Genomic DNA, 121,896 nt, shown 5'->3' with positions numbered 1-121,896 from the left:
GAAAGAACCAAGATGCCCTTCAACGGATGAATGGATAAGGAAGATGTGGTCCATATACACTATGGAGTATCAGAAAGGATGAATACCCAACGTTTGTAGCAACATGGACGGGACTGGAAGAGATTATGCTGAGTGAAATAAGTCAAGCAGAGAGAGTCAATTATCATATGGTTTCACTTATTTGTGGAGCATAACAAATAGCATAGAGGACAAGGGGTGTTAGAGAGGAGAAGGGAGTTGGGGTAAATTGGATAGGGAGGTGAACCATGAGAGACTATGGACTCTGAAAAACAATCTGAGGGGTTTGAAGTGGCGGGGGGGGTGGGAGGTTGGGGGTACCAGGTGGTGGGTATTATAGAGGGCACGGCTTGCATGGAGCACTGGGTGTGGTGAAAAAATAATGAATACTGTTTTTCTAAAAATAAGTAAATTGGAAATAAGCTTTTATGTATCATCTTCCCAACTTCTAGATTATGTATAGTGTGTATAACCATATGTATATGATTTTGTATATGGGTAAACTGAGTTGCAGGAAAGGCTAACGAGTTGTCCAATTTCACATGCCTGGAATGAATCCATATCCTATATCATACCTTTTAAGTATAATAGCTTACAATTCTATAGTGCTCACTTGCCAGGTGCTCTATATGTATATATTCATTTAACTCTCTCATCAGTCCTATTAGATTGATTAGCTATTCCTCCCCTATAGATATCTAATAATTTGGTAACTGAGAGATCAAGTAATTTATTTAAGTTTAAGTAGGTATTAATGGATAAAGCTAAGCTTTAGACACAATCAAAAGTGTTCCCAACATATGTGTTGTTAATTATTAATTGACTCTAATTTTGTTCAATTTACACTTACCTGTCTCTATTGTATTGAACTTAACGCATGGAATAGCATAGTTAAACATAATTTAGAAATAAATGCATAGTAGATACAGAGGGCTAAATGCAGCATGAGAGCCATGTGCAATCAACAAAACCAATTCTGAACAGAAGGTATAGCATTGGATGTAAAGGTTTGGTCTCTGAGAACCATGTGTATGCAGTCACATATCACCCCTATCATTTATGACTGGGAGACATTTGTCCTAACTTCTTTAAGTCTCTATATACCAGCAAAGTGAGTGTTGTTGGGACCTACTTCAAGGGATTATTGTAAGAATTTAAATAAATAATGTATAAAAGGAATTAGTAAATACTAATGATGTACTATGTTGGCTAATTGAATTTAAATTAATGAGGGTGCCAAGCACAGTCCTTAAGACTAATAACTATAATATTATCAGCTTAGAACAATTGTCTCTATGTTTGTTTAGGAAAGTCAGGTGGCAGATATAGGGGACTGGATTTTAAGTCTGTTGGTCTTAACCTTTGATTTGCCTTTTTGTATAGGCTGTCCATGCAGATGTTTTGTTTTTACCTTATTTTTCACTCTGTGCTCATGGCTGTGTCAATCATTTTGTATGAGAATCCAGAAATCTTCAAAATTTCCTTTTCTTACCTTCTTTCTTGAGATCCATCTTTTACCCTACCCCTCTATCTGAGACTCATTCTTATTGTCATTCTTATTAACACTGAGCTGGATCACAGATATTGATGGGTGAAAATTCATGACATGGTGGTTGATACTAATCTGCAGATCTATTCATGAGAAAAATCACAAATCTTTTTATTTTTAATTGAAGCTTTGTGAAAGACATGCATTCTTTGGTAACCGCTATTCTTTACCATCTCCCTCCTGGGTCCTAAATACATTCTTTTTCATATCTTCACCTTAAAGTTTTTATGTTTTTCAACACCTCATTTACATTATATTTTATTATGATATCACATATATATCATTTGCTGTGTTCTGTGATGACTATTAGCTCTCCTGAGGTTAGCAACAGCTTAAAATTCCTGCTTATGTGTAGCTGGTCTCATAGACCCAGAGACAAATAATATGGATAATAGATGATACTGATAGATGATACTGATGATGATGATAATGATCATGTTCATGATGATAAATAGAGCAGAATAGGAAGAGACATAAATTGGGTATGTACACACACGTGCGTGCACACACACACACACAAATAGCCTTATTTACTGCTAAGAAAATGAGGAGTTGAGAAGTTATGTGTCTTCTTAAAATTCTACACCTGGTATGAGATAGTTAAGATATAGATAGATAGATCTATATCTTAGATATAACTGTCTAACTGATCCTAATGCCTGTAGCTTTAATCACTGTATTGTCAGATTTTCTAGATGAACAGGTAATAATGGAGTAGCAAGCTTTACTACAAAGCTGTGATCACCAAGACAGCATGGTTGTAGGGAAATAATAGTGAAAAATATGGAAGGGTCTTAGTAGCTTCCTGATCATCTTTCTGGAAAGGAAGAAAGTGTCATTTCACTGTGTTTGGTTAGCTATCCCCTCATGACAAAACACACAGTAAATAGGACTTATTTAACACCTACCCAATCAGAGTACCATCTAGCACACGGTTTTCTTAACCTTAATTTCTTTCTTAATTCTTAATGTGGAATTGCAGAAATACTCCTCTGCACTTTCTTGATTACAGTGTTTTTCCCTGACTCCTGTACTTATGCCAACATTCAGAAATAGTGTTCCAACAACCAAATAGGAGCTCAAAAACTCACAGAAGATGTAGACACCCCGCTGCTTCTGCATCAATTACAGCTTTCACTGCAAGTGTAGACTGAATCTAGAAACTCACCTTGCTCTTGAAAAGAAAGGAAAAGAGTGCTGAATTGTGAGTCTGCAATCAGAAATTCAGCCCTGGAAGAATGTAATGTCAGAGAAATTCTGTCTCATGTTCTGGTCAAGGCATTCTGAGTTCCCTGAAGCATGAAGATACGGAGAAAGGATAATTAATATAGGGCTTCCTAAGAAGCCTGTATTTAAGTAGTGCATCTACCATGGATTTTTTTGAAGTAATCAGAATATGATTTACCTCCTACTGATCTCAGTTTCCTTATTTATGATAAGGATATAATAAAATTATCTGTACCACAGACTTTCTAGAATTGTTTTTGCAACAAGCAAATAAGGGCATATGTAAGCCCTTAGTAAGGGCTTAACTTTTCAACATGAGTGACTTTAATTTTTATTTCAGGATGTCTTCCCTGCTTGTCATTGAAGACTCACTGCAAATACCCAGTTTGGACAGAAGCTGGTGTCTACAAGGTTAGCTCTTAGTTCAATAAATGATGAACAAAATGGGCTCTGCTCAATGTCTGTTTCTTTTAAATAATGTCATATAGAATCATGATGGGATTTCAGCACCTAATGAACAAGAACAAGGAGAAAATTGTACAGGAATGGAATTCTCTGGGGAAACTGAACCCCCATGAGGGCAATTACTTCCTTTCATTGTACTTACATATGGAAGAAACAATTAAGCTGTGTGTAGAAACATAATTTGTTATGTTGTGTAGCACATATATATATCTGCACTCTAGTTCTCATTTCTCTCCCCTCTCCCACTTAAAAAATTAACGTGACTTTTCCATACATTGAGTGATTTTGATTAATCATTTAAAATTGTTTTTATTTTTGATATTTGAAATGTATTTCTTTTTTTTAAATTTCTTTTTTATTTATTTTCAGTATAACAGTATTCATTATTTTTGCACCATACCCAGTGCTCCATGCAATCCATGCCCTCTATAATAACCACCACCTGGTTTCCCCAACCTTCCACCCCCCCCCCCCCCCGCCACTTCAAATGTATTTCTTTTTATTGAAGTATAGTTAACACACCATGTTAGTTTCAGGTGTACAACATAATGATTTGACAACTCTCTCCATTACGCTATGTTCACCACATGTGTAGCCATCATGTATCACCATACAAATCTTGTAACACCATCAACTATATTCCCTCTGATAAACATTTTATCCCCATTTCTGGAAATTAGTTTTGGTTTTTATCTACCACATTTTTATTATGTTTTTTCTCCTTTCTATTTTCTCTGGTGCTATAGCTAAATGTTACAAATTTTAAGAAATTGATAAATAATATCCATGTTATCTGTTCTTGAGTTTACAAGGAGTCCACAAATATGACATACCTGTGAGAGATAGAGATTAAATTCTGCCTTAATTCTGAGAAGTCAATTGGAAAGTTTGGTTTAGATCTGTAGGTTGATGGGCTGCTCTCCTCCAGTTTCCCCTTTTGAAACCAGTGCTAATGGTGCTCTTCCCACATGCCCTGGTGTTCATTACCCCCTGTATTATTGTTATTATTAAGTAAAAAATGAATCTGTACCTTTTAGACTAAGGACTTATTGTACTGCAATAATATGCTTAGGCTTTGTGTGGGGCATTGAAGTTAGCTGGTGACAGCCATAATCATGAGTCAGAAAAAGTAAAACAAAAAACCCTAGATTCCTCATGTTGCAGGGATAACAACCCTGAGTCATGTTTTAGACATTTTCTACTTACTGTTGAGACCATGTATTGGCTTCCTTCCCTTCTTTATCTCACCTTCCTACTGTCTTATGAGTGCTGTGGTCAAACTTACAAATGAAGTACTTGAACTCAAATCATTGACTCTGGAGGACTGTTTCTGGTGAACCTCATCTGATATGTACCTCAAGATTCTAAGTGTCTCCTTTCCATAGGCAGGGCAGGTCCTGTTCCATTATCTTTACTGCACAAAGAAAGGTGAACAGAATGACAGAAGACACCCTTGCTGCAGACAAGCAAAATCAAAAGAGAATGAGAAAAGTAGAACAAAAAATGCTCCCTTCCTTCTTCTAAGTTCCCCAATCTGATACAGTGCATTTTGTGGAAACACTTTCACTCTGGTTCTGGAACTGTGAGTGGAAATTAACTTTCAATTTTTGTATAACTGATAAAATCTTGATTTGTAATCTCACTCAAGTGGTAGTTTACCTGGATATAGAAATATGGAATGATAATTATTTTCCCTCAGCTTTTTGAAGACATGTATCTATTGCCTGCTGACTTCTATTCTTTTCCTCTGTTGAGAAGTCAGATGCAGGCCTGTTGACTATGTGTATTTATGATCTGGCAGTGTAAAAGTTTGTTCTATCCTTGTTTTTCTGCTTGTAAAACAATAACTTGTATAACAATATGGTCCCATACAAAAAAAAAATTCAACGTGTTTCTCAGAAATTAGGGTGATTCCTTAATAGGAGGTTGGAATTTCTTTGGGTGAAAATTTGGAACTATTTTCTGTTTTATAATTTGTTCCTTTCTGTTCTATTTCTTTATGGATTTCATACAACAGCATGTTGGAGTTTCTTAATACATTTCTTTTCTTTCCTATTTCTTTACTCTATATGCTATATTTTGTATACTTTTTCAAGTTTTAAAAATTCCAGTTAGTTAAGTACAGTGTTATATAAGTTTTCTGGCATACAGTTTAGTAATTCAACACGTACATTATGCAGAGCTATCACAATGAGTACCCTCATTAATCTCCATCACCTATTTCACCAATCCCCCCACCTCCCTTCCTTTTGGTAACCATCAGTCTGTTCTCTACAGTTAAGGGTCTGTTTCAAGAAACAGTTTGCCTTTCTCTCTCTCTCTCTTTTTTCCCTTTGATCGTTTGTTTTCTTTCTTAAATTCTACATATGAGTGAAATCAGATGGTATTTGTCTTTCTCTGACTGACTTATTTTACTTAGCATAATATTCTCTCATTGACTGATGAATGGATAATGGAGAAGTGGTATATATACACAATGGACTATTACTCAGCCATAAGAAAGAATGAAGTCTTGCCATTTGTAATGACATAGATGGAGCTAGAGAGTATTATAGTTTGAATATTTTTCGTTCTACTTTGATATGGTAACTCTGAATTCAATTTTGTCTCATCTAACATTTTTCCAGTCCATTAACTCCAATCCATTAACTGATAAGATTCCTTAGATCACATATATTATTTTTATTCTATTTTATTCTAAAATATATTTTATTTATATTCTTCTATTTTATAATTTTTCTATTTTTATATTTTATATACTCTTTTAAGTGCAGTTTTAAGTTCACAGCAAAATTGAGAGGATGATACAGTGAATTCCTATATAACTCCAGACCCACACATGTATAGTTGATGATGTTATCAATCTCCCCCCTCCCCAGAGTGGTGCATTTACAATTGATACACCTATACCAATATATCATAATAAGCCAAAGTCCATAGCTTACCTTAGGTTCTCTCAGTGTTGTACATTCTGTGAATTTGTAAAAATGTATAATGAATTGTAGCCATCATTTTAGTATCATATGGAGTGTTTTCACTGCCCTAAAAATCCTCTGTCCTCCAACTATTATATCTCTCCTCCCCTAACCCCAACTGTCTTCTGGATATCTTCTTTGGTTAGGTGTCTGTTAGAGTCTTTGCTATCTCTCTCTTTTTTAATTGACTTATTTGTTTACTCATTGTTGAATTTTTAGAGTTCTTTGTATATGTAACTTTTTAAAAATCAGATTTGTTTTTTGCAAATACCTTATTTTTTGCAAATATCCCAGTCTGTTGGTTGTCTTCTCATTCTCTTGAAGATATCTTTCATAAAGTAGATGTTTTTAATTTTAACGAAGTCTAGTTAATCAACTGTTTTATTCATGCACTGTTCCTTTGGTGTCATATCTAAAAAAGTCATTGCCAAACCCAAGGTCACCTAAGCTTTATTCTATGTTACCTTTTAGGAGTTTTGTAATTTTGTATTTTGACATTCTGGTCTCTGATCCATTTTGAGTTAATTTTTGTGTAAGACTTGTGTGTAGATTCATGTTTTTTACATGATGATATCCAGTTATTCCAACATCATTTGTTGAAAAGATTATTATCTTCGCTCCATTGAATTGCCCTTGTTCCTTTATAAAAAATCAGTTGAGTATATTATGTAAGTCTATTTCTGGGCTATTTTGTTTCATTGGTCTATTCTTTTCTCAATACCTCACTTTCTTTTTTCCCCCTTAATAATAAGTGTATTCTTTAATTCCCATCAGCTATTTCACCACCTTCCCCACCTCACCTCTGGTAATCATCAGTTTATTTTCTATAGTTAAGAATCTGTTTCTTGGTTTCTCTCTCTCTCTTACCTTTTTTTCCTTTGCTCATTTGTTTTGTTTCTTAAATTCCACATAGGAGTGAGATCATATGGTATTTGTCTTTCTCTGACTGAGTTATATCACTTAGCATTATACTCTCTAGGTCATTCCATATTGTTGTGAATGGTGAGATTTCATTCTGTTCTATGGCTGAGTTATATATATATAATTTCATTTGAGACTGTAAAGAGTCTATAGATAATGTTGGGAGAAATGATATCTTGGCAATATTGAGTCTTCCTATCCATGAGAATGGAATATCTTTCCATTTATTTAGTTCTTTGGTTTCATTCATCAAAATCAGGATTTCATAGTTTTCTTCATTAGATCATGCATATATTTTCTCATATTTATAACTAAGTATATCATTTTTGGAAACTAAAATAAAAGGTTTTGTGCTTTTAATTTCAACTTTGACTTCTTCATTACCAATATATAGGAAGGTGATGGAATTTTATATATTAACCTTTCAGGGTACAGTCTTGCTATAATCAATTAGGCCCAAAAGAATTTTTTTTGGTCTATTCTTTCAGATTTTCTACATAGGCAATCATGTCACCTGTGAACAAAGACAGTTTTTATTTCTTCATTCCCAAAGTCTCCATATTGTGTGATTCCATTCATATAACATACAATCAGGGGGAATTAAAAAGCTCGGTGATTTCCAAGGGTTGGAGAAGTAGGAGTAGTTGTTTACAAAAGGAATGGAAATGGAAATGTTATGATGATAACATATTCTCTGTGGTACTGTGCTGATGAATACACGACTCTGCATTTGTTAAAACCCATAGAGCTATACAGAGGAAAGAGTAAAATTTAATATATATAAATTGAAAAAATCAGCCAGGAGCACAGGAGAATCCCAGGAGTGAACAAAGGCTGTGAAAAAAAATCTGAATGTACTACAATGACTTAACCTCCCTGAAGGGAGACAGGGGTAAAAAGGGTAAAAATGAGCTAACCTAAGTAATGCTGGAAAACAGTGTGTTAATTAGAAAGTGCTTGGCTAAAATAAAAGAAACTATTTTAAAATGTTGTACATCAGTTGCTAAAGCACATGTGTACTTAGTATAGTACACGTTTCTCATGGGGGTAAGGATTAACAATTATGGAACTGCTCTACTTGTAAACTGGTCACACAAGTAAATTAATGAATGGAATTATTGAGACCCAAGTTTCTCACTGTCACAAATGGAAATTACAGATAAGAAAGGGGGAACTTGGAATGAAGTAGATTAGAGTCAGAGACATCAGTATGCACTAACGTTTAGTTTAATATAGATACAATGGTTAGGCAGAGAAACTAATATAATTATGAATGTATACAAACCACATAGATATATACTTCTTGCTTCTGTCAACGAGAAGACCTAGAAGAAATGAAACTCCAGTATCAGCAAGCACACTCAGCATCTAATTCTTGACTTATTTATTTATTTAAGAGAGTGTGAGCAATGGGAGGGTTAGAGGGAGAGAGAGAATCTCAAGCAGAGTCCAGGCCCAGTGTGGAGACTGATACAGGGCTCAATCCCACGACCCTGAGATCATGACCTGAGCTGAAATCAAGAGTCACTGCTTACTAAACTGAGCTATGTAGGTGCCATTCTAAGTCTTAGCTTAATACCATTCTCTAGTAAATAATTAAGAGGTATTAGGAGAAATAGTTGATTCTGTGATGGGAGTAGAGAAAATAGAAGATGAGACCCAAGCGTCATATAGTACATAAAGAAAGGAAGAACTGAAAATAAATAAAAAATAAATTTAAAAAAACCCTGAGGGTTGCGCGGGGGAGGGGGGTTGGGAGAAGGGGGGGTGGGGTTATGGACATTGGGGAGGGTATGTGCTATGGTGAGTGCTGTGAAGTGTGTAAACCTGGTGATTCACAGACCTGTACCCCTGGGGATAAAAATATATGTTTATAAAAAATAAAAATTTTAAAAAAATTAAAAAAGCAAAAAAAAGAAAAAATACATGGAAGGATGAACCAATGCCAAAGGGACACAAGAGTCAACTGAAAGAGCTTCAGATGGTAAAAGTGAAATAATTTGAGCAAAAATAAATAACCCAGTATTGGTTGTCACCAAAATACAAAACAAATAAATGAGAACACATTAATATAAATAATGATTGAGTGAATAAATAATTGAGGGGGAAGAGACAAATATTTTTAACAGAGGAACTCCAAATAAGTTATTTAAATATTGTCTTTTCCAGTATGTGGAGCATAGTTCCCTAACATCTGGAGTGTGGACTTGATTTTTATACCTCTTTCTTTCTGTCTTTCTTTTTCTTTTTCTCTTTCTTCCTTCCTTCCTGGCTTGCTTGCTTGCTTTTTAAAATTTTTTATTGAAGAGACTGTCTTTTTTCCACTGTATATTTTTTCCTGTTTTGTCAAAAATTAATTGACCATAGAGTTGAGGGTCCATATCTGGGCTCTCTACTCTGTTCCACTGGTCTATGTGTCTGTTTTTATGCCAGTACCATGCTGTCTTGGTGATCACAGCTTTGTAATAAAGCTTGAAATCAGGTAAGGTGATGCCGCCAGCTTTATTTTTGTTTTTCAACATTTCCTTAGCGATTCGAGGTCTCTTCTGATTCCATACAAATTTTAGTATTCTTTGCTCCAGCTCTTTGAAGAATGTGGTAGAATTTTGATCAGAATGGCATTAAAAGTATAGATTGCTCTAGGCAGTATAGACATTTTAACAATTTTTATTCTTCCGATCCAAGAGCATGGAATGGTCTTCCATCTATTTGTGTCTTCTTCAATTTCTTTCATGAGTGTTCTGTAGTTCCTTGAGTACAGATCCTTTACCTCTTTGGTTAGGTTTATTCCCAGGTATCTTATGGTTCTTGGTGCTATAGTAAATGGAATCGATTCTCTAATTTCCCTTTCTGTATTTTCATTGTTAGTGTATAAGAAAGCCACTGATTTCTGCACATTGACTTTGTATCCTGCCACGTTGCTGAATTGCTGTATGAGTTCTAGTAGTTTGGGGGTGGAGTCTTTTGGGTTTTCCATATAAAGAATCATGTCATCTGCAAAGAGAGAGAGTTGGACTTCTTCATTACCAATTTGGACACCTTTTATTTCTCTCTGTTGTCTGATTGCTGTTGCTAGGACTTCTAATACTATGTTGAACAAGAGTGGTGAAAGTGGGCATCCTTGTCTTGTTCCTGATCTCAATGGGAAGGCTGCAAGCTTTTTCCCATTGAGGATGATATTTGCTGTGGGTCTTTCATAGATAGATTTGATGAGGTTCAGGAATGTTCCCTCTATCACTATACTTTGAAGCGTTTATTCATTTATTTGACAGAGACAGAGATCACAAGTAGGTAGAGCTGTAGGCAGAGAGAGAGGGGGAAGCAGGCTCTCTGCTCAGCAGAGACCCCAATGTGGGGCTCAATCCCAGCACCCTGAGACCATGAACTGAGCCAAAGGCAGAGTCTCAACCCACTGAGCCACCCAGGCATCCACTTCTTCTTCTGCTTTTTCTTTTACTTTTTTTTAACCTAAATTCAATTAGCCAACATATATTACATCGTTAGTTTTTGATGTAGTGTTCAATGATTCATCAGTTGCAAATACACTCAGTGCTCATCAGATCATGTGCCCTCCTTATTGCTCATCATGCCGTTACCCCATCCCCCTCCTTTCTGCAACCTTCAGTTTGTTTCCCGGCATTAAGAGCCTCTTGTAGTTTGTCTTCCTCTCCAATTTCTCTCCATTCAGGATTTTGTGACTTCTTTCTTAAAAATAGACTTTAGAAAAGGGGGAGAAAAATAACTCTACCAGGGAGACACCTTGCAAACTCCACATAGGACATGTGATCAAGGTTAATGTTATCAGGTACAATTCATGCTGGTATTGTTATTATGTGACCAGAACTATTCACCTTAGTGGTAGTACCCTCTGAAAACTATAATTCCAATTTCATTATGAGAAAAGATCATACCGAAGAACATTCTATGAGATATGTGAACAGAACTCCTCAAAGCTGTCAAGGTCAATATAAACAGGCATAGACATCTCTGTATTTGTCACAGACCAAGAGATTAAAGAAGTATGACAACTAAATACAAGAAGAGGAAAAGGATATTATTAGTGAATTCTGAATAAAGAAGTTTAGAAAATAATGTGCCAATCTTGGCTTCCTAATTTTACAGATGTCCCAGCTAATATAAGATTACATTGTAGGGGAAACCAAGCAAGAGTTGTACTAGTTGTCCAGGGTTGCTGTTACAAATGAACAGAAACTTGGAAGCTTAAGCAAGACGTATTCAATCTTTCACATATTCATTCATTCACTCCTTCCTTCATTCATTCAGAAACCAGAAGTCCAAAAACAGTTTTCCTGGACAGAAGTCAGTGTGTCAGAAGAACCATCCTCCCTCCATAGGATCTAAGGAGAAATACATTTCTTGCATCACAATCTTCTGGTGGCTGCTATCATCCATGATTTGTAGTCACATCACTTCAATCTGTTTTCAAAGTCACACTGTCTACTCCTTTTTTTACCTGTGGTCATATCTCTTGGACCTCCTCTTAAAAATATACATAGGATTTCTTTGATGGTCCTTGAAGAAAATCTGGGATAAAATCCTAAAGTGAATCACATCTGCATAGTTGTTTTAGGCCATATAAGGTAATCTTAGAAAGTCCCAGAAAATAGGATGCAGATCGCTTTGCAGGCCATTATTCAGACTGCCTCAGGGACATTAAATATTCTGCACCATTTTGAAAATTTTCAATAACTCTCAAATAGTTCTAAAATGCAGTAATTATTTAAAATAATAATTTAAAATGTTTGCAATAGGAAAAACATCACTGTAAAAATAGAAATGAATATTTGTGTTATTCTACACTGCCCCCAAATAGTAGCATAAAAATTTTAGGGGAGGTGAACCACGAGAGACTATGGACTCTGAAAAACAATCTGAGGGGTTGGAAGTGGTGGGGGGTGGGAGGTTGGGGTACCAGGTGGTGGGTATTATAGAGGGCACGGATTGCATGGAGCACTGGGTGTGGTGAAAAAATAATGAATACTGTTTTTCTGAAAATAAATAAATTGAAAAAAAACATTAAAATTTTTTTAGCATAGTCAAACATAATCTTACAAATACTGAAATATTAAAGACTCCTATTATCTAGAGATGATAAAAAAATGAGGGTACATATTTATGTAGGTAGGTTTTGTATATAGTGCTCTCTGAGATCAAAATTAAAAGCATAAAGATTATGTATTATACTACCATATTGAAGTGCATTATCTTTGTTATTGACAGATATTGCCATGATTACATTCTACAGACATATTCAGAATCATTTCAGTTCATAATATTTCATGTGTATGAAGTAACTTTCAAATAAAATCAGATACTAACCCTTAAATAATCTCATATTTGATGTCTTTTTTATGATTTACTAACTAGTATTTATTTAATGTGTTATTTGCCATCTAATGAGGCATCAGTGCTAAGTAAAAATTATGAGATTGTTTTAAATGATTCATTTGATTATGGGATCCAAGAAATCCTTGTGTCTGAATATTGGACTGAAAGCACTGAATGAGAATGTAGATAAAAATGTTTCAACAAAACAGAAAAATCAGCAAATCAGCTATGCTTCTTGAAATGCAGTATATATCTATCTAAAAGGTTTATATTAAAAAATAAATAAATATGATGAAGAGCAGTGGGTATTACATGCAACTAATGAATCACTGAACACTACATCCAAACTAATGATGCACTATATGTTGGCTAATTGAATTTAAATTTAAAAAAATTTAAACAATAAAAAAATAAGAAAATAAATAAAAGGTTTATGTTGTGTATAATATGCAATAATTATCAATAGTTTAAAGATTCAACATGCTGATTCCGTTGTACTCAAAGCTTAATTACTTTATTTATTCGTTTGTTGAGAATCTACAATGAAACAGACAATTTAGGTACTAAGGATTATGCTGTAAACAAAATATGTAAGTCACTGCCTTCACAGAGTTTAAATTCTAGTTGGGGGACATGGGTCATAAACAAGAAAACAAATAAATATACAAAATATGAGTTTTTTAAGGACATGAAGAATAACAGAGTGAAAGAACCGTGTACACAGTGTACCTGGTGAGTAAAAGGGGATTATTTTATAAAGGTGGTCAGGAAAGCACTCTGTAATAGAGTAACATTTAAGCAATGACCTTAATGGAGTAAAGGAACATTCTACACAGAGAAAAGCAAGTACAAATGTCCTAATTAGGAACATGACTAAAGTTGTCAGATTGTGAAGAAATAGGAAGACAATCATGTGAATGAAGTAGGGTAAAAGAACAAAGAGGTAACAAAAAATAATTTAAATCAACAAAAGAAACAGGAAATACCAGCATTAATCATTTCAAAAAATTTTCAGAACCAAAATGTACATTACTGGTTTTCAGTGAGTTTTAAGTAGTGTGAGAATTGGGGTACCTCGGTGGCTCAGTGGGTTAAGCCTTTGCCTTTGGCTCAGGTCATGATCTCAGGGTCCTGGGATCAAGTCCTGCATTGGGCCCTATGCACAGTGAGGAGCCTGCTTCCCCCTCTCTCTCTGCCTGCCTATTTGTGATCTCTCTCTGTGTCAAATAAATAAATAAAATCTTTAAAACAAAAGTAGTATGAGAATTGGTAATAATATCTGAAGAAATTAAAAAATACTTTTAGTCTTCTTCCATCTTCTCATACTCTGACTGTTTTTTATTTACCTTTTAAAAAGTGTAATATGAGCATGTTAATTCTATGTAATGACTCAGTTAAAACAGAAATATTAATTCACTGAAGATGCTATATGTATGCATCTCCTAATAAAATGAACTCCCCAAAAATCAGATCCTTTCATTGAGTAGTATATTATTTTCATTCTGAAGTGAAAAAAGTTAGGACTTTTAGAATTCAACTAAAGAGGTGAAAAATATTGAACATAGATTTCTATTTTAATAAATGAATTAAATATTTAAATTATTATTATTATTAAAAACTAACAACATTCCATTTAATTCTGGGAAATTTCCTACTCCAGTGTGTACATATCCTCATGGGCACATGCATGCACTTCTGTTCATGGTCTCATCTGTGTCCCTATTTTATGTGTCTTTGCATTGATGTGGCAGAAAAAAATGCATGTATAAAAGGGATAAAACCCATATCCTGAATAAACTTTTTGATAATTAAGCCTCAAGACATCTTAGCCATTCTTGTTCAGGGTTATATTTCTAAACATAATTGCTTTTTTTTTTTCAGGAAAAGAGACTTTTGAATAAGTTAGGATCACATCGGAAGCTTAATTTCACTATGTTTTTATTGTAACTAGATTAGTGTACATTGTATAATGTTAAAATCACAATCCTAGAGATAATTTTGACTCTAAAACAGTCCTCATGAATGCATTCTTGACCTCCTTGTTCCTCATGCTGTAGACCACAGGGTTCAGCATGGGAATGACCATCGTGTAGAACACAGATGCCATTTTGTCTGTGTCCATGGAATGGCTGGAGCTGGGCTGTACATACATAAAGATGACTGTCCCATAGAAGATGGCCACAGCAGTGAGGTGGGAGGCACAGGTAGATATAGCCTTCTGATATCCTGAAGATGAGTGCATCTTCAGGATGGTGATAAATATGAATATATAGGATACAAAGATAACCAGGAGAGCAAAAATGATGTTGAAAGTGGTTGCATAAACAAGAGCCAGCTCACTGACATGTCTATCAGAACAAGAAAGAACCATGACTGTGGGGATATCACAGAAAAAGTGATGGATTACATTGTTCATACAGAAAGAGAGACTAAATGTGTCTCCAATTTGAATAGAGGCATTCAGGAAACCACAGACATAGCAGCCTACGGCCAAACGAGCACACACACCTGCCGTCATGGTGGTAGTGTAATGGAGGGGTTTGCACACTGCTGCATAGCGGTCATAGGCCATTGAGGCCAAGAGATAATTTTCCACAGTGGCGAAGGCTGCAAAAAAGAACATCTGGGCAGCACAGGCATTGTAGGAGATGACCTGGTCTCCTATAAGTAATCCAACCATGACAGTGGGAATGATGGCTGTAGAGTAACAAAGGTCCACCAGAGACAGATTACTGAGGAAAAAATACATGGGCATGTGGAGATGGGAGTCCAACAGAATCAACATGGTAATCGCCAAATTCCCAACCAGAGTGATGAGGTAGATGAAGGTGAACATTAAGAAGAGGGGAAGCTGCAGTTTTGGGTCATTGGTTAGTCCCAGCAGGATGAACTGTGTCACTTCTGTCTTGTTATCCATCAACGTTGAGAAACAGTAATGCTACAAGAAGAAATAAATGGCTGATAAACAAAAAAACTTACAGTGGAAAGTGTACATATAGTATTTTGAGATCCTCCAGATAAAACATTAGCTTGACAACAAAAGTTAATGTACTAATTACATGTAGATTTACAAACTGTAAATAGAGACCTTCTTCTCAATTCTAAAATTTTATAGATTTGTAAACTGAAATGTAGAAAGTTAACTAACTTGATCAAGATGACTTGTCCAGAAGGAATACAGTTCACTTTTCCCAAGCCTGGTAAAAGCATATACTTGCATGTTACTGACTTGCCAGGAATTGCCATAGACACTGTAGTTGTACAGACAGTCCCCAACTTACGATGATTTGAATGAATGATTCTTCAACTCGAAAATGGTTCAAAAGTGATGCACATACATTAGAAGCCATACCTCAAATTTTGAATTTAGATCTTTTTCTATGCTAGCAATAACCAATATAATTTTCTCTTTTGATGCTGAGCAGGGGTCACAGCTCCTGAGTCACAGCAGAGTCACAGCTCCAGGTCAGCCAGGGTCATGAGGGTCAACAACTGATACCTTTACAACCATCCTGTACCAGCTCAGCCATACTGTGTCACTTTCAGTACTGTATTCAACAAATTCCTGAGATATTCAATGCATCATTATCAAATAGGCTTGTGTGAGATGATTTTTTCCCCAACTATACACTAATGTTAAGAGCTGGAAACATGGTTATGGTAAGAGAGGCTAAAATATGATGTTCAGTAGGTCAGATGTAGTAAATGAATTTTCATCTTATGATATTTCAGTGTTCAATGGGTTTCTAGGATCATAACCCCATTGTAAGTACAAGAAGATCCGTACATTCATCACATCCTTTCAAGAACATTATGAGTTTGATTTGTTATTATGTTCATTTAAATTATGATGCACAGAGGGGTGCCTGACTGGCTCAGTCAGTAGAGCCTGCAACCCTTGCTCTTGGGATTGTGAGTTCTAGCCCCACACTGGGTGTAGAGATTACTTAAAACCTTTTTTTTTTTTTAAAGATTCTATTTATTTATTTGACAGACAGAGATCACAAGTAGGCAGAGCAGCAGGCAGAGAGAGAGAGGGAAGCAGTCTCTCCATTGAGTAGAAAGCCCAATGTGGGGCTCAATCCCAGGACCCAGAGATCATGACCTGAGCCGAAGGCAGAGCTTTAACCCACTGAGCCACCTGGGCACCCCTTAAAACCTTTAACAAAAAAAGCTGGAAGGGAAATTATTCAACAGAGGTTGAATAATTTTTTATATTTCAAGTGAGTATTAATTGAGAAGCTATGCTCAAGGTCAAGCCAACCTTTGAGCCCACACTGAGTTGTTCCTATAGTGATAGTTTAAACTGTATTTGACAGCCTCTTTAATAAATGGTGTTGGGAAAATTGGACAGCCACGTGCAGAAAAATGAAATTGGACCATTTCCTTACACCACACACAAAAATAGACTCAAAATGGATTAAGGAACTCAATGTGAGAAAGGAATCCATCAAAATCCTTGAGGAGAACACAGGCAGCAACCTCTTCGACCTCAGCCGCAGCAACATCTTCCTAGGAACATCGCCAAAAGCAAGGGAAGCAAGGGCAAAAATGAACTATTGGGATTTCATCAAGATCAAAAGCTTTTGCACAGCAAAGGAAACAGTTAACAAAATCAAAAGACAACTGACAGAATGGGAGAAGATATTTGCAAACGACATATCAGATAAAGGACTAGTGTCCAAAATCTATAAAGAACTCAACAAACTCAACACCCAAAGAACAAACAATCCAATCAAGAAATGGGCAGAGGACATGAACAGACGTTTCTGCAAAGAAGACATCCAGATGGCCAACAGACACATGAAAAAGTGCTCCATATCACTCGGCATCAGGGAAATACAAATCAAAACCACAATGAGATATCACCTCACACCAGTCAGAATGGCTAAAATCAACAAGTCAGGAAATGACAGATGCTGGCGAGGATGCGGAGAAAGTGGAACCCTCCTGCACTGTTGGTGGGAATGCAAGCTGGTGCAACCACTCTGGAAAACAGCATGGAGGTTCCTCAAAGTGTTGAAAATAGAACTGTATTTGAATCAAATTGAATTAAACTGTGCACAATCATTCATTGTCTCCATTGGTGCAAATTTATTGTTTGAGGTTTTCCAGTGACGTATCCAAGAGATACATGCATAGTAGATATGGTGGGACAGTGGAGCAATAGGGGCAGGACAGCCAACAGAGCAATCTGTGGGGAAGACACAGAATAGGGTGTAGAGCTTATGTTCCAGGATGAGGTGCATAGAAGCCCTACTACCATTAAATAATGAGGAGCCATGAGTCTTAAGCTATGTATCTGAACCTCCTATTTCCATCTGCAGAAAAAAAATAAGTCAGTAACAAGACCTATGATACAGCAGTATATAGCAATATAGTTAAGAGAATTAAATAAGGTAATGCTTTAAAACAATAAAATCTGGGTGATTAGCACAGTCTAATGAACTGTAATATTATTGTTAGGATGGAATGATTATCTTTACATTGCTCTGGGAAAAATGGGTGGCACCCTCTAGGGCTTCAGGTGTGTGCGTGTGATGTATGAAAGCTTAAAGAGTCTCTTCAATTTGCCTTTCTCACACATAAGGGCCTCAGAAGTTTTCTGTGATCTCCAGGATTTCTCCGTCTGTTTTCACTTCACCCATGCAGTCAGCTGTCCCAACCGGTCCATGCAAGCCCCCTTTTGCTTAAAACTTTCCTTGAAATCTATACATTAGTTTGGACAATAGTCCTCCCATGGCTAACTCATTCTTTCTCTCATGACTGCCATTTAACAGCAGAATCAGAGATCAAGGGCTCTTTTCCTGTCTTTGGCTGTTCTGTTCCTGTCTGTGGGCTCTCTTCAGCCTGCAGATCTGTTTTGGTGGCAAGTACCACGTAATAAAATATTTCATTTGAATCTCTCTTCCATAGAATAGTACTATAAATCTGTTCCCTTGCATTTGAAGCATTTGAAGGGTATCCCTCTTCTGCTAACTACTAACATCTTCCTCCTAAACTTTGGAAAATTCCCGGCACAAGCCCGTTCCCTGATAACATTGTTTGCCAACCTTAACACATGTGTCCACTTGGAGCCTAGTCTATGTTCTACAAGGAATAAGGAAAGCTTTATATGTCAATGTGTGTGTGTGTGTGTGTGTATGGTAGGTTGTATTGTTATTCCTCCTTCACCATTGTAGAGCATGAGGATTTGAGAAGTTCTGTGATGCTCTAAAATTACACAGCTAGCCTGGGAAGGAGTCAAGATTCAAGAGTTAAATCCATGTTCTGTGTAATCCGAAGGCTCTGTTTTTAGCCAGTTACTGTCACCATGTGTGGATGTGCTGGTGACAATAAGCTTGAGACTGTCGGGGAAAGTTTAAAATGCCATTTGGATCTTGTTAAGCTATGTTAGAAATTTTGTAGTTGAAGGTTATTTCACCTTTTCAGTTTTTTGTTTGTTTGCTTATTTGCTTATGTCCATCGAGAGTCCAGCTTTTTGTGAACACAAGGAAATCACCTCGTGATTGTTTAGAGAATCATCTGTGGCTATTTTGTTCATATCTTTAGGAAAGTAGAACGATATTCCATGAGTATTAATAAACTCGCTTCTGATAGAAACTTTGACATTTATATCCCAGGCTAACCTCAGTATTTTGGAAAAACATTGAAAATATCTATTTCTGTCCTCAACGTCCTGAAGTCGACCGAGCTGTCTCACTGCTATTGCATTGATTACGCTTCTCATTAAAAATGTTTACACAATATGGATGCTCATCAGTCTGCTGAGAGAGCAGAAAGAGCCATTTCTAAGCAATGGGTCTGAATCAGAATCTCAGCTGCAGAATAACACCTAAATACTACTCTTAGATGTATTCATAAGGTCTCTAAGATAGGGGAAAATAGAAGAAATAACATTAACATGGTTCAATTTCTGTACCTACCATGCATTCCTTCTGTGTCCTTAGAGGGATCACTTACCTCCTCCTTATTTGTAAAATAAAGATGACAAGTTTACTTCTTCCATAATTCACAGACTTGTGTCTATAAATAAGAAGCAAGGGAGGGTCTGTAAAACATCTCCATAAGAAGTTATCACTTTTAAGTCAATGAATGTAATTTTTATCTTGGGCAGTTTCCCCCTGAATACCCTTGGTAGTTCATAGCAAATCCTGGGATAAGGCTTCTGTGCCCTAGAAAATGAATAAATGATCACCAAACAGGTTCAGCATGTAGACTGGTGTCTCTACAATGGTGACATGTGGGATCATATTGGGATTTCAATGGCTAGTGCATGGGGATGTGGAGAGAATTATAGAGACACAGAGCTCACTGGGAATTTTCCTTGGGAGAACACTTCTAGCGCCTCATCCCACTTTCCCAGGATGGAGGCAATTAAACTGCCTGTGGGGGCCATGCTGGTTATTTCATTGAACACACATGTTAATGTATTACTTGTCATTTCTTCTAATTTTTGTCAGTTTATAATTAAGTATAATTTCTGTACGTTAGTATCCACAACCCCAGTGGATAATTGTAAGATTTTGTCAAATTTATATCCAGTAAGCCCTGTCACTTAAGAAACTATGTGAACCTCTTCTGACAAACCCATTCTCCCACCCACTGACTGCCCCTGACAACCAATACACTGTTTTGCCCAAATAAATTTGCCTTTCCAACAGTGTCCTTAAGTGTGATCCTATAATATGTACTTTGAGTCTATAATCTTTGATTTATCATTTAAGGCCTGTCCGTATTGTTTCCTGTGTCAGAGTGGAATATTTTTCCTACAGAATAATATTTCAGTGTATGGTCATTACCAATTGTTTATCCTATTCTCAATTGAAGAACATTTGTGTTGGTTCCAGCATTTGTTGATTACAAATAAAGCTGATCTAAACATTTGTTTAAAGTTATTTGTTTGTCTGTTTTCAATTAAAAAATCTAATTTTTTCAATAAAAAATCTTATTTTTTAAATTTAAATTAATTTAAATAAATTTTTAAAAAATGTTTCACGATAAAAAAATTATTTATTGAAGTACGGTTAGTGCACAATGTTACATTAGCTTCCGACACAGAACATAGTGATTCGACAACTCTATACCTTATGCTCTACTGACCACTAATGTAGCTACCATGTGTCACCATGGAATGCCACTACAATACCATTGACTATATTCCTTGTGCAGTAGTTTTCATCCTTGTAACTTACTCATTCCATAACTGGAAGCCTATACCTCCTATTCCCCTTCACTCATTTTACCCATTGCCACGCAGGTGTCCCCTCTGGCAACCACCAGTTTGTTTTCTGTACTTATGAGTCTGTTTCACTTTTTCATTTGTATGTAACCTCTCCAGTGAACCGTGTTTACTTTTGGGCTCTTATTCCCAAGGTCATAGCTGGGTTCTCACAGAACATAAAGTTATCTCCTGAGGTGGATATGTTCCTTGCATGTTCGTCTTTGTGGCATTTGCCAGTGTAGAGTGTTTCCTGTTAGTGTCATGGCTTATGATCACCATGCAGTTGTGTAAGCCTTACATTACACCACCATTCTGACCACCAATGTGTGTTCTCAAATGGTGGTAGGCTGCTATGTCTGGGGCTTTCTTGAATTTGCCATTCATACTGAATTCACCTTCTGCCATTCCAGTGTGGTTCATCACTATTTCTGTGATATCCCCCCAAATCTGTCTCTTTCCTGCTCTTATGTCTACATAAAGGAGATGGTGCTCTTTATCTTTGTAGATTTCAGTATCTGTTTTGCTCTTATAGCTGTCTTGACCTCCTATCTACCTTCATTGCCATCCTAAGTATGTGTTCAACACAGGGACAGTTACTCTGCTGATTTCACATGGCTCACTCATGAGGTTGCATATCTTCTTTTTTTTTTTTTCAATTTATTTATTTTCAGAAAAACATTATTCATTATTTTTTCACCACACCCAGTGCTCCATGCAAGCCGTGCCCTCTATAATACCCACCACCTGGTACCCCAACCTCCCACCCCCCCGCCACTTCAAACCCCTCAGATTGTTTTTCATAGTCCATAGTCTCTCATGGTTCACCGCCCCTTCCAATTTACCCAAATTCCCTACTCCTCTCTAACGCCCCTTGTCCTCCATGCTATTTGTTATGCTCCACAAATAAGTGAAACCATATGATAATTGACTCTCTCTGCTTGACTGATTTCACTCAGCATAATCTCTTCCCAGTCCCGTCCATGTTGCTACAAAAGTTGGGTATTCATCCTTTCTGATGGAGGCATAATACTCCGTAGTGTATATGGACCACATCTTCCTTATCCATTCATCCGTTGAAGGGCATCTTGGTTCTTTCCATAGTTTGGCGACTGTGGCCATTGCTGCTATAAACATTGGGGTACAGATGGCCCTTCTTTTCACGACATCTGTATCTTTGGGGTAAATACCCAGGAGTGCAATTGTAGGGTCATAGGGAAGCTCTATTTTTAATTTCTTGAGGAATCTCCACACTGTTCTCCAAAGAGGCTGCACCAACTTGCATTCCCACCAACAGTGGAAGAGGGTTCCCCTTTCTCCACATCCTCTCCAACACATGTTGTTTCCTGTTTTGTTAATTTTGGCCATTCTAACTGGTGTAAGGTGATATCTCAATGTGGTTTTAATTTGAATCTCCCTGAGGGCTAATGATGATGAGCATTTTTTTATGTGTTGCATATCTTCTGCATGGTCCACTGGGCTGAAAGGTTCAAGATAGACTTATATGTCTAACTGTTGACTCAGGTTACTCTCTACCTTTCTAAGGTCTTTCATCCTCCAGAGGATGAACCAGGTTTCTCACATAATATTTTCAGTACATAATATTTCTTACAAATTATTTTCTTACATAATATTTTCAGAAAGTACAATTGAACAGTTTCATGAAGTCTAGACTCTTAACTCTCACAATATTTTTTTCTGCCACATTATACCAATCCATGATGTCAAAGGGCTGGTGCAGATTCAAGTATGAATCAAGCATGAAGAATGACTCCACGGGGCACCTGGGTGGCTCAGTGGGTTAAGCCTCTGCCTTCAGCTCAGGTCATGATCTCAGGGTCCTGGGATCGAGTCCCACATCGGGCTCTCTGCTCGGCAGGGAGCCTGCTTCCCCCTCTCTCTCTGCCTGCCTCTCTGCTTACTTGTGATTTCTGTCAAATAAATAAATAAAATATTAAAAAAAAAAGAATGACTCCACCTCTTGAGGAAGAAAGCTGCAAGAATTTGTACCCATAGTTAATCTAGCACAGTTAGAAATCAGTTTAAACTGCTGTAACTAAGAAATCCAAAATATAGTGGCTAAAATAAGACAGCAATTTACTCATATGGTGGAAGTTAATGCACTTCTGTAAGAACTATCTGTATAGCTGGTATGTCTTGGTCATTCTGGGGACAGGTTCAGTTCACAAAGTCTCTCCCTACCATCTCCTGCAGGGTTAAAAGTCTGTCCTCATCATAACTATTCTATCTGGAGGAGAGGAGAGAGAGATAAGTGAAGGATAAATAATTTCTTTTCAAGAAAGTGACACAACAGCTGCATGCATTACTTCTGAGAACATTCCATTGGCAAGAATTCATTAATAATGCCACAAAAAACAATCAGATGAACCAACTTCAAAATTTTATCTCTAGCTGAAAGGCAATGTGCTTAACTGAAATCTCAATACTCTGAAAAAAGAAGTAATATTTTCTGAGGAAAGTCAGGATACTCCCACACAGTTAGTAACTGAATCTGAGCTTCTAAGACCTGGAACTTTCTCAATATGAGGTCAGAGAGATGAGTAGCCAGTAAAAGTAAGTAGCGTCCTAGAAACCAAATGATGAGAAATGCACCAAGAGGGAATGGATGTATCAGAGCTGCTGGTAGGTTAAGAAATATCAAGCCTGGTGGTGGGTATTAAGGAGGGCATGTATTGTATGGAGCACTGGGAGTTGTACATAAACCATGAATCTTAGAACACTGTATCAAAAACTAATGATGTATTTTATGGTGACTAACACAACACAATAAAAAAAAGAAAAGAAAATAAGTTAATTAGTGTGCATGCTGGAAAAAAAAAGAAATTACAAGACTAAAAACTGGCAATAGGCCACAATGATAGGAAGTTGGTGGGTGAATTTGAGGGGCTCTATTTGGATGGTAGGGATAAAAATCTCATTAAATGTATACCCTACAATCTAGTCCATGATTATTCTTTGCTTTATATAGTTCCTAAGTATTTTCCCAACATGCATTACTGATGGAGTAAATGTATCTTGTCTTTTCCCAGAGCAGCTGGGACTTTCCCAGAGCCTCAGTTGAGACTTTCAACTTTGAAAAGAGAAATAGAGCCTAACAACACAATGAGAAGCCAAGGTTTTAGGAGATGACTGATAAGAGATGTTTTGACAACAGATGATGAACCTGAGCATCAGTTATAGCAAATGTCTACTTTGCAGCAATTCATTTTTCTTGGCTTCACTTCCCCTCCATTTTGTCTGAGTACAAGATTATTATAACTAGTCCTTTGAAAGAATGAAGGAGGGGGAGTGGTCTATATCACCTTGGGGAAAAGCAGTATAGAGACAGGAAAAGAAGAGTCACAGGAGGTGGTGGGGTTCTTGAAGTGATGAACAAGTAAGACAAAGACAGGGATTTGGAATAGGAACTGTGAGACAAAAAGGAAAAAAACACGATACCTACTCAATGACACCTCAAAACCATTTAGGAAGGTACTCAGCCTCCTGTAGCTAGTTGTTATTTAATCTACCAGTTAAAGGAAAGAAGGCTAGAGGATTTGGGTTCTTTTGAATTACAACTGGGAGTGAGATGGGCTCTTTGGAGAAAGCTGATTACTGGGTTGGGACAGGAACAGCATAGGAAGAGCCTGGAGCTTCTCGTAGTTCCAGAAAGTAAGGAGGAGCTCAGAAAACAAGAGGGTTGGGTGTATCAAAAGAAAACAAGAGCAAGAGTAAAACTGAAAAAGTGTTCCCAGTGGCCAAAGATGGAACAATTTGAACAAGAAAGTGAATAACAGAGGCCTACATTGTATCCCAAAGTACAAAGCAGATATATATAAATCCATGCTGATAAGTAAGAAATTAATTAAGTAAATAAGTAAATCTTTCTTACAGAAAAATTCTAAATTATATGGAAGGAAAGGAACTGAGGATTGCTGGAGGGGAAGGGCGAGGCGGGAAGTGGTAATTGGGTGATAGGCATCAAGGAGGGCATGTGACACGAAGAGCCCTGGGTGGTTTATGCAACTAAAGAATTATTGAGTATGATTAAGATTTTCTCTCTCTCAAAGACACAGATGTCGTGAAAAGAAGGGCCATCTGTACCCCAATGTTTATAGCAGCAATGGCCACAGTCGCCAAACTATGGAAAGAACAAGATGCCCTTCAACGGACGAATGGATAAGGAAGATGTGGTCCATATACACTATGGAGTATTATGCCTCCATCAGAAAGGATGAATACCCAACTTTTGTAGCAACATGGACGGGACTGGAAGAGATTATGCTGAGTGAAATCAGTCAAGCAGAGAGAGTCAATTATCATATGGTTTCACTTATTTGTGGAGCATAACAAATAGCATGGAGGACAAGGGGCGTTAGAGAGGAGTAGGGAATTTGGGTAAATTGGAAGGATGGTGAACCATGAGAGACTATGGACTATGAAAAACAATCTGAGGGGTTTGAAGTGGCGGGGAGGTGGGAGGTTGGGGTACCAGGTGGTGGGTATTATAGAGGGCACGGCTTGCATGGAGCACTGGGTGTGGTGAAAAAATAATGAATAATGTTTTTCTGAAAATAAATAAATTGGAAAAAAAAAAGATTTTCTCTCTCTCTCTTTCTCTCCTTCTGCCCCTCCCCCCAACACTCTCGCTCTCAAGAAAAATTCTGTCATTTTTATTTCACTTAAACTTTTTTCATCATCTTAAATTTTTCTTATTCAAGTATAATTAACACTTAGTGTTGTATTAGTTTCAAGTGTACAATTTTATACATTTCTCAGTGCTCATGAAGGTAATGTACTCTTTTTAAAAAATATTAAATAGTGAGTTTTTATTATTTATGACAGATATTTGTACTTTTTCTTCTGATTCCTGAAGATTTTATTCATTTTTTGTTGTTGTTATTCTTTTTTTAAATTTATTTTCAGCATAACAGTATTCATTATTTTTGCACCACACCCAGTGCTCCATGCAATCCGTGCTCTCTATAGTACCCACCACCTGGTATCCCAAACTCCCACTACCCCCTGCCACTTCAAACCCCTCAGAGGTAATGTACTCTTAATCCCCATTTTGGACCCTTGTAAATTTTTCAACTACAGAAATAAATAAAGTCAGACATAAATTTATATCCTACTATTTAAGTTGGTTATTTAAACATTTTTACTACATTCAACTCCTTGAACAAATTTCCCCCTCCTGTGTGTATCTGAATGTATGGTATTCTTGCATACACTTCTATTCATGGGTTTGTGTGTGCCATGGTTTGAATGGAGGCTTGCATTGTCATATGGTATAAAAAATAATTAATATATAATTAATAAAGCTTACTGCAAGCAGGGCCCCCAAATTCTTAAGATTCCCCTTGGTCATCCTCCTTCAGCTATCACATATTTGGACATATATTTTCTCTTCTAGGTTATAGATTTTTGAACAAGAAATCGTATCATCTCAGTAATTTAGGTCCAAAATAAACATTAAAATGATCATTGCATGTTAGAGACCTGACAACAGTGACAAAAGTTGTTGTGGAGCCTATGACTTTAAGAAGCAAAGCCTAGAGACAATTTTGCCTTCTCAACCACCTTCTTGAAAGCAGTTTTAACCTCCTTGTTCCTTAGGCTATAGACGAGGGGATTCAGCATGGGAATGACCATAGTGTAGAACACAGATGCGATTTTGTCTGAGTCCATGGAATGGCTGGAGGTGGGCTGGGAGTACATGAAAATTACTGTCCCATAGAAGATGGATACTGTAGTGAGGTGGGAGGCACAGGTAGATAAAGCCTTCTGATATCCCTTAGCTGAGCGCATCTTCAGGATGGTGATAAAAATGAACAGATAGGAAATCAAGATAATGAAGAGAGCAAAAAAGATGTTGAAACTTGCTACAACAACAAGAACCAGCTCACTGATATGCCTATCAGAGCAAGAGAGAGCCATGACTGCTGGAACATCACAGAAAAAGTGATGGACCAGATTGGACATGCAGAAAGAGAGACTGAACGTGTCCCTAATATGAATGGAGGCATTCAGGAAACCATAGATGTAGGAGCCCATGGCCAGAGAAGCACACACGCCTGTCGTCATGGTGGTGGTGTAATGGAGGGGTTTGCACACTGCTGCAAAACGATCATACGCCATTGAAGCCAAGAGGAAATTTTCAACAGTGGCCAAGGCTACAAAGAAGAGCATCTGAGCAGCACATGCATTGTAGGAGATGACCTTGTCTCCCACAAGGAAACCAGCCATCACTTTGGGAGTGACAGTTGTAGAATAACAAAAGTCCACCAGAGACAGATTACTGAGGAAAAAGTACATGGGAGTGTGAAGATGGGTGTCCAAAAGAATCAAAACAATCATCCCCATGTTACCAACTAGAGTGATGAGGTAAATGAGGGTGAACATGATAAAAAGAGGGATCTGCAGCTCTGGGGCGTTGGTTAGTCCTAGCAGTATGAATTCAGTCACTTCTGTGTTGTTTTCCATAAGTGTTGGAGGAATCACAGGAAGTACTGTAGGGATGAGAGATAAAGAAACAATAAAAAGCAAAATATTTGAGGTGAAATGGAAAGAGATACATAGAAAGATGGTAGACAGGCAGATAGATAGATGTGCATGGTTTCACTATACCAAAAATTCTTACTTCATATTATTCATATCTCAAGTGTGAGCTTGACACAAGATTTAATGCATGAATTACCTATATAGTTATACATTGCTAAAATTGAAGGATCTTCATGGATCATGTCCCACTTTCCACATTTTGTAAATTTGTAAACTGAAATATGGAAAAAAGAATGTCTTGATCAAGATGGCATGTCTATACCTTGGTTAATTGAATTTAAATTAAAAAAAAGTAAAAAAAGATGGCATGTCTGGAATCAACTATATCTGTCATTTCAGTTCCATGGGTCATTAAATGTTTACATTTGTGTGTTGCTCTAGACAGAAACTATTTTAGACATCATGCATACATTCATTCTTTTTTTTTTCAAAAACCCTATGAGTTTGGTTATTACCCCCAGTTAATTTATGAAGCACAGAGATTAATTCATGTATTTATGTTTACAACATTATACTGCCAAGCCAAGTTTTGTACCCAAGAGTGTTTCTTCAGTCCATCAGTCTTAAGTATAATTGAATTTAGCTTAATTTACAGTTACTCATTGTCACTATTATCCCAAAATCAGTGTTTGGAACCTTATACTTAGGTAACTGAGGCATATAAGCAGAGTAGATGTAGTGGGCTAACAGGAGCAGTAAGGACATAAACAACCTGCAGCGGCAATTCAGAGAGCAAGGCACAACATTCAGTGTAGAGCTTGGGCTCTGGGAAGAGGTGCACATCAGCCCTATCACTGACTACTGAAGGGTCATTAATTCCTCGGTACCTGGACCTGATTTTCTCCACATACAAAATGAAGATTGTCATGATATTTACCTTAAGGTATTGTTGAAAGAAATAAAGAGATAATGCATTATAAACAATAACAATTGGCAGAGGATTAGCATGGCTGGATACATGTTAGCTGTAGTAGTATTCTTAGGATGGAATGATAGCTCTTACGTTTGTTTGAGAAAGGTGGGTGGGACACACAGGGATTCTGGAGGGAATCAGTTCTGAAGCCTTACAGCCTCTGTTTGATTTCCTTGTTTTCGTGCACTTGGTCCACTGATGATTTTGTACTGTCCAGTGTTCCTCAGTCTGTCTGCCCCCTACCAGCTTAAATGGCTGTTCTAGCCATTCCAAATAAGCCAATCTTTTGCATAATTTCTTTCTTAAAATCCATATTTTAGCATTAGGACATTTGGAATGTCCTTTCTGAAACTCATCCTTCCTCTCATTACTATCATCTCATAGTTGAATCACCAGGATCAAGGGCTGAAAGGTCCTGGTCTGTTGGCAGCCTTTAGCCTGCAGATCTGTTTTGGTGATGAGCTCCACATTAAAAATTCTTTTATGTGATACGTTCTTGTGTGGGAACAGTGTCTTAAATCTTTTTAATTTGAATCTGAAGCCTTTAGAAAGACATCTCTCTTCTGCCAATCCTTCTCTACCACTGTCCTCTTGATCCTGCCTCTTCCCTCTACAAGCCCAGGCTTTAAAGTCATTAGGGTTGTCAAGCTCTGACAGCTGTAACCACTCTTACTGTTCTACAAACAGTAAGAGCTATATGCATATATATTTTTCTGTATGCATGTCTGTACATATATACATATATATGTGTATGTTTACATACATGTATAGAAGCACACCTCATCTCATTTAAATTCATGGTAATATTGTGAGGTAAGTAGAATTGTTATTCCCACATTAATATTTAAGAGAACTGAGGATTTGAGGAGATATGTAAATCTCTACAATTATACAGCTCAGATAAAGAAGAGTCAAGATTCAAATTCAGCTGTGACCAGATCAAAAGCCTGTGCTTTAGTAACCTTATCATTGGCCTTTGTAGATGTGCTAGCAATAATAATAAGGGTGACGTGATGCAGGAAATATTACAGTGGAGTATAGATCTGGTTAATTATAACACTTTTGTAGTTTATAGAATGGTTATTTCACTGTCTTCTATCTCTCTTAACCCCCAGTAAGAGGACAGAGATAGCAAATAAGATTAATTTAAAAGTTACCGAATAAGAGCATCGCCTCTCTTTTTTGTTTGGCTGATCTTTTTAAAGACAGCAGCATGATGATGTTCCATAAGTATCACTAAACTCCCCATTGACAGAAATTTTGGTATTTAAATCCCAGCCTCAGCTCACTGCTTTAGAAATATACACTATGGAGTATGATGCCTCCATCAGAAAGGATGAATACCCAACTTTTGTAGCAACATGGATGGGACTAGAAATAACGTTCAAATCATCTATTTCTGTGCTCAAACAATTCATAGTAGGCAGAGCTGCCCCATGGATTTTGCATGAATTATATTTCCCATTGAAAATATATTTGCAACAACATGGATGGAACTAGAGGGTATTATGCTAAGTGGAATAAGTTAGTTCAGAGAAAGAAATTCCATATGATTTTACTCATTGAGGAATTTCAGAAACAACAGATGAACATAGAGGAAGGGAAAGAAAAATAAAATAAGATAAAATTGGAGAGGGAGGCAAACCATAAGAGACTCTTAACTCTAGGGAACAAACTGAGAGTTCCTGGAGGGGAGATGGGTGGTTGGATGGGGTAATGGGTGATGGGCTTAAGAAGGGCATTTGATGAACCAGTGGAATGAACCACTAAATTCTACCCTTGAAACTAATAATATACTATATGTTAACTGAATTGAATTTAAATAAAATTGATTTGAATTTAAATAAAGAAAGAAAGAAATAATTTTAAATTTAAATAAAGAAATTATATATATACACACACATATATATGTGTGTGTATATATATACATATATACACATATATATATACATATATACGTGTGTGTGTGTGTGTGTGTGTGTAACATAACTGACATATATATGTGTGTGAATCATAGAAGCTTACCTTCTTGCTGGAAAAGAAGGGACAGGCAATCCTGAATAGTCAGTCTGATATCACACTTTTTGCCATGGAATAATGCAGATATACTCTTAGAGATGTTCTCTATCAGGTATCAATCAAAATATTCCAGACCTCTAAGGCAGGTAAAGATGGAGGAAAGATTCCAATAGGGAGTCACAAATCTGATCCATGTCTTGAATCTACCATTAATTCTTATATGTTTTTGGAGGAGTCACTTGTTCTTTCCTTATTTGCAAGATAAAGAATAAAATGACTTCTACTACATCACTCAGCCTCATTCACAGAACGGCGTCTGTGATAAGCAAAGGAGGGAAGCTCAATAAAACACCTTGCTGAGTGGTTATCCCTTTAAAGTCCATCAATGTAATTTTCATGTTGAGATGTTTTCCCTGCCCATGATTGCAGGCTTGAAGCACATCCTCAGGTCCAAGGTCAGGCAGGAAGGTGTGCATGTACTAGCAACTACTAACGGTCAGATGAATAAATGATGGCCAAAGGGGCTGAGCACCTGGTCTGGCTCCTCTAAAAATGATGTCACACGGAGTCATGTTGGGATTTCAGGTGATAACTCATGGAGTCAGGAGGGAATTATATAGGTATGGAGTTCTCTGTGCATGTCCCCCAGGAGGGCATCTGTAGCTCTCATCCACCTTCTTAGCGAGAAGCAATTTAGCAGCTTGTGTGTCCCTAGCTGGATTTGATTAAGGTGTACACATGCTTTCATATCACTTGCTATTTCATATATTTCCCCATCTTCTAATTAAAGTAGAATTTATAAACAATAACATCCCTAGTTTCTATTGTATAAATCTCAGAGTTTGGTCACATTTACAAGGTCATGTAACCACTAGCACAATCGTGACATAGAAGAGTTCCATCATCTAAACCAAACCCTCCAGCTTCTTTGTGACCAACCCCTTCTCCCACCTGCCACCCCTGGAAACCACTAAATTGCTTTTGTCTGTGTAATTTTGCCTCTGCAAGAATGTTCCATAGATTGAACCCCAATGTGTGTAGGCTTTGTATCTGGATTCCTTCACTTAGCACGTTGTGTCTGAGATTCATCCATCTTGTTAACTGTATTTTTCCTAAGACTGCCATTAAAAAGCACCACAAAATGGATGGTTTAAACAACAGAAATTTATTGTCTCACATTTATGGTCCTAGGAGTCTGTAGTTAATGAATTGTTGGGGTTGTTTCTGCTGGTGGCTTGTGATTTCTGAAAGGGGGAATTTTTCTCACATTTGTCTCTGAGCACCTGGGTGATGTGTTGGTGTTCTTTGGCATTCCTTGGTCTGCTATATCTTCTTGACTTCTATCTTCAGCATCGCCTTATGCCTGTGTCTATCTAAATTTCCCTTTTTATATTTATTTATTTAAATTTATTTTCAGCATAACAGTATTCATTGTTTTTGTACCACAGCCAGTGAAATTTCCCTTTTTAAAGGGACATGAGTCCTATTAGATTTGGGACCCATCCTACCCCAGTATGACCTCATTTTTTTTTCCAATTTATTTATTTTCAGAAAAACAGTATTCATTATTTTTTCACCACACCCAGTGCTCCATGCAAGCTGTGCCCTCTATAATACCCACCACCTGGTACCCCAACCTCCCACCCCCCCGCCACTTCAAACCCCTCAGACTGTTTTTCAGAGTCCATAGTCTCTCATGGTTCATCTCCCCTTCCAATTTACCCAAAAGCACATACCCTCCCCAATGTCCATAACCTTCCCCCCTTCTCCCAACCCCCCTCCCCCCAGCAACCCACAGTTTGTTTCGTGAGATTAAGAGTCACTTATGGTTTGTCTCCCTCCCTATCCCATCTTGTTTCATGGATTCTTCTCCTACCCACTTAACCTCATTTTAAGTAATTTAATTTGTAATAATCCTGATTCCAAATAAGATCACATTCTGTGGTACTAAGGTTAGGACTTCAACAAAGGAGACGTTAAACTGGACTTTGGACTTATAAGATCATTTTGTTACATATATTGTTAAATTTGTCTTTCTGTATGGGAATGTGGATTTGAACTTTCTATTCCTCCATCCTGCTTATCTCACTCTCTGGTCCTTTATTATATGCTTAATGGCTTGGCAGGACTAATTCTCCTGAACATCGGGGGTACAGATGGCCCTTCTTTTCACTATATTTTATCTTTGGGGGTAAATACCCAGTAGTGCAATTGTAGGGTCATAGGGATGTTCTATTTTTAATTTTTTAAGGAATCTCCACACTGTTTTCCAAAGTGGCTGCACCAACTTGATTTCCCACCAACAGTGTAAGAGGGTTCCCCTTTCTTTACTTCCTCTCCAACACACATTGTTTACTGTCTTGTTAATTATGGCCATTCTAACTGGTATAAGGTGGTATCTAAATTTGGTTTTGATTTGAATCTCTCTGATGGCTAATGATGATGAACATTTTTTCATGTGTCTGCTAGCCATTTGTATGTCTTCATTGGAGAAGTGTCTGTTCAAGTCTTCTGCCCGTTTTTTGATATGATTATCTGTTTTGTGTGTGTACTTTGGTTTTTATTTTATTAATGATGTTTCTTGATATAGAAAAGAAATTGAATTTCAATGCAGTCAAAATTATAACTCCAAAATTGTTACTTGTTTTTTTTTAAATAACTGTAATCTATTTATTGATATTCTTTATTAGGTGAATCACTGGCATTGTATTTTCCTTTCCTTGTTTTCTTTAGTTCTTTGCACATATCTGAGCTCCCTCAGAGGGTTTCTAATGACTGCTTTCCCCTTTGTTTGGGTCACATTTTTCTTTTCTTTCATGCCTCATAATTTTTTTTGCTAAAAAAGTGGACACTTAAGATAAGAAATTATGGAAACTTTGAATTCCGACCATCCCTGGAGTTGTCTTTTTTTATTTGTTTGTTTAAGATTTTATTTATTTGTCAGAGAGACAGAGAGCACAAGCAGGGGGAGTGGCAGGCAGGTGGTGAAGGAGGCTCTCTTCTGAGCAAGAAACTCAATGTAGGACTCAAACTCAGGACCCAGGATCTGATCCGAAGGCAGAGGCTTACCCAACTGAGCCATCCAGATGTCCCCCAGGAATTGTTGTTTTATACTCATTTTTGTTTGATTGATCAAACTATCCTCATTTTAGAGTGCATTTCTCTGTTGTGTGTGGCCAGTGAAGTCACAACTCCAACTTTTTTTTATTTTTTTTTAATTATTATTAATTTATTTATTTTCAGAAAAACAGTATTCATTATTTTTTCACCACACACAGTGCTCCATGCAAGACGTGCCCTCTATAATACCCACCACCTGGTACCCCAACCTCCCACCCCACCGCCACTTCAAACCCCTCAGATTGTTTTTCAGAGTCCATAGTCTCTCATGGTTCACCTCCCCTTCCAATTTACCCAAATTCCAACTTTTTTTTTAAACCTTGATTTTATTTATAAGATTGTGCTCTTAGGGGTAGCCACTGTATCAGCAGGCAGCCAATGATGTGTCAGAAGTTTTCCCTAGACCCATTTTGATGGACGGTTCCGTGTAAGGTTTGAGAAATATATTCAAATTTTGGGCAAGTTGACAAATCTGCCCTGGCTTTTGCTTTCTTCTTGGGTGAGACCAGAAGAACAGCCAGGAATGTGTAACAGGCATCTGGTCTGTTTTACCTGCGTGCTTGCATAGTGTTGAACATATACATACCCAGGAATATGTCAGAGCTTTTCAAAGCCCACATGGCTGGATCATTTCCTAAATATCTCTTTATCATTTCCTAAATATCTCTTTAAAATGTCTGATTTATCCCTCACTTTCCCCAAACGGTATTACAGCTCGGGGCAGCTGTTATTTCTCCTTCTGCAGTAGTTCTGACAAATGGCTATCATGAGGCTAATGGACTTCTTTTAGCTCTGTAAGTGATAGAACTTCTCATAACCACAGAATTCTCAGGCTCTTCATTCTGTCAGGAATACTCTATCCTGCCATACACAGTACTAAGGGTTGGCAATGATGTGAAGAAATTGAGATTATCATGCACTACCAATGGAAATGCAAAATGGTGCATTACCTGAAAAAAAAAACCCATTTGGTAATATCTTATAAGGTTAAATATGAACTTACTGTATCAGCTAACAATATCACTTGAAGGCATTTACTCAAACCTATGCTCAAACACAGTTCTGTATGCAAATGTATGTAGCAGATTTAACTGCAATCAATACAAACGAGAAGTAAATGATGTGCTTAGATCCACATGATAGAATACTAGTCAGCAATAAAAAGAAACCAACTACTGATACATACGACAAATAGATGAATCTCACAAACGCAATATGCTGAATGAAACAAGCCAGACTCAAAAAATTAGATAGTATATGACCTCGTTCATATGACTTTTCTTCCATAGGAAAAGTCTTAAGGACAAAATCAGTTCCAGGATTGGTGGAATCCTGAGGGTGGTGGGGGGTGGGGAGGATGTTCATTACAAAAGAACACTGGAATCTTGGGGGGTGGATAAATGAGACTATTCTTTATTTTGATTATGTTGGAGGTTCCATGGTCATACACCATCTGTCCAAACTCTCAGGACTATACACTAAAATTCATGAAATTTGCTGTAATAAATTATACCTAAACTGAAAAAAAAAAGGAAGAATTGACAACCCCCCCAAAAAGTGAATATATCTGTGTGTTCATGCACCAAACTAAACTAGGTCTTAACTGGTGGTTTAATTGCTTTTTCCTTAAGTAGTAGGAGAATAATCTGTAGCTGTCTTCACAGGGGCTTATTCCCCTGAGGTCTCCAGGCCTCTAAAACTCCCTTCTGGTTCTCACTCATTATCTTTTAAAAATCCCAATGTAGTTCTTCTGTTCGACCTCACTTTGAAAGGAACAGACTATATACTAAGCTGTTTTGGTAATTTATTTACCCGAGTGAATATGAATAGTAGTCAGTACACTGGCCCTGACCCAAATTGTGGACTTTCTGTAAGTCTGCAACCATTGACAGGAAAACTTCCAGGATGAAAATTATATTGAATGCAGTCAAAATGACAACACTTTACTGAGTTGTTTTTATAGTCTTTTTATCTGCTATTCACAGCCACAGTTCTATGACTTATGCCTGTGTGTTAATTATTTTCTTTTTCACAAACAAAAAAATTAAGTTTGGCATCAAGTAAGTGGCTATTCTAAGGGAACCTTTTAATTAGTACCCAAGACAGAGCAGCTCCACCTGGACTGATACATTCTTTCCTGGCAGACTTTCAGATCAATGACTAAAAATTCAGGATTTCAGGCACCTGTTGTCAAGAGCCAGGTGAGTAAGCTTCTGTATTCTGTACACATTTTCAGTGAGAAATATAATACATGTAAAAGTAACAATGAAGCTGATGCTATGAGTTATTTGAGCTAAAAATACAATGTCACGAACATTCTTCTGAATTGGTTGGGGCTTTATTTCCAGTTACAAAACACTTCCCTTTAGTAGGAAGTTCAGTGACACTCATGAAATAATCATGTTGCTGAAGAGGATAGGCAAAGACATAAGAGGGATAAGATTCTGATCGAGCAGGTGTTAATTTCCTCCCATTTACTATCTTTCCCTGTCATTGTAGGGGATGTTCACCAGCAAAGTTTGAATGGACAGTTCTTTAGATTCCAGAAGTTTCCTCATAAGATTATTTAGATCTGTATTCACCCTTAATATTTTTTTTATTTTTAATTTTATATATATATATATATATATATATATATATATATATATATATATTTTTTAGTTTCAGGGATAGAATTTAGTGATTTGTCATGTGCATATAACACCCAGTGCTCATTCCATCAAGGGCCCTCTTCTCCAGGAACCCTCAGTTTGCTCAGTAGAGTTCAGCATTGCTTATGGTTTGCCTTCCTCTCTATGTCACATATTATTTTATTTTTCCTTCCCTTCCTCTATGTCCATCTGTTTTATTTCTGAAAGTCCACATATGAGTGAAATGATGTGGTATTTGTCTTTCTCTGACTGACTTACTTCACTTAGCATAGTACCCCTTTAATATTCTTTACCCCCAAATCTCACCCTTTTCATGATATCTAGAGAAGTTGACATGGAAGTCATTCAGAGAATAGGTTGTGAATTTACTCACAGATACATTTGAATCTTGAATCGTCTTCATATTATACAGGTAATTTTAGAAAGTAAATTTTCATTTCTCTTATTTGTTAAAATAATGATAATAGTGCCAAATTTTAATATTTTTATGAAGATTAAGTGAAAGATATCAATATCTGAATATATAATCCCCTATTAGTGAACACTGCATATTCTATTTGTTTTAAAGTTATAGGATATTTTGTTTATTTAATTTTTTTTCAGTGTAACAGAATTCATTGTTTATGCACCACACCCAGTGCTCCATGCAATATGTGCCCTCCATAATACCCACCACCAGGCTCCCCCAACCTCCCATCCCTTCAAAACCCTCAGATTGTTTTTCAGTATCCATAGTCTCTCATGGTTCACTTCCCCTTCCAATTTCCCTCAACTCCCTTCTCTTCTCCATCTCCCCATGTCCTCCGTGTTGTTATGTTCCACAAATAAGCGAAACCATATGATAATTGAGTCTCTCTATTTGACTTGTTTCCCTCAGCATAATATCTTCCAGTCCTGTCCATGTTGGTACAAAAGTTGGGTATTCATCCTTTCTGATGGAGGAAAAAGAAAAGAAAAAAAATTATAGATTATATTATCATGTGTGTCAGAAACGTATAAACATGAATGCCCTTAGGGACAGGAATGTAAGCAAAAAATGTTGCAAAATGACCAGGAGAAAAGAGCAGGTAGATAGAAGATAGAGAAAAGTAGTTGCCAGAGAATGGACATACTTCCAAAAGTTCCAAATTCAAGTTAAAAATTAAACCCTCAACTGAGGGCTGCTGGAGGGGAGGTGGGGGGGATGGGATAACTGGGTGATAGGCATTAAGGAGGGTGCATGATGTGATGAACGCTGGGTGTTATATGCAACTGATAAATTATTGAACAGTACATAAAAAACTAATGATATGCTATTGTGTTGGCTAACTGAATAAAATTTAAAAAAAGAAAAAATCTTTCTACACAGAAAAAAAATTTTCAGAGCACAGGTCTAGGAAATAACATTACCTGGCCCCAAAGCTTGACTCTGTCCATTAATACTTATGTAAACTTGCACAAACACTTAATCCCTTGTGGATTTGTTGAGAGGATTAAGCACATTTAAACATATTAAATGTAAATGTGTACTTGAAATGAGCACTATGTAAATGTAAGCTGTCAATAGACTTAGGTGATCTGATTTGGGAAATGTATGTTACCTTAGATAAATCATTACCTCTTCCTGCACCTTAGTTTGTTCATTTGGACAAGAAAGAAGTTGGCTGTGTGATCTTTTTTTAAAATTAACATATAGTGAATTCTTTTGGTTTCAATGATAGGTAACCATGTAGATAATTTATCTACTAAGTACTAAGTACTTTGTTCAAATCTATGCTTTAGATCAAAGAATCATGGAGAATAAACTATTACCATAGTGAAATGAACAGTGAAATGTAAGTTTCAATCCAATCTATTTTCTGTTTACCAAATGTTCTTTTCTTTCTCGTTACTACAGAAAATTTAGTAATTCCCATGGAGAATAATACAGAAATAATGGATTTCTTCCTGGTGGGTCTGACCGATAACCCAGAACTTCAGATTCCACTTTTTATTGTGTTCACACTCATTTACCTCAGTGTTTTGGGGAACCTGGGAATGATCATACTTATCCTACTGGACTCCCATCTCCACTCTCCCATGTACTTTTTCCTCAGTAACCTGTCTCTGATGGACTTTTTGTTACTCTACAGCTGTTACTCCCAAGGTCATGGCTGGATTACTTATAGGAGACAAGGTCATCTCCTACAATGCATGTGCTGCTCAAATGTTCTTTTTTGTAGCTTTTGCAACTGTGGAAAGTTACCTCTTATCCTCAATGGCCTATGACCACTATGCGCAGTGTGCAAACCCCTCCCTTACACCACCATCATGACGGCAGGTGTATGTGCTTGGCTAGCCACAGGCTGCTATGTCTGTGGTTTCCTGAATGCATCCATTCATGTTGGAAACACATTCTGTCTTTCTTTCTGTAAGTCCAATCTGGTCCATCACTTTTTCTGTGATATTCCAGCAGCCATGGCTCTCTCTTGCTCTGAAAAACACATTAGCGAGGTGGTTCTTGTGTATGTGTCAAGCTTTAATGTCTTTTTTGCTCTTTTAGTTATAATCATATCCTACCTGTTCATATTTATAACCATCTTAAAGATGCAGTCAGCTCAAGGGCACCAAAAGGCTTTATCCACCTGTGCTTCCCACCTCTCTGCAGTGTCCATCTTCTACGGGACAATCATCTTCATGTACTTACAGCCCAGCTCCAGCCATTCCATGGACACAGACAAAATGGCATCTGTGTTCTATACCATGGTCATCCCCATGCTGAACCCTGTGGTCTATAGCCTGAGAAACAAAGAGGTCAAGAATGCTTTCAAGAAAGTTTCAGACAAGGCAAAATCATTTCTAGGATTGGGATTTTAGTATTATAATAAGTATAATAATCCAGTTTTGTTGCTCTTCAGTCATCCCGCTCACATTTTAAGCCTTTCACGACATTTAATTCCTGAAGTTAGATCCTTAACACATGAAAAATCTGCTGTCTTGTAAAAATTAAGTATCTTCCAAAATGTAGTACTTGGACTAGTATGGCTCAAGGAAAGCCATAAAAAGCATAGGTCCTACTTTTTGAAAAACTTACTAATTGCATTTGATTTATTCACCTGTTTCACATGCATTTTCTCTATCACTTGGTTGTGCAAAAATACATGTAAATCAGTGGGACAAACAAGCCCGTGAAGAGAGACATATAGAAGTATGTCTATGGACATGAGGGCACATACACAAGGCAGCGGTAAATTTGTCAGAGGTAAAAAAAGTGCAAGCAGTTTTTAATAAAATGATATAAAATAATCTTGAGGTTAGAATATAAATTTATGTCTAATATTGTTTCTTTAGCTGAATATTCCCTGTAAAATCTTAAAGAAAAAGTGACATAATTCTAAATGAAAGTGTGTATTTATCTGGCATATTTTATTTAAAGACACATAAATACTGCATTTAAATGGAGTATTTATTTATTTATTTATTTAGAGAATGGTATCACCTAAGGGAAAGGAGGGAGGGAAAGGCAGAGGGAGGGAGAGAATCTTAAGCAGGCTCCACATCCAGCCTAAAACAGGGCTCCATCTCACAACCCTGAGGTCATGACCTAAACCAGAACCAAGAGTTGGACACTTAAGTGACTGAGCCTCCCAGATGCTATTAAATGGAGTTATAGTTTTGCCTTGACTGAGTCATTTTGTAGAATCAACATCATGTTCACAGTACCACTTTTAAAAGGACAAAAGATCTAGAATGCAAAAAAGGAGGAGAATAAAAGCATTTCCATTATTTCCATATAACCTCAAACTTTCATAATGTTCAAAAAATGCACAGAGATACCAATAATGCATGCTTTTCTGTCTGAAAATGCTCTGAAATGGTTAATGGCTTCCTATTTTTTTTCACATTTTAGTGGTGTTAGGTCATCTCTTGTCCGTTGTCCAGAATTCTCCCCCACTTTATTCATGCTGATTTCCTTGCTATTTCTTGACAACTCGAGTATGCTTCCCCCTCAGGCTCTTGACACTTGCTGTTCCCTCTGAATGGAATCATCCCTTACTCCATTCAGGGTCTCCTTAAATGTTACCCTATCACAGAGAGCTTCTCTGACCACCTTTAAAAAATAGTTTAAGAGACAAAACAATGAACATAAGGGAAGTGAAAGAAAATAAAATAAGATAAAAACAAAAAAGGGAGGCAAACATAAGAGACTCTTAACTCTAGGAAACAAACTGAGGGTTCCTGGAGAGGAGGTGGTTGGGGATGGGATAACTGGGTGATGGGCATTAAGGAGAGCATTTGAAGTAATGATCACTGAATGTTATATGCAACTGGTGAATCACCAAATTCTATCTCTGAAACTACTAATACAGTATATGTTAGTTAAATAAAATTTAAATACAAAATTTTAAAAAATAGTCACTTTCCTTCCCACATACACAAACTTCTCACCTGCATTAGTCCTTTTTTAAAATTTTTATTTATTTTTAAAATTTCTTTCCAGTGTTCCAAAATTCATTGTTTATTCTTTATAGTCCTTATAAACACTCACCAGTTGTATATTTATTTGCGTGTTGCTTTGCTAACTCTCTCTCTTAACTAGAATGCAACTCCATAAGAATGGTGAATTTATGTTTTATCACGTGATCACCAATACCTAAATGACTATGTGATTCATTGTAGATCCTTAATAAATAATTATAAACAATGAATAAATTAAGTTTGAGTTCAGTTGTACCATTTCTTAAGTCTTTGACTCTTTGATGATTGTAGTTTATTCCCTGAAGTAACGGTCTAGATATACTTCTAGAACATTTCCAGAGTTATAGCTTGTTTTCTGCTTTGCTGAAATATTTCAATATATGTTCTCACTCAGTGCCTGCACTCCTCACTTTTGGCTTGATTTCCTGGAAATCTCAACATCTGGGTGATTTCAAATCATTTTATAATTTTTACTCAGAAGTAATAGCTTATAAAGTGCCAAGTAAACATCAGATAAATGCTATTTAGTAAATTGCAGAAATACGTTAATATGAGATTATATAAAAGTTTGCTGCCTGATTTAATTTGGAAAATTACTTCATATACACTGATTATACACCTAACAGAAGCGATTCAAAATGTTCATGTAGAATCAAAGCCAGAAAATATCTGTCAGTAATAAACATAACAAGCTTTCAAAAATTCCAAAGCAATGCACAGTGCTTATGCATGTAATTTGTTCCTTAAGGAACCCCATTTTATACTAAAACTACCTCTGGGAATGTGCACTCAGGGCTTCATTTTTTTGTCTCCATCTAATTATAGGCTTCAACATCTCCCTATTTGTAAGATTTTGCTTGAATGTGCTAGGATGGTCATGCTACTTTTTAAAAAAAAATTTATTTATTTTTTAAAATTTCTTTTCAGTGTTCCAGAATTCATTATTTATGCATCACACCCAGTGTTCCATGCAATATGTGCCCTCCATAATACCCACGACGAGGCAGGCTCACCCAACTTCCCACACCAATCTCCTCCAAAACCCTCAGAATGTTTTTCAGAGTCCACAGTGTCCTATGGTTCTTCTACCCATCCAATTTCCCCCAACTCCCTTCTCCTCTCCATCTCCCCATGTCAAGTTAATACTAGAGACTTGAATAATTTTGAAGAATTACTGCTATAATGAAAAAATGCACATCTATCAACTTTCTATCCTTTCTCTCTTTCTTTCTTTCTCCTCTCTCTTTGTCTCTCTCTCTCTCTCTCTTTCTCTTCAGGATCTGTTTCAATCACACTTAAATTGCCTTTTTTTTTCTTTTTAAGCAGGTTCCTTTTTTTCCCCCAATTTATTTATTTTCAGGAAAACAGTATTCATTATTTTTTCACCACACCCAGTGCTCCATGCAAGCCGTGCCCTCTATAATACCCACCACCTGGTACCCCAACCTCCCACCCCCCCGCCACTCCAAACCCCTCAGACTGTTTTTCAGAGTCCATAGTCTCTCATGGTTCACCGCCCCTTCCAATTTACCCAAATTCCCTACTCCTCTCTAACGCCCCTTGTCCTCCATGCTATTTGTTATGCTCCACAAATAAGTGAAGCCATATGATAATTGACTCTCTCTGCTTGACTTATTTCACTCAGCATAATCTCTTCCAGTCCCGTCCATGTTGCTACAAAAGTTGGGTATTCATCCTTTCTGATGGAGGCATAATACTCCATAGTGCATATGGACCACATCTTCCTTATCCATTCATCCGTTGAAGAGCATCTTGGTTCTTTCCATAGTTTGGTGACTGTGGCCATTGCTGCTATAAACATTGGGGTACAGATGGCCCTTCTTTTCACGACATCTGTATCTTTGGGGTAAATACCCAGGAGTGCAATTGCAGGGTCATAGGGAAGCTCTATTTTTAAATTTCTTGAGGAATCTCCACACTGTTCTCCAAAGAGGCTGCACCAACTTGCATTCCCACCAACAGTGGAAGAGGGTTCCCCTTTCTCCACATCCTCTCCAACACATGTTGTTTCCTGTTTTGTTAATTTTGGCCATTCTAACTGGTGTAAGGTGATATCTCAATGTGGTTTTAATTTGAATCTCCCTGAGGGCTAATGATGATGAACATTTTTTCATGTGTCTGATAGCCATTTGTATGTCTTGATTGGAGAAGTGTCTGTTCATATCTTCTGCCCATTTTTTGATGTGTTTGCCTGTTTTGTGTGAGTTGAGTTTGTTAAAATGTCTATACTGCCTAGAGCAATCTATACTTTTAATGCCATTCTGATCAAAATTCCACTGGCATTCTTCAAAGAGCTGGAGCAAATAATCCTAAAATTTGTATGGAATCAGAAGAGACCCCGAATCGCTAAGGAAATGTTGAAAAAGGATGTGAGGGCGATCTGGCTGCGACATCTGTCACCCCATTGATCGCCAGGGTTGATTCGGCTGATCTGGCTGGCTAGGCGGGTGTCCCCTTCCTCCCTCACCGCTCCATGTGCGTCCCTCCCGAAGCTGCGCGCTCGGTCGAAGAGGACGACCATCCCCGATAGAGGAGAGGACCGTTCTTCGGTCAAGGGTATACGAGTAGCTGCGCTCCCCTGCTAGAACCTCCAAACAAGCTCTCAAGGAAATGTTGAAAAACAAAAATAAAGCTGGCGGCATCACCTTACCTGATTTCAAGCTTTATTACAAAGCTGTGATCACCAAGACAGCATGGTACTGGCATAAAAACAGACACATAGACCAGTGGAACAGAGTAGAGAGCCCAGATATGGACCCTCAACTCTATGGCCAATTAATTTTCGACAAAACAGGAAAAAATATACAGTGGAAAAAAGACAGTCTCTTCAATAAATGGTGCTGGGAAAACTGGACAGCTATATGTAGAAGAATGAAACTCGACCATTCTCTTACACCGTACACAAAGATAAACTCAAAATGGATAAAAGACCTCAACGTGAGACAGGAATCCATCAGAATCCTAGAGGAGAACATAGGCAGTAATCTCTTTGATATCAGCCACAGCAACTTCTTTCAAGATATGTCTCCAAAGGCAAAGGAAACAAAAGCGAAAATAAACTTTTGAGACTTCATCAAAATCACAAGCTTCTTCACAGCAAAGGAAACAGTCAAAAAAACAAAGAGGCAACCCATGGAATGGGAGAAGATATTTGCAAATGACAGTACAGACAAAAGGTTGATATCCAGGATCTATAATGAACTCCTCAAACTCAACACACACGGAACAGGCAAACACATCAAAAAATGCCTTTTGTTTTTGCCTCTGTTCCATTATTTCTCATTGCTACAGGACTTCCTGTGATTCCCCAAAAACACCCATGGAAAACAACACAGTAGAGACTGAATTCATCCTGCTGTGACTAACCAATGCCCCAGAGCTACAGATCCCCCTCTTTGTTGTGTTCACCCTCATTTACCTCATCAATGTGGTTGGGAACCTGGGGATGATGGTGCTGATTCTCTTGGACTCCCACCTCCACATGCCCATGTACTTTTTTCTCAGTAACCTGTCTTTGGTGGACTTTCGTTATTCTATAGCTGTCACTCCCAAGGTCATGGCTGGGTTACTTGTAGGAGACAAGGTCATCTCCTACAATGCATGTACTGCTCAGATGTTCTTTTTTGTAGCCTTTGCCACTGCTGAAAACCTACTTTTGGCTTCAATGGCCTATGACTGCTACACAGCTGTGTGTAAACTCCTCCATTACACCACCATAATGACAACCAATGTGTGTGCACATCTTGCCATAGGCTCCTACATTTGTGGTTTCCTAAATGCCTCCATCCACATTCGGGACACGTCCAGTCTCTCTTTCTGCGTGTCCAATCTAATCCATCACTTTTTCCTGTGATGTTCCAGCAGTCATGGCTCTCTCTTGCTCTTACAGACATGTCAGTGAGCTGGTTCTTGTTGTTGTAGCAAGTTTCAATATTTTTATTGCTCTCCTCATTATCTTGATTTCCTACCTGTTCATTTTTATTACTATCTTGAAAATGCACTCAGCTGAGGGATATCAGAAGACTTTATCCACCTGTGCTTCCCACCTCAGTACAGTGTCCATCTTCTATGGGACAGTCATCTTTATGTACTCCCAGCCCAGCTCCACCCATTCCATGGACTCAGACAAAATCATATCTGTGTCCTACACTATGGTCATCCCCATGCTGAATCTGCTGGTATATAGCCTGAGGAACAAAGAGGTTAAAACTGCATTCAAGAAAGTGGTTGAGAAGGTGAAATTGTCTCTAGGATTTACCTCTTAAAGTGTAGGATCCACAGTGACCTACTTTCATTCCTCTCAGATCTTCAACATGTAATGACTCACATTTTTTAATTCAAAGTATAATTAACATCTAGTGTCATATTAGTTCAGGTGTACAAATAATGATTCAACAACTCCATACATTACTCTGTGCTCACCACAATAGTTATAGGAACCATCTGTCACCAAACACCATTATGACCATCTTATTGACTATATTCCCTATGCTGTACTTTTCATTTCCATGACTTATTTATTTTGTAACTGGATGTTTGATCTCTTAATCCCATTAATTCCTTTCACCCATCCCCCTACCCAACTCACCAATTGGCAACCACAAGTTCTCTGTATTCGAGTCTGTTTTCTGTTTGTCACTTGTTTTCTTTGGTCATTTGTTTTGTTTCCTGAATTCCACATATGACTGAACCACATGACATTTTAATGCCCGCACTGCACCTCAGTTATGCGGTAGGTGATAACATTTCCTACTCCAAAGTCTATCCTTTGAGAAAGGAAATAGTATTCCAAACATATGATATCTGAACAAGGATGACCAAGGGGGACCATAAGAATTTTGGGACCCTGCTCGTAATGAACCTTATTAATTACACGTTGTATGTACTCTACTATATGACAATGCAAGCCTTTAAGTAAACGATGGGATACACAAACCCATGAATAGAAGCATATGCAAGAATCCCATATGTGCACATAAACACAGGAATGGGGAATTTGTTCAAGAACTTGGATGTAGTCTGGCTAGTTTCTAATAAAAAAGTTCAAATAATCAACTTAAGTGCCAGAATATAAATTTATGTCTAACTTTTTTTTCTCTAGTTGAAAAACTTTCAAGAGACCAAAATGAAGCAGTGGATATTATGCACAATGACTCATGGAACACCACACCACAAACTACTGGGGTACTGTATGGTGACTGACATAACATAATAAAAATTTTTTTTAAAAATACATATTTTTAAATAAAGATATATGCTTTTGGGGGTACATTTATTTGGAGCTACAAATTATAATGTTTCAAAGGAATTAATTTTTCTATCTTCTGTACTGTTAGAAAAAGTATGATCACAGGATAATTTTCTTTTTTGTTGTTGTTGTTTTTTGTTTTTATATGTTAACTTGTTGGTATAATTTTGTTTTGTTTTGTTTTGTTTTGTTTTTTATTTATTCTTTTTCCAATTTATTTATTTTCAGAAAAACAGTATTCATTATTTTTTCACCACACACAGTGCTCCATGCAAGCTGTGCCCTCTATAATACCCACCACCTGGTACCCCAACCTCCCACCCCCCCACCACTTCAAACCCCTCAGATTGTTTTTCAGAGTCCACAGTCTCTCATAGTTCACCTCCCCTTCCAATTTACCCAAAAGCACATACCCTCCCCAATGTCCATAACCCTACCCCCCTTCTCCCAACCCCCCTCCCCCCAGCAACCCATGGTTTGTTTCGTGAGATTAAGAGTCACTTATGGTTTGTCTCCCTCCCTATCCCATCTTGTTTCATGGATTCTTCTCCTACCCACTTAAGCCCCCATGTTGCATCACCACTTCCTCATATCAGGGAGATCATATGATAGTTGTCTTTCTCCACTTGATTTATTTCGCTAAGCATGATACGCTCTGATCACAGGATAATTTTCAAAAGCAAGAGAAGAGGAGTACAAGAAGACATGATCAAGAAGATTTTGTTTGTTCAAAAGAAGAAATTTTGTTTGTTCAGAATTTCTTCAACTCTACCAACTCTTCAATTGTGAAAGATGAATACAGTATGATATTATATTTTTCTCTCTGGAAATACTACAAAGTGGCTAGTTTCCCTCATGCAGGGACATTTTGCTTTCAGATGAGCTACGTCACGTCTTGCCACTCTCCTACTTGTACCTTCCACTTCACTCACACTGAGTTCCCTGCTGTTCCTGGATAATCAAAGCTCCCTCTTGCCTCAGGGTCTTTGTACTTGCTGTTGCCAATTTTCAGAAAGCTTCCTTACTTCCCTCAGGTCTTTGTTTAAATGGTACTATATCATAGTCTCCCCACTACCCATGAAAAATGTTCCCAACTTGCTTTACTTTTCATAGTCCCAATCACTCCTCAAAATTTTTTTTCCAATTTATTTATTTTCAGAAAAACAGTATTCATTATTTTTTCACCACACCCAGTGCTCCATGTAAAATTTCTATTTGCTTGTTCATTAGCTTGCTTATTTTTTTATCTACCTATCTAGAACGTATACTGCACAAGAAGAACGGCTTTGTCTTCTTTACTAACAACTTCATCCCCAGTAATTAAACTGTGGCCTGGTTCATACTAATTTCTCAACAAACACTTGTTAAATTAATGAGTAGACTAATTGTTTGTGTCAGCAGTAAATATACTGGAACTACTGATAATTAGAGTTGATTACCCCTTATTTAATTTTTTATTTTTTTCATTATATAACTTTTTAGACAAGAACTTTAGAGCTTTTCATTAAGATGTGGCTTTTAAAAAAATATTCTTTCATTCCCTATTTACATTTCACACTTTTGGACAAAGAACTTTTTGGAAACCACACTATCAAACAGATCATATGAAACTATTCTAATTCTTTTTTATTAGAATTTTTTCATTAAATGAAAAATAACACATGAAATACATTTTACTTAGTAAAGTATAATAATACAAAATATGAGACTGCAAAAATTTTCCTGATTCAGTTTGCAAAATTCCTTCAAAAATTAGGATTATTCAATAAACTCCAATGATTCCAAACATCCCTAGAAAATGTTAGCATGTCAAGGGCCTCTGGGCTGCTCAGTCAGTTAAGTGTCCAACTCTCGATTTTGGCTCAAGTCATGATCTCAGTGTTGTAAGATGGAGCACTGCATCGGGTTCCACAATGGGCATGGAGCCTCGTTGAGATTCCCTCTCTGCCTCTTTCTCTCTGCCCTTCTCCTGTCCTACACTCAAACACTCAGTATCTCCCTCTTTCTCCCTCTCTCCAAAAAGTTAATGTAAGCATGACAATATAATAATAAACATAACCTACCTCAACATACTAATATATAATCATTATGTATTTTATTTGACTTTTAGGTGATCTCAATTTTATAGTAAAGCTATCCAAAGGAGTTTGTACACATGTTCCTTGTCTATCTCCATAATTTTAGAAACATTCAACTTCTCAAGACTTGCAAACCTGTGCTTGAATGTCTAAGAGGGTCATACTGACATTGGTGGGGTCTGTGTGATACAACACAAATATCTGCTCTGAAGTCTATGAAAATATTTTCTCTTCTGGAACCATTTTTTAAATAATTACTCTAAATATATCTTTAAATTTGAAAATGATTTTAGATTTTCAAAATGTTAGTATAGATAAGTCCCACATACCTTTCACCCAACTTCCCCTAGTGTTAACATCTTTATTTATTTATTTATTTATTTTAATTTAACTTTTTTTTCCAATTTATTTATTTTCAGAAAAACATTATTCATTATTTTTTCACCACACCCAGTGCTCCATGCAAGTCGTGCCCTCTATAATACCCATCACCTAGTACCCCAACCTCCCACCCCCCCGCCACTTCAAACCCAACATCTTAATTTATAATACACTAGTCAAAGCTAAGAAAGCATCATTGACACATTACTATTATCTAAACTTCAAGAATTCATTCAGATTATTATTTATCAACTAATGTCATTCGCTCCTAGAGGATCCAATCTGGGATCCATATATCATCCTGCATAAATTGTGCTGTCTCCTTATTCTCATCTGATCTATGACAAGTGTCTCAGTCTTTCCTGGATTTTCACTACCTTAATATCTTTGAGGAGTATTTCTCTGTTTTTGTGTGTGTGTGTTTTGTTTGTTTGTTTGTTTGTTTGTACAGGGTCTTTCAGTTTAGGTTTGTCTCATTTTATTCATCATGGTTACACAGAGGTTCAGAAACTGAGAGGGAATGAGAAATGCTGTTCTTATCACATCTGATCAGGGACACATACTACCAACATGACTTGTCACTGTGTTGGGCCCCCCAATAATGGGTCCCCCAATAATGGGTCCGTGATTAAAGGAGTGATACTGATACAAAGCGAAAGTCAAGAAAAGCTTTATTTTGCATCAAGCATCAAGAATCAAACCGACCATCAAACAGACCGGTCAGGGCTGCCCCTTACAGAGAGGATGACCCTTGTTTCACAGGCTAACTTTTATAGAGCAAAGGCCATGTGGTTGGGTCTGGCCACACACAGGTGGCCAATGAAGTTGTAACACACAGTGAAAGCTGCATAGTCATGCTAGGTGACAAATGAATTATAATTTACCCTAGTAGACATTTGAACCAGCCTATCACCTTGTTCAGAATTGGTGCCCAAAAGATGCCCAAAGTGCGGGGCCCATACTCCTTGGTAGCTAAGAGACAGTATGTGCCCCCACTGATTGAATACCTCCACCTGGCCTGACCCACCCTTGTGTTTGGACTTTGTTACCTGGGACTGGTTTCTGGGACTTGTTTTTAAGTAAGATCCCCTGGGGGGTGGGGCAGAGTCTATTTAAGTTTTACAACAAAATGGCTGTTTGACCAGGGTGGGGCTGCTCTGGCTGAATTGGCCCTTACAACTGGGGATCTTAACCTTCATCACCTCAACCAGATATGTTTGCCAAGTGCTTGAGTGTAATGCTACCTTTTCCCCTTGCATGTTGTATATTTTAGAAACTACGTTCAGGCCACACTCATGGTGGAAAGGACTACACTGCACCTCCTAAGGGAAGGCCAAACTTATTATTTAGAATTATTCTATAAGAAAATTCACTTATTTACTTAGTTTCTTACTTACTCATCAGCATGGACTTATATCTATCTGCTTTATATTTTGTGGTACAAGGTGGTCCCATGTTATTTACTTTATTGTTCAAATTGTTCCTTCTTTAGCTATTGGGAACACTTTCAGTTTTACTCTTGTTTCCTTTTGATATACCGAACCCCATTGTTTTCTGAGCTCCTCCTTACTTTCTGATCTTACAAGATGCTCCAGGCTCTTCCTGTGCTATTCCTGTCCCAATCCAGTAATCAGCTCTTTCTCCAAAGAGCCCATCTAACTTCTCAGTTGTAATTAAAAAGAAACCAAATCCTCCAGCCTTCTTTCCTTTAACAGGTAAATTAAATAACAACTAGCTACAGGAGGCTGAGTTCCTTCCTAAATGGTTTTGAGGTGTCTTTGAGTAGGAACTGTGTGTTTCTTTTTGTCCCTCAGTTCCTGTTCCAAATCCCTGTCTTAGTCTCACTTGTTCACCACTTTGAGCACCACACCTCCTACTCTGCCTCTTCTTTTCCTCTCTGTGTACTGCTTTTCCCCAAGGTGATTTCTTTCTTCATTCTTCCAAAGAACTAGTTCCCCAAGGTGATTTCCTCCTTCATTCTTCCAAAGAACTAGTTACAATGATCTTGTACTCAGACAAAATGGGTGGGAAATGAAGCTAAGAACAATGACTTGCTGCAAAGTAGACATTTGCTGTAACTGATGCTCAGGTTCATGAAGCATCATCTGTTGTCAAAACATCCCTTATCAGTCATCTCCTGAAACCTTCGCTTTCCATCATGTTGTTAGGCTCTATTTCTCTTCTCAAAGTTGAAAGTCTCAAAGCCCTATCTCCCTAACTGCTCTGGGAAAAGACAACATACATCTACTTCACTGTGCAGGTTGGGAAAATACTTAGAAACTATATAAAATAAAGAATAATCATGGTTTAGATTGTAGACTATATATTTAATGAGATTTGTGCCCCTACCATCTAACCAAAACCACTCAAAGTCACCCACAACTTCCTATCACTGTGGCCTATCACCAGTTCTTAGTGTTGATATTTCCTAATCTACTAGCAGTTCTGACACATCCATTCCTTTTCTGTACATTTCTCATCACTTGGTTTCTAGGACACCATCCACCTCCACTGGTTACTCATCTCTCTGACCTTGTACTGAAAAGGCTCCAGGTCTTGGAAGTTCAGATTCAGTTCGTAACTGTGTGGGAGTATCCTGATTTTCCTTAGAAAACATTATTTATTTTTCCAGAGTATTGAGATTTCAACTAAGCACATTGCCTTTAATCCTAGGGATAAAATTTTGAAGTTGGTTTATCTGATTGTTTTTTGTGGCCTTATTAATGAATTCTTGTCAATGGAATGTACTCAGAAGTAATGCATGCAGCTGTTGTGTCACTTTCTTGAAAAGAAATTATTTATCCTTCAGTCATCTCTTTCTTGTCTCCTCCAGATAGAATAGTTATGATGAGGACAGACTTTTAACACTGCAGGAGATGGTATGGAGAGACTTTGTGAACTGAACCTGTCCCCAGAATGACCAAGACACACCAGTTATATAGATAGTTCTTACAGAAGTTCATTAACTTCCACTATTTGAGAATAAATTGCTGTCTTATTTTAGCCACTATATTTTGGCTTTCTTAGTTATAGCAGTTTAACCTGATTTCTAACTATGCTAGATCAACTATGGGTACAAATTCTTTGCAGCTTTCTTCCTCAAGAGGTGGAGTCATTCTTCATGCTTGATTCATACTTGAATCTGAGCCTTTGACATCACTGATTAGTATAATGTGACAGAAAAAAATGTTGTGAAAGTTAAACGTCTAGACTTCATGAAACCATTCAATTGTACTTTCATATTGAAAATATGATGTAAGAAATCTGGTCCATTCTCTGGAGGATGAAGGAACTTGTAGAAAAAAGGTAGAGAGTAACCTGAATCAACAGTTAGAAATGTAAGTCCGCTTGAACATTTCAGCCCAGCTCACCATGCAGAAGATATGCAGTCTCATGAGTGAGCCATGTGAAATCAGCAGAGTAACTGTCCCTGTGTTGAGCACATACTTAGGATGGCAATGAAGATAGACAGACAGGAGGTCAAGATAGTTATAAGGGCAAAACACATTGAAATCTACAAAGATAAATAGCACAGTCTCCTTTATATAGATATCAGAACAGAAAAAAAGCTAGGATTGGGGGGATATCACAGAAAAAGTGATGAACCACATTGGAATGGCAGAAGGAAAGACAGAAGTTGAATCCAGGTGGGTGGCATTCAAGGAAGCCCCAGACATAGCATCTGATTGCCACGTCTCCATACATTTGTTGGTGCCAGGGCAGTGTTGTAATGTAAGGGTTTACACACCACTGTAGGCTGATCACAAGCCATGAGGGCAATCAGGAAACAGTCCTTGGGAAAATGTTTAGATCAGCTTTATTTGTAATCACCAAACACTAGAATCAACACAAATGTTCTTCAACTGAGAATAAGATAAACAATTGGTAATGACCAGACTGTAAAAAATAATCCACTCTGACACAGGAAATAATACAGACAGGCCTGCCTCAAATGATAAATGAAAGATTATAGACTCAGAGTATATATTATAGGATCACACTTAAGGACACTGTTGGAAAAGCAAATTTATTTGGGCAAAACAGTGTATTGGTTGTCAGGGGCAGTCAGTGAGTGGGAGAATGGGTTTGTCAGAAGAGGTTCGCATGAAGTTTTTTAGGTGATGGGGCTTACTGGATATAAATTTGACAAAATCTTACAACTATCCACTGGGATTGTGGATACTAATGTACAGAAATTATACTTAATTATAAACTGACAAAAATCACAAGAAATGACAAGTAATACATAAACATGTGTGTTCAATGAAATAACCAGCATGGCCCCCACAGGCAGTTTAATTGCCTCCATCCTGGGAAAGTGGGATGAGGCGCTAGAAGTGTTCTCCCAAGGGAAATACCCAGCGAGCTCTGTGTCTCTATAATTCTCTCCACATCCCCATGCACTAGCCATTGAAATCCCAATATGATCCCACATGTCACCATTGTAGAAACACCCATCTACATGCTGAACCTGTTTGGTGATCATTTATTCATTTGCTAGGGCACAGAGGCCTTATTTAAGGATTTGCTATGAACTTCTAAGGATATTCAAGGGAAACTCCCTGAGATAAAAATTATATTCATTGACTTAAAAGTGATAACTTCTTATGGAGGCGTTTTATAGACCCTCCCTTGCTTCTTATTTACAGACACAAGTGTGTGAATTACAGAAGAGGTAATCTTATCATCTTTATTTTACAAATAAGAAGGTAAGTGATCCTCTAAGGACACAGAAGGAATGCAAGGTAGGTACAGAAATTGAACCATGTTAATCTTCTTTCTTCCATTTTCCCCTGTCTTAGAGAACTTAGAGCCTTATGACCATGTCCTAAGAGTAGTAATTAGGTATTATTCTGCAGCTGAGATTCTGATTCAGACCCATTGCTCAGAAATGGTTCTTCCTGCTCTCCCAGCAGACAAATGAGCATCTATACCCTGTAAACATTTTAAATTAGAACTGTAATCCATGCAAAAGTTGTGGGACAGCTCTACCTACTTCAAGTTCTTTGGGGGCAGAAATAGAGATCTTCAATGTTTTTCAAAATACTGAGGTGAGATCAGGGTATAAATGAAAAAATTTCCATCAGGAGGGAATTTAATGGTACTTAAGGACCATCATCCTTCTTTCCTAAGGATATGAACAAAAAAGTCACAGAAGAGTCTCTAATTAATTTATTGGTTTTTACATCCTGCTCTCTAAATGCTGGCCTCTCATCAATGTAAACAAAAAAAGCAAAATGAACAAAACAACTGTGAGTTTAATAATCTTTTTAAAAGATTTAATTAATCAATTAATTTATTTATAGAGCATTCAAGAGTGGGGGAAGGGGAAGAGGGAAAGGGAGAGAGAAAGTAAAGTGGATTCTGCACCTCAGACTGACCATAGAGCCAACAGGGGACTCCATCTCACCACCTTGAGATCATGACCTGAGCTGAAATCAAGGGTCAGATGCTCAACTGATGGATCCACCTTCATGTCCCCAAGTAACCTTTACAACAAAATTTCTAATATGACTTAATAAAATTCAAATGGTATTTTAAACTTTCCCCTACCATCATAAGCTTATCGTCACCAGCACATTGACCTATAAAGCCTTTCTTATTGCTTGTAGAACATAGACTAGGCTCCAAGTGGACATGTGTGTTAAGGTTGGCAAACAATGTTATCAGGGAACAGGCTTGTGCAGGAAATTTTCCAAAGTTTAGGAGGAAGATTTTAGTAGTTAGCAGAAGAGGGATACCCTTCCAATGCTTCAAATGCAAGTGAACAGATTTATAGTACTGTTCTATGGAAGAGCAGATTTAAATGAAATATTCTATTACGTGGCACTTGCCACCAAAACAGATCTGCAGGCTGAAGAGAGCCCATAGACAAGGAACTGTCACCCTTGATCTCTGATTCTGCTGTGAGATGCAGTCATGAGAGAAAGAATGAATTATCCAGGGGAGGACTGTCATCCAAGCTGAGGTATAGATTTCAAGGAAGATTTTAGGCAAAAGAAAGCTTGTGTGGACCTGTGGGGCAGCCAATTGCACGGGTGAAAAGAAAACAGACGGAGAAATCCTGGAGATCACAGAAAACCTCTGAGGCCCTTGTGTGTGAGAAAGGCAAATTAAGGAGACCATAAGACTTCATACATCACACACACCTGAAGCTCTACAGGGCGACACCCATTTTTCCCAAAGCAATGTAAACACAATCATCCCACTCCAACAATAACACTGTAGCTCATGAGACTGTGCTAATCACCCAGATTTTATCAGTTTTTAAGTATTACCTTATTTTATTCTCATTACAATGCTATATTATAGGTCTTATTACTTTCTTATTCTATTTATTTATTTATTTATTGCTGATGGAAAGAGGAGGTTCAGATAGGTTAAGATTGATGGCTCCTTGTTATTAAATGATAGTAGGGCTGCTATGCACCTCATCCTGGAACATAAGCTCTACACCCAATTTTGTTTCTTCCCCTCATATAGCCTCTGCTGGTTGTCGTGCCCCTACTGCTCCACTATCTCACCACATCTACTATGCATATATCTCTTGGATACGTCACTGGGAAAACTCCATGAATTTGTATCAATGGAGACAATGAACAATTGCACTGAGTTAAATTCAATTTGATTCAAATACAGTTTAGACTATCACCACTCAGTGTGAGCTCAAAGGTTGGCTTGGCCCCGAGCATGGCTTGTCAATTAATACTCATTTGAAATATAAACATTTATTCAACTTCTGTGCATCATAGTTTGTTTTCCTCCCAGCTTTTTTTGTTAAAGTTTTAAGTAATCTCTATACCCAGCATGGGGCTAGAACTCACAATCCCAAGAACAAGGGTTGCAGGCTCTACTGAATGAGCCAGCCAGGCACCCCTTTGTGCATCATAATTTAAATGAACATAATAACAAATCAAATTCATAATGTTCTTGAGAGGATGTGATGAATATACAGATCTTCTTGTACTTAAAATGGGGTTATGTCCCTAGAAACCCATTGTACATTGAAAATATCATAAGATGAAAATTCATTTACTACATCTGACCTACTGAACAACATATTTTAGCCTCTCCTACCATAACCATGTTTCCAGCTCTTAACATTAATGTAAAGTTGGGAAAAAATCATCTCACACGTAGCCTACTTGATAATGACGCATTGAACATCTGGAATTTGTTGAATACAGTACTGAAAGTGAAACACAGAATGGCTGAGCTGGTACAGGATGGTTGTAAAGGTATCAATTGTTGGACCTCATGATCATCTGGCTGACCTGGAGCTGTGGTTTACTGTCCTTGCTTAGCACCAGGAGAGAAGATCATATTGGCTATCACTAGCCCAGAAAAATACCCAAATTCAAAATTTGAGGTATGGTTTCTACTGCATGTGTGTCACTTTTGCACCATAGTCAAGTTGAAAAATCATTAAGTCAAATCATCGTAAGTTGGGGACTATCTGTACACCTACTGTGTCTACGGCAGTTCCTGGCAAGTCAGCAGCATCCAAGTATCTGCTTTACTAGGCTTGGAAAAAGGGAACTGTATTCATTCTGGACAAGTCATCTTGATCAAGTTAGTCAATTTTCTACACCTCATTTCACAATTCTATAAAATTTTAGAATTGAGGAGAAGCTCCCTACTTGAGAGTCAACAGTTTGTAAATCTAAATGTAATTAGTGCATTGACTTTGTTGTCAAGCTAATGTTTTATCTGGAGAATCTTTAAATACAAGTTATTGCTCTAATGAAATAACACACACTATATGTACACTGTCATTGTAAGTTTTTTTTGTTTATCACCCATTTATTTCTTCTTGTAGCCACAGAGCATTAGTAGTTCTCAACATTGATGGAGAACGGGACAGAAGTGACACAGTTCATTCTGCTGGGACTAACCAATGACCCAAAACTGCAGCTTCCCCTCTTCATAATGTTCACCCTCATCTACCTCATCACTCTGGTTGGGAACTTGGGGATCACCATATTGGTTCTGTTGGACTCCCATCTCCACACTCCCATGTACTTTTTCCTCAGTAATCTGTCTCTGATGGACTTTGGTTACTCTTCAACTGTCACTCCCAAAGTCATGGCTGGATTACTTATAGAAGATAAGGTCATCTCCTACAATGCATGTGCTGCTCAGATGTTCTTTTTTGCAGCCTTTGCCACTGTGGAAAATTATCTTTTAGCCTCAATGGCTTATGACCGTTATGCAGCAGTGTGCAAACCCCTCCATTACACCACCACCATGACAACAGGTGTGTGTGCTCGTTTGGTCATAGGCTGCTATGTCTGTGGTTTCCTGAATGCCTCTATCCACATTAGAGACACATTTAGTCTCTCTTTCTGTATGAACAATGTAATCCATCACTTTTTCTGTGATGTTCCAGCAGTCATGGTTCTTTCTTGCTCTGATAGACATGTCAGTGAGCTGGTTCTTGTTTATGTTGTGAGTTTCAACATCTTTTTTGCTCTCCTGGTTATCTTGATTTCCTACATATTCATATTTATCACTATCCTGAAGATGCACTCATCTACAAGATATCAGAAGGCTATATCTACCTGTGCCTCCCACCTCACTGCTGTGTCCATCTTCTATGGGACAGTCATCTTCATGTACTTACAGCCCAGCTCCAGCCATTCCATGGACACAGACAAAATGGCATCTGTGTTCTACACGATGGTCATCCCCATGCTAAACCCTGTGGTCTACAGCATGAGGAACAAGGAAGTCAAGAATGCATTCATTAAGACCATTTTAGAGTCAAAATTATCTCTAGGATTGTGATTTTAACATTGTACAATGTGCACTAACTAGTTACAATAAGGCCATAGTGAAATTAAGCTCCTGATGTGGTAGCCCAACTTCTTCAAAACTCTTTTGTACTGAAAAAAAAAAAAGCAAACATTATGTATACAAATAAAAGTCTGAACAAGAATGATTAAGATGTCTTAGGGCTTAATTTTCAAAATTTTATTTAGGATATGGATTTAGTCACTTATTCTACATGCATTTTTCTACTGCATCAATGCAGAGACCCATAAAATAAGTGCACAGATGAGACCATGAACAGAAGTGCATGCGTGTGCCCATGACAATACATACACACAGGAGTAGGAAATTTCCCAAAATTAAATGGAATGTTGCTAGTGTTTTATAATAATAACTTGAATGTTTATTTCATATATTAGAGTAGAAATTTATCTCACATATTTTTCACCTCTTTATTTGAATTCTTTTCTAAGAGTCCTAACTTCAGAATGAAAATAATATACTACTCAATGAAAGGTTCTGATTTTGGAGAGTTCATTTTACTGGGAGATGCTTACATATAGCATCTTAAGTGAATTAATATTTCTCTTTTAACTGAGTCATTACATAGAACTAACATGCTCATATTACACTTTTCAAAAAGGTAAAACACAGCCAGAGTATGAGAAGATGGAAGAAGACTAGAAGTATTTTTTAATTTCTTCAGATATTATTACCAATTCACACAGTACTTAAAAACTCACTGAAAACTAGTAATGTACATTTGCTTCTGGAAATGCTTTGGAATGATTAATGCTCATATTTCATGTTTCTTTTGTTGATCTAAATTAGTTTTGTTGCCTCTTTATTCTTCTGCCCTACTTCATTCACATGATTTTCTTCCTATTTCCTTACAATCTGACAATTTCAATCACGTTCCTGATTAGGACATTTGTACTTGCTTTTCTCTGTGTAGAATGTTCCCTTACTTCTTTAAGATCATTGCTTAATTGTTACACTATTACACAATGTTTTCCTGACCACCTTTATAAAACAATCCCTTTTTATTCACTATGTGCACTGTTCTTTCACTTTGTGTTATTCTTCATATCCTTATAAACCTTCATCTCTTATATATTTATTTGTTTCCTTGTTTATGATCCATGTAGCCCAACTAGAATTTAAATTTTGTGAAAGCTATGGCTTTATTTGTTTTCTTTACAACACAGTCTTTAGTACCTAAGTGGGTATCTGTTTCATAGTAGATTTTCAATAAATGAATGAATAAAATAATTAAGCTCTGAGTCAGAATGTATCAATATGATAATTCTTTAAGCATTGGAGGTTTTAGCATATTATCTATAGCATAAACTTTTTAGATAAATGTATAATGCATTTCAAGAAGAACAGTTGGTTTTCTGCTTTGTTTAAATATTTTTATCTACATTTTCACCAAGTATTTGCACTCCAATATTTGGACACAGTGATTTCTTGGCTCCCATAATCAAGTGACTCATCTGAAATAACCTCATAATTTTCAATTAGCAGTGATGTCTCATTAAATGCCAAGTAACACAACAAATAAATGCTAGTAGGTAAATCATAAGAAAGACATTAAATGTGAGATTAAGAGTTAGTATCTGATTATATTTGAAAATTACTTCATACATATGAAATATAATTAACTGAAATGATTAGTAATATCTAGAATATAAATGTGGCAATATCGGTCAATAATAAAAATGATGCATATTCAACATGCTAGTATAATGCACAATTTTTATGCTTTTAGTTTTGATCCTCAGAGAGCACTATATTATACAAAACTTATCCACATAAATGTGTATCATCATCTAATTTGTCACCTCTAGATAATAGGAGGCTTTAATATTTCAGTATTTGTAAGATTGTACTTGAATATGCTAATATTCTTATGCTACTATTTTGGGAGTCATGTAGAACAACACAAATATTCACTTATAGTTTTGCAATGATGTTTTTCCTTTTGGAAACATATCTTCCTATTATTTAAAAAAAAAGACTTCACCCTCAAATTACTAGAGCTCATACAGCAATTCAGCAATGTGGCAGGATGCAAAATCAATCTGTAGAAATCAGTGGCATTTTTATAAATTAATAATGTGATGAAGAAAGAGAAATTAAGGAATTGATTCCATTTACAATAGCACAAAAACCCATAAGGTACATAGGAATAAACCTAACCAAACAGGTCAAGGATCTATACTCCAGAAACTACAGAACCCTGAGGAAAGAAATTGAGGAAGACACAAACAGATGGAAAAACATTCCATGCTCATGGACTGGAAGAATAAACATTGTTAAAATGTCTATGCTGCCCAAAGCAATCTCCATATTCAGTGAGATCCCTATCAAAATATTTATTGACATTTTCACAGAGCTGAAACAAACAATACTAAAATTTGTATGGAATCAGAAGAGACACTGAATCACTGGGGGAATGTTGAGAAAGAATACCAAAGTTGGGAGCATCACATCATAATATAGTTGACTTCAAGCTATATCACAAAGTTGTGATCATCAAGGCAGCATGGTATTGGCACAGAAACAGACACATAGATCAATGGAGCAGAATAGAGAACCCAGAAATGGGCTCTCAACTCTATAGTAAATTATATCTTTGACAAAGCAGAAAAGAATGTCCAATGGAAAAAAGACAGTCTCTTCAACAAATGGTGTTGGGAAAACTGGACAGCCACATGCAGAAGAATGAAACTGCTATAAACATTGGGGTACAGATGGCCCTTCTTTTCACGACATCTGTATCTTTGGGGTAAATACCCAGGAGTGCAATTGCAGGGTCATAGGAAAGCTCTATTTTTAAATTTCTTGAGGAATCTCCACACTGTTCTCCAAAGAGGCTGCACCAACTTGCATTCCCACCAACAGTGTAAGAGGGTTCCCCTTTCTCCACATCCTCTCCAACACATGTTGTTTCCTGTTTTGTTAATTTTGGCCATTCTAACTGGTGTAAGGTGATGTCTCAATGTGGTTTTAATTTGAATCTCCCTGAAGGCTAATGATGATGAGCATTTTTTCATGTGTCTGATAGCCATTTGTATGTCTTGATTGGAGAAGTGTCTGTTCATATCTTCTGCCCATTTTTTGATATGTTTGCCTATTTCGTGTGTGTTGAGTTTGAGGAGTTCATTATAGATACTGGATATCAACCTTTTGTCTGTACTGTCATTTGCAAATATCTTCTCCCATTCCGTGGGTTGCCTCTTTGTTTTTTTGACTGTTTCCTTTGCTGTGAAGAAGCTTGTGATTTTGATGAAGTCTCAAAAGTTTATTTTCGCTTTTGTTTCCTTTGCCTTTGGAGACACATCTTGAAAGAAGTTGCTGTGGCTGATATCAAAGAGATTACTGCCTATGTTCTCCTCTAGGATTCTGATGGATTCCTGTCTCACATTGAGGTCTTTTATCCATTTTGAGTTTATCTTTGTGTACGGTGTAAGAGAATGGTCGAGTTTCATTCTTCTACATATAGCTGTCCAGTTTTCCCAGCACCATTTATTGAAGAGACTGTCTTTTTTCCACTGTATATTTTTTCCTGTTTTGTCAAAGATTAATTGACCATAGAGTTGAGGGTCCATATCTGGGCTCTCTACTCTGTTCCACTGGTCTATGTGTCTGTTTTTATGCCAGTACCATGCTGTCTTGGTGATCACAGCTTTGTAATAAAGCTTGAAATCAGGTAAGGTGATGCCGCCAGCTTTATTTTGTTTTTCAACATTTCCTTAGCGATTCGGGGTCTCTTCTGATTTCATACAAATTTTAGGATTATTTGCTCCAGCTCTTTGAAGAATGCCAGTGGAATTTTGATCGGAATGACATTAAAAGTATAGATTGCCCTAGGCAGGGATAAGGAAGATGGCAATATTGCCAATGTATGTATGTGTTACACAACATACCAAATTATGTCATTGAATACAGTTTAATTGTTTCTGCCTTACATAATTGGGATGAGGAGAGGTGTTTGCCCTCACAGGGGTCTTTTCCCCCAAGATTTCCATACCTGTACAATTTTCTCCTTGTTCTTGTTCATTATGGGCTGAAATCCCATCATGATGCTGCATGATGTTGTTTAAAAGGATTAGATTTTGGGCAGAGCCCATTTATTCATCATTTATTGAACTAAAACCTAACCTTGTTGTAGACACCAAACTGGTATTTGCAGGGAGTCTGCAATGACGGGCAGAGAAGACATCCTGAAATAAAAATTAAACTCTTTCATCTTGAAAATTTAAGCTCTTACTAAGGGCTTACATTTGCCCTCATGTGCTGGTCACAAATACAATTCTAAAAAGTCTGTGGGACAGATAATTTAATTATATCCTTATCATAAATAAGGAAACTGACATCAGTAGGAGGTAAATCATCTTCTGAATACTTCAAAAAATCCATGGTAGATGCACTGCTTAAGTACAGGCTTCCTAGGAAGCCCCATATTAATGATCCTTTCTCCGTATCATCATGCTTCAGAGAACTCAGAAGGTCTCGACCAAAACATGAGACAGAATTTCTCCAACATTAATTACAACATACTTTTGGGGCTGAATTTCTGATTGCAGACTCACAATTCAGCACTGTCTTTCCTTTCTTTTCAAAAGTAAGGTAAGTTTCTAGATTCAATCTACACTTGCAGTGAAAACTGTAATTGATGCAGAAGCATTGGGGTGTCTACATCTTCTGTGAGTTTTTGAGCTCCTATCCGGTTGTTTGAACACTATTTCTGAATATTGGCATAAGTATAGGAGTCAGGGGAAAACACTGTAATCAGGAAAGTGCAGAGAAATATTTCTGAAATTCCACGCTGCTTTTCTTAAGAGGTTAAGAAAACCCTGTGATAGATGGTACTCTGATTAGGTAGGTGTTAAATAAGTTCTATTTACTGTGTGTTTTGTCACTGAGGGGATAGCTAACCAAACACACTGAAATGACGCTTTCTTCCTTTCCAGAAAGACCATCAGGAAGCCACTAAGACCCTTACATATTTTTCACTATTATTTCCCTACAACCTACTCCATTATTACCTGTTCATCTAGAAAATCTGACAATACAGTGATTAAAGCTACAGGCATTAGGATCAGTTAGACAGGTATCTATATCTTAACTATCTCATCCTAGGTGTAGAATTTTAAGAAGACACATAACTTCTCAACTCCTCATTTTCTTAGCAGTAAATAAGGCTATGTGTGTGTGTGTGTGTGTGTGTGTGTAAGTGTGTGTACATACCCAATTTATATCTCTTTCTCTTCTGCTCTATTTACCATCATAACTATGGACAGACACTTCTCCATAAAGACATCCAAATGACTATCAGACACATGAAAAAATGCTCATCATCATTAGCCCTCAAGGAGATTCAAATTAAAACCACATTGAGATATCACCTTACACCAGTTAGAATGGCCAAAATTAACAAAACAGGAAACAACATGATCATAACCATGATCATTATCATCATCATCAGTATCATCCATTATCCATATTATTTATCTCTTGATCTATGAGACCGACTACACATAAACAGGAATTTTAAGCTGCTGCTAACCTCAGGAGAGCTATTAGTCATCATAGAACACAGCAAATGATATATATGTGTTATCATAATAAAATATTATGTGGATGAGGTGTTGAAAAACACAAATACTTTAAGGTGAAGACGTGCAAAAAAAAAATGTGTTTAGGACCCAGGAGGGAGATGGTAAAGAATAGCGGTTACCAAAGAATGCATGTCTTTCACAAAGCTTCAAGTAAAAATATAAAGATTTGTGATTTTTTCTCATGAATAGATCTTCAGATTAGTATCAACCCCCCATGCCATGAATTTTCACCCATCAACATCTGTGATCCAGCTCAGTGTTCTTAGGAATGACAGTAAGAACGGGTCTAAGAAAGAGGGGTAGGGTAAAATGTGTGTCTCAAGAAAGAAATTAAGAAAAGAAAAACTTGAAGATCTCTCGGTTCTCATACAAAGTGATTGACATAGCCATGAGCACAGAGTGAAAAATAGGGAGAAAACCAAACATCTGTGTACACAGCATGTACAAAAAGGCAAATCAAAGGTTAAGGTTAACAGACTTAAACCCAGACTGGTGGTGGATATTGGGAAGGGTACGTATTTCACGGAGCACTGGGTGTGGTACATAAACAATGAACCTTGGAACACTGAAAAAGTAAAATAACATTTAAAAAAAAAACCCATCCCCCTATATCTGTCACTTTACTTTCCTACACCAACATAGAGACCATTGTTCTATGTTAAAAATATTATAGCTACTACCCTTTAGGACTGTGCTTGGTACCCTCATTATTTTAACTCTTTTTATACACAATGTCTTTAAATTCTTACAATAATCCTTTGAGGTAGGTTCCAACAGCACTTTCATTTTGGTGGTGGATAGAGACAGAGAAGTTAGGACCAATGTCTCCCAGTCATAAATGGTAGGGGTGATATGTGATTGTATACACATGATTCTCAGAGGACAAGCCTTAACATCCAATGCTACACCTGTTCAGAATTGCCTTTGTTGATTGCACATGGCTCTCATGCTGCATCTAGTCCACTGCACCTACTTGCATTTATCTGTGAACTATGTAACTATTCTATTCCAGGCATTAAGTTCAGCAACATAGAGACAAGTAAGTATAAATTGAATGAAATTAAGGTTAATTCAAATTCATTACATGTCAAAGTATGTTTTATTTTTTTTTATTAATTTGTTTTCAGCATAACAGTAGTCATTGTTTTTGCACCACACCCAGTGCTCCATGCAATCCGTGCCCTCTTCAATACCCCCCCAAAAAATAAATTCAACAAACAAGAAATAAAAGGGAATGCCCTCAGCCTGATATAGAACATCTGTGATAATCTTCTGGTATCATTATACTAAGTGATGAGACACCATGCTTTTCATTAAGGAGAAGGGAGTTGGGGGAAATTGGAAGGGGAGGTGTACCATGAGAGACTATGGACTCTAAAAAACAATCTGAGGTGTTTGAAATGGCGGGGGGTGAGAGGTTGGGGTACCAGGTGGTGGGTATTATAGACGGCATGGATTGCATGGAGCACTGGGTGTGGTGAAAAAATAATGAATACTGTTATGCTGAAAATAAATAAAAAATAAATTAAAAAATATAAAAATAAATAAGAAAGAAAGAAAAATTCTAATAAAAAATTAAAGCCAATTTACCCAAATTCCCTACTCCTCTCTAACGCCCCTTGTCCTCCATGCTATTTGTTATGCTCCACAAATAAGTGAAACCATATGATAATTGACTCTCTCTGCTTGACTTATTTCACTCAAAATTGGAAGGGGAGGTGAACCATGAGAGACTATGGACTCTGAAAAACAGTCTGAGGGGTTTGAAGTGGCGGGGAGGTGGGAGGTTGGGGTACCAGGTGGTGGGTATTATAGAGGGCACGGCTTGCATGGAGCACTGGGTGTGGTGAAAAAATAATGAATGCTGTTTTTCTGAAAATAAATAAATTGGAAAAAAAATCTAATTACATAAAAATTTCATTAACAACTCTTAGGTTGGGAATCCTTTTGTGTCTAAATCTTGGCTTTGTCCATTAATACCTAACTAAACTTATATAAATTACTTGATCTCTCAGTTGCCAAATTACTAGGTATCTATAGGAGAGGAATAACTAAGCAATCTAATAGGACTGATGAGAAGATTAAATAAATATACACATACAGAGCACCTGGCATGAGAGCACTGTGGAAGTGTAAGTTGTTAGATTTAAAAGATATGATATAGGAAATGGATTCATTCCAAACATGTGAACTTGGATAACTTGTTAGCCTTTCCGGCAACTCAGTTTACTCATATACATAATCTAGAAGTTGGGAAGGTAATCTGTAAGGACACTCCTTATCCAAAAGCTCATTACTCTAGAGAGAGTTGTCACTAAATTGGGTTGCCATGACATGCTTTAGAAATGGAGCACTGGGTGTGGTGAAAAAATAATGAATACTATTTTTCTGAAAATAAATAAATTGGAAAAAAAAAGAAATAGAAAATATTAAAGAAAAAATTATTGCTCTAATAGAATAATGCTTGTCCATTTCCATTTCTGTGCAACCAGTTTCATTCATCATTGTGTTCCTTTCTTTGCCATAGAACATCTTGTGATATGAAGAATAACACAGAGGTGAAAGAATTCATCCTGCTGGGACTAACCAATGCCCCAGAGTTACAGGGTCCTCTCTTTCTAATGTTTACCCTCATCTACCTCGTCACTCTGATTGGGAACCTGGGGATGATCATGCTGATCCTGCTGGACTCTCGTCTGCACATTCCCATGTATTTCTTCCTCAGTAACCTGTCGCTGGTGGACTTCTGTTACTCCTCAACAGTCACTCCCAAGGTCATGGCTGGATTACTTATAGGAGACAAGGTCATCTCCTACAATGCATGTGCTATGCAGATGTTCTTTTTTGTATTCTTTGCAACTGTGGAAAACTACCTCTTAGCTGCAATGGCTTTTGACCGCTATGCAGCAGTGTGTAAACCCCTCCATTACACCACCACCATGACGACAGGTGTGTGTGCTCGTCTGGCCATAGGCTCTTATGTCTTTGCTTTTCTAACTGCTGCTATTGATATTAGAGATACATTCAGTCTCTCTTTCTGTATGTCCAATGTGGTCCATCATTTTTTCTGTGATATTCCAGCAGTCATGACTCTGACTTGCTCAGACAAAGACATTAATGAGTTGATTCTCATGCTTATCTCAAGCTTTAATATCTTTTTTGCCCTTTTTATAATCTTGATTTCCTACATGTTCATATTTATCACTGTTTTGAAGATACAGTCAGGTGAGGGATACCAAAAGGCTTTATCTACCTGTGCTTTTCACCTTGTTGCAGTTTCCTTGTTTTATGGGACAGTCATTGTCATGTACTTACAACCAAGTTCCCATCATTCCATGGACACTGACAAAATTGCATCTGTGTTCTATACTATGGTCATCCCAATGCTGAACCCTATTGTGTATAGCTTGAGGAACAAAGAGGTCAAGAATGCTATAAAGAAGAGTTTTGAGAAGACAAGATATTCTTCAGGTTTAATCTTCTAGTGATCTAGAATTCACAAAAGTTTTTTCATCCCACTTAAATCTTCTCCATGTCATAACTCAATGTTCATGCCCATATAGGGTATTAAAATGTGTCGATCACTCGAATTTTGTTTATTTATTTAATTTAATAACAGATCCAAGCATCTGAAATGCTGAACAAATATGATATTTTTAATGAAAGCAGTTTATGGATAAACCTTCCTTGTTATTGTTGTGTTACACTTAGTTTTTTCCTTGATGTACTTCCATAATGGTAATAAAAAATAATGGATAAGAAAAAAATTTAAAAGATTTGAACATGTAGCAAGGAAAACAGTGGATAATGGAATTTTCCCCAGGAAGAAAAGTCAGGGTCATATATCCAGTCACCAGGTGGAGCAGACTACTTACTGTCAATTCCATAAGATATTCTAAACTGAAATTTTATGTGTCTTTCTTTGCTGACTGTTCTGAATGGAGGCTCCTTTTTCCCCAATTATCTTTGTTCAGGCCCAACACTATTTATTGGGTGTGAATGTGGAATGAACTATTTTTTTCTTTGTATAATTGCTGGGCAACAAGGAGCCACACATGGACTGGGTAGAGAAGACCATTTAATCTGTAGGAAAGCCTGGACATTGTGCTTCTGTGTTGGTTAATTGGGATTTAGGTTGTTTCCTTTGTGGAGGGGATAATAAATTTTCTGTATGAGAGAAAGTGTAAGATGGATATTTGATGATCATAAGCATTACAATGGAAAATACTGGTTAGTTCTTTTCCAAACTATATTTACTCTTGGAAACATACATAGGCTCTATGTTTCCACACTTCATATAGTTAATTTGACCATGTGCTTTGTTCCTGTCCATGGAATGTGAGTACAGGTCATATATGCCACTTCCAAGTCTGCCCATGAACCTCCCCATGTGATGTCCTGTTCATTCTATTCATCACCAGCTGGGTGAAGAGAATTCAGACCACAAGTGATGAAAAAACCACTAAATGGAAAGAACTGGTACAAATGAATGTCTGTGTACATTCCTACAGAACAACTAATGGAACCATATGCAAGCAAGAAAAACTTCTGTGGTCATGCTACTGCCATTCTGGAGTTTGCTTGTTGGCAGCTAATATTATTTACACTAACAGATAGAGAGCGCTTCACATTTGACCATCTGGATGTTGTTGTGGGATTGGGGAAGATGTAGCCTGGAAAAAAATATCAATTTCTCCAATACAGTTTGATTCTACAATGATTTCTTTGTGAATCCTCACCCAGCCTCCATATCATACCCAAAGTGCCTACCTCCAATAAAATTAGCACAGGCTTTGGAGAGAGGACAAATTCAATGTGAATTTCATTCCAAGCCAAACTTTATGATATAGGGCCAGTTATTTAAGGGTTCTGAGTTTCTAATGGGGAAACTAATGCCCATTAGTTTCACAGGCTTATATTAAATGGGTACTGAATGAGCCAAATCTTAGCACAGTGCTTGAAACAGAGTAGCTGCTCAAAATGTATTTGCATCCTTTCCCTTCTATTCCTTTTCTTATCCTTTCATTAATCTAATTTGTCAACCTTCTCCATAGAACTATTAAAATGCTTATAGATTATATTGGTTTGTTTTTGTAGGTTTAACTTGGTACTGAATTGCAAACCTTTTAGACCAAAAATGTTATCTTACTTAGGTATGTATTCTCAGAACCTAGACTAACGTCTATTTCATAGAACTCAAGAGTATCTAATGAAATGTGAGCTTGTGTAGAAACAAAGTAACATGGAAAAACCCACAAATATTTGCATCTATCATCTTTTCCTTCATGATACTGATCAAAACATTGTATATTCATTTTTATGTGTTTATTCCTTTTTGTTTGTTTGTTTTCCCCATTAAAATAAAAGTTCTATGCATCCTAGTACAATTTCTGGTCTGGTGTCTAACAAAGACTCAGGCCTAGATCAGAGTTGAGGCTCAGTAAAAGATTTTAAGGAATGAAAAGCTGCATATAAGAGGAACCAGAGAAACTCAGTATCTGTTTGTAAAAACAGAACACAGACAACTGAACACATTAGGTTATGCTGCAGTCACACATTAAATTGAGAATACAGTTGAACACAACAAAGATCATAAAGATTTTATCCAAGTTTCCTATGGCTGCTGTAACAATTGAGCACACTCTGGAGCCTTCAAATAACACACATTTGCTTTCTCACAGCTCTGGAAGCCAGTTGTTGGAAATCAGTTTCACTGGGATGAAATAAAAGCATCAGTCTCCAGCGTGTCAAGGGGAGACTCTGTCCCTTGTATATTTCATCTTCAGGTGGCTGCCCCATATTCCTGGTTTTATTACCATCAGTTCAATCTCTACTTTTGTGGTCACATTATTTTCTCCTCCTATCATGTAATTTCCCTATCCTTCTCCTTTTTTAATTTATGTGAGATTAACATAACAAAATCAGTTCAAGTTTAATTCAATAACAATTAAAAATAAACAAACTGTGCAACTCAGTAGTATTTGGCACATTCAAAGTGTTCTGCAACCATCACATCTATTTCATTCCAAAATATTTTTTCATTCACAAAGACCCTACACCCATTAAGGCCCCCTGCCCCTGGGAACCAATATCTGCCTTCAGTCTCTATGGATTCACCTATCATGGATATGTCATATAAATAGAATCATATAATACGTGATTTTTTTTTATGTATGACTTCTTTCTTCAGTTTAATGTTTTTGTGGCTCATCTGTGGTGCATCTGTATCAGTTCTTAATTTCTTTTTATGGCTGAATAATATCCCATTGTATGTATATACCACATCTTTTCATCCATTTTCAATTGATGGACAGTTTGATGTTTTTCACCTATTGGCAGTTGTTAATAATGCAGCATAACTATTTGCATTCATGCACTAGTATTGTGTGAGGGCCTGTTTTCATTCTCTGATAATATAACTATGAGCAGAACTGCTGGTTCATGCAATAATTGTATGCTTAACTTTTTTTTATTTTTTATTTTTATTTTTTTTTCAATTTATTTATTTTCAGAAAAACATTATTCATTATTTTTTCACCACACCCAGTGCTCCATGCAAGCCGTGTCCTCTATAATACCCACCACCTGGTACCCCAACCTCCCACCCCCCCACCACTTCAAACCCCTCATATTGTTTTTAAGAGTCCATAGTCTCTCATGGTTCACCTCCCCTTCCAATTTACCCAAATTCCCTACTCCTCTCTAACGCCCCTTGTCCTCCATGCTATTTGTTATGCTCCACAAATAAGTGAAACCATATGATAATTGACTCTCTCTGCTTGACTTATTTCACTCAGCATAATCTCTTCCCAGTCCCGTCCATGTTGCTACAAAAGTTGGGTATTCATCCTTTCTGATGGAGGCATAGTACTCCATAGTGTATATGGACCACATCTTCCTTATCCATTCATCCGTTGAAGGGCATCTTGGTTCTTTCCATAGTTTGGCGACTGTGGCCATTGCTGCTATAAACATTGGGGTGCAGATAGAGCTTCCCTATGACCCTGCAATTGCACTCCTGGGTATTTACCCCAAAGATACAGATGTATGCTTAACTTTTGAAGACCACCAACCTGTTTTCAGTAGCATCTTTCTCATTTTACATTCCCACCAACATTGTACAATGGTTCCAATTTATCCACATTCTTGCTACAAATTGTTAGTTCCATTTTTTTAATAATAGCCATCCTAATGGGTGTGAAAATGTATCTTGTGATTTTGATTTACTTTCCCTTAATGCCCATTATTTTGAGCATATTTTCATGGGCTTATTGGCTTGTAGAATCTTTTTCAATGAAATGTCTGTTCAGGTGCCTTGTCCATTTTTCAACTGAGCTATTGGTTTTTCTGTTGTTGAGTTCTTTGTGTTCCTTATATATCTTACATATTATGTCCTTGTCAGAAATATGATTTGCAAATTTTATCTCCCATTCTGTAGGTTTCTTTCTCACTTTCTTGAAGACATACTTTGATACACAAAAGTTTGAAGTCCACTCTTCTTTTCTTTCTTTTTCAATATTAAATTTTATTTTATTTTTTCAGTGTTCTAATATTCATTGTTGATGCACCACACCCAGTACTCCATGCAATACATGCCCTCCTTAATACTGACCACCAGGCTCACCCAACCCCCTATGCCCTCCCCTCCAAACCCTTCAGGTTTTTCTCAGAGTCCACAGTCTCTCATGGTTCGTCTTCCCCTCTGATTTCCCCCAACTTACTTCTCCTCTCCTTCTCCCAATGTCCTCCATGTTATTCCTTATGCTCCACCAGTAAGTGAAACCATATGATCACTGGCTCTCTCTGCTTGACTTATGTCACTCAGCATAATCTCCTCCAGTCCTGTCTATATTGACACAAAAGTTGGGTATATTCATCCTTTCTGATGGAGGCATAATCTTTCATTGTATATGGTCCATATCTCCTTTATCCATTTATCTGCTGAAGGGCATTTTGGCTCTTTCCACAGTTTAGCAACTGTAGCCATTGCTGTTATGAACACTGGGGTACAGATGGCCCTTCATTTCACTGTATCTGTATCTCTGGTGTAAATAAACAGAAGTGCAATTGCAGGGCCATGGGGTAGAACCATTTTTTAAATTTCTTTTTTAAATTTTTATTTATTCATTTATATTTCTCTTCAGTGTTCCAGAATTCATTGTTTATGCACCACATCCAGTGCTCCATGCAATACATGCCCTCCACAATACCCACCACCAGGCTCACCCAACTTCCTCCCCCCCTTCCCCTCCAAAACCCTCAGTTAGCTCCTCAGAGCCCACAGTCTCTCATGGTTCATCCCACCCTCCAATTTCCCCCAACTGCCTTCTCCTCTCTATCTCCCCATGTCCTCCATGTTATTCCTTATGCTCCACAGATAAGCGAAACCATATGATAATTGACTCCCTCTACTTGACTTATTTCACTCAGTATAATCTCTTCTAGTCCCGTCCATGTTGATACAAAAGTTGGGTATTCATCCTTTCTGATGGAGGCATAGTACTCCATAGTATATATGGACCACATCTTCTTTATCCATTCATCTGTTGAGGGGCATCTTCTTTGAAGGGCATCTTCATTCTTTCCACAGTTTGGCGACTGTGGCCATTGCTGCTATGAACACTGGGGTACAAATGGTCCTTCTTTGAACCTAAGGACACATCCAGACTGAAAGTGAAGGTATGGAGAAGCATGTTTTTTTGTTTTTGTTGTTGCTTGTGTTTGGTGTAATACATGAGAAACCATTTCCAAACCCAATGTGTAGACTTTTCCCTGTATTTTCTGATGGTTTTATGTTTTTAGATCTCATATTTTGGTCATCAGCCATTTTGAGCTGGTTTTTATGTGTTGAGTGTGGAAGGGGTTCAAATTTATTCTTTTGCATTTGGGCATCTCATTGTCCCAGCACCATTTGTTGATGACTTCTTTTCCAATTAACTGGACTTAACATCTTTGTCAAAAATCAATTGGATATATATACACATATATATATGTATATATATACACACACATATATACATAAACAAGAAATATATATGTGTGTGTGTGTACATATATATATATCTATATATATCTTGTCTCTCAGTTCTAGTCAGTTGATCTATGTCTCTATCCTTAAGGCAATATCAAATTTCTTTGATTATTTCATATTTGTATTATGTTTGGAAATCAAGAAGTATGAGTCCTCATACTTTGTTTGTCCTTCTCGATATTGTTTGGTGATTCATGGTCCCTTGAAATTCCATTTTAGTATGATATGAAATTGCATTAACCTTCTAGGTCGCTTTAGATAATATTGCCAGTAAACAGTATCATATCTTCCAATCCATGAACATAGACTGTCTTTCCATTTATTTAGGCCTCCTTGAATTTCAGCAATTTATTTGGTAGTTTCAGTGTAAAGCCCTTCCTTTCCCCCCCTTTTTTTAAAGATTGCATTTGCTTATTTGATAGAGAGACAGTGAGAGAGAGCATGAGCGAGGAGAAGGTGAGAGGGAGAAACAGACTTCTTGTGGAGCTGGGAGCCTGATGCAAGACTCAATCCCAGGACTCCCGCATCATGACCTGAGCTGAACGCAGTCACTTAACTGACTGAGCCAGCCAGGCACCCATCCCTTTCATCCCTTGGTTAAATTTATTCCTCTGTATTTTAACATAAGGATGCTGTTTTAAGTGGAATTTTTTTCCTTAATTTTCTCTGGGATTGTTTATTGCTAGTATATGTAAGCACAATTTATTTTTGATTGGTCAATAAGTTTATGAACTAATAGTTTCTTGCACATTGTTTAGGTTTTCTTTATATAAGATCATATCATCTGAAAAATCATGTGATTTTTTTTCTTTCCAATTTATGTGCCTTATAATTCTTATTTTCTTGTGTAATTACTCTAGATAGAACTTTCAGCCCAACTTTGAATAAAAGTAGTGAAAGCAGGCACACTGTCTAGCATGTGATCTTACAGGGGAGTATTTCACTCTTTCACATTCAGGTATGATGTTTGCTGTGGGTTTTTCATTAATGCTTTTTATAATTTTGAAGAAGTTCACTTCTAAGATTTCTAGTTGCTTTTATCATGAAGTCATTGGAGATTTTGGCAAATACTTTTTATGAAGTAATAAATCAGATAATTGTGTGTTTTTCCTCCTCAATCTGGTTAATTACATTGATCATTCAAATTTTGTTTTTTCTAGTTTATAAGATGTAATGATATATCACATAATATAAGTTTAAGACACAACATAATTATTTGAAATAATTGCAACCCTCAATGTTTGCAGCAGCAATGTCTACCATAGACAAACTAGAGCCCAGATGCTCATCAACAGATGAATGGTTAAAGAAGATGTGGGTTATATATGTATCTCACATCACACACACACACACACACACACACACACACACACACACAGAGGAATATTACTCAGTCATGAAAAGTACCTGAAGTTGGGTACCCTGAAGTTGGGTACTTCAGTGATGGACATTAAAGAGGGCACTTGGTATAGTGAGCACTGCGTGTTATATGCAACTGATGAATCACTAAATTCTACCCTGAAATTAATAAGATACTATATGTTAACTAACTTGAATTTAAGTAAAATAATATATAAAGTCATGGAATAAAAGAAATGACCGTAACAATGGCTAACATCTATGACCTCACATAGTTACAAGTTTTTTTTTAATCTTATTATGAGAACTTTTAAGATCTAATGTCTTAGAAACCTTCAAATATATATACCACTATTATTAATTATAGTTATCATGATATACATCATATCCTCAGAACTTATTTATCATATAACTTGTACCTTTGACCACCTATACATGTTTTTTTGAGTCCCCAACTCTCACTTTTGGAGCCATGTGAATGCCTGGTGGATGTGGATAGAACATTAAGAGCATCTGTTGTGACAGGGTAATTCAGGGTAGTAAAGAAGCCCATCTGTCTACAGACCTGAATTGAATTTCTGAACATACTTCTTAGTATTAAGGCTGAATTTACTTTCCATATTTTTGGCCAATGTGCCATATTGTCGGTTTGTTGTAAACATAAGAAAGAAAAACAGGGATTTCATTTATCGATCTCTAAAAATCCAGTAGCTTACAATTTAATTATAACAAGTAAAATAATGGAAAGGGGAAAAAGTGAAATAAATAAAATAGATGGTAAACCAAAACCAAAATGTTTTTAGAACATATTATAAATATAAATAATATTTAAAAATGTAAAAATATTATACCCAGTATTTATGTACTGAATGACAACTTAATAAAATTGAGGGAAGGAAAAATTTTTTAAAAGATTTTATTAATTTATTCGTCTCAGAGAGAGAGAGAGATAGAGAATGCACAAGCCGGGGTGGGGAGAGGCGGTCTATAGGACAGGCAGAGGGAGAAGCAGGCTCCCAACTGAGCAAGGAGCCCAGTGAAGGACCCAATCCCAGGACCCTGGGATCACGACCTAAGCAGAAGGCAGATGCTAAACCAAATGAGCCACTCACATACCCTGGGAAGGAAAACTATTTTCACAAATGCATCTGTGTGCTACTCAATGCAACAAACAACATGCCTATATCCAGTTTAATTGCTTCTTTCCTAGATAGAAGTGATTGCCCTCATAGGGCCCTGTCCCCTAGGAATTTTTTTTAATTTTTTTATTACGTTAGTCACCATACAGTACATCATTAGTTTTTGATGTAGTGTTCCATGATTCGTTGTTTGCTTCTGCAGTACATACCTTCCTTAATACCCATCACTGGGCTCACATCCCCTAGGAATTTTATGCCTACATATTTTCTCCTGGTTCTCATTCATCAGGCTCTGAAATCATATCATGACTCCACCTGAAGATATTTTAAAGGGACCAGACCCTGAGTATACCCATTCAGTCACCATTTATCCAAATTAATGCTAACCCTTTTTAGTACACACACCAGTCTTTCCCCAAACGGAGAGTTAGCAGTGACTCTGCAACCAGACCGGGGGGGGGGGGAAGCCCCAAGATAATAATTAGATTATTCTATATTGAAAGGATAACCTCTACAAAAGATCTTCATAGACCCACACTCATTCACAGATAACATTTTGTGAAATTAGGGGAGAATTGATCTTATTTTTTATATGCCATTAACAAGGAAACTGAGCTCAGTGTAAGGTAAATGACTCTCCTAACACAAAGAAAAATCCAAGGTAATTGCAAGACTTGAAACTTGGCTTCCTAGCTCCATGTTCATGACCCGTCTTTATTTCTCCATGTCTCAGACACCTTGGAACATTTTCAGACACCTTGGAACATTTTGACCAATATCTGAGATATGCTCCAAAATTGTTTATACATTCTTGCAGGTCTGAATTTCTGATTTCAGGCTCACAGTTCAGGATTGTCTTTTCCTTCTTTTCAAGAACAAGGTAAGCTTCTATATTGGATATATACTTTTAGTGAAAAATGTAATGGATGCAGAAGCACGGGGGCAGCTACCTCTTCTATGAGTTTTTGAGCTCGTATCTAGTTTTTTGGACACTTTCTGAAACACAGTCTTAAGTACAGGATTCAAATGTAAAAACATTTTAATCAACAGAGAGTAGTGTAGAATTTATGAAATTTCATGCTGCTTTCCTTAAGAGGGAGGATAGTATAAATGTTTTGTTTTGTGCTGTTCTAAGGCTATTGATAACCAATATTGTGGCTGGATAGACCCTTATGGTTCTTAAAATGATTGCAAGACATGCTCAGCAATAACCACCAAGTAACTCTGAAAGAGACAAGGTTTATTACTCACAGGTCCTAGAAACCACATGGTACACCTGAGGCCACATAGGAAGGTCATGGATAGAGAAAGAGAGCAGGCCTGGGTTCTGCTTTTATTGATGTGAAGGATGGGAGCCTAGAGTATCCTGGGTTCGCTCTTTAGTGATGAATTTAATACATAAAAGAGAATTTAAAGCATAGGAAGAGAAAAGTAAGTGGCACAGATGGTAGATTATCTAAACCAACCAAGATCTCTAAAACCAAGGAGTCTAGGGGGTGGGGAGCTGGCTCTTTATCTGGTGGCTGGCAATGTGCTTATTCCAGATAGAAATCTTTGAAGTGTTTGCCTCTCTGAGTGGATGTCTAGACATCAAAGCATAAATCGGATACTTGCATTAGAAAAAAAGAAAAACCATCAACTGGGGCTTACTCAACAACTATGATAGATTGTACTTGATTGAATAGGTGGTAAATCTCTCCTGTTTACTTTGTGTTGACATGTTATTGAAGGATAACTAACCAAACAGCGTGAAATGACACTCTTTAGATTCTAGAAGGATCATCATGAAGTATCGCAATCCTTACTCCAGTTTTTTTTTCTCGTTTTTTTTATTTCTTTTCAGTGTAACAGTATTCATTGTTTTTGCACCACGCCCAGTGCTCCATGAACTCCAGTTTTAATACCATTTCCATACAACCTGCCCTTTTATTACTTGAGTATCTAAAAAATCTGACAAGGCAATGGTTAAAGCCACACGCATTAATATCAGTGAGATATAGTTTTGTATCTTAAACATTTCATACTAGGTGTAGAATATTAAGAAGACACATGATTTCTTGAATACTATATTTTCCTTTTTTAAAAGATTTTTTTGTTTATTTATTTGTCGGAGAGAGAGAGAGCACACAAGCAGGCAGAGTGGCAGGCAGAGGTGGAGAGAGAGGCAGGCTCCCCACTGAGGAAGGAACCCGATGTGGGACTCGATCACAGGACACTCGGATCATGACCTGAGCCGACTGAGCCACCCAGGCATCCCAAATCCTTCATTTTCTTAACTGTACATTAGGTTATATGTATGTGTCTTTGTTATTGTGTGTGCATACACAATTTATACCCTTTATGCTTCTGTTATTTCTGTCCATCTATCCATCCATTCCTCATCCTGCCATCTTCCATCTTCTTGTCTTTGGTGTCCACTTGTCTGCCTGGTTGTCTGACTTTTCTTATTTCTGTTTATCTAGGAGATAAACTATCACATAAGCACTGTAGTAAAGTTGTTATTAATCCCCAGAAATCTGATTTGGGAACAGATTCATTCCAGATATGTGACCATGGAGAAGTTAATACCTCTTTCTGCTCTTCTGTTGATTATTATATACAATCAGAAAGTTGGCCACAAGATCTGTGAAGCTGTCTCAGCTTCAACAATCTCTAACTCTCTAGATAATTTACCTATTATATATTCTTTTCATACCCATTGTGGCAGTCAGAATAATGCTTCCTGGTATGCCCAGGCGCCCCTCACTGTTATTATTGTCAACACTTACCAGTTCATAACTATTGAAATTTGAAAATCCACATCTGTGGATTTGACTCTAACTCTGCAGATTGTTCTCAAGAAAGCACAATGTTTAAAATTTTTAAATAAAATTTTTTATGTATATTTGAATCTTTGGAGGTGCATCCAAACAGTACCTACAAACAGTAGGTAACTACTGTTTGCTATCATCTTCCTCCTGGCCCTTCCACATATTACATGTCTGGAATTTATAGTATTTTTGGTTGTGAACCCACCACTCAATAATATTATAAACTATAATTTCTTATTTAGCATTTGCTATGTTTTATGACAACTGGAACGTTCTTATTGGGTCCCCTATGGATAACTCAGTATAAAATTTCTATCTCAAAATCCTTAACTCACTCATATGTGTACAATAATTTTTACCATGTAAGAGAACATAATCACAGTGGCTCAGTGGGTTGGGCCGCTACCTTCAGCTCGGGTCATGATCTCAGGGTCCTGGGATCGGGTCCCGCATTGGGTTCTCTGCTCAGCAGGGAGCCTGCTTCCCTTCCTCTCTCTCTCTGCCTGCCTCTCTACCTACTTGTGATCTCTCTCTATCAGATAAATAAATAAAATCTTTTAAAAAAAATAAAAAATAATAATAACAGTGAGAATGAGTCTAAAATGAAATAGGAATCTTTCAACCCCTGTTAAAATGTGGATCATAAGTCAAGCAGAGAGAGTCAATTATCATGTGGTGGGGGGGGTGGGAGGTTGGGGTACCAGGTGGTGGGTATTATAGAGGGCACAGCTTGCATGGAGCACTGGGTGTGGTGAAAAAATAATGAATACTGTTTTTCTGAAAATAAATAAATTGGAAAAAAATGTGGATCAAAAGGAAGAAATTAAGCAAAAGAGACCAGTGTGAGTGTTCTTACACAAAATGTTTAACAAACCACTAACACAAGAGAGGTAGGACAGAATGAGAAATACTGGGGGAAACAAAAGATCTAGGTGGACACAGTACGTGAGAAAATACAAATCAGGTGCACTTGGGTGGCTCAGTCATTAAATGTCTGCCTTTGGCTCAGATCATGATTGAGTCCTGGGATTGAGTCCCATAACTGGGCTCCCTGCTCAGCGGGAAGCCTGCTTCTCCCTCTTCCACTCCCCCTGATTCTGTTCCCTCTCTCACTGTGTATCTCTCTGTCAAATAAATAAACAGAATCTTTAAAAGAAATAAAGAAAGAAAGAAAGAAAGAAAGAGACAAAATACAAGTCAGAGAAAAGCTACCAGACATCAAAAAGCACTGACACCTTGAAGCCATGCATGTCACTACCAAACTTCCTACACCAACAGACACCATTATGCCCCCCTACTTGTAATATGACAGGTAGAACTCATCAGGATGGGGCTGAGTACCCGCTTTATGAGATCTGTTTGTCATGATTACCTCACTGAACACTCACAGGAACATGCAGGTAGGTTCCCATATTATCTTCACTTCACTGATGGATAAAATGAGGCTTGGGAAACTTAGCTTAGGATCAGTGTCTCCCAGGTTGTAAATGGTATTTCTTCTGTGTGGATGCACATGCACTTCACCCAGAGCACAATATTTATATCCAATTCTGTATCTTTTTTTGCTTTTATAGACTGTATTTTTCTCTAATGTTACATTTATCTCACTGCATGTATATGCATATATTTGTGGGTTGTTCTACTGCATTAAGCTTGGAAGAATGGATACCATGATTAAGTGTAAATTGAATAATATTAAAATCAATTCAAATACATTGATGTTATTTAGTTTGGGAACCATTCTGAAGGTGTCTAAAGCATGGTTCTAGCAATAATCATGTAAACTTGAATACTCAATCTCTTAGTTGCCAATTTACTTATTAAATATATGGACACAATAACTAATCAATATGATGGAGATAATGAAAGAAATGAAATGAAAGATATGAAAGATAATGAAATCAATATGAAATATAGATATATCTATCTATAATGAAAGATAATGACATCAATATGATGGAGAAAATGAAATACATCTAAGGATATGTAAGTGGAAGTTATTTTGGACTCCCTAATTTGGGAGTTCAGTCCATTCCAGGCATGTGAGCTTCAACAGCTTACTGCCCTTCTTCTGACTCAATTTACTCATATACAAAAATAAGAAGCTGGAAAGACAATCTGTGATGAAACTTCTGTGATTAACCTTCCTCTACAAAAGTCTATTCTTGTATGGATACGTTATCACTAAATTGGATTGCCATTCCCATAGCATGGTTAGTAATGGAGAATGTTAAAAAATAAATTATGGTGATAATAAAATAATGCTACGCACTTCAGTTTCTGTGAAATTTTTCTTTATTGATCATTCTGTTCTCTTCTGTTGTCATAGGACATCTTGTTATTCTCAAATCACATCCATGAAGAATAACACAGAGGTGACTGATTTCATCCTGCTGGGACTAACCAATGCCCCAGAGCTGCAGGGTCCTCTCTTTATAATGTTCACCCTCATTTACCTCATCACTCTGGTTGGGAACCTGGGGATGACCATGCTGATCTTGCTGGATTCTCGTCTCCACACTCCTATGTACTTCTTCCTCAGTAATCTGTCTCTGGTAGACTTTTGTTACTCCTCAACAGTCACTCCCAAGGTCATGGCTGGGCTCCTTACAGGGGACAAGATCATCTCCTACAAAGCACGTGCTTCCCAGATGTTCCTTTTTGCAGTCTTTGCCACTGTGGAAAATTACCTCTTAGCCTCAATGGCCTATGACCGCTACACAGCAGTGTGTAAACCCCTCCATTATACCACCACAATGACAAAAGGTGTATGTGCACGTCTTGCCATAGGTTCTTATGCCTGTGGTGTCTTAAATGCCTCTATAAATGTTGGAGATACCTTCACCCTCTCCTTCTGTATGTCCAATGTGGTTCATCACTTTTTCTGTGATATTCCAGCAGTCATGGCTCTGTCTTGTTCTGATAAACACATCAGTGAACTCATTCTTGTTTTTATCTCAAGCTTTAATGTCTTTTTTGCACTTTTTGTTATCTTTATTTCCTATCTGTTCATACTTATAACCATTTTGAAGATACAGTCAGGTGGGGGATACCAGAAGGCTTTATCTACCTGTGCTTCTCACCTTGTTACAGTTTCCATATTTTATGGGACAGTCATCGTCATGTACTTACAGCCAAGTTCCCATCATTCCATGGACATGGACAAAATTGCATCTGTGTTCTATACTATGGTCATCCCCATGCTAAACCCTGTGGTCTACAGCTTGAGGAACAAAGAGGTCAAGAATGCGTTCAGGAAGGTTGTTGAAAAGGCAAAATATTCTCTAGGTGTAGTCTATGAGTGATGTAGATCCAGAGAAATTATTTCACCCCAACCAGGTCTACTGCATGCCAGAACTCACATAGTAGTGGACATTTGGGATATTAGAAAAAAATGTAGTCTAATATTTATTTCTTTAGTTGAGGATTGGATCCAATCAACTAAAGTGCAGAAAAAATATAACAATTGTTTTTAATGAAGTTTATTTAATGAAGTATGTGCCTTTGTTGCACATTCCATCCAGAGTTAAATAATGATAGCAGCTCAATAGATTAATGCTTCAGTCATTACTGAGTGATCTGAAAAAGAAAAAACACATTCATGTGGCAGTTTCCAAAAGTAAAAAATCACATTAGAATAAAAGGAGATGTAATTACATTATTGTTACCTTAAATATTTTGAATAACAGTTCTTCACATTTTGTTTTTTTAAAATCCATTTAAAAAATAATAAAGACATCCAGATGGCCAACAGACACATGAAAAAGTGCTCCATATCACTCAGCATCAGGGAAATACAAATCAAAACCACAATGAGATATCACCTCACACCAGTCAGAATGGCTAAAATCAACAAGTCAGGAAATGACAGATGCTGGCGAGGATGCGGAGAAAGGGGAACCCTCCTATACTGTTGGTGGGAATGCAAGCTGGTGCAACCACTCTGGAAAACAACATGGAGGTTCCTCAAAATGTTGAAAATAGAACTGCCCTATGATCCAGCAATTGCACTACTGGGTATTTACCCTAAAGATACAAACGTAGTGATCCAAAGGGGCACGTGCACCCGAATGTTTATAGCAGCAATGTCCACAATAGCCAAACTATGGAAAGAACCTAGATGTCCATCAACAGATGAATGGATAAAGAAGATGTGGCATATATACACAATGGAATACTATGCAGCCATCAAAAGAAACGAAATCTTGCCATTTGAGACAACATGGATGGAATTAGAGCGTATCATGCTTAGCGAAATAAGTTGAGCTGAGAAAGACAACTATCATATGATCTCCCTGATATGAGGAAGTGGTGATGCAACATGGGGGCTTAAGTGGGTAAGAGGAGAAGAATCCATGAAATGGGATGGGATAGGGAGGGAGACAAACCATGAGTGACTCTTAATCTCACGAAGCAGACTGTGGGTTGCTGGGGGGGGGGGGGGTTGGGAGAAGGGGGGTAGGGTTATGGACATTGGGGAAGGTATGTGCTTTTGGGTAAATTGGAGGGGGAGGTGAACCATGGGAGACTATGGACTCTGAAAAACAATCTGAGGGGTTTGAAGTGGCGGGGGGGGTGGGAGGTTGGGGTACCAGGTAGTGGGTATTATAGAGGGCACGGCTTTCATGGAGCACTGGGTGTGGTGAAAAAATAATGAATACTGTTTTTCTGAAAATAAATAAATTAGAAAAAAATAAATAAATTAAAAAAAAAAAAAAAGAAGCCAAGAGGAGGGGGTGCCTGGGTGGCTAAGTCATTAAGCATCTGTCTTTGGCTCAGGTCATGATCTCAGGGTCCTGGGGTGAAGCCCTGCATCAGGTTCCCTGGTCTGCAGGAAGCCTGCTTCTCCCTCTCCTACTCCCCCTGCCTGTGTTCCCTCTCTCACTGTGTATCTCTCTGTCAAATAAATTAAAAACAAACAAAAAATAATAATAAGGGTATTCGGCTTTCTTTGGTAATAACTGTTTTGAAATGGTTAATGTCACTTATCGCTTTATGCGTTAGTTGAGCTACCTTTCATCCCACCTCATTCACACTGGTTACTGGCAATCCTGGACAGCCCCCATCTTGCCATGTCCCAGGGTCTTTGTATTTATTATTTCCAGTGTATGGAATTTTAACATTTATTTCAGATTGCTGGTAAAATGTTACCTACTCAGATGCTTGCCATAAGCAACTTTACAAAATATTCACTCCCTTCCTATGGACTTTTTCCCTGAGTCTTCTCTATTCTTCACAAACACTATCCACATTCAGCTCTTGTATTTATGTATTCACCTGTTCATCTATTTGCCTTGACTTGCATGGAGAGTCCCATTAAGTGGTAGCTTAATACGGTTATTTCACTGAAAATAAAGCTTTGAGCCTGATTTAAAAATCACTTTGTTGAGCATCAAACAACTCCAGAAATTCCAAATTATATAGGTAAAAGTGAGCTACAAAAACTCTATTTCGAGGGAAGACTATCACCAGTGTCAACTCAATAATCATTGCAACTCTTACAGGAAATTAGCAGTCTCTGAAAACTCTCCACTTCTAACACTGAGAAATTCTTCCTCTTTTTATTTTTTTTAATTTAATTTTATTTTTTTAAGAGTTCCAAGAGTCATTGTTTATGCACCACACTCTGTGCTCCATGCAATATGTGCCCTCCTTAGTACCCACCACCAGGCTCACCTAACCCACTACCTCCTCCCCTCCAAAACCCTCAGCTTGTTTCTCAGAGTCCACAGTCTCTCATGGTTTATCTCCCCATCCGATTTCCCCCTCTTTTTAAGTTGTCCAAACTCTTCTCTTGTCCATTTGCAGCCAGCCGGTCAGTGACAAATGTACCTGAAGACTACTTAGAACATCTCTCCCACTTCCAAAAAACATATCTTTAAAAAAAACCTGCCACTTTAACATTGACTCAGTAGTTCTTCATTTTACTCAAAGAACTTACTCTCTTTTCTAACACCTTTGAACTCCTACTCAAATGAAGCACTGAAAATGGTTTCGTCTGATGCAAATTTATGAATGAATAAACTGCTTTTGTTAATTTTGTGTGTGACATAGTTTTGTGTTTGATATGCTTCAGAAGTGGCAGTAAAGAATAATGGTTAAGAAAAAACATTCAAGTGGTTGGAATAAGAGGCCAAGGAAAACAGTAGAGAATCGAATTATGCCTAGAGGAAAAAAAAATCCAGTTTCATAAAGAAATATTTTCCATCACCAGGATTGAGGGGGCCTTTGTAATGTCAATTCAGCAAGATTTGTAAACTGTCCAGTGGGTCCTCCATTACTGTCTGTTACAAATGGGAGGGATTTTTTTTTTGGTCTAAATTGTTGCTGAGTGTGCCTATAGAATGAGTTAAGTTTTCTTTTTATTTCATAAGTGTTTAGACCATAAGCAGCCATATCTGGACTAGATGGAGAGGCAATTAAATCTGTTAGCCTGGATGTGGAACTTCTATGGCGATTAGTTAGATTTTAGGCTGTGTCCCTGGTAGAAGTGGATAATGTGTCCTCTGGATGGAGGAAATGTAAACCGGACATTTGCTGATCAAAGCATTGAAATGGAAAGGACAGTTAATTGTTTCCCCAGCTATTTCCTTTTCATTTCTGAGCACATAGCTTGTAGGCTCAATTTTTTCAGCTTTCATGAAGTTAATTGAGGCCCTGGGATTATGATCTTGTGAATGAAGTGTGAATGTATGTCGTGTGCTATTTTCAGGCCTGTCTCACTAAACGTTTGTGTGATCCTCTGCCCATTCTTACTCTTGTCACCAGCTCAACAGAGAGAGTTCATACCACAAGAGATGGTAAAACCACCAAATGGAGAGACTCCAGGTCACTGAACCACAGTTCAGCTTCCCATAGAAAAAACAATTGAGCTGTATATAAACAAGAAAAACCTCTATGCTCATGGCACTGCAATACTGGAATTTGCTCATATAGCAGATGGCATTATTCACATGAATAAATACAGAAAGTCTCCTATAATTTAGAACCCCTGGGTGGCTCAGTCGGTTAAGTGTCTGCCCTCAGCTCAGGTCATGATCCTGGGGCTCTGGGATCCAGTCCCACATCAGGCTTCTTGTTCAGCGGGAAGCTGCTTCTCCTTCCCCCTGTTTGCGCTCTCTCTCTTTCTTTCTTAGACAAATAAATAAATAATCTAAAAAATTTTTAAAAAGAAAGTTTCCTTTAAGTCAATCTATATGCTGTTGGAAGTAAACCAGAAGTGAGGAGCTATATAATGAGGAAAATTGTCAAACTGCTCTAACATAATTTAATTCCAGAGTTGTTTACTTGTGAGCCCTCACTCAACCTCCATATCAACACTAAAATGGCTAACACAAAATAAAATTGGGACAGGTTCTTAGGAACAGAATATAGCTCAACTTGAATTCCATTCTAAAAAAGAAAGCTTTTTTCTAATACGGGCAAGTTAATCAATTGTTCTGAATTTCAGCTGAGGAAAATAAGGCCTGCCTCATAAAATTACATACTGATTAAGCCAGAACAGAGCACAGTGCCTTAAACAGAACAGATGTGCAAGAATTGTTGGTCTCCCTTCTTTTCCTTTCCATTCCATTCCTGCCTTTTTGTTTTACTTCCTCCTTTATATTGTCAATCCTCTCCATGTAAATATTGAGACATTTATTAACTGTATTGCTTTGTATTTACAAATACTGACTTCCATCTTTCCTTCTATCTATATTGATGTATCATATTTATTAATTTGCTTATGTTGACTCATCCTTGAATCCTAGGAATAACATGGTTTATGATCCTTTTAATGTGCTACTGAATCAGGTTTACTAGTATTTTATTGAGAATTTTGGCATCTACCTTCATCAGGGATATTGACCTGTAATTTCCTTTTTTGTAGAATGCATATCTGGCTTTGTCATTAGGGTAATGCTAGCCCTGTAAAATGAGTTTGGGAGTGTTCCTGCCTCTCCAGTTTTGGGGAGGAATTTGAAAAGCATTGGTATTAATTTTTCTTTAACTGTTTAGTAGAAGGATATCTGGATGACACAATCAGTTAAACATCCAAATCTTGGTTTCATCTCAGGTCGTGATCTCAGGTTGTGAGATCAAAACCCAAGTTGGGTTCCATGCTCAATGGGGAAACTGCTTGAGATTCTCTCTCCCTCCCCTGCTGCCCCACTCCCTCATGTTCTCTTTCTCTCTCTCTAAAATAAAAATAAAGGACAAGGGGCGTTAGAGAGGAGTAGGGAATTTGGGTAAATTGGAAGGGGAGGTGAACCATGAGAGACTATGGACTCTGAAAAACAATCTGAGGGGTTTGAAGTGGGGGGGTGGGAGGTTGGGGTACCAGGTGGTGGGTATTATGGAGGGCACGGCTTGCATGGAGCACTGGGTGTGGTGAAAAAATAATGAATAATGTTTTTCTGAAAATAAATAAATTGAATAAATAAATAAATAAATAAATCTTAACAAACATAGTAATTCAAAGGGGCTCATGCACTCCAATGTTTATAACAGCAATGTCCAAAATAGCCAATATAAGGAAAGAGCCCAAATGTCCATAGACAGATGAATGGATAAAAAGATATGATGTATACTGGGATATATATACTTAGAGGTGTACTATGACTCAGCCATGAAAAATAATGAGATTTTGCCATTTGCAATGACATGGATGGAACTAGAGGGCATTATGCTAAGCAAAATAACTCAGTCAGAGAAAAACAAATACCATATTATTTCACTTGTATGTGGAATTTAAGGATCAAAACAGATGAACATAGGGGAAGGGAAGGAAAAATAAGATGAAAATTGAGAAGAAGGAAAAATCATAAGAGATACTGAACTGTAGGAAATAAATTGAAGGTTGCTGGAGAAAAGTTGGATGGGTGGAAGTCATTAAGGAGGGACTTGATGTAATGAGCACTGGGTGTTAATATGCAACTGATGAACCACTAAATTCTAGCTTTGAAACTAATAAAAATATTTTTAAATAAATGTTTAGTAGAAAAAAAAGAAATTACCTATGAAGTCATCTAATCCTGGACTTTTCTTTCTTAGCAAATTTTTGATTACCAACTCTTACTCATTATTGATCTGTTCTAATTTTTTTTTTCATGATTCAGTCTTGGGAGGTTGTACATTCCTAGGATTTTATCCATTTCTTCTAGGTTTCCCAATTTGTTGATGGATAGTTGTTCATAGTAGTCTTTTATCGGCCTTTGCATTTCTTTTTTATTTTATTTTATTTTATTTTATTTTTTCAGTATTCCAAGATTCATTGTTTATGCACCACACCCAGTGCTCCATGCAATATGTGCCCTCCTCAATATCCCTCACGAGGCTCACCTAACCCCCTGCCTCCCTCCCCTCCAAAACTCTCAGTTTGTTTCTCACAGTCCAGGATCTCATGGTTTGTCTCCCCCTCCAATTTACCCCAATTCACTTTTCCTTTCTTTCTGCTAATGTCCTCCATGTTATTCCTTATCCTCCACAAATAAATGGAACCATATGATAATTGACTCTCTCTGCTTGACTTATTCCACTCAGAATAATCTCTTCCAGTCCTGTCCATGTTGATACAAAAATTGGGTATTCATCCTTTATATTGGAGGCATAATATTCCATTGTATATATGGACCACATCTTCTTTATCCATTCATCTGTTGAAGGGCATATTGGCTCTTACAACAGTTTAGTGATTGTGGCCATTGATGTGAACATTGAGGTACAGATGGCCCTTCTCTTCACTACATCTGTATCTTTGGGGTAAATACCCAGTAGCGCAATTGCATGATCATAGGGAAGCTCTATTTTTTTCATTTATTTATTTTCAGCATAACAGTATCATTATTTTTTCACCACACCCAGAGCTCCATGCAATCCGTGCCCTCTATAATACCCACCACCTGGTACCCCGAACTCCAACCCCCCTGCCACTTCAAACACCTCAGATTGTTTTTCAGAGTCCATAGTCTCTCAGGGTTCACCTCCCCTTCCAATTTACCCCAACCCCCTTCTCTCTAACTTCCCATGTCCTCCATGCTTTTTGTTATGCTCCACAAATAAGTGAAACCATATGATAATTGACTCTCTCTGTTTGACTTATTTCACTCAGCATAATCTCTTCCAGTCCTGTCCATGTTGCTACAAAAGTTGGGTATTCATCCTTTCTGATGGAGGCATAATACTCCGTATATGGACCACATCTTCCTTATCCATTCATCCGTTGAAGGGCATCTTGGTTCTTTCCATAGTTTGGCGACCGTGGCCACTGCTGCTAAAAACATTGGGGTACAGATGGCCCTTCTCTTCACTACATCTGTATCTTTGGGGTAAATACCCAGGAGTGCAATGGCAGGGTCATAGGGAAGTTCTATTTTTAATTTCTTGAGGAATCTCCACATTGTTTTTCAGAGTGGCTGCACCAACTTGCATTCCCACCAAAAGTGTAAGAGGGTTCCCCTTTCTCCACATCCTCTCCAACACATGTTGTTTCCTGTCTTGCTAATTTTGGCCATTCTAACTGGTGTAAGGTGATATCTCAATGTAGTTTTAATTTGAATCTCCCTGAGGGCTAGTGATGATGAACATTTTTTCATGTGTCTGATAGCCATTTGTATGTCTTTATGGAGAAGTGTCTGTCCATATCTTCTGCCCATTTTTTGATATGATTGTCTGTTTTGTGTGTGTTGAGTTTGAGGAGTTCATTATAGATCCTTTTGTCAGTACTGTCATTTGCAAATATCTTCTCCCATTTCGTGGGTTGCCTCTTTGTTTTCTTGACTGTTTCCTTTGCTGTGCAGAAGCTTTTGATTTTGATGAAGTCCCAAAAGTTCATCTTCGCTTTTGTTTCCTTTGCCTCTGGAGACATATCTTGAAAGAAGTTGTTGTGGCTGATATAGAAGAGATTACTGCCTATGTTCTCCTCTAGGATTCTGATGGGTTCCTGTCTCACATTGAGGTCTTTTATCCAGTTTGAGTTTATCTTTGTGTATGGTATAAGAGAATGGTGGAGCTTCATTCTTCTACATATAGCTGCCCAGTTTTCCCAGCACCATTTATTGAAGAGACTGTCTTTTTTCCACTGTATATTTTTTCCTGTTTTGTCGAAGATTATTTGACCATAGAGTTGAGGGTCCATATCTGGGCTCCCTACTCTGTTCCACTGGTCTATGTGTCTGTTTTTATGCCAGTACCATGCTGTCTCGGTGATCACAGCTTTGTAGTAAAGCTTAAAATCAGGTAACGTGATGCCCCCAGTTTTATTTTTGTTTTTCAACATTTCCTTAGTGATTTGGGGTCTCTTCTGATTCCATACAAATTTTAGGATTATTTGCTCCAGCTCTTTGAAGAATACTGGTGGAATTTTGATCGGAAAAGTATAGATTGCTCTAGGCAGTATAGACATTTTAACAATGTTTATTCTTCCGATCCAAGAGCATGGAATGGTCTTCCATCTTTTTGTGTCTTCTTCAATTTCTTTCATGAGTGTTTTGTAGTTCCTCGAGTACAGATCCTTTACCTCTTCGGTTAGGTTTATTCCCGGGTATCTTATTGTTCTTGGTGCTATAGTAAATGGAATTGATTCTCTAATTTCCCTTTCTGTATTTTCATTATTAGTGTATAAGAAAGCCACTGATTTCTGTTTATAGCAGCAATGGCCACGGTCGCCAAACTATGGAAAGAACCAAGATGCCCTTCAATGGACGAATGGAGAAGGAAGATGTGGTCCATATATACTATGGAGTATTATGCCTCCATCAGAAAGGATGAATACCCAACTTTTGTAGCAACATGGACAGGACTGGAAGAGATTATGCTGAGTGAAATAAGTCAAGCAGAGAGAGTCAATTATCCTATGGTTTCACTTATTTGTGGAGCATAACAAAAAGCATGGAGGACATGGGGAGATAGAGAGAAGGGAGTTGGGGGAAATTGGAAGGGGAGGTGAACCCTGAGAGACTATGGACTCTGAAAAACAATCTGAGGGTTTTGAAGGGGCTGGGGGTGGGAGGTCGGGGTACCAGGTGGTGGGTATTAAAGAGGGCACAGATTTCACGGAGCACTGGGTGTGGTACAAAAATAATGAATACTGTTGGGCTGAAAATAAATTTTAAAAAAATTTAGAAAAAGAGAAAAGAAAATAGATTTAACATTTCAGTTGAGAAAGTCATATTAGAAGAAATTTCAGATTTCTCCCATACAGTTGTAATATTTTCATGAATAGATGCTTGGTTTTTGGAGAATCAATTAAAACTACAATTTGAAAGCCCCCCCAAAAAATTTTAAAAGTATAGTCATGAGGACCTTAAATATTTAATAATTATGCTTATCAGGAACCTTATTAATTATATTTTATTTATTCATATGTTCACATTTCCCCACCATATTCTTTTTTTTTAAAGATTTTATTTTATTTATTTGACAGAAAGAGATCACAAGTAGGCAGAGAGAGAGGAGGAGGAAGTAGGCTCCCTGCTGAGCAGAGAGCCCGATGCGGGACTCAATCCCAGGACCCTGAGATCATGGCCTGAGCCGAAGGCAGTGGCTTAACCCACTGAGCCACCCAGGCGCCTGTCCCCACCATATTCTAATACAAGTATATATGTAAAACAAGACTCAAACCCATGGAGAGAAGTGCATACAAGTATCCATATGTACACATACACACAAGAGTGGGAAATTTGTTAAAGGAGGGTGCTGGAGTATGGCTAGCTTTTAATAAAAATTTAAAATAATTAATTGTGGATCAGAGTATAAATTAAAATCTAGGATTTTTTATTTCTCTAATTGAAAAACTGTTCCAGGCATCTAAATGAAGAACATGAAATGGATTTCTAAATAAAGGTAGACTTTACTTATTAGCTTATTTTTTTCAGAGCAATATAACATCCTAAAGGAGTTAATATTTAGATCTTCAGAACTGATAGAAAAAATATCCAGAGTATAAGAAAAGGAGATCAATTGATAATAAAGCAATTTGTCAGTTTTTCTGTGGAAAATTACCAATTCTTCAACTGTGTAATATAAATGCACTGAGTAAAAATCGTGTTATCTATTTTTCTCTCTGAAATACTGGGAAATGGCTAGTGCTCCTCATGCAAAGATACTTTAGTTTCAAATATGTTATTCAGAATTCTTCTAAAACAAAAAAGTCTCCTTTCTTTTACTTTGTTTTTTGTTTGTTCTCATCAGCATGGCTCATGTTTATTATACTCTGAGTTATTATACTCTGGTTATAATTCCATATTATGTTATTTGTTATATTTATCAACTTGTTCCATCTTGGCCATTGAGTTCACTTTCACTTTGACCTCTGTTTCCTTTGGATGTGCCCCAGTCCTTCTCTTTGCGTTTTTGGTTTGTTTTGCTTTGTTTTGCTTTTGCTTTTTTCTTTCTGAAAGTACAAGTTGCTCTGGGCTTATCTTGTGTTTTCCCTGTCCCAGATGTAAAATCAGTGATTTGTCCAAAGAGCCCTGCTTCCTTTTATTAGAGAATTATACTTAGGAAACAAGATCTGAGGGCTGAGTGTTCTCATTGCTACTGGGGCGTCACTTCTAGACCCTCTAGGCAGACACAGAAGGTATGTGTGTGTGTGTGTGTGTGTGTGTGTGTATGCACCTGTATAAACAAACAAATCTATCAAATCTATACTTCTTTGTATTGATATTTATATCGAGAGAGAGAAAAACATGACCTCATAGTGATGTCTTTCATATAATCCTCTTTATTTCAGCCTTTCCCCTTTCTTCTCTGACCAACTCTAGTTTATTTGTTCAGCTCTGCTATATATGTAAAGCCTTTCAAAAATTGTTAACTAGCACCCCCATAGGCAACAAATTTGGCAACTACAGTATAGTCTTTCTGGAATGTTCCTTCTATTTTTAGCCTGTGGAGTTGATAATTTCCAATCAACATATTATATCAGTTCTTTTTTCCCTCCCCTTTCAGTGCCATAGTTCTTTTGTAATAGTCTGCGTTTTATCCTGGGTCCCCCCACCTGCCAGCTGATTTTTTTGTACTTGTAAAGAATAAAGTTCACTGATAGTGATGTACTTTATAGGTTTTGACAAATTCATCCATTTGATGAATTTGACAAATTCATCCATTTGATGAATTTGACAAATTCATCCATTCATGTATCTGTCATCCCAATACCATTCAGGATAATTCCATCACTCTAAAAATCCCCCATGTGTGGAGCACCTGGGTGGCTCAGTCATTAAGCATCTGCCCATGATCCCAAAGTCCTAGGACCGAGCACTGCATTGGGCTCCCTGCTCAGCGGGAAGCCTGCTTCTCCCTCTCCTACTTCCCCTACTTGTGTTCCCTCTCATGCTGTGACTCTCTCTGCCAAATAAATTTTAAAAATCTTCATAAAATAAAATAGAAATCCCCCATGTGTCCCTCTATAGACAACAACTTGCCCTTCTCCTAACCCCTGGGTACAACTGAACTACCATCCATCCTTACCGGCTTTCCTTCTTCAGAATATCATATGAACAGAATTATATAACATGTGGTCTGATTCTTTCACTTTCTGGTTTTGGAACGATTCTTTCACTTATTTTTTTTCCCAACTCGATCCATTTATTTATTTAATTTTTATTTATTCTTTTATTTTTTTTCTTCAATTTATTTATTTTCAGAAAAACAGTATTCATTATTTTTTCACCACACCCAGTGCTCCATGCAAGCCGTGCCCTCTATAATACCCACCACCTGGTACCCCCAACCTCCCACCCCCCCCCGCCATTTCAAACCCCTCAGACTGTTATTCAGAGTCCATAGTCTCTCATGGTTCACCTCCCCTTCCAATTCACCCAAATTCCTTACTCCTCTCTAACGCCCCTTGTCCTCCATGCTATTTGTTATGCTCCACAAATAAGTGAAACCATATGATAATTGACTCTCTCTGCTTGACTTATTTCACTCAGCATAATCTCTTCCAGTCCCGTCCATGTTGCTACAAAAGTTGGGTATTCATCCTTTCTGATGGAGGCATAATACTCCATAGTGTATATGGACCACATCTTCCTTATCCATTCATCCGTTGAAGGGCATCTTGGTTCTTTCCATAGTTTGGTGACTGTGTTTATTCTTTTAAATTTTATTTTATTTTTTCCAGTGTTCCAAGGTTCATTGTTTATACACCACACCCAGTGCTCCATGCAATATGTGCCCTCCTTAATACCCACCATCAGGCTCACCTATCTCCCCACCCCACTCCCCTCCAAAACCCTTAGTTTGTTTCTCAGAGTCCACAGTCTCTCATGGTTCATCTCCCCTTCCAATTTCCCCCAACTATCTTCTCCTCTCCATCTCCCAATGTCCTCCGTGTTACTCCTTATGCTCCACAATTAAGTGAAACCACATGATAACTGACTCTCTCTGCTTAACTTAGTTCACTCAGAATAATCCTCCAGTCCCATCCATGTTGATACATTAGTTGGGTATTCATCCTTTCTGATGGAGGCATAATATTCCATTGTATATATGGGCCATATCTTCTTTATCCATTCATCTGTTGAAGGGCATATTGGCTCTTTCCACAATTTGGTAATTATGGCCATTGCTGCTATGAATATTGGGGTACAGATGGCCCTTTTCTTCACTACATTTGGCGTAAATACCCAGTAGTGCAATTTCAGGGTCATAGGGCAGCTCTATTTTTAATTTCTTAAGGACTCTCCACACTGTTTTCCAAAGTGGCTTGCATTCCCACACTTAAAATCGTTTATGCTCTTCTTTTTTTTTTTTTTTCTTTCGGTATTTTTTTTTCTTTTTTTTTTCTTTTTTTTCCCCAATTTATTTATTTTCAGAAAAACAGTATTCATTATTTTTTCACCACACCCAGTGCTCCATGCAAGCTGTGCCCTCTATAATACCCACCACCTGGTACCCCAACCTCCCACCCCCCCGCCACTTCAAACCCCTCAGACTGTTTTTCAGAGTCCATAGTCTCTCATGGTTCACCTCCCCTTCCAATTTACCCAAATTCCCTACTCCTCTCTAACGCCCCTTGTCCTCCATGCTATTGGTTATGCTCCACAAATGAGTGAAACCATATGATAATTGACTCTCTCTGCTTGACTGATTTCACTCAGCATAATCTCTTCCAGTCCCGTCCATGTTGCTACAAAAGTTGGATATTCGTTTATGCTCTTCTAAGAGTCATCAGCTCACATATTTTTATTACTGAATAGTATCCCATTTACTGCTCAACCAGTTGCCTTAACCATTCACCTTTGGGAGCATACCTGGTTGTTTTCTAGTCTGGGTGATTCCCCATGAAGTTATATACATTTTCAAGTTGCATTTTGGGGACATGCACTTTCAGTTTACTGTGGTAAACACCTATGAGTGCAAGTGCTGGGTCATATGACAAGTCTGTGTATAACTTGGTAAGGAATTGCCAGATTGTTTTTCAGAGTGATTGCACTCTTTTGCATTACCACAATGCAAAATGACTTATGATTTCTATGACTTCAAATTTTTAGAGTATTGAGTACTGTCAGGTTCGGGGTGGGGTTGTTTAGCCATTTTAATAGACACATGATGATAATCTTTGTGGTTTTAATATATATTTTCCTAATAAAAAATTCTGTTAAGTATCTTTTCATATGTGTATTTCCCATTTCTATCTTCTTTGGTAAAGGTTCAGATCATTTACACATATTTATTTGAGTTGTTATTTATTTATTATTGTGTTTTAAGGGTATTTTATATTTCCTAGAAAAGAATCCTTTATACAGTGACATCAGCAAATGGCAGAGTATGAGATACCAACTTTCATCATCCCAATAAAACAATAATTAGCTATCCATGAACAAAAATGGCCCTGGGAGGGCTCAAGAATCTATAGCAACATTGTGGACCAGAAGCATGAGAATAACTGCACAGAAAGGATCTCCAGCAGCTGAGACATCTGGAGCCCTACTAAGAACACAGAAGAGTGTAGGTTCTTTGTGTCGGCCACATGAAGAGTGCTACCGTGGTCTCCAGTGACACTAGGACCCCTCACGCTTTGGCATTGGAGGACCTCCGTGAGCCCCAAAGCCTTCTTTAGTGCAGACCCAACAGCCTGTTCCACAGAGGACACCTGTGGCTTAAGTCACCAAGGTAACCAACAACAACTGCAGGAGTGGACTCTCTGGGGAGTAAGACACTGCTATGTGCCCTGCCCTCAAATAACAGCCATACTTGTACTCCCTTGGCTTTGGGGCCACTCCCCCTCCAGCACTCCAGTGCCCTAGACCAGAGTCACATGGCTCAGGGCAACCCTGCTGTAGATCCTGGTTCCATAATGGTTCTGCATAGTCCTGCACTTCGGACTTTGGCTCCACAGCCACTCTGCATGCCTGACCCTTCAGTCACCAGAACTGCTGTCAACGCAGGCTAAACTGCTCCTGGAATCCAGGGTTCTCAACAGCTCTGCACATGCTTGTACTCCCAGCTGCTCAGCCTCTCCACCATTGTCTGCACCTAGGACACCCAAGTCACAATTCCAACAGGAATGCCCACACACCAAACCCCAGTGCTGTGTTCACTGTAGGCTTGATCCTTCTCCAGACATCGGCTCCGTGGCTGCTTTGCAGACATGCAGACCTAAAGAACCAGGCTATATAGACCAGGAGTATCCATGTCTCAGGCCCTGGAGCTGCTGTAGCTCTGAGCTGTGCCTTCACTACACTCTGCTCTGTAGAACCAGGAAAGAACCACCCAGCTAAAGCAATCTTGAGAAAGAAATCACCCTTCCTGATTTCAAACTATATTAAAAAGCTATAAGAATTGAACCTGTATGATTCTGCCATAAAAACAGACCTGTAGAACCATGGAGCCAAATATGGAGCCCAGAAATAAATCAACACACATATAGTCAGCTTCATTTATTTTGATCCAATATCTACCTGTGCACTGCCAATATAAAATAGTAACATCAATTTAAAAACAAATACATCAGAATGTAAGCATAGCTTCTTTGAAATAATATCAAAGAAAGATTTTTAAGGATACTTGACAATTGCCTTCATAACCTGTGGTACATGTTCAGATTTATTAAGTCGGGATGGATCTGGACCACTGGAGTGTAGACAAGGTGTTTGGGAATAGTCACATGTCAGAGCCAAGTCAACAAATAAGACAAACATTAGAGGCCATAAATTTTGACTTAAAAAGGAACTGTGGCTATTAGGAAATGGGAATTATTTTCTTGAGGGTCTTGTAATTAGTTCTGTAGGCAATTCTTATTCTTAGAGATTTTAAAAAATTGTTTTATTTGAGTATAGTTGATACACAGTGTTATATTCAAATATACATCATAGAAATGTTTCTTCTCTGCACATTATGCTATGCTCACCACAAGTGTAGCTACCATCTGTCACTTTAATAGAGCTTTAGAGTAAGTCATGAACTTCTATTTAAGAATGAATAGAAGTATTCTAGTAGCTTTACCTTTTCATACAAATTTTCAATCTGCTTGTTAATATTTCCAAAAATTCTCCTAAAGATACTGATTGATATTAAGTGGCATCTGTAAATCAACATGAAGTTATTGACATATTAAAATCTTCTGATCCACGAACATGATATACCTCTTCTCCTATATTGATTCTCCCGGATTCTGTTCATTGATGTTTTGGTTTTCTACTTTCCATTACTGCACATATTAAGTTAGATTCTACCTAATTGCAAATTAATGAACAAAGGTGCTCTACACACAGTCTGATCCCTCTACAATGACATGTGCAGCCATGTTGGGATTTCAGAGGCTAATCAATGAGAATGAGTACAGAATTTTAGAGAAATGAAGTTCTCAGGGGAATAGGACCCCTTGAGGGCATCCAATTTACTTATAAAAGAAACAATTTAACTGCTTCTAGGGACTTTGTATTGTTAAGTGTGCACACAGATACATTTGCCTTATGTTGTCATTTCTTCTTTTCCTAATTTTGAAAGACATTAGTTCTATAATACAAGGTTCATACATTTCAGTATGCCTATTCCTGTTAGGATAAATGTATACAGTAGCCACCAGGATCAGTATACAAAACAGCCTGCTTCCTTTGTGGTCAGCCTCTCCCAACCCCCAGATCCTCATAACCTCTGATTTGCTGACCACCCCATACAGTTTTCATTTTCAGATTATCATAAAATGGGATGATACAATACGCAACCTCTCGAGTCTGCTTCTTTTATTTAGCACAATGTAATTAAGATAAATGCATTTCCTTGCATAGTAGGTTCCTTGTTGTAAAGATTTGTTCCTTTATCGAGATTAATTTATCTACCATAAACTCACCAAAGTATATAATGCACTGGTGTTTAGTATACTTACAAATTTGCACAATCATCACCCTAGGTAATTCTTGAAGATTTCCATCACCTCAGAAAGACTCTACACACACAAATATCTGTTAGTGTCCATTCCCCTACAAGCCCCTTCCTCTGGTCCTAGGCAACCATTAATCACCTTCTGTCTCTATAGAGTTGCCTAGCCTATACATTCCCAACATGTCTTATGTAATATGGGGTCATTTGTGACAGACCTTTCCCACTTGTCACAATGGTTTTGAGATTTATTCATATTCCAGTGGTGTACCAGTATTTCATTCCTTTTTGTTGTCTAGAAATACTCCTCTACATGCCTAAACCACACTTTGTTTATTCACTCATCTCTTGATGGGCATTTGGATGCATGTGGTGTTAGTGTTTTAGGTATGGGTGCTGACAGAAGAGCTTTAGGGCGTGTGTGTGAGGAAGGCATGAACACAGCCCTGGGGTCTAGTGTGTGGACATTCCTGTGGCAGTGGTGGCTCCAGTGTGTTAGGTGTAGGCACCAGTGGAGTGGTTGTGCTGATGAGGTAACTATAAAATAATGTAGAAATAAATTAAGGAAGACCTAAATAAGTTGAAAGATATCCCATGTTCATGAAAGAAAAATTTAATTTTAGTTTAAGATGTCAATGCTAACCAAAGTGATCTAGAGATTAAACAAAATCCTTTCAAGATTCCAGTAGCTTTTTTGGCCAACAATAAAATGCCAATTTTAAAATTCATTTGAAATTAGAAAGGGCTCAGAATTGCCAAAACAAGCTTGGAAAACAAAGTCAGAGGAATCACATTTCTTGATTTTAGGATTTATTAAAAATTTACAGTCATAAAAACTGTGTGGTACTGACATAAGTACAGACTAATCAATCAGTGGAATAGAATTAAAGTCCAGAAATAAGCCCATACATTTGCGGTCAATTGATTTTTGCAGGGATGCCAACTCCATTGAATGTGGAAAGAACAGCCCCTCCAATAAATAGTGCTGAGACAACCGGATTTTCATATATAAAAAAATTAATGTTGTATCCTTACCTCATATCATATAGAAAAAGGGAACTCAAAATGGATCAATTACCTTGACTTATTTCACTAGCATAATCTCCTCCAGTCCCGTCCATGTTGCTAAAATAGTTGGGTATTCATCCTTTCTGATGGAGGCATAATACTCCATAGTGTACAATATAAAAAATTTAACTCAAAATGCATCAGAGACCTAAATGTGAGAGATAAAACTATAAAGCTCATTTAAAAAATAGAAATAAATCTTTGGACCTTGGCTTGTTCATTAGGTATGACACTAAAAGCACAAGAGACCAAAAAAAAAAAAATTAAGTAAACCATATTTTATCAGAATTCCAAGTTTTGTGCATCAGAGGGCATTATCAAGTATGTGAAAATGTCACCCAAAGAATGGGAAAAAATACTTGTTATTCACATATCTGATAAAAGACTATATAAAGAACATTTACGACTCAATATTAAAAAGATAACCTGATTTTAAAATGGGCAAAGTATTTAAATAGAAAAGAGATTATGCTGAGTGAAATAAGTCAAGCAGAGAGAGTCAATTATCATATGGTTTCACTTATTTGTGGAGCATAACAAATAGCATGGAGGACAAGGGGCGTTAGAGAGGAGTAGGGAATTTGGGTAAATTGGAAGGGGAGGTGAACCATGAGAGACTATGGACTCTGAAAAACAATCTGAGGGGTTTGAAGTGGCGGGGGGGTGGGAGGTTGAGGTACCAGGTGGTGGGTATTATAGAGGGCACGGCTTGCATGGAGCACTGGGTGTGGTGAAAAAATAATGAATAATGTTTTTCTGAAAATAAATAAATTGGAAAAAAAAAGAAATACCTTCAAATGAGATATACTGGTGGCCAATAAGCACAAAAAAAGATGCTCAACATCTTTAGTCACTAGAGAAATGCAAATAAAAACCACAAATACCACTACATACCCAGAAGGATGACTATAAAAAAGAAAATGGAAACAAATTTTGGAGAGGTTCTGGACAAATAACTCTAATATTGCTGATGGGGACGAAAAATGGTGCAGCTGCTATAGGAAAATATTTGGCTGTTCTATTGTCCTTTTGAAAAATGTACTGTGACCGTGTTGTTGATTCTCTCACTCCTTCTTTCTCTGTCTCTTTGCTTGCTTGCTCAATCTCTCTTTAAAAAAAAAAAAAGGTGGACATAGGGTTACCATATGACCCCACAATTTCACTTGTAGGTTTATGCCCAAAATAATGGAAAACATATGTTCAAACAAAAACCTGTATAATAATACTCACAGCAGCATTATTCACAATTGCCAAAAAGTTAAAAGACCACAAGTTCCTATCAACTGATGTATTAAATGAGGTCTAGCCATACAATAGAATATTATTCAGCCATAAAAAGGAATGAAGTACTAACCCATGTTAGAACATTACGCTAAGTGAGAGAAGCTGGACATAAAAGGACAAATATTGTATAACTCCATTTTTATGAATTAGCTATAATAGGCAAACAAAAAAATTAAAAAGATTACTCATTGACAGTGGATTAGGGAATAGGAAGAATGAGAGTAGCCACTAACATATATTGGGTTTAATTTTATGGTGATGGAAGTGTTCAGGAATAAGATACTTATGTGGTTGCAAAATGTGAATATGAAAACCCACCAATAGTGGACTTTGAGGGCCTGTCCAATAAGAAGATCTAAAAATTTTAAATATCTATGCCACTAACATGGGACAAGCCAACTATATAAAGCAATTAATAACAAAATCAAAGAAACACATTGACAATAATATAATAATAGTAGGGGACTTTAACACCACCCTCACTGAAATGAACAGATCATCCAAGCAAAAGATCAACAAGGAAATAAAGGCCTTAAATAACACACTGGACCAGATGGACATCACGGATATATTCAGAACATTTCATCCCAAGGCAACAGAATGCACATTCTTCTCTAGTGCACATGGAACATTCTCCAGAATAGATCACATCCTGGGTCACAAATCCGGTCTCAACCGGTACCAAAAGATTGGGATCATTCCCGCATATTTTCAGACCACAATGCTCTAAAGCTATAACTCAATCACAAGAAGAAATTTGGAACGACCCCAAATATATGGAGGCTAAAGAGCATCCTTCTAAAGAATAAATGGGTCTACCAGGAAATTAAAGAAGAATTGAAAAGATTCATGGAAACAAATGATAATGAAAACACAACCGTTCAAAAATCTGTAGGACACAGCAAAGGCAGGCCTGAGAGGAAAATATATAGCAATACAAGCCCTTTTCAAGAAACAAGAAAGGTCTCAAATACACAATCTAACCCTACACCTAAAGGAACTGGAGAAAGAACAACAAAGAAAGGCTAAACCCAGCAGGAGAAGAGAAATCATAAAGATCAGAGCAGAAATCAATGAAATAGAAACCAAAAAAAAAAAAAAATAGAACAATTCAATGAAACTAGGAGCTTGTTCTTTGAGAGGATTAATGATTGATAAACCCCTGGCCAGACTTATCAAAAAGAAAAGAGAAAGGACTCAAATAAATAAAATCACGAATGACAGAGGAGAGATCACAACCAACACCAAAGAAATACAAACAATTATAAGAACATTTATGAGCAACTATACGCCAGCGAAGTTGAAAATCTGGAAGAAATGGATGCATTCCTAGAGACGTATAAACTACCACAACTGAACCAGGAAGAAATTTAAAAAATCTGAACAGACCCATAACCAGTAAGGAAATTGAAGCAGTCATCAAAAATCTCCCAACAAACAAGAGCCCAGGGCCAGACGTCTTCCCAGGGGAATTCTACCAAACATTTAAAGATGAATTAATTCCTATTCTCCTGAAACTGTTACAAAAAAATAGAAATGGAAGGAAACTCATTTTATGAGGCCAGCATTACCTTGATCCCTAAACCAGACAAAGATCCCATCAAAAAAGAGAATTACAGACCAATATCCTTGATGACCACAGATGCAAAAGTTCTCACCAAAATACTAGCCAATAGGATCCAACAGAACATTAAAAGGATTATTCACCACGACCAAGTGGGATTTATCCCAGGGCTGCAAGGTTGGTTCAATATCCACAAATCAATCAATGTGATACAATGCATTAATAAAAGAAGAACAAGAACCATATGATACTCTCAATGAATGCTGAAAAAGCATTTGACAAAGTACAGCATCCTATCTGGATCAAAACTTTTCAAAGTGTAGGGATAGAGGGTACATACCTCAATGTCACCAAAGCCATCTATGAAAAACCCACAGTGAATATCATTCTCAATGGAGAAAAACTGAGAGCTTTTCCACTAAGGTCAGGATCATGGCAGGGATGTCTATTATCACCACTGCTATGCAACATAGTACTAGAAGTCCTAGCCTCAGCAATCAGCAACAAAAAGAAATTAAAGTCATCCAAATCGGCAAAGAAGAAGTCAAACTATCACTCTTCACAGATGATATGATACTTTTATGTGGAAAATCCAAAAGACTCCACTCCAAATCTGCTAGAACTTGTACAGGAATTCAGTAAAGTGTCAGGATATAAAATCAATGCACAGAAATCAGTTGCATTTCTCTACACCAACAAAAAGACAGAGGAAAGAGAAATTAAGGAGTCATTCCCATTTACAATTGCACCCAAAACCATAAGAAACCTAGGAATAAACCTAACCAAAGAGGCAATGAATCTGTACGAGGAAACTATAAAGTACTCATGAAAGAAATTGAGGAAGACACAAAGAAATGGAAAAATGTTCCATGCTCCTGGATTGGAAGAACAAATATTGTAAAAATGTCTATTCTACCTAAAGCAATCTACACATTTAATGCAATTCCTATCAAAATCCCATGCATTTTTTTCAAAGAAATGGAACAAATAATCCTAAAATTTATATGGAACCAGAAAAGACCTTGAATAGCCAGAGGAATGTTGGAAAAGAAAGCCAAAGTTGATGGCATCACAATTCCGGACTTCAAGCTCTATTACAAAGCTGTCATCATCAAAACAGTATGGTACTGACACAAAAACAGACACATAGATCAATGGAACAGAATAGAAAGCCCAGAAATAAACCTTCAACTCTATGGTCAACCAATTTCTGACAAAGTGGGAAAGAATGTCCAATGGAAAAAAGACAGCCTCTTCAACAAATGCTGTTGGGAAAATTGGACAGCCACATGCAGAAAAATGAAACTGGACCATTTCCTTACACCACACATGAAAATAGACCCAAAATGGATGAAAGACCTCAATTTGAGAAAGGAATCCATCCAAATCCTTGAGGAGAACACAGGCAGCAACCTCTTCGACCTCAGCCGCAGCAACTTCTTCCTAGAAACATCACCAAAAGCAAGGAAAGCAAGGGCAAAAATGAACTATTGGGACTTCATCAAGATCAAAAGCTTTTGCATGGCAAAGGAAACAGTTCACAAAACCAAAAGACAACTGACAGAATGGGAGAAGATATTTGCAAATGACATATCAGAGAAAGGGCTAGTATCCAAAATCTATAAAGAACTTCTCAATCTCAACACCCAAAGAACATATAATCCAATCAAGAAATGGGCAGAGGACATGAACTGACATTTCTGCAAAGAACACATCCAGATGGCCAACAGACCCATGAAAAGGTGCTCAACATCACTCGGCATCAGGGAAGTACAAATCAAAATCATAATGAAATACCACCTCACACCAGTCAGAATGGCTTAAATTAACAAGTCAGGAAATGACAGATGCTGGCGAGGATGTGGAGAAAGGGGATCCCTCCTACACTGTTGGTGGGAACGCAAGCTGGTGAACCACTCTGGAAAACAGCATGGAAGTTCCTCAAAAAGTTGAAAATAGAGCTGCCCTATGACCCAGCAATCGCACTACTGGGTATTTACCCTAAAGATAAAAATGTAGTGATACAAAGGGGCACATGCACCTGAATGTTTATAACAGCAAGGTCCACAATACCCAAGCAATGGAAAGAACCTAGATGTCTATCAACAGATGAGTGGATAAAGAAGATGTGGTATACACACACACACACACACACACACACACACACACAGTGGAATACTATGCAGCCATCAAAAGAAATGAAAACTTGCCAGATGGAACTAGAGGGTATTATGAGTAACAAAATTAGTCAATCAGAGAAAGACAATTATCATATGATCCCCCTGATATGAGGAATTTGAGAGGCAATGTGGGAGATTTGGGGGGGTAGGAAAGGAATAAATGAAATAAGATGGGATTGGGAAGGAGACAAACCATAAGAGACTCAATCTCACAAAACAAACTGAGGGTTGCTGGGCATGAGGGAGGTAAGGAGAGGGTGGTTGGGTTATGGACATTGGGGAAGGTATGTGCTGTGAGTGCTGTGAATTGTGTAAACGTGGTGATTCACAGACCAGTACCCCTGGGGCTAATAATTCATTATATGTTAATAAAAAATAAAAAATAAATAAAAATAAAAACCATCTATGAAAAGCTCCCCCTAAAAAATAGTAGACTTTTGAATAGTAGACTTTGGAATGTTGAATCTTATGTTATTTGAATTATACCTTAATAAAATATATTGCAAATAAAAAGAATGAAACTGAGCCCCTTCTTCAGACCACATACAAAAATTAACTCAAAATATAAACCTGAATGTAAAAGTTATATCTCTAAGACTCCTGGGAGAAAATATAGGAATAAATTTTCATAAAATTTGGTTGGAGAAAACCTTTTTATGTATACCACCAAAGCACAAGCAACAAGAGAAAAGATATATATATTGGATTTCACCAAAATTAAAATATTTGTACTTCAGAAAGCACCATCTAGAAAATTATAGGTCAATCTAGTGAGTGAAAGGAACTATTTGAAATCTTATATCATATCAAAATCTGACAAGAAGGAATAAAGTATTGGTACATGGTAAAAACAGGATGAACCTTGAAAACATTATCCTAAGTGAAAGAAGCCACTCACAAATGATCACATATTGTATGATTCTATTTATATGAAATTTCTGTACAAGGCAAATCTATAAAGACTGAATTAGCTTTGTGGTGACCTAGGGCTGGGGTGCAGGTGGAAGACACTGGGAGTGACCGATAATCAGTACAGTTTCTTTTTCATGTGATGACAATGTTCTCAAGTCTACTGTGGCGATGGTTGCACAACCTTGAATATGCTAAAAATTCACTGAATGACAAACATCAATGAGTGAATTTAATTTTTTAAGAATTTTAAGAATTATCTCAAGAGTATGCACAAGTTAGGGGAGGGGTGGAAGGAAAGAGAGACTCTCACACAGATCCCATGCTAAGCATGAAGCCCAATGTGGGACTCAATCTCATGACCTTGAGATCATGACCTAAGCCAAAACCAAGAGTGGGATGCTCAACTGACTGAGACACCCATGCATCCCAACAGGTGAATTTTATAGTCTGTTAATTATATAACCATAAATTTTAAAAAGAGGTAATAAATGATAAGGGAACCAGTATTCAAGGGTCTGTTTAAAAAATGAAAGAAAGAAAGAAAGAAAGAAAGAAAGAAAGAAAAAGAAAGAAAGAAAGAAAAGAAGGAAGGAAGGAAGGAAGGAAGCCACACAGACAACAAAACACACATAGCTTATTATATGCATATTAGGCAGGATAGACTGTGTCATTTGCAATAGAAAATCAGTCCCAAAGTCCAGTGATTTGACACAGCAAAGATTTATTTCTTACTTCTGCTACTACATGTGCCTCACAGGTTATGCTGGAAAGGAGAAGTCTCTCTGCATCTGTTCATTCAAACACTAGGGCTGATGGAGGCTTTGTCATCTGCAGCTACACCTTCTGGACGAAGGAGCCACCTCAAGTACCATGGCAGAGGAGAGGGATTCCATAGTTGTTTGCTGGCTATTCTATATTACAACCCAGAAATGGGTTCTCTTCCTGTCCAACCCATTACATAGAACAAGTTCATGGCTCTACCTAGCTGCTAGGGGACAAGGAAATGTGGGGAGCTGATGCAATGTTTGAGCACCACTATTTTTGTTCCACATAATGTATCACTTTTTACTAATGATAAAGTTGTAACATTAAAATTATTGACCTCTTGATATGTGTTAGACATCTCATTTAATCTTTAGGATGCTCTTATGAGGTATAGTATTGCCTTTCTTTTTATAGGTGATACTTTGAAGTTTTGACAAACTGAATAACTTGGCCAGGGTCACCCTGCAATCGGTGGCAGAACTAGAATCTGAAGGTGGGCCCCATGACTGCACAGCTCAAACTTTGCACCAGCTATATTGCACGTCATTGATGAAGGAGACATAATTCTGCCTGGTGCTTGTTTCTGGTCAAAGATGACTATACAGAAGAAAGAATGGATCCACACCCTTAGTTCCAAAAGTAGAGAGGGAAATTCCCCCCGAAATAGCCCTAAATCAGTTCTGTAGGATAAGATAAATGAGTATTTTGTTTAAAAAAAAATTCCTGCAGAGGCACCTGGGTGGCTCAGTCGGTTAAGTGTCTGGGGCTTGACTTTGGATCAGGTCATGATCTCAGGATTGTGAGATCAAGCCCCATGCTGGGTCCTGAGCTCGTGTAAAGTCTGCTCAAGACTCTCCTTCCCCCTCTCCCTCGGCCTCTCTCCACCACTCTCTCTCTCAAATAAATAAATAAAATCTTCAAAAACTAATTTTAAAATATAAATAAATAACATTCCTGGAGACAATTGTAGGCCTTTAAGAAAGATGTAGATTTGAGAAAGCTTGCGTGGGTTCCCAACATCACCTAAGCCAAGATCTTAGTGAGGTTTTTATTTTTGTTGCCTAGCATGGCTATGGTACTGCTAATTTGCTGATTGGCGGCTCCTCTCTCTAAGCGTCCATTCCCCCGTGCCTTCAAAAACACTATCAGCTAAAAATACACCCAGACATGATCCTCTGATAACTCCCATCAGATTCAGGTCAGGGGGCTAATCCTGGATCTGGAGCCTCCTGAGATATCCACTCACACAACCCTTACATTCTCCCGAGATCTTTAGTGTGAAAAGATCGTGTTGAGATCATGTGTCAACCCTGATATTTGTAAGAGCACAAGTTATGTTCCACAACACAGGGCTCCACAGGCAGGGAAGAAGCTTCTCTAGCATGATGTTTTCCTGGATGTGGACTTCTGGTCAACAGTGTGGCCATGACGGTTTTCCATACTCCCTACCTTGTACCCTCCTTTGTCTGTTCCTAGGACAAAAGTAAGTATCAAGAAAACACACAACTGTAGCCGATTAGAAAGGAAAGGGCTCTAGAGGATCTAACCATGTTCATTTTACAAATGTGGAAAACAAATTTGGCTGGTCATCCAACACTCTTTCCACTGATTGCAATCAGATGTCTTAAATGAGTGGTTGGGGTGACAGAGTCAAAAAAGGAGACCACGCCTCTTTATTCCTTTTATGTAGAGCATGCTAAATATATCTTCCTTTCTGAATCTCGGGTGTTGTAGAACTTTTAACATCTCTTTGGGCATCTTGAGCATAAAGTCATTTTCTTTGGAAATGTCAAAGTTTGGACTTTTAGTATTAATGGCTTAATATCCTGCATAACCAAGAGAAGAGATAGACCATGGAAAGTAATGGCTCAGGTTGCTTAACTAGAATGTTAGCATCTTTTAAGCTTTTCAGAGAACTTTCATATTCAGAATTGGGTGTGTATTTGTGGTACAGTCGTACCCATACCCCTACATCTCAAACTCCTGCATCAAAAGAAGCTGTTTTGTATCCTATTATACCTACAAACAGTATAGAAGAGATATTTGGTCAATACGTTGGCCATTCTTGGTACATCAGTTACAGAAATTTACTTTTTTCTCAAAAATAAGTGCAATTGGATTCACATTTTTGTGTATTTGGGCCAAATTTGGAAATTCTAGCAAGCACAGACATTTAAGAATTGAGAGGAAAAAATTTGAGGAACAAGTCTCTTGTTAGTAAGGTGTTCTGACACATTCTAGGCACTTTTACAATCATTTTTTCATACTTTATACATGCTTTTATAAAAGCATTTATCACCTTGGGGAGATAACTTCTAGAGCTGACTGACTCTACCCCTTTAAAAAATCAGGAATCTTGTTTTTCATTATGTAATGCCAGCTGCTGGTACAGAGGGGGCTTATGTGCAAAGCCAGCTATGAAGAGAACAGGAAGGAATTATCATTGTATACATGCCGTGTGCCAGGCATTGTGATGGTAGAGCTCCATAAATAATTTAATTTCAAATTTTTAGCTATGTAAAATAGATACATTGGGCATTACATGAACTAGGTCTTTCACAGACAACATACTGAGGGTTTTCAGAGTGTATGTAACGTCCCCAAGATTACAGCCCATCTGGGTTGCTAATCAGTGAATGACATTTATCTATACTTATATGCCTCTATTATATATTGCATAAATAGTCACCTTATGCTCTTCTTTTAAACTATTATATTAGATCTATCATCTGATGCATTTTTTCTACTCTTTCTTTTAAGGTTCAGTTCTATCAGTCTCATTCCTACCAACTACTTTTGCACATCACTCTTTAATTGAGATTTTGATTGTGCCATGTATTTTGCTAATTACCAATACCTCTCTATTTATAATTGCCTATTTATACAATGGTGCTTGCCAATTTGTGCTTTTATCCATGATGCTTCTTCTGCCTAGTATACTAATAGTGGTATTAAAGCTTGAATTACTTCAGTACTTGTTGTATAATTGACATTATTTTAAGTGTTTTGTATGAACTAAGTTATTCCATTCATCTACCTCAAAAGATGAAAATTGTGATTATTCCCACTTGAAAGATCAGGATCCTGAACCTCAGGAAATATGATTAACTTGATCCACTATTTTGAGAGGATGGCTTAGTATTATGGATCTTAGACAATATTAGCTGGGTTCAAATCCCAGTTCTACCACCAGATTTGCAAAAGTTAGGCAAGTAACCTACTTCTTTCAGCCTCAGTTCTATTTAAAGTAAAAGTAGGGGTAAGAATAGTATTTGCCTCCCAAAGTTGCTAAATGAGTTAATATATGTGACTAGTTTAGAACAGTTTCCAGATACAAAGTAAGTACTACGTAACTATTTGTTATTATAACAACTAATAAATTGTTATTATATTTCTTGTGTGTCCAAAGCCACAACTCAGGAGTAATAATCTCCAGAGCATTTTCTCCATACACCCTTTCTACTTCCAAGGTGCCCTGGAAATACATACCTCTACTTTAGGAATATGTTATAATGAACATATCTTTTGGATAATAGCACTAGGCTAATTTTAAAGGCAGTGTTATATCATTTCCTTCCTTTAATATTAAGGATTTTTTAATCCAGTAGAAATGAATGTGATAGATTCCAGAATCAAAAATGTCTCTTGGGTTGAAGAGGGCTTCTCATATTTATACCCATGGCAGCCATGGTAAGCTGTTAGCTAAGCTGCCACTGGAGGTAAGCACAACCAGATACACCAAATAACAGGGATGGACCTCCACGGCTTGGCTGAGGATGCAAAGTCTCTAGGTGAGAATGAAAGTTAACTCTTCCATCTCCCCCAGTGCTCCCTTCCCATGAATAAAGCAAAGACATGGATGGTGGTAGGAGATGGGAAACATCAGCCTAGGAGAAAAATAAAAACTGTGACAAAGATAGAAAACAACTAAAATTTTGCTTCCACCTTTTGAAAAACAATCCTCCTTTTTTAGAGCTCCTGAAAGATGCCAAAATATCACTAAGAATGTGCCAGAAATCATGAAGTTTCCTTCAGGGGCCAATGGTAATGTGGAACACTACCCAATTAAGAATAGAGTACCCAATTAAGGGCCCTCATGAATTAGAGTAGAGCAGGGTCCCAAATCACTGTATATCTTCAGCTATTATGAACAAGTCAGTGAGAGGTCCCTCAGAGACAGGAAATGTATTTGATGAAGCTTGTTGTATCATATGCCAATGACTTTCTTTTCCTTTCTGTTGATTAAGCTTTTATGTACTTGTAACAGGAGTGTTTGCAAGGTATGGCAAGTTAGTGGGAAAGAGTCCTATTGGTTAATCCTATTGGTTTACTGTAATAGTATATACCATAGTGTAGGTGAGCTGAAATGTGCCTTCAGGATCATACTGTAGTCCCCTTGTGGCAGCACAGTCAGCAAGGATATTCCAGTGTCCTTCCACATCACTTCTAGATGAAGAGCCTCGCTCAACCCATCCCTCCCCAGTGTTCAGTCAAACTTGTTGTACATGGGCTCCTGCTCTTGACAGAAAGCTGACTGAGACCCTGTTCACAGTTAGCTCCTATGCTAGGGATCAAATAGAATTATCTTGTGTGTGCTTATCTTGTCATAGGTGCCTCTTATGATGATTCCCAAATGATTTTGATGGAGAACATTTCAGAGGTGACTCAATTCATTCTTGTGGGGTTAACAGATGCCCTAGAGTTGCAAGTTCCTTTATTTATGGTCTTCACCATCATTTACTTCATCATTCTGGTTGGGAACATTGGGATGATTGTGTTGATCCTGTTGGACTCTCGTCTTCACACTCCCATGTACTTCTTCCTCAGCAACCTCTCTCTTGTGGACTGTGTTTATGCCTCAGCTGTCACTCCCAAGGTAATGGTGGGGTTTTCCACAGGAGATAAAATCATATCCTACAATGCATGTGCTGCCCAGATGTTCTTCTTTTCAGCCTTTGCCACTATCGAAAGTTTCCTCTTGTCCTCAATGGCCTTCGACCGCCACGCAGCCGTGTGCAAACCCCTACATTACACCACCACCATGACAAGTGCTATGTGTACCTCCCTGGTCACTGGCTCCTACATCTGTGGACTATTACAATCTTCCATCCATGTTGCCCTCACCTTCCACCTTTCCTTCTGTCATTCCAACATAATTAATCACTTTTTCTGTGACATTCCTCCACTGCTGGCTCTCTCTTGCTCTGATATCCACATAAATGAGATTGTCCTCTTCACATTGGCAGCATTCAATGTCTTTTTCACCCTCTTGGTTATCTTGAACTCTTATCTGCTCATTTTTATTGCTATCCTGAGGATGCGCTCAGCTGAGGGACAGAAGAAGGCTTTCTCCACCTGTGTGTCTCACCTGACCACTGTTTCCATCTTCTATGGGACAATCATCTTCATGTACTTACAGCCAAGTTCTAGTCATTCCATGGACACAGACAAAATGGCATCAGTGTTCTACACTATGGTCATCCCCATGCTAAACCCTTTGGTCTACAGCCTAAGGAACAAAGAGGTCAAGAATGCATTTCAGAAGGTGGTTGGAAAAGCAAAGTCTTCACTGGGTTTAGCCTACTAGTTAAAAATAACATGCAGGGTGCCTGGGTGGCTCAGTTGGTTAAGCGACTGCCTTCAGCTCAGGTCATGATCCCAGAGTCCTGGGATCGAGTCCTGCATCAGGCTCCCATCTCCATGGGTAGTCTGCTTCTCCTTCTGACCTTCTCTTCTTTCATGCTGTCTCTCACTCTCTCAAATAAATAAAAAATTCTTTAAAAATATAACATGCAAACCATGTGATATTTCTATTGGACTTCTAGTACTAAGAATATTTTCGTGAATTTTAATTCTTTCTTGTCTTTCATTTCCCTAAGAAGTTCCCTTCCAAATGAGACTGGTTCTGTTCATGCTTTGGGAATATGAGAGGGTAGGAAAAATTTTGGATATCTTTTTCCAGAATGAGGATGTTGCTTCTATCTTAAAATGAAGATTATAGTCCTGGATACTATAAAATCTTGGACTACCTTGGTCTAAAGAGCTTTGCAGATGAATCTCTTAAGTGTATGATACCAGAATTACATTTTTAATCACTATTTTTTAAAATAACAATGATTTTTGTACATGATATAGAGGCATGTTTCTCAGATTTTCATGCTCTTAAAAATTACCTTGAGAGACATGGAAAGGTAGAATTATAGGAGCTATCCAGATAATCTAATTTAGTATATTACTGGTATAGCCTAGAAATATGTAGAATTATCCCCCACTATCCACATATATCTGGATCCTGAACTTAGCAAAAATGCCAGTGGTGAACATTGATAATAAGGGATACTATTTGAGCCTAATCTATTTAGTCCCTGCATTTCAGAGAGAAAAACAGTTCAGAACATTAAAATATATCCATACCTGTCCCTTAACTGAGTTTTCATAAAGTTCATGTAAGAGACTATGGATAGGGAGGACTGCCTGGATTCTTAACAAGTTTCTCCTGTATTTCAAATGAGTTAGGTCAGCAGGTCACACTTTGAGAACTGTTTCCCTAGAGCAGCAGTTCAAAAGCACTCTTGCAAGACCAGCAACATCAGCTTCACCTGGAATTTTTTATGAGAGCCAATTATAGAAATCCCCCACCCCAGACCAACAGCTTCAGAAACTCTAGGAGTATAGCACAACTATTTGTGAACTAGCAAGTCCTCCTGGTGACTCTGAAAGGTTTGGAAACCACAAGACTCACCCTAGAAACACTAATCTGGAACAGGGGTTCTCAACCTTGGCTGCCCATGATAATAATCTAGAGGAGATTTTTCAAATACCACTGCCTGAATCCACCTCCACAGTGTAGGTTGGATGGATTTAAGGATAAGACCTGAACACCAAGAGATTGTCAAATTCAGTCATTTCTTCAAAGCCTGGCACAAAGAGGGGATTGAGACCAAAGAAAAGAGATAATATTTATTCAGCATCTAGTGTCTGCTCATTATCTGTATGTGTGAACTCATTCAGATACCACACTACCTCTGAGGGGATCAGCCATATAGAAAGGAGGAAATGGAGGTTCAGACAGAGGCAGAGGGTGGCAAAGTGAGAATTTTGAACCTAAGTCTGTGGGACTCCAAAACAAACCCTTTCCAGTTTAGCTCAGCTAACAACTGTTTAACCCCACAATACAATGTAGTGAGCATAAAGTATATTATTCTCCGAAGAGAATTTTTCTCTTTCCCTTTTCGTTGAGCATCTAACTCATGATTTCCAGTTGGGTTATGATCTCGGGGTCATGGAATTGAGCCCCATGTCAAGCTCCATGCTCAGGGGGAGTCTGCCTAGGATTCTCTCTCTCCTCCCTCTGCCCCTCCCTTCACTCTCTCGATCTCTCTCTCTCTCTCTAAAAAATAAAAAAAAGATAAAAAAAATTTTTTTTAATATTTCTTTTTTATCAAGGGCCACTAGTCTCCTCAGTACAAGACAATTATCTTTGTAACGAAAGCACTGGGACACAAAGTGACATGAAAAGTCACAATAATATTGATCGACATCTCCCTGAAACTGTTTAAATCTCCTTCAATATTGACATTCTGAAGACCCTAAATCCCCATGCCCATCACAGCTCTAAGCAGGAGCACATTAAACAATGTTGGTCTTTGAAGCCATCAGAGGTATGTAAAGGAGAGCAGAGACCATGTATTCTGACCATACGTTGCTACTGTTAAAAATGAAACCCTTGCTATCTGGGGAGGTCTGTCATTCCTGTTTTCTAGAAATTTTATTCTACATACTCATTTAGATAAAGCAGCTTAGCTGGGAACCCTGCGTGCTCCAGTGAACATCTACTTTTGGGAAAATGGATGACTGAGAACCTGGACATTGGATGTGCGCACCTTCACTAGATCCCAAATGTCTCATCACTTCACTGGAAAGAAATAGGAAAGACAGTAAAAGGTGATCATGTGCCCAGAAACTTCCATTCCCTGACCTTCGAAGTCCTGGTGGGCTGGTGTGATGTATGAGTCAGAGCAGCTGTGTAGCACATTCAGCAGGCAGGTTTAGATAATGATTTAACCACGTCTAACACCCTGTGGTGGACAGCAGTGGAATAATGTAGCAATTCATCACCTCTCAAAAATGCTTCTGTAGGGCGCCTGGGTGGCTCAGTGGGTTAAGCCACTGCCTTCGGCTCAGGTCATGATCTCAGGGTCCTGGGATTGAGGCCCACATCGGGCTCTCTGCTCAGCAGGGAGCCTGCTTCCTCCTCTCTCTCTGCCTGCCTCTCTGCCTGCTTGTGATCTCGCTCTGTCAAATAAGTAAATAAAATCTTTAAAAAAAATGCTTCTGTAACTTTTAATAAAAAATTTTTAATAAATGCATATAACTAAAAGTTTCTGTCAGATTGTCTTGGAGAATGGGAGTTCCTACAGACTGAATGTGTGCCTCCAACTTTCATATACTGAATCTTCACGTCCCATGTGATGGTAGTAGGAGATGCATCTTTCAGAGAAGGCAGTTTAGGTGTCTGGTCAAGGTGATTAATGCTCTTAAATAAGAGATCTCAGAGAAGTCCTTTGTCCCTTCAACTATGTAATGAAGAAGCAAAAAGGACAGCCATCTTTGAACCAGGAAACAGACTTTCACCAGACATGAAACCTGTCAGTGCATTGACCTTGGACTTCCCAGCCTCCAGAACTGTGAAAAGAAGTAAATTTATGTTGTTTATAAACCACCCAATCTATGATGCTTTGTTACAGCAGCCTGAGTGAACTGAAACAGAAGCATTAGGAATAGCTGAATGAACTCAAGCCTTCCCCCAAACTAGTAACTCTGACTTGATTTTAACAAGACACTGAATTCCAGATCAACGGTGAGGGGAAATCTTTTTAGTTGAGCCACAGAAGAATGAAATAATATCCTTGGCCACTCAGGTTTAATCAGGCCAGGAGGGAATTTTCTACAGGTTAAAAGATGACCCCTGGACCTGGCATCGGATGGGATTTGTATACCCTGAGGACCAGTATTAGTTCATACTTCTGCCCTCTCATCTCTACCAGGCTTGATTTTTTTTCTTTTTTTAAAATTTATTTTTTATTTATTTTCAGTGTAACAGTATTCATTATTTTTTCACCACACCCAGTGCTCCATGCAATCCGTGCCCTCTATAATAACCACCACCTGGTACCCCAACCTCCCACCCTCCGGCCACTTCAGTCCCCTCAGATTGTTTTTCAGAGTCCATAGTCCCTCATGGTTCCTCCCCTTCCAATTTCTCCCAACTCCCTTCTCCTCTCTAACTCCCCATGTCTTCCATGCTATTTGTCATGCTCCACAAATAAGTGAAACTATATGGTAATTGACTCTCTCTGTTGACTGATTTCCCTCAGCATAATCTCTTCCAGTCCCGTCCATGTTGCTACAAAAGTTGGGTATTCATCCTTTCTGATGGAGGCATAATACTCCATAGTGTATATGGGATTTGTATTCATCTTCCTTATCCATTCGTCCATTGAAGGGCATCTTGCCATGGTCGCCAAACTGGAAAGTACCAGGCTTGATTTTTAATAGGAACCATTAAATCCTTATTCAGTGAAAAATTAAACTAGTGAGTGAGGGGATGTGTGACTGGATGGCTACATGAGTGAATAAATGAATGAGTGAATGAACTGAGATTGAGTAAATGGGTCAACACCAAGAGCTAGGTCCCTAATGGCTAATTACAGGACTCAAGATTTGCTCATTTTATGCGCCCAAATACAGGGCATCTCTCAGATCACCCCCCAATGTTCTTTCTTCTCTCATCCTATGAAAGTACAAACCATATTTCTTCTCATTAACTGAACCCAATGCTTACATGTTACGATAGAGCCCACCTGTCATCCTGAAACCTTTTTTTTTTTTAAAGATTTTATTTATTTATTTGTCATAGAGAGAGAAGCGAGAGCAAGCACAGGCAGACAGAGTGGCAGGCAGATGGAGAAGCAGGCTCCCTGCCAAGCAAGGAGCCCGATGTGGGACTCGATCCCAGGACGCTAGGTTCATGACCTGAGCCGAACCAAGGCAGCCGCTTAACCAACTGAGCCACCCAGGCATCCCATCCTGAAACCTTTTGAGGCATTTCAGATGATATAAAATTCAAGAAATTAAAAATAATCAGTTTGAGTATAACATATGGAAACATTAAATAACAGGATGACTAATCCTTATAAGAAAACTTCTACTGGTGAATATGGAATAGAAAAAAAAAAAAGAAGAAGAAAATGACCAGGGGCACCTGGGTGGCTCAGTCAGTTTAGTGGCTCATTCTTGATTTCAGCTCAGGTCTTGATCTCAGGATCTTAGGATTGAGCCCTGCATTGGGCTCCATCCTCAGTGGAAGTTTGCTTGAGATTCTCTTTCTTCCTCCTCTCTATCCCTCCTCACAGTTGTGTTCTCTCTCTCTCTCTCTCTCTCTCTCTCAAATAAATAAATCTTTTTAAAAATAAAAGAAAAAAAATAATGACCCAGTTTTTTCTACTCTGTAGTCTGACAGCCAGAAAGAAAAGCAGAGGGGACAAGAACTGGCATCCATTGAAGACTCTTACTGTAATAGTGCTAGATACTCTCAATCTAGATGACAGTGAAAGTCTTTATTCCTCATGAAGACCTCATAGTTTGAGTTGTTACTCCTTGCAAACCAGACTGCAATTGCCGAGAGGAGGGTAATTTTAATGCAGTCTACACCTTCTGGGACCCCTGAGCTGGCATGAACATTTCCCACAGATTGAATTTGTCAAAACCTATCCACAGGTTCCTATGGGTTGGGTATAAGTAGGAACGAGGATACAACATGTGGCCCCAAAATGACAATTGTCTATGATTATAGTGTGAAAAGTTGCTAACTTTGTCACAGTTGATCAACCCAGGAAATTTTGCCCCAGTATTTTTTAGTTTTTTGGTTTAAGAAAGGCCACTGAGGAAATTCCTCCTCTTGGGGACCCATTATCTTAAGACATACTATAGGGCACTAAATTATCTGGCTCAATCAGGCAAGAATGGCCTCTGAGTAAAGAGAAGAGTGCAGAAAAGGATCCTGGTCCTTCTGTGCAAGACTCTGGCTTAGAATAATTCCAAAGTATCCCTGCTTTCCAGAGTTCCTCTTCATCTTGTCTTATCCCAAGAATGGCTTTCTAAAAGCTGATTCTTCTTGAACACCAACACACTCTTTCCCATGCACATCAAGGTACTATGAAGACATCACCTACCAGTCACTTTCATTTCTAGGAAATTATGCACATCTGGATCCTATGTACCCTTATTTCATTTTATCCTTAAAGAACAGAATATGGAAGGTCAGGCAATATTCTGGAAGAGCTGCCTTCATCATCTAAAGTCCTTTTGTTTATCTCCACTGTGGATCACAGAGAGAATATTTAGTTTTTCCCAAATGTGCTTGACTGCACATACGCATCCATGTATCTATGAATCCATTTATTTGTAAATGTACACGTTTGCCTGCATGTATATATCTTTCTATCTGGGAGGAGGAACACTTTATAGCTCTGATATTCTAGAAAGATTACAGGAAACCTCGTTTAGAAGGCTTTTCCCCAAATTCTGTTAAACATCAAGTCTCCCTTTCATGATTAAGGACGCATATCTTTTTTTTTTAAGATTTTATTTATTTGTTGAGAGAGAGAGCACAGCAGGAGGAGGAACAAGGTGAGAGGGAGAGACAGACTCCCTACTAAGCAAGGAGCCAGATGTGGGACTTGATCCCAGCACCTGGGATCATGACCTGAGCTAAAGGCAGATGCATAACCTACTGAGCCATCCAGGCAGCCCTCATTTTTTAAATTTCTCATAATTATTGCTGAATAATAAATGTTTCATGAATACTTACAAACAGATCATTTTTAATATTACCCTCTAACTTATGCAATAGTTCTGCCCATTTTCACTAATTCATCAGTAATCACTCATTTGCAACTCACTTTTCTCAAATATTTCCAAAATATTACAACTGATTTGCCTTGATAAAGGGTTATAAAAGATATGGTGTGTATACATACACACATACACACACACAATGGAATACTACTTAGCTTTCAAAAAGAATAAAATCTTGGGGTGTCTGGGTGGCATATCTGGTTGAGTGACTGCCTTTAGCTCTGGTCATGATCTCAGGATCCTGAGATGGAGCCCCATATCAGGATCCCTGCTCAGAAACACACAAAAAAAGATTAAATATTGCCAATTGCAATAATGTGGATAAAGTAAGAGGGTACTATGCTAAGCAAAATAAGTCAGTTAGAGAAAGACAAATACCGTATGATTTCATGCATTGAAAAATTCTTTTTCGCATTCATAGTTCAACATTCCATAGACATTTTTCTATTAACTTGAACAATAATAAGTGTTCTTGGCTTATTCGCAGTTGGAAACAAAAACAAGGGACTTGATAAGCAAAAACCTCAACTGGAGAGAGTGTAAATGCTCAGCTGTATAGAAATGAAGACTACTTGCCTAGAATTAGTTCAGTGTGCTATGAACACCCTACGTGATATTTTATAGGGGGAAAGGAGATCAAAGTTGTTAAGTATGAATCAGTTAACTATTGGCCATCTTAATATATTTTCTTATCAGTTCTAACTACTTCTCAGTTGGCTGCCTTGGGGTTTTTATAGAGACAATCAGATGCCTGTCATCTCTTTTGGTTGGGGATTATGGTTTATTTCCTATTTCAGAATTTTCTGAAATTTTTCAGATAAAGAGTGGTAGTTTTTATATGACCCTGTACTTTTGCCTCTCCTCTTTTAAAAATATTTTGCTTCCTAACTCAATCTGAACATCTTTATGTTTTAAAATAGTATACATGCCCATCTGTATTTATTGTCCTAATTGATAATATATTATTCTACTTCTGACCACATTTCTTTTTTTTATTAACATATAATGTATTATTTGTTTCAAGGCTACAGATCTGTGAATCATCACTCTTACACAATTCACGGCACTCACCATAGCACATACACAATTCACGGCACTCACCATAGCACATACCCTCCCCAATGTCCATAACCCAGATACCCTATCCCTCCCCACCACCCCCCAGGCAACCCTCAGTTTGTTTCCAGAGATTAAAAGTCTCTTATGATTTGTCTCCCTCATCAGTCCCACCTTATTTCATTTTTTCCCTCCCTACCCACCATGCCTCCTCCCACCGTGCCTCTCAAATTCCTCATATCAAAGAGATCATATGATAATTCTGACCACATTGTTAAAAAGATTTTTGTTCTATGGAATTCTGCATCTATTTTGTTCTTCTTTTTCTTTTTCTTTCTTTTTTTTTTGTTGTAAGATTTTTTTAATTTATTTATTTGACAGAGAGAGAGAGAGAGAGCACAAGTAGGCAGAGAGGCAGGCAGAGAGAGAGGGGGAAGCAGGCTCCCTGAGCAGAGAGCTCTGCTGAGCAGAGAGCCCATGTGGGGCTCAATCCTGGGACTCTGAGACCATGACTTGAGCTGAAGGCAGAGGCTTAACCCACTGAGCCACCTAGGTGCCCCCTTCTTTTTCTTTTGAATTATAGCTTCCTTCTCTCATTTTTCTCTTTAATTTTGGGGAAAGATATATATGTTTATATTACATCTACATGGAAAAATACATTCTTTTGTGATTGTTATTAAGATGACTAATATTAAATTGTTAAAGTATATATAAAGAAGTAACTTTCCTCTAATCATCCCCAGTAATAATGTAATTAATGCTGAATCATTCTTTATATGGTTTGAGAATATTGGCACAGTTTTACTTCTCTCTCTCCTTTCTCTTATCCATTTCTTATATTTTTATATCAGTCAAGAGGTTTTCAAAACTGGATTACTAGTAAAACATTTTTCATAATTAACTCATTAAAAATTAGATCTGAGGGGTACCTGGGTGGCTCAGCGGGTTAAAGCCTCTGCCTTTAGCTCAGGTCATGATCCCAGAGTCCTGGGATCCAGCACCCTATCGGGCTCTCTGCTCAGCAGGGGACCCATTTCCTCCTCTCTCTGCCTGCCTCTCTGCCTACTTATGATCTCTGTCTGTCAAATAAATAAATAAAATCTTGAAAGAAAGAAAGAAAGAAAGAAATCCCCTGTGGGGAGCAAAAAAAAGAATTAGATCTGAAACTCCCATTCTTTATAAAACAATATTTGAAATAATTATTTTGACACAACAGTGTTTTACTATCTTTTACTTCTCATGACTTCTACATCACCAAATACCCAACACTTAATTTTTATTTTAATTTTTTAACAAACAAGATTATTTGAGTAACTAAGTTATTATTTTTGCATTAAACAAAACTTGCCATCCTTTATTTTAGTCAGGCAATAAAGCAGCTGGGCAAAGGAAGATTCAGCACTTTCTGCTCGTCCTTTGCAGGAGACACGTTTGCTAGGAGCCCCGTCCTCAACCAGTCCGGCCCCACTGAGTTCGTGTTCCACGTGTTCACCACCGTCCCTGAATTCCAGGTCCTCCTCTTCTTCCTCTTCCTCCTCCTCTACTTGCTGATCCTCTGCGGCAACACAGCCATCATCTGGGTGGTGTGCACACACAGCTCGCTCCGCACCCCGATGTACTTCTTCTTGTGCAACCTGTCTTGCCTAGAAATCTGCTACACATCGGTGGTGGTGCCTCTGATGCTTTCCAACATTTGGGGGGCCCGGAAGCCCATTCCACTGGCTGGCTGTGGGGCGCAAATGTTCTTTTTCGTCACCCTTGGCAGCACTGACTGTTTTCTCTTGGCGGTCATAGCATACGATCGCTATGTGGCCATCTGCCACCCACTGCACTACACCCTCATCATGACCCAGAGGCCGTGCGTCCAGATGGTGGCATGCGCTGTGGGCCTGGCGCTCCTCCTTTCCCTGCAGCTCACAGCCTTAATCTTCACGCTGCCCTTCTGCGGACACCGCCGGGAAATCAACCACTTCCTCTGCGACGTGCCCCCAGTCCTGCGTCTGGCCTGCGCTGACATCCGCGTGCACCAGGCCGTCCTCTACGTGGTGGGCATCCTGGTGCTGACCGTCCCTTTCCTGCTTATCTGTGTCTCCTACGTGTTCATCGCCTCCGGCCATCCTGCGCATCCGCTCCGCCGAGGGCCGCCGCCGGGCCTTCTCCACCTGCTCCTCGCACCTCACCGTGGTCCTGCTGCAGTACGGCTTCTGTGCCTCAGTCTACCTGGGTCCCCAGACTAGCTCCTCAGTGGACGAGGACCGCCAGTTTGCCCTGGTCTACACCTTCATTACCCACCTCCTCAACCCGCTGATTTACACCCTTAGGAACAAGGATGTCAAAGGTGCCCTGAAAAAGGCCACCAGTAGCAAAGGAACAGCTGAAGCTCTTTAAAGTTTTAGGGGAAACTGAAAGACGTCGTTGAGTATGTGACAAAGTAAAACTCTTACATACAAATGCCAGATTTACATTGATTTCTCCAAAGTTTGGAGTTTCATGAATTCTGTTCATAACACTTTTTTTTTTTTTTTGCTACAATTCATTTTCATTTTCTTAAAGTTCTTTGAGCTGAAAACTGGACAGGGATACTGTAGGCTACTGTTCACTTAGCCACAGATTAAAAGTCTACATTTCCTGTGAAGCAACATCATTAACCTTGAAGCCTCCTCTTGAGGAGCAATGGTATTAACTGAGTCCTTGAAGAATGTTCATAAGAACATTTCACCTTATAGGCCTTATTCTTGTGTTTTTTTTTTTTTTAAAGTGTGACAAGTAACTGCCTGGTCAATGTGCCCGTTTCCTTTGTTAAGCCTCTTTCACATGTTACAAAGTCCCAGTGGGTGGGTCTAGTCTATGTTCCCACATTTCAACCCAGGAATGTATGAGTAGATCAGGAAAGGTGAAACAGAGTCAGTTTTCTCTGAGAATCAACAGATGTTGAGAGTAAACTGCCAGATTTCGAACATAAGACCACTAGGTTTGGGAAAACAAGAGTGGGGCATCAAGTGTCATGGAAAAAACTGGGTGCCTGGGTGGCTCAGTCAGTAAAGCGTATGCCTTCAGCTCAGATCATGGTCCCAGAGTCCTGGGATTGAGCCCTGCATGGGACCTCCTGCTCAGCAGGGAGCCTGCTTCTCCCTCTCCCTCTACCTGTCACTCCTGCTGCTTGCACTATCTCTCTTTCTGTGTCACATAAATAAATATAATCTTAAGAAAAAAAAGAAGCAACCAGCCAATCTTACTATATTCATCACTTTGACAAAAAAATTTGAAGTTATCATGTGCATGGTCACCCAAAACCTGGCCACCATAAATACTTATTTAGTTGTATCTCATGGTGATATTTTGCGTATCTATTGCTGCATCTCACCACAGATTCTCAGTGTTCTCTTTACAATAGAAGTGGAGTCATTAGTACCTTTAAATAGTCAGTAACCTTTTCAACATTGGCCACATCAACTTCTTTCCAAATACATCTGCAAAAGCAAGGGAAACAAAAGCAAAAATGAACTTTTGGGGCTTCATCAAGCTCAAAGGCATCTGCACAACAAAGGATACAGTCAACGAAACAAAGAGACAACCCACGGAATGGGATAAGATATTTGCAAATGACACTACAGATAAAGGGCTGATATCAAAGATCTAATCCAAGATCTATAAAGAACTCCTCAAATTCAACACCCAAAAAAGAGATAATCAAATAAAAAAATGGGCAAAAGACATGAACAAACACTTCTCCAATGAAGACATACAAATGGCTAACAGACACATGAAGAAATGCTCAACATCATTAGCCATTGGGAAAATTCAAATCAAAACCACATTAAGATAACCTTACACCAGTTAAAATGTCAAAAAATTGACAAGGCAAGAAACAACAAATGTTGGAGAGGCTGTGGAGAAAGGGGAACCCTGTTAAACTGTTGGTGGGAATGCAAGTTGGTGCAGCCACTTTGGAAAACACTGTGAGGTTCCTCAAAATATTAAAATTAGAGATACCCTATGACCCAGAAATTGCACTACTGGCTATTTACCCCCAAAGATATAGATGTAGTGAAAGAAGGGCCATATGTACCCCAATGTTCATAGCAGCAATATCCACAATAGCTAAATGGTGGAAGGAGCAGAGATGCCCTTCAACTGAAGAATGGATAAAGAATGTGAGATTATGCTGAGTGAAATAAGTCAAGCAGAGAGAGCCAATTATCATATGGTTTCACTTATTGTGGAGCATAACAAATAGCATGGAGGACATGGGGAGTTAGAGAGGAAATTGGAAGGGGAGGTGAATCATGAGAGACTATGGACTCTGAAAAACAATCTGAGGGGTTTGAAGTGGCAGGGGGGTGGGAGGTTGGGGTACCAGGTGGTGGGTATTATAGAGGGCACGGATTTCATGGAGCACTGGGTGTGGTGAAAAAATAATGAATACTGTTTTTCTGAAAATAAATAAATTGAGGGGAAAAAAAGAATATGTGGTCCATATATACAATAGAATGCTACAGAGCCATCAGAAAGGATGAATACCCAACATTTGCATCAACATAGATAGAACTGGAAGGGATTGTGCTGAGTGAAATAAGTCAAGCAGAAAAAGACAATTATCATATGGTTTCACTTATTTGTGGAATAGAAGAAATAGCATGGAGGACATTAGGAGAAAGAAGAGAAAAATGAAGGGAGGTGGTTGGAATCATAAGGGGAGATGAACTATGAGAGACTATGGACTCCAGGAAATGAACTGAAAGTTTTAGAGGTGAAGGGGGTGAGTGGATGAAGTAGCCAGATGATGGGTATTAAGGAAGGCACATATTACATGGAGTACTGGGTATTACATAGAGACAATGAATAACGGAAGACTACATTAAAAAGCTTTTATTACAGTAAGATAAATTAATAAGTAAATCCAATAAAAAATAAATAAATAAACTTAATCAGACTGGAGAATTAATCC

The 121,896-nt window shown here is 37.8% G+C and overlaps 7 protein-coding genes and 2 pseudogenes across 7 annotated transcripts; 7 read left to right on the top strand and 2 right to left on the bottom strand.

Moving 5' to 3' along the window:
- Positions 1-14,482: 14,482 nt before the first annotated feature.
- Positions 14,483-15,421, bottom strand: LOC122914499 (olfactory receptor 5B3-like). The gene has a single exon (XM_044261113.1). It carries the CDS (start codon positions 15,419-15,421, stop codon positions 14,483-14,485), a length of 939 nt encoding a protein of 312 aa, XP_044117048.1.
- Positions 15,422-26,266: 10,845 nt separating this feature from the next.
- On the bottom strand, positions 26,267-27,211 carry LOC122914498 (olfactory receptor 5B3-like). Its single transcript, XM_044261112.1, has one exon. It carries the CDS (start codon positions 27,209-27,211, stop codon positions 26,267-26,269), a length of 945 nt encoding a protein of 314 aa, XP_044117047.1.
- Positions 27,212-37,882: 10,671 nt separating this feature from the next.
- On the top strand, positions 37,883-38,827 carry LOC122914497 (annotated as a pseudogene).
- Positions 38,828-43,769: 4,942 nt separating this feature from the next.
- Positions 43,770-44,715, top strand: LOC122914496 (annotated as a pseudogene).
- An 11,290-nt stretch (positions 44,716-56,005) lies between these two features.
- Positions 56,006-56,944, top strand: LOC122914495 (olfactory receptor 5B3-like). The gene has a single exon (XM_044261111.1). The coding sequence runs from the start codon at positions 56,006-56,008 to the stop codon at positions 56,942-56,944; it is 939 nt and encodes a 312-aa protein (XP_044117046.1).
- An 8,152-nt stretch (positions 56,945-65,096) lies between these two features.
- Positions 65,097-66,041, top strand: LOC122914494 (olfactory receptor 5B17-like). Its single transcript, XM_044261109.1, has one exon. It carries the CDS (start codon positions 65,097-65,099, stop codon positions 66,039-66,041), a length of 945 nt encoding a protein of 314 aa, XP_044117044.1.
- Positions 66,042-79,249: 13,208 nt separating this feature from the next.
- On the top strand, positions 79,250-80,200 carry LOC122914493 (olfactory receptor 5B17-like). Its single transcript, XM_044261108.1, has one exon. It carries the CDS (start codon positions 79,253-79,255, stop codon positions 80,198-80,200), a length of 948 nt encoding a protein of 315 aa, XP_044117043.1. The 5' UTR covers positions 79,250-79,252.
- Positions 80,201-108,606: 28,406 nt separating this feature from the next.
- LOC122914492 (olfactory receptor 5B12-like) lies at positions 108,607-109,560 on the top strand. The gene has a single exon (XM_044261107.1). It carries the CDS (start codon positions 108,607-108,609, stop codon positions 109,558-109,560), a length of 954 nt encoding a protein of 317 aa, XP_044117042.1.
- A 6,647-nt stretch (positions 109,561-116,207) lies between these two features.
- Positions 116,208-119,336, top strand: LOC122913673 (olfactory receptor 10Q1-like). The gene is given in 3 exon segments (XM_044260322.1): positions 116,208-116,218; positions 118,312-119,059; positions 119,061-119,336. Coding segments are annotated over 3 exon segments (1,035 nt in total).
- Positions 119,337-121,896: the final 2,560 nt, after the last annotated feature.

Source organism: Neovison vison, chromosome 7, assembly GCF_020171115.1.
Source record: "Neovison vison isolate M4711 chromosome 7, ASM_NN_V1, whole genome shotgun sequence".
Classification (NCBI taxonomy): domain Eukaryota; kingdom Metazoa; phylum Chordata; class Mammalia; order Carnivora; family Mustelidae; genus Neogale; species Neogale vison.
Note: the sequence above shows the minus strand (reverse complement) of the source record. Positions and strands in the feature narration are given on the sequence as shown.

Bases quoted from the DNA above. Each gene is read 5' to 3' on its own strand.
- LOC122914499 (XM_044261113.1), bottom strand. From the start codon at position 15,421: ATGGATAACAAGACAGAAGTGACACAGTTCATCCTGCTGGGACTAACC.
- LOC122914498 (XM_044261112.1), bottom strand. From the start codon at position 27,211: ATGGAAAACAACACAGAAGTGACTGAATTCATACTGCTAGGACTAACC.
- LOC122914495 (XM_044261111.1), top strand. From the start codon at position 56,006: ATGGAGAACGGGACAGAAGTGACACAGTTCATTCTGCTGGGACTAACC.
- LOC122914492 (XM_044261107.1), top strand. From the start codon at position 108,607: ATGATTTTGATGGAGAACATTTCAGAGGTGACTCAATTCATTCTTGTG.
- LOC122914493 (XM_044261108.1), top strand. From the start codon at position 79,253: ATGAAGAATAACACAGAGGTGACTGATTTCATCCTGCTGGGACTAACC.
- LOC122914494 (XM_044261109.1), top strand. From the start codon at position 65,097: ATGAAGAATAACACAGAGGTGAAAGAATTCATCCTGCTGGGACTAACC.